The sequence below is a fragment of the Meriones unguiculatus genome, chromosome 10 (assembly GCF_030254825.1).
Source record: "Meriones unguiculatus strain TT.TT164.6M chromosome 10, Bangor_MerUng_6.1, whole genome shotgun sequence".
NCBI classification, from domain to species: domain Eukaryota; kingdom Metazoa; phylum Chordata; class Mammalia; order Rodentia; family Muridae; genus Meriones; species Meriones unguiculatus.
This window is the reverse complement of record NC_083358.1, coordinates 33,296,562-33,431,811: the sequence shown is the minus strand read 5'-3', so window position 1 is coordinate 33,431,811 and position 135,250 is coordinate 33,296,562. Positions and strand designations below refer to the sequence as shown.

The following is a 135,250-nucleotide window of genomic DNA, read 5'->3' as shown; positions in this document are numbered from 1 at the left end:
TCTAGGCCCCCAAGGGCAAGTCTTCACCCACTTTGCATCCTTGCATCTTACGAGCAGAGTATGACACTAACATGTGTTTCCTGGTCTCTGCCCTTGGCTTTAAGGCAGCTGAGACATACAGCCAACATGTCTGATACTTGCCCTTTAACGTATACCTGTCCTTCGGTTTCATCTAGAGTGACACAACTGTTAGTCAACCTCTCACTCCTGTGACAAAACACTTGAGATCAGCACCGAAAAGGAGGAGATCCTCTGGCTTGTGGTTTCCTCTTAAGGTGTTCTGGCTCCATTGTTACTGGGCATCCAGGAAGGCAGAACATCATACCCCATGATGGCGAGGGAACAGAGAGGTGGTGGAAAGGAAGCCCTTTCATCAAGGACAGAGAGAGAGGACTCCCTCAAGGGCATGGTCCCAGTGACCTTCCTCTGGCCAGCTCCCACCTCCTGAAGTGTCCAGCACTTCTTAGTAGTGAAATGATTTACAGACCAGTACTTCAACAGGAAGCCTTTGGGGACACTCCAGATCTAAATCATAACTATGTTCTAATTTTAAAACCTTTTTTTTTTCATCCCTTCAAGAAACCTTGTGTCAAATAGCAATTACGCCCTTTCTCCCTCCCAGGCCCAGGTGACTAGAATTCTCTTTTCTACCTCTGTGGGGAATGTATCTTTTGGACATTTTCTCAAATGGAATCATACAGTATGTGGCCTTTTATGACAGGCTTCCTTTGAAACCATTCCTGTAGTGTGTCAGTAGTCTCCCCGGGTTAATAATATTCCACTGTGTGGAGTGTGCACTGAACTTTCGTGACACAGAGCGGATCCTTCTCACTTCTTGGCAGGTTGCTACAAATATTCTTACTCATCTTTTTGTGTGGATATACAGTTTCATTTCTCTTGGGAATGGAATTGCTATGACCCCTGAACTTTACTACTCTGTTGTCCCCACCAGGGCCTAGTGACATTTTCCCCCTGGACATTCCAATCACCTTATTCTTTTGGGCTCTCAGAAATGTGGTCAAGGGCCATGGCTGAGCTGGGTTCTCTGTGCTAATTACCTTTAATCCTGAACTTTTCCATCCATCTACTTGTCTACCCGACCTGCCTGTTGCTTGAGAAGACTATCCAATCCCACTTTCTACCCCAGTGCCTAAAGGCCAGTGAGATCCTGGGGGCTAACCAGGATAATCAAGGAAGGCTTCCTGGAGGCAGTATAGCAGGAGTCGGCTCTAAGAGGCGCCACAGGTTGCTTTATCCCAGAGCAGAAGCAGAGGGCATCCAGGACTTTCGGTGCAAGAGGACTGAGGAGAATCTGGAGAAAGACAGAATGCTCTGGGGACAGGCAGGCAGAGAACAAAGCTCTGTGCCCTGGGGCTGCTTGGTGGGGGCCCTTCTAAGGCTGCAAAGTGCCAGTGACTCAGACGTGGTGGAGCGAGTTCATAGCTGCAGTGTGAGTCTCCCGCATTAACCCTTATCTGTCTGGAATAGAAAACCCTGCAACCTAAGCGGCCAGGCTTTCAGCCGCACAGTCCAGCAGTCCGTGCACATAAGGGCCGAGGGCTTTGGCCACGCCTCTGAGATCTCTGGACAGCTTACGGCCCCCCTCACGGAAGCTGGTTAAAAGAACTCGGGCCCTGATGGCCAGTGGTTAACTTGCTCAGAGGGTACAAAATACCACAGAGTGGCCACCAGCTGCCCAGCGACAGAATAGTCCCTTAAGAACTGCTGCCTCTTCTGGGTCAAAAGCGGGCTGCGCAGAGGGGAGGCCTCAGCTCCGCGGAACTGCTCTCCCGTTGAGCCCAAATCCCATTCCAAATGTCTTTATCTCGTCGTCTTTGTCACGGGAATATGTGTCATCTTCCCAGTCTCCGGCGGCAAGAAAACGCTATTGAAAGAAATATAAAAAAAATAATAAAATAAAAGAGAGAAAAACACTGCCGTTCTAGTGCGGCTCCAACAGCTCCAAAGCGAGTCCTGGGCGTCTCCCCGAGGGCTCCGCGCAGAGCCCTGCTTGCTTTGGGGGTGAAAGTCGCGGGCGGCGCCCGGGGTCTAGCGAGCCGAGAGACCGCACTCGCGGGTCCCCGCACCTCCAGCGCGAGCGCACCGCGCGGAGGTCCGCGGTGCCGGGTGCCCAGACCGGCGGGCACCAGGTGCCGGGTGCGAACCAGCGGCGTAGGGCCGAGGGGCAGCCTTCTGCGCCCAGGTCCTCGCGGGCCACCAGCCGGGAGCGGGACAGGCTCCCGCGCAGCCCGGAGAGCCGCCCCTCCAGGAAGCGCCCGCCTCGCGCCCGCTTCCCGCCCACATCCTCCCTCGACTGGAGGGAGGAGCCCGCGCCGCAGCCGCGGCCCGAGGAGGGCCAGCCCGGGCGAGCGTTCGAGTGGGCACGGCCTCGCGGGCAGCGCCTTGAGCCTGTCCCGCGCCGCCGCCCGGCCGACAGCACAGCGCGCGGGGATGTCCCGGCGGCCGGGAGCACGCTGAGGCTGCGGGACGCGCGGTGAGTGGGGGCCCCCGCGGCGGGCACGGCGAGAGAGGGCCGGGCGCTGCGGGCTCCCAAGTTCGGCCTGGGGCTCCGAGGGGAGCGGGTTCTGTTGGAGGGACTCCGACGTCCGTGGCTGCCGCCCCTCCTGCCTCAGGCCCGGGTGACTCAGCTTCCACCCTGCCACGCGGGGGCGCCCGTCTGCGGGGGGTTTGGTGGATGGGCGGCTTCGGAGATACTGGCTAGCTGTTTGGGGCGGTGCGGGGGGGGGGGCTCGTTCTCCGTTAGGTGCCTGGAGGGCGGGAGGGCGGGATGGCGTCCCGCGGCTATCAGCACAGCCGCTGGTGGCAGGCGCACCCCTTGACCCCACCCTGACCCTGACCAGCCCTGTTTGGGATCAGCCCTCCGGCGGACTCTCTGCGGGGGGGCCGGTGGGGGGAGGAGATGGGGAATAGTGCTGGGCAGCTTTCCAGAAGTCGGAGTGTTTGGTGTTTGCAAACTAGTTTTTTGCGCAAAAGCTGTCTGGCACCTGTGTGTTTCGAGGGGCGGAGGAGGAAGCGAGAAGCCCTTCTTCCTTCCCATCCCCGCAGCGATGCTCCTGGGAAAAATGAAGGAGACTAATGCTCCTCTTTCCTTCTTTTCCCCTCCTCTCCAGAATCCTGCCTTTGGTACAGCAGGCTAGTCTTTGAATAAGGGGCGACCAAAAGAGGGGGCTGAGAGCCCAAGGTCGTAGATGCAGTAGCAATCCAGAGCCCGGTGGCCTTTCAAAGGGTCAGACTTACACTCTGATTCTTCCTACCGCATAAATATTCTGGAGGAAGGGGCAAGAGTAAAGGCCTTTGGCGATTAGCCCAGAGGCGCTTCGTTTTGTCTGACCATAGATCTCTATCGCGTGTAGGAGCATGGAGCTGTCTGGAAGAGGTGGGAAGGGGTATTATTCTGCCCCTCAAGGTGTCAACAGCTTCTGTGGTTGGTGGCTTTGTCGCTGGGCAGGCTTCCTGATGAGAAGTCCCTAGTCCACCGGGGTCAGGGTCCTGACTTCCTGCCTGGAACCCTCTGCCTTCTTCCAGGCAGCTGAGGCAGTAGCTCTTCCAGAATACAGCTCTCTCAACTTAGAAGAGCATGGCCTCTGAAGGGACCTGGTGTGCGCTCTTCAAACCGGGGGTCATCCTGCCATCTTGGCGGGGCAGCCAGAGAGGGAAACAATCCAGTCATGCTGCCCGAGGAGAGACAATATAAGTTCCCCAGTGTTTGAGGACTGAGCCCATGCCAGAGGTGCCTCCTGGCTCCTAGTCCTGTGTTCTCTGACCTCTGGTCACCTGGCTTTGAAAACTCCCCTTGTGAGGTCAAGAACTCTGCTGTTTGAATTGAAGGAGAGCCTTTCTTCCCTGGAGGCGTTTTGGTTGGGTTGTCATTTCTGGTAGCCTGTGGACAGCTGCAATATGGGAGCTGTGAGAGACCCGGCCTTGAACACCTTTTTGTGACCAGAAGTGGGATGGTGGCTTCAACTCTGTATTTCCAGTTCTGTCAAGAGGGCTCGCCTCCAGGGCTGCTTGGAAACTGACCAGGCACAAACATGAAGGGGTGTGACTTTATTGCCGTCCTGGTGAGCTCTGGGCCTGTCCTGAGATGGTGACCCAGCCTCTGGAGTGGAAGAGTTCAGCACATTCATTCTTGCACAGAAACACCAGGGACAAAGGCTATGGCTGCTTGAGTTCTCCTGGCCCCTGTTGCTTCCTGCCTTCGTGCCTTGACACACACGCACACACACAGCCTGTGGGGCTGGGTGTTTTTCCATTTGTGAAACGAGGCAAACTGCAATACCAGCCCATCTGCACAGCTGTAGCGAGGCTAGGGCCAGGAAATGGGGCAGGTATTCTTACTACAAGTGAGGGTCCTTTCGTGAGGGTCTCTGTGTTTCAAGCCTTCCTCCAATGCCATGAGACTTCATGAAGAAGAGGGCTACAATGGGCCCCAGTTTAACCTGTATAATAGTGAGGTGTGCACTCTCTGCACCCTTCTCTAGCTGGGTAATTGTGTTTCCTTAAAGATAGTTGTGAGGATCAATGTAGATGACAAAGGGTGTGTGTGCCAGCGCTCTGACTGGTGCGGGAGGCACTTGGGAACAGCTGTCATCCCCATTGTTCCTGGGAATATTAGTACACTTGATTCTCATGACTGCGTTTAGGATCCCTTCTGGGATTTTTTTTTTTTTTTCGGGTCCTTAGCGATGAGTCCTGGAACCCAGACATTGGTTCTTCTGGACGGTTCTGGGGCAGAGGCTTGGGTAGGAATCTGCATTCTACTCAACCAAGGTGTGAAAGAACACCTTTTGAGGTGGTGGATGCCATGCAGGTGCCCTTCCCCCCACCTGGAGCTGACCTCACTGGGCTCTGAGGCTTGAACAGAAGACGAGAAAGCACTCTAGTAATTGCACTCCTGTCAGGAGAGAGAGAGAGAGGGAGCATCTTTGCCTGCTGAGACCTCCTAGCATTTTCTGCCTCTTCGCCCTCTCCTAGCCCTGCCAGACAGGCTGGGGCTGCAGAGGCAAGAGCAGAACACCTCTAGAACCCAGCCATCTCCCTTCGAAGCACACACATGGCTTCAGAAAGGTCAGCGTGGTCTCTGCAGAAGCAGGAGGCTCGGTCATGCTGCCATCTAGGCAGGGCAGGTGGAGGTGGCGACCATCTGATCGTGTTCCAGCCCTTGCCGTCCAGGAGAGACAATTCAAGGTTCCCATTGCTTGAAGACTGAGCCGGGGCCAGCGGGGCCTTCTGCGTCCTCTGCTCTCGTTTGCCTCCTGAATCTGGCTCCCACGGAGGTCAAGGAGAGTCCTGTTTAGTATGTTGGAATACTCTCTACTTGTCACCTACAGCCAAACCGTTGTCTGCTGGAATCTGAGAGGAAGAGTGTTTGTCAGTCTGAAGTGATCTCATTTATTTGTCTGTGTGTCAGCTCCTTACCTCTCCCTTCCTCTAGTGGGCATTGGCTCCCCCAAAAAGGCCATGCCTTCATACCCAGAACAAAGAAGGTGCCCAGTAAATGCTGAGCGTGGAATGGGAGTCTACCCTTCCTCCCAAACGAGGTCCTGAGTGTTAGGTGACAACCTAGAAGGACTGTGAGCTCGCCACCCTGAAGCCTTGGAGGGACACTGGTTTCTCTATGCTGGGTGCCAGGGATCGGATATGGAGCAGGGGTGTGTAAAGATACGTGTCAGAACAGGGCAGGATTTCATGGCACAGAAAGCTGGGGGTTGTAGGTAGCCCACAACCTACTGCCGTTGCCTGCCCACCAGTGGACTGAGGAATGCTGGCAAGTGTCACCCATTCCCCACTTAACCTGGACTATTTCTTGTTTGTTTGCAAGAGAGGGTTTCTCTGTGTAGTCTTGGCTGTCCTGGACTCGCTTTGCACACCAGGCTAGCCTTGAACTCACAGCCTGCCTCTGCCTCCCCAAGTGCTGTGATTGGAGGTGTGTGCCTCCGTGCCCGGCTGCTAGACTGTTTCCTAACCTCTCTGACCTCAATTTATCAACTCATTTGGCTCCTTTCTTCTTTTCTTCCTTACTTCCTATAATTGATTGGTTAATTGGCCATTTGTGTGCTGGGGTAGAACTCAGCCTCAAGCATGCTCAGTTAACTGCCCTGCTGCTGAATGCTAACTCCCAGCCTCTGACCTCAGTTTCTTCATCTAAGAAATGGGCGACCTAAGAGCAGAAGCACTCTCTCTCCTGCACACAGATGTGTCCCAAGCAGGCCATCTGGGTTAGGTTGGAGATCTTAGGAAGGACAGAAGAGCACCTGTAGCCACACCCCCAAGTCTCAACGGAGGCTTGGCCATGCCTTATTTCACTCACAGTCAGAGAAACAGGTACAGAGGGGAAAGATTCACACATAATTAGGCAGGGCCTAGTTGCCTCATGGCACTCCCCTGGCGGGTGTGAACGCCACAGTGGGGGAGCAAACGGTGAGCCCAATCTCTGAGTGAAACCACATGGTCACCAAACCCTCAGCTCTCCATTAGTTAAGGTCTTCTCTCTGGCAAGACTCACCCTTGAGGTCCCCTAAGTGCTCAGAGCACTCAGCGGCACAGACAACTCTGTGCCCATCCCTTCCAGGGAAGCAGGAGGGAGGCATGATACCCAAGCCTACAGATGAAGTGCAGAGAACTAGAAAGAAGGAGTGGTAAGAGAAAGGAAAGGCTACAAGGCTACGTCCGTCCTTGACCATTTGGCTACCCCTGTAGTAACACTGGGAAGACCCTAGGTGGCTGAGTTGCACAGGAGCCGGAGCATAGGTGGGTGTTAACCAGCCTCCTTCCCAGGACGGCCTGGTGGAAAGTGAGGGTCCCAGGAGAGCATCAGCGCCAGCCCCTGCTGCAGTCTCCTCGCCTGGCTGTCTACATCTATATTTATCTCTATAATGGCCTGGTTGCCTGGCAGTGTGGTGTCTTTTAAGCACAGTACCGGGTGCCATAGCTGAAGCAGAAAATGGTTTGTGTGCAGAGCTCCCCGACCCTGTTGCCTTGTTAAGAGTGAGTGCCAACTTGCTCCTGAGGCTGCATGCCACTTGGCAGAAGCTACAAGCCACAGCGCACAGGGAGGGCCCTGAGAATATGAGTCTTGGCTCTGGATCTCTCCTTCCCCAACAAGCAAAGATGCTGGAGTAGTAGGAGTGAGGTTAGGGTTCTTATGACTGGAAGGAGAGACAGGGTGAAACTTTTCAGCCCAGAGTGTCTAAGAACTCGTTATTTCAAAATCCCAGACTCCAGCTAGGTGTGGAAGTGCCTACCTTTGATCCCAGCTCTCAAGAGGTAGAGGCAAGGTGGATCTCTGGAGTTCCAGGCCAGCCCAGTCTATATATCAAGGTTAGACCAGCCAGAGTTGCATTAAAAGGAAAAAAAAAAAAAAAAAGAGCAGGTCTAGAGAGATGGCTCAGCAGATAAGAGCTCTTGTTGCTTTTGCAGAGAACCTGAGTTCAGTTCCCAACAACTCTCAACCATCCATAATTCTTGTTTTAGGGCATCTGGTAACCGTAGCTAACCTCTGTGGGCACCACGCACACACATGGTGCACATATATAACTGCAGGCAAAGCACACATAGACATCAATTAATTTTTAAAAATCCATGAATTCCCAGGCCCACGAACTTTGTGAATCTGTGATCCTGGGCTTCTATAATTCCTTTTTCCTCTTTCAATCACGTTCATTCATATTTGCTCAGCTCCCATTCTATACGTGTCAGTGTTGGGAAATAAGAGGTGGGGTATAGTGATATATGCCTGTATTCCCAGCACTCAAGAGGCTGGGGCAAGAAGATTGCCACAAGTTTACAGTCAGCCTTTTCTACATAGCAAGACCCACTGCAAGGCTCCGTAACAGAGAAGAAAATGGTAGCTCAAGCCAACGTTTTCGGATTGGTATTTTTGAACTGGTTCTCCTTAGTGACGAGGAAAGCAGCTAAGGGCTTTGAGGAGGGGTCTGTGGGTTTTTGTGACCCCCTCCCACCCACACTCCCCTTAAACATTGTATTGTGAGTTTGTAGTCAGCCTGGTTTACATAGCAAGACCCTGTCTCAAAATCAAAAGAGCTGAGTGAGTGTGTGGCGTGGTGTCAGAGTACCCAAGCCCCTCCATGCAACCCCCAGCAATTTGAAAAAGAAAGAGGAACACTCTCAGCATAGGATACCATGACAAAGCCGTGCAGCTGGGATAATAGCCGCTGGGCCCAGAAATGGGAACAACCAGACCTCCTCCTGTTGTCCCTTCTCATCAGTTTCTTGTTACTTGCTTCCTGTCATACCGATGTCATCACTTTCAACAGCGATGTTGTTTCTTTTGTCCACACTTCACCTTATGCACGGAGTCCAATAGGGTGGTCAGATTCTCTTTCATGCTCTTTCATCCAGCGCGATGAGTGGCCCATTCCCATTGCTGACGCACTGGTCCCTGACCCTGGATCAGGGTGGCATCTCATACGGTGCTGCTGTGGATATCCCCCTATGTGTCTTTTGGTGACCACTTGTGCCAGGAGTTAGCTTTCAGGCCCTGCCAAATGTTTCTTCTGAATGGTTTGCTCCAAACCCCACTGCATCTGGCAAACTGTAAGAGTTCTGGTCACTCTGCATTCCTGCCAACATGCAGTGTGTCAGCTTTCTACTTTTGACCGTCCTAAGGGATCGTGATGGACCTGGTGCATAGTGATACCACATTTGGTTTTATTGAGCTGAATGTGAATAAAAGAAGTCAGGTGGAGAAAGAGGAAGTGCATTCAAGGCAGCTGGAACAGCAGGTGCAAAATTAGGGACACACAGAAAAGTATTATTGGAAGTATTATTTAGTGAAGAACATAGCCAGAGCCATGGGGGGGGGGGTGAGGGAGGACCACAGGAGCCCTACCAGGGGGACTAGGTATTGTCCTGAGAGGGGAAGGGAGCCTTCAAGAGACTTTCATCATGTGATCTAGAGCTTTCAGAGCATCCTGGCATCGCCATGGGTAAGAGAGCAGATACAGGGCTGGGAAGATGGTTCCATCAATACAGTGCTAGCATGGCCAGCACTGGGACCAGAGTTCAGTTCTTAGAACGTTAGCTGGGAAGACAGATAGGTCTGTCTTCCATCTCTGGGCCTAGTGGTCAAGTTCCAGGCCAATAAGAAACCCTGAGGAATGACAGCTGAGGTTTTTTTCTTGCCTGTATATATGTGTGCACTTAAACACACACACACACACACACACACACACACACACACACACACACGAGGGAGGGGAAAGAAGGGGACTGAGAGGGAGAGAAAGAAAGAACAGATTCAAAAGTTGACCAGATGGCTGGTCCAGGAACCCATCAGTCTGGAAGGTGATCCTTTCTGAGACCTAGAGAGTGATATCCAGAGCAGTTATCAGCCTTGGAGCCAGACGGCAAGAACCACATAGGCAGTCATCCCGTCTCCAATGACAGTGGGTGTGGTCGCATGGCCACAAGACCTCGAGCTGGAGGTTTCTGGAAGGGGAAGCTCACGGTGCATTCAGAATGGGATTGGGTCTTATAGTGACTCTGCTTTATTCCAGTTTTGTCTTTGTTGGGGCGGCCATGCCCACCTCCCCCTTCCATTCCAGCTGACAGGCAAGGGTGTCCTGGAGCCCCTACACTTGAGAAGTCAGAGCCCCAGCTCAGTTTTTCACCTGCTACCTCTCAAAGCTCAAGGTTGTTTGGATGGCTTACTGTCTCTGTGAACTTGGCTGGGCTATGGTGACCAGTTGTTTGGCCAAATACTAGTCTAGATGTTTCTGTGTAGGTATGTTTAAGATGCGATTAACATTTAAATCAGGCTTTGGGCAAAGCCGATTATCCTCTGTGCACTGATAGACGGCCTTCAGCCAGAGACCGAGCTTCCTCCAAGATGAAGTCTTGGACTTCGAGAGCACAACATAAGAAAACCCTTCCTGTTTCCAGGCCATGATGCGCTCCTAACTTCAGGCTTACCCCCTCGTGCTCCTATGAACAGACCCTTTAAAATCAGCCTCTTGGCTGGGCAGTGGGACACATGCCTTTAATCCCAGCACTTGGGAGGCACAGGCAGGCTGATCTCTAGGAGTCGAAGCCAGCCTGGTCTACAGAGGGAGTTCCAGGACAGCCAAGGCTATACAGAGAAACCCTGTCTTGAAAAACAAAAATAAAAAACTAAAACTAAAACAAAAATCAACCTCTTACTGTGCAGATGCAGACATAGAAAGTAGCTTCTCTGGAGAGTCCTGACAATGTGCTTGCCCTCTGTATTTCTGGATCTTGTGATCTGGTCAGTGGCAGCAATGCCCTCAACACCTATCTCAAACCTCTGGAGAGCCTTGAGGACTTAGCGGAGACCCTCGGGGTCAGCAGGCGAGGAATGACTGGCTGACCTGTTGAGGGTTCTAGTGAGCAGAAAATTCCTCTCTCAAGCAGGCATGGCAGAGCTTGTATGGAAACCAAGTGTCAAATCTGCTTAACTAGGCTACATCCAGGTCAAACCAGGGCCATCCCCAAGGCGTTGTCCCAGCCTCAGGGGCCTGCCTCCTTGCTCCCATCACGGCTGCAGGTGGGCAGCTTCATGCTCTCTCCGGGGAACGGGTTTGAAGCCACACCTGCCTGCCAAACCCGTGGTTTGTGTGTACCCGGCCTCCCCCACCTTGCCTGCGGGGCTTGTTCATACAAGGGTTGTTAGGGGCCTCCCTAGGGCTTCTGATGGAGCAGGTCTGGGTGGGGCCAGATGCTACACTTCTGGTGCTTTCTGAGAACCATGCTTGGAGCAGGAAAGCCCCACGCCGAGAGCTACAGTCCTCCCAAGGTGGTGCCCACCAGGTCCTGTGGCTCCTGTGACCCCTAGGGTGTCAAGGCCAGAGAGTTAGCTGGAGGCCTCAAGGACTGTCCCAGTCTGTTAACACCTCCATGGGTCCATCCTCCACCCTTGGCCTAACTGACATGGTGCATTGTGCCCACAGCAGGAAAGGGTGACGGAGAACCATGTGTCTCATCGAGTTTTAGTCCCTTGCCCTCTGTTTGGCCACATCCCCCTGTTTTGTTTTTGTTTTTTGGCCTGCTGTCTCCACCCCAGAGATTAAGAACCACTGGTAATAGCAAATGTGCTTTATCTTAATCCTCACAGCAACCCAGGAATACACTTTATTGCCTTCTTTTTTACAGAGGGCAAGACTGAGAGGTTAAGTAAGTAATATGCCCGGGGTCACACGGATGGGAAATGGCAGAACCAGAGACTCACAGTACAGGCTACTACATCCAGAATCAGTACAGTTAACTGCCACTTGGTGCTAGCCAGAGGACCAGGTGTCTGTGTGGCTGGCACTGGCAACGCTTTGTAACACCTCACTCTTTGGAGTTGTTTTTGTTTTGTTTTGTTTCTTCCCATCTTCAAAGTACAAAAATTGTGCGTACCAGGCTGGACGCACCATTGTGTGGAGGTCAGGACAACCTCAGGTGTCGACTGTCCCCTTCTACCTTGCTGGATTCGGGGTCTCTCTGTTGTTTGCTGCTGTGTACACCAGGCTGGCTGGGCTGTGAGCTTCTGGAGAGTCTGCCCACCTTCTCACCACAGTCTTACAGTGGGCTTACAGTCACACACTGCCCACACCTGACTTTACCTGAGTTCTAGAGATTCGAACTCAGGTCCTCATGCTTGTGTGGTAAGTCCTTTACCCACCAAGCCACCTCCACAGCCTTGCGCATGCTGTTTTGACAGTATTGCCTCCTACGAGGAGTGCCTATTGACAGTCTCACAGGGCCTCCTGTCCCTTGAGTGGCCATGGCTGAGAACCTCAGGGCTGAGCAGCTGCTTCTGGGCCACCTTAGATCTGCCCTTGCCTGCCTTCACCTCTTCTTCCTGGCTGGGTCCCGGGGCCTCCTGCAACCCATTGTCTCCTGAGCCTGCTTCACTTGGCATCTCCTGTAACTACCACCTCAAAGATGGTCCTCCCATTTACAGCTACAGACCCCCTCAACTGCATCCAGCCCGTGTTCAGAGTCAGCAGGCTTCAGCCCCATCTACTCCTTCACCATTCTTGGACCTCAGTTTCCTCCCTGTTAAATTCGATTCTTGCTTCTCTTTCTGCTCTTTCGAAGGGTTATGAGATCCAAGGTTGGAAAAGAGGCTTTCTCTCTTAAGTGATGCAGATAAGGCAGCCTGGGGCTGAGTTTCTGGCTCTTGGTGCATTTACTGTGTTTGCTGGGTGTTCACAGTTATACAGACCCGCATTCATGCTGGGTATCAGTGCTGGGACCTCCCTCGGGAACTCACATTATGGGAGTTTATGGAGGAATGTGTAAAACAGTTGTAGATACAGTGATCACTTAAAGAAATGGTGTAGACACAGATCACATTGGCTCCTAAGTGATTGTGGAAGTCCCCTGAGAATGCCGACAACTGGGACCCTTCCAGAGAAGGAAAGCAGTTTTGGCAGATGGAGCCGCAAGCGCCAAGGGCTCAGGGCAAGCGGAAGGTGGGATATTTGAAACCAGAGGGAAGGCAGCGAAGCTTGGCAGGGAACTGGGGGAGAGTGGCATGGAACAGCTCAGCCTGGCTCCCTCAGCCTGGGGTGATGCAAGGAGTTGTGGATCTGGAAGGGGAGGACATTAGAAGATTCCGTGATAGTGTTTGACTTACGTGATGAGTCCTTGCGGCCGGGCAGAGGAGGGCTTTCGTGGGCTCGGCATTGCTGCACAAGAGATTTTGCAGCTGGCCAGGCCATGGCAGAGGAAGTGGAGGCATGAGGCTGATGCTGGCCGCAGCTAGGAGTGGGAAAAGGCTGCCCCATGGGACATAGGAGAGGAAGGGCAGGGAGTCACTGGCCATGAACTACTAGAGTTCTGGCCAAAGCCACAATACTCTAGATGTGTAGTTTAGTTCTAATGTCATCTGAGTCTGTCTGCTTCTATCAAGAGCAGGATGGTAACTGCCACAATGGCGGGTGGGGGTGGTGGCTAAACTTTCTGTATTGTTTTTTATGTTTTAGACAGGGTCTCACCACGTAGCTCAGTCCGCACTTGAACTTCTGGTCCCTTGCTTCTGCTTCCTGAGTGCTGAGCTACCACTACCTGCTCTTCAGCCTTGTTTCTGCCGCCCTAGGATATACAAGGAATGTTTGTTGAATGAATGTGTGACTGCTGGACAGGTCATTTCCAAGCCCTGCCTCCTGCTTGCCTCAGTTAGCTCATCTCTGACTGGGACTACTGGTTTTGCATCCCCGACGACAACCTCTTTCCCAGAGGCCTGTGCCCACGCCTGTGCCATGACTTGTATCATCCTTGGAAAAGGCTCTTGCTGTCTGCACCCCCTCCTCCAGCCCCAAACCCCAAATTACCTGCAGATGGTGCTGTCCTGGAGCTTTTCCATCTTTCCCAATGCTCACATAGACCCAACCCCCCCTTAATGACACCTTGCTGCCTTCTGCTGAGGGAGGGGAGGGGGCTGGCCCAACCAGGCTGTGGTTTCTTTTTCCATTGCGTCAGGCCTCAGGGTCCGGATCCCTGCCCCGCTGCCGGGCTGGCACCAAGAGCCACTCTGATCCCCTGCCTGTCCCAACCTCAGACACCATGTGCTCCCCATTTCGGGGATCCAGAAGCTTCCTGCCAGAGGGTGAGTTGGAGATGGGAGCCCTGCCCCTGTCTGGGGAGGAGTCCACTTCCCCGCCCACCCACCATTCATGGAGCTGTTTTCCTTCAGCTGGGGCTGGAGCTGACCCAGGTGGAGTTCCTGGACCAGGCCTTCAAGCCTGTGCCCTCAGCTAGTCAGAGGCGGGGTGTTAGCGTAGTAACGAAGGCAAGACTCTGGGTATGTGGACAGGGCGGTGACTGCCATGAGGTTGTGTACTCAGACTAGTCATGTGAGCTTGGGTCTTTGTTCCTTAGGGCAGTGCGCACATGGGTGCTCGTGTGTATCAGTGTGCTTGTGTGTGAACTATGTATGTATGTGTGTGTCTGTATCTGTGTGTGTGTGTATAGTGTGTATGTGTGTCAAGGTCTACATGTGTGATGCACCAGAAAGTGTGCCTGGCCCATTCTGTATGGGAACAGCACCCTGGGCTATAGGACTCCATGCCTAGGGTACATGAAATTTGGTGTAGAGGTGCCAGTGTTACAAATAGTAGGTAGGGGGGTGGGTAGTGGTGGCACAGGCCTTTAATCCCAGCACTCGGGAGGCAGAGTCAGGACACCCAGGGCTACACAGAGAAGCCCTGCCTCAAAAACAAAACAAAACAAAACAAACATAAATAAATAAATAAGACTAGGAGGGGGGTGTCACCTATTTGTCAGTGATGTGGGGAATATGAGGGCACAGATAGGGTGATGCTGGAGGAACTGAGGACCTGGGTTCTGGGTCCACAATAAAATGAATGGGGCCAGCCTACGGGCACAGGCTTGCTATACCACCTACTTGGGAGACTGAGGCAGGGGATGTCAAGTTCAAGGCCTGCTGGGCTGCAGAATGAGATCAAAGCCTGGATAACTTAGTGAGATACTGACTCAAAACTTTAAAAATATGAAAGAAAGAAAGAGAGAGAGAGAGAGAGAGAGAGAGAGAGAGAGAGAAGGAAGGAAGGAAGGAAGGAAGGAAGGAAGGAAGGAAAGAAAGAAAGAAAGAAAGAAAGAAAGAAAGAAAGAAAGAAAGAAAGAAAGGGCATATAGTTGAGTAGCACACTTAGTTTGGATGTAGGAGGCCCTAATTTCATACCCCTATCACTATGAAATACATACGTACATACATGCATACATGCATGCATACATACATACATATATAAAACTGGCTGGTCCTTGGCTCTCATGCTCTACAGCCCTGGCTGTAAGCCTGCCTCTTGGTCCCCAGCTCCCTGGTTTGGTAGGTTCCTGGGCTGTGCCTGGTTGCCCAGTATTCTTCCCTAGGTGAGAAGGCCCATTTTGGCTTGGGTATCAAGAGATGGCCTCACAAGCAACCTCTGCTGCTTCCTGATGGCGGCCCTAGGCAGTGTTTGTTTATTTTCTGTCTCTGCTTTTCCTGTCTGTAAAGTAGGGTGATGATCCTGCCCGTGCCCACCACAGGCAGAACAGGAGACCCTGTGGACACTTTTGATGCCCACTGGCCAGCTGAGGCTTTGCTCTCCATCCCCAGCTGCCTACACCACAATCGTCACTCCTCACCCCTTCTTGCAGAAAATGATTTTTACCAACAAGAATAAATCCTGTCGGCAAATTGCAGTGCTGTCCTGATACTTTGAGAACTGCGATTGTAATGAGGTTCTAGGGACAGCCAGTAGGAGCAGAAAGCTGAAAACTGGCTTCTTCGCTCTCCCTGCCAAAAGGTCCCTGGGCAGGCATTGTGTCCTATCTACAGTGTCCCTTAGGAAGCTGACACTGGGGAGGGGCTTCGGTCTGGGGAGTAGAGCCCTATGATATGGTCTTCTGTGGGACAGCAGCCGCTGCCCCTTAGCATGACAGCTGTTTCAGGCCAAGTGAGCAGTTGAGAAGACAAGAAGCCAAACATGGTTACATGTAATCCCAGCATGCAAAAGGCAGAAACAAGGACTATAGATTCAAGGACAGCCTGAGCTACATAGTGAGACCCTACCTCAAAAAAAGGGAGGTGAGGGTGGTGGCTCAGTGGGTAAAGTTACCATTAGGCCTCACAACCTTTGCTCATCCCTGGGGTTCTTTCCTTTCAGGAAGGAAGGGAGGAACTGATTTACAGCTTGTCCTCTGATATTCATGCCCCCCATGCCCCTCCCACAATAAACAAACAAATAGATATATGCGTGTACACACACACACACACACACACACACACACACACACTAAAAGGGCTAGGAGACAGCCCAGGCACAAGCATGAGGAGCAGAGCTCCGATTCCCCAACAACCCTGTAAAAGGGCTGGTAATGTGCACATGTAATCCCGGTGCTGGGGGTGATAGTGCAGAGCGTGCAGATCCTTGGGACCAACTGGCCAGCCAGTGTAGCCGAATAGGTGAGTGCCAGCTTCAACAAGAGACCCTGTCTCAGAAAATCAGGTGGAGGTGCTTGGGAGGTGGCTCAGCAGCTAAGGGTGCTTGCTCTCCAAGCATGAAGATCTGGGGACTTGAGTTTGAAGCTGCAGATTCTATGTTAATGTTCAGGCATGACTGTTGGTGCCTATAACCCCAACATCGAGGGACAGAGACAGGAGGAGTCCCAGAACTCAGTGGCCACCCAGCCTAGCCAAAAAGATGAGGTCAGTGAGAGACCTTATCCCAAGGGAGTGAGGCATAAGACAGAGCAATGGAGGAGGAAACCTGGCATCTTGTCCCAGCCTCTGCCAGTGTGGGCACTAGTATATGCACCCCGACACTCATGCCTGCAGCACACACAGCAGAGCAGAGAGCAATTGAGGAAGATGCCCAGTGTTGACCTCTGGCCTCCACAAATGTACACACAAGTGAATGCACACACACAAAGGGCAACCGTGCTTCTAGCTTGCCATCACTTCTCACTGTAGAGCGCGACTGGCCGTAGGGACCTAGGCTTATAGAGTCTCTAGACCAGGCTACAGGAGGAGGACTCCGTTGGATCTCTAGCCTCAGAGGTGAGACCAGGACTGGAGTGTGCTCTGTACGCAACTGGCAGGTCTTGGGATTGTGCTAGGTACCCAACATACCTGGAGGAAATGTGTGAGCCTCAGTTTCCTTCCCTGGAAAGGGGTGGTACTCCTAGGTACCCCACAAGACTGAGGTAGAAAACAACGGGATCCTACCATGCTCTAAAGCGCAGGGCTCCAAGCTGCCTCCTGGGGAAGATACAGGTCAGTAACTTACTGAGCGGTGAGGGGACCAAATATTAATGACGCCTTTATGAGGTGTTTGGAAACTAGGCTCATCACCCATGTTAACGTGTGTGTGTTTGTGAGATAGCCTCCGCCCCTGGGGATCTCAAAGAACCAAGATAGGACATTGTGTTGGCAGCTAGGAAACAGATACAGAGAACGTTGGGCTTGTTTCTAGGGCTTGTCTACAGCTCCCTACCCCTGTGTAGATAGTCTCTCCATTTCCGCACATGGACCCTTGTCCTCTGAGGAAAACAGAGCCACTAACCATTAGCAGTGTCAGTGCCCAGCCTCAGTAGGAGAGGTGCGTTGGTCCTGAGCAGGGATTGAAGAAGTCAAGGATGGTGGGAGGATCAGTTCTGTGCTGAAGACCAGGATCAAGTTGGGCAGGGCATATTTGTTCATTTATTAGTGCACACACACTTCACAGACGCTCTGAAGCCCCATGGGCTTGGCATAGAGATGTAGGAGGACCATATGAGGCAGTGAGCAAGGTCCAGTTTTGAATAAGTTACCAGAAGTTTACTTCCTTCATGGTCAAAGCAACAAGGAAACCTGAAACCATCAAACTCACCACAGATGCTAACCTAGACATTGCTCAGGAGAAGCCCTGGTTTTCTGGCACAATGCATGTAGGATACCCATGTCCTGTGCTGCCCTGTGATCTTATATGGGCAACACAAGGGCCTATGTATAGCTCATGGGTAAAGACAGAAGCCTGAGAAAAGGCAAGGCAAACCATATACCTCTCTGAGACTCCTCATTCCCTCCAAGTTTCTTATCTTCTCCCTCCGACAAGCCTTTGCCTGTGTCTCTCTCACACACGCTGTCTGCCATTTCACGACCTTCTTCTTTGTTTTATTTTGAAATGGAATCTTGCCTAATCCAGGTTAGTCACAACCTCAAGAGCCTTCTGCCTCAGCCTCCTTCATACTGGGATTACAGGCTTGTACCAGTGTACCCTGACTATACCCAGGTATTGAAAGTCAAGTGGTGAAGCCTCCCTGTGATGAGTTAGCCTGTGAAAAGTATCTGTCCCTTCCTGACACTCATTCCTGTTCTTCAGACTGCCAGGAACTATTGCTGCTGCCGCCACCAACTCCCATGGCCTACATTCCGGATGGGGGTGCCCCCACCGCAGGGGCCATCCCCTTGGGCTCTCAGTGCTGTGTGTGCAAAGTGGAGTTGTCAGTGAGTGGCCAGAACCTGCTGGATCGGGACGTCACCTCCAAGTCTGACCCCTTCTGTGTCCTCTTTATAGAGGACAACGGCAGGTGGATGGAGGTGAGGCCAGCCACAAGTGTCTGATGGGCAAGGACTGGCTGGGTTGCAGAGGGTCTCCTCCTGGATCCAGGGAATGCTGGGGTCGCCTCGTTGGGATGAGGGCTGGTGTTGGAAGATGGCCTAGGAAACTGTCACCTTTTACCAATCTAAGTGTATTATTACTTACGCCAGGTGTGGTGGTGTACTCCTGTAATTTCAACATTGAGGCAGGAGGATCACAAGTTCCTGATCAGTCAGGGTTACATAATAAGTCCATGTCCCCCCCACTACCACCAAAAAAAGAAAAATTTAAATAATACAGACGGAAATAAAATACTTACTTTAAAATATATTTCCAGTTGGGTGTGGGGGCACACCTTTAAAACCAGTACAAGCAGAGACAGATGGATCTCTGTGAATTCCAGGCCAGTCAAGACTACATAATGAGAACCTGTCTTAAAAAAAAAAGTATATATAGATATATAGCTTGATTTCTCTCTAAATTATTACTCACAAATATATAATTACCATATTTATTATATCCTAATAGTTTATATGACTTGTAGTTAGGCAAAGCTTCTATAGTTTTGCACAGACTTGCTTTCTGTAAGTAACCTCCTGCCTTGTTCCTAACGATCCCCCTGTTGGCCAGACGCAAAGAGAAGTAAGTTGCTAGGTCTTGGGTCCCAGAAATGGACTCATGCCCAGAAATGCCACCCCTTGCTATGTGACCTCAGGTGAACTACTGTCCCCTTCTGGGCCCGTCTCCTTAGTAAACTAGGGCTTTTATTTTTCCCTCACAGACACAGAATAACTTTAGGACTTCTGAGCTGGAAGATTGGCCTGAGGTTGGGAAGGGCTGCAGTTTAGGAAGGTTTCCAAGAAACTCAAACTGCTCCTGTCAGCAGCCTTCAAAACTCGTTTTGATTCTATCAAAAGGAAGCTATGTTTGTTGTTATCAAATTCAGACTAACTTGAGGAAGACAACCTATGGGCTGTAGACCTGCCTACCGAGGAAAATCCCTGTTCACAGCTCAGTGTCTCAGATCATTCTCCACGCACGTGTATTAGCGGTCTTGTTTTATGTATGGGAAGATAACCTAGAATTCCTGGTCCTCCCTCTTCCAGCTCAACGCTGGCATGGCAGATGTGCGACTACACTGAGTTCCTGTTTTTCAATAAGTATTGAGCCAGACAGTGGTAGGCGCTCACTGAACACGCTCCAGTTTGCAGGAGTTTTCACAGATGTTCCGTTCTTGTGATTAAAAAAAAAAAAAAAAAAAGGCTTTCAAAGGAGCTGGGATTGTTGACCAATTTACAGAGGGGAAAGTGGAGCCTGGAGTAGGTAAGGTTTCTGTATCACCCGGTGTGTTGGTGACATAGCCAAGAGAGGGAAATGTGTTGCTAGGTCAGCTCAGGGGTCCAGGGACAGTCCAGGCCTGCAGTTATTGATCCCCTCTGTGCTGTCTCTGGGACCATGCTCCTTAGGGAATGGTGTCTCCTCAAAACTTATGACACCTCTCCCCCGAATCTCTGCTACCCCCAGATTGTGCACACAGGCTAAAAATAGCCCAGGCCAAGGCCTCGTCCAATCCTGCTGCTCCTGCCTTTGGAACCCCGGGTGGAAGGAAAAACCAACACAGCCCAGGTCTCAAAATAGATGGTCATTCAGGCTCTCCTGTGTGTGTTCTGAGGCCGAGTGGTGATTCCTGCCTATACTACCATGCACCCACATTGCCCAGCCCTGTCCCCACCCAGGCTTTGGTGTCCAAAGCAAGTGGGCATGCTGGACTAGACAAATCCAGAATTCCATACAAGACACAATCACCACCACTCAAACCCCACCCCACTCCTCGACCTACCTCCTCTCTATTTCCTCTCTTAGCAGTGAATACAGTATGGTTTTGAGAAAAGGATTTTCCCAAAGCAAAAACAAACAAACAAACAAACAAACAAAAAAACCCCACATAGTCCATGGCCTTCATCTGACAGAGGTAGAAGCAGGCCCAGATGGGGAGAGGGGTTTGTCTTCTGTCACTTACCCAGTCCGGGCTGTGGCCTGAGCTCTTACCCTGTTCCCTGGGAATGGAGAGGGCTTATAGAGTGAAGAGTGAGGTTTCTGGAGTCAGGACTGGGCTCCAATCTTGCACCTGCCTCCCTTTGACTTGATGTCTGAACTGCAGTGTCCTCCTACGAGCTGGGGCCCATGAGTCGTTGAGTACTGGCGGGAAGCGCCCTGAGATAGTGAAGTGGTAGAAAGACTGCCAGCAGCTAGGTAGAGAGGGAACCCGGCCACTGTGACTCTGCCTCCCATTACTGTGTCCCCCCACCAGTACGACAGGACAGAAACAGCCGTCAACAACCTCAACCCAGCCTTCTCCAAGAAGTTCGTGCTGGACTACCACTTCGAGGAGGTGCAGAAGCTCAAGTTCGCCCTGTTTGATCAGGACAAGTCCAGTGCGCAGTTGGACGAGCATGACTTCCTGGGTCAGTTCTTCTGCAGCCTTGGCACGGTGAGCCTGGGGCTTCCGAGTTGAGTGGGGTACATGAGGGCTTCAGAGTCAACCTCTGCTCTTGGGGTCAGATGGACAGGATTTCCCACCCCTACTTTCCCTAGCTAATTCTCCCAGATTCCCCATCTGCCACACAGACACCCCAGGAGCCAGCAGGCCCCAGTGGGTTTGGGACCAGGCAGAAAGCTCCCCCTTAAGGAGCAACCAAACCCGGTGCCAGCCAGCCACTTGTTAACGCAGAGAAGTGGGGACAGCGTGATACATGGTGCTGTCACTACAGTCCTGTTGTTGACCTGCCCCCGAGAGCCCCTGCTGCCTCCCTGAGCTCTCCCGTCTGTCTCTCCCACTCCAGATTGTCTCCAGCAAGAAGATCACTAGGCCTCTGCTGCTGATGAATGACAAGCCTGCAGGGAAGGGCTTAATCACGGTACCAGCCCCCTCCCTGCCCTCCGCATCCCTTCTCTGTCTCCACCACCCTCCCCCATCAATGGACTGTTTCTCCAGCAGATAATCACCAGCTTTGTTGGGAGTAAAAAGGCCCAACTTACAACTTAGCAACAGGTCTCTTAGCAACGGGCTCCTGGCTCTGCAGATGATGCGCTGAGGGCTGCCTGGCTGGGGGACTGTCAGAAGGCCTTACATGGTGCGATGCGGCTCAGGGCCAGGGACCTCCTTATTATTGTGGGGAGGGGTGTCCAGAACCCTCACAGCATCCCCCACCAATACTAGTCCCTTCAGCTTCCCCCCTCACACCCCTGGAGAGCATTTCATAAATGCCTGATGGATGCATGCATTCTGTCTCAGCAGAATGATTCCAGTGACTGCAATAGTTCCCCCTGCACCTTGCAGTGATTCCAGCAAAGTGCAGGTTCTTCCTGTGGTTGGGCTCCTTGGTCCTTAGGGGCCTCGAAGGCAGGGCAAACCCCATCTCATGAGAGAAATGAGGCTGGAGAGGAGCAAGAGCATTCCTCTAGCAAGACTCCGCATACAGACTGTGATGCACTGCTGAAGGCAGCTCATGCTTCTGTGTGCTCTTGGAGGGGCCTCCCCCTCACACCCGTGGCTCCCTACTTCCTGTGCAGTCTTCCCTTCAAGCTCTGAGGACCATCAGTCCCTGCTTTGCTTCCCTGCCCTTTCACGTTGTGCCCCAAGTTTAGAGCAAGCCAAATCTATAGCATGCCTCAAACACCCCAAGATGCTTTCCACCCAGGCTGTTGCTGCAGCTGGGAAGGCTCCTCCCAGCAGCCTCCCTCTGAGTTCACAGGTAGATCTCAGGGCAGCCTCCTTGAGGTCAGATGCCAGCAGAAGACTCCACTCTTGTCTGGGATGCCAGTAGCTCCACTCTAGGCCCTGGTTTCTTCCTCTTGGAGATGGGACAGTAGATATCATCCTATAGTGTAAGTGAAGAGCAGGCAGGGAGAAAGGGCCCCGGGGCCTTGGGCTGTGGTACAGGGGCTAGAGGGATGGCCAGTTTCAAGCAAGACCATCCTCAGGTAAGCCCATCTTAGAGGCAGGGCCATGAGTCTGTCTGTGGGGAGAGGCCACAGTGGGCTCTTGGCAGTTGTGTTGAGGTCTGAGGGCCATGGCTATGGGGAAGGCTGGAGTAGATGACTAGCTTGGGTCCTCCATCCTTCCCTGAGCCTCAGTTTACTCGGCTGTGTGTCTCTGGCTTCTTGGCAGTTAAGAGCTCTCAGGTTGGGGAGAGAGCTTGAGGAAGCATGTGCTCCCTGGTACAGAACTTCTCTCCCTGTGGCTCATAACCAGCACCCCCATAGTCCTCGTATAATCTCTCCATGTCCTACATACCTTCTCCTGAGCCACAGGACTCACTTTCTGAGTCCTCACGACCAGTCTGATAATTATCCCATTTCCCAGAAAATGGAAACCAAGGTTTAGAAGTCAAGGGTCACCTTGACTTCTAAAAGACTCTGTCTTTTCCCTGCACCTAACCCTGGAGAGTTGGATCCAGGCAGGGTGGGGGAGGGAAGGAGCAGGTCTCCCTCCCCTCATAGCTTCAACCTTTCAGATTGCTGCCCAGGAGCTCTCAGACAACCGTGTCATCACACTGAGCCTGGCTGGCAGGAAGCTGGACAAGAAGGTAAGCCAGTCAGAGAGGGTTTCCATCAACAACAGCAAAGTCTTCTCCAGCCCTGGGCTCTGGAGCCAGCCTTCTTTGACTACCGCATTTTCATTTCCCTCGAGGGACAGGCTAAACATGGAACCACTCAAGTCAGGCCTTCTCCCACCGTGGGAGAGAGCCCTGCCACTTCAAGGGAGGCCGATTGTGACTGGAATTCCTCTTGTGGCCCCACTTTTCACACTCCCTCCACAGGGCTCTGTCATGATCCTCCAGGGTCCTGACTCCTGCCCTTCCCCCTCCTCCGCTTTGACCACCCAGTTAGACCAGACCCTCTTCCCTCTCCTCAGCTTTATTAATTTTCAAGGCCCAGGCTCTGCCATGGAGCCACAGCAACCAGGCATCCTGTCTCAGGCCCATTGCATTCTCTTCCTGGGACCCTGTTCTGTGAACACTGTCATGGTGCCCTTCCCACGTTCTAACTGTCCTTCTACAACTCCTCCTTGAGTGCTCCTAGAAGGAGACACAAGTGACAGTGGTCTTTCAGTTGCCTGTCATCACCCACACTGTTGTCCTGTACATTCTTACTTGAATCGCTCTGTCCCCTTCACTTCTGTGCAACTTCTTTAGGGTGCCTTTTTTTTTTATTTTATTTTTTTAACTTAAGTGAATTTCCAGAGGCTATCGTGCCGTTTGGTGACAAGCATCATAGATTTATTACGTTTGGAGGGATCCACAACAACTGTGGGACACAGAGTCAGAGAACAGCTTATGCAGTCAGCTCTCTTTCTTCTACCATGTGGTTTCTGGAGGGCAGGCAGATTCAAGTCATCGGGCTTGATGGAGAATACTGTCACCTGCAGAGCCATGCCACTGGCCTGCACTGTAGTTTTAGGTTTCATGTCCTGGCTTCATGAAAGTCATGGCATTCATAGAGCCTGCTGCTGCGGCTGTGGCTGTGCCTTCTGCATCCAAGGCTCCAGAGACCTTGCCTCCCTGTGGGGGGTTCTCATTTCTCAGGGGTAGCTCCAGGCCTGTGGCTGAACCTTGTGGGGGAAGAGAAGGGACAGCCTGGTTGCACCATAGCTGCCACCCACTATGAATCAGGGAGGTGGCTGGGGTGCATTCTAGCCCCCTGTGAATCTGGTAAGGCCATGCCCTCTCACACATGTCCTGCCTCCCCCTCCCCACCTCCGCCAGGACCTCTTCGGGAAGTCAGACCCATTTCTCGAGTTTTACAAGCCAGGGGATGATGGTAAATGGATGCTGGTCCATAGGACTGAGGTAGGTAAGAGGGGCCTTGGGTCAACTAAGCTGACAGTAGGGGGTGGTGTGTGTGGCCCCAGCCATGTCCAAAGCTGGAAGCATGGCTATGGGTTTGCCCATCTCTTCATACCTTTCTCTCATGGGTGTGAAAATACTCTGTCCTTCCTGTCCCCCAGGTGATTAAGTACACTCTGGACCCTGTGTGGAAACCGTTCACTGTGCCATTGGTGTCCTTGTGTGATGGGGACCTGGAGAAGCCCATCCAGGTTAGTGACTCTGGGCCCATGTTGCCACCCTGCCAGCCCCACCTCCTAGTCCACCCCAAGCAGGCTCCTGGTATACTCATTTGAAACTCCTCTTATTAATGGGAAGAGCCCCATCTGGTAAGAAGAAGGCAGGAGGCCTAGATCTGCCTGGCCCTCAGGACATGGGCAGGATCCCCACCCCCAAGAGTTCTGCTGCAGTACCACCCCCTCCCTCCAAGAACTGCAGAGTTTCTAGGTAGGATTACAGAGGATCCCAGCCTGGCCAGAGGAGAAACAGATAGATGTCTGGTGGGTAGTAACCAGCACAGCCTCCTTCCTTGGGTGGCTTCAGTCTGCTTTCCCAATAATCATGGAAGGCTTCCTACAGAAGGCATCTCAGGAGCCCCAAGGCTAAGCAGGTCATACTATGGGAAGCAATGCCCACACAATAGCCATACTGTGCGCTCAGGGGCTAACAGGCTGAGAGTACCCCTGGGGACCACTCTGGGTTGACCATGCTGACCTGTCCCAGGTCATGTGCTACGACTATGACAGCAATGGAGGCCATGACTTCATTGGCGAATTCCAGACCTCTGTGTTACAGATGAGTGAGGCTCGGGATGGCGTCCCGGTAAGAAGGGCACGTGGGCTGGCATCCCTGGGTTTCAGCAGTGACTACAAAGAATCCCAGGACTTTGAACCAAGCAGACACTCAGCCACACCTCTCCTCCCTACATGACCTTGAGCAAGACAGTCTCTATGAGCCTCGGTTTCTCCCTGTTTGTGGGGTAGAGGTTGGGGGTATGGATAAGTGAGAGCCTGGACAACTAGAATGTGGTTTGGGAGGTGGGTATCCAGGGAACCTCTCTGGAGGAGTCATCTAGCCCTGGGTCTAGGTTGTGGAGGGAATTCTGGAGCCTGGGAGGTCTTGAGACACCCCAGATGAACATGGCTCCCTTCCCATGGTGCCAGCTGGAGATGGAGTGCATCAACCCCAAGAAGCAGAGAAAGAAGAAGGGCTACAAGAACTCAGGCATCATCATCCTGAGATCATGCAAGGTGAGCTGAAGGTGTTCCCGTGTGCTGCACAGAGGCCTCTTCTCCTTGTCTGTAGAGTGGGTGTGTCAAAACGATAGAGTGTGCGACAGCTTTTCCTCCTATCCTGTTTCTGTACAGAGCCACAAGGGTGTGAGATGATTTCCGGGGTGATTTTCTGGGTAGGGGACTATAGGGAACCACTTTTGTCTACCCCAGAGCATTACTCTGTACACTCAGCACGTGGGGTAGAGCCTGGGGGTCCAAGCGTCCTACCATCAGTGAGGACCCAGGTAGCTATGGTTTCTCTGGTAGAAATGAGGCCACCAAGACTCAGAGCACTGTGGCCAGACCACATTGGCAGGTGGGAAAGTAAAGAAGGCGGCCTGAGTGGTCAAGTGCACCCAGCTCAGCCTGAGGAACAGGAAGTTATGGCTTGGTTGCCTGCTGAGGCCTCCAGCACCATAACAGGGTCACACAGACCTTCAGTGGCAGTGCCACAGACAGAGCTCTGCAAATGCCAAGCATGATTTTGGATCCATTTCTGAGACACCTGCTACTCACAACTTTTGGTATCTGCCTGGCTGTTTTTTCCAGTCTAGCCTGATTTTATTTTTATTTTTTTCCCAAGACAATTTCTCTGTGTATCCCTGGCTGTCCTGGAACTCACTTTGTAAACCAGGTTGGCCTTGAACTCACAGAGATATGCCTGCCTCTGCCTCCTAAATGCTGGGATTAAAGGTGTCCGCCAACACTGCCCTGCTCAGTCCAGCCCGATTTTAAGATGGTCTGCCTGTGCAGTCCAGGCTGGCCACGAATTTGTCACCTTCTCAAGCACAGACATGACAGGCATAGGAGAGGGATGCCTCTTTAAAAATTTGCTTAATTACATTTATCTGGGAGAGATCCCTGATGCCACTGACATGGGAAGGCCAACGTGCTTTTGCTGAGAGGAGGCAGAGGCCTTCACAGCAGTCATGGTATCCTTCAGCTTTGCTCTGGAGACCGGGGATGGGCATCTGCACCCTGTGTGTGTTAGCAAGGGAGCCAGCGAGGGTGAATGGAGACCTTCTCTGTCAGATGACTGATAGGCAGGTGTGACTGGTCTGGGAAACCAGTCCCTGCCTCGAGTGGTCCTTGTGTTCTGAGGTCCTTATCCACTCGTGGTCTTTACTAGAGAGCTTTGGAGTCTGTTGTGGTAAGATCAGACCCAGCCTTTAGCCTCCCCTGAGACACAAGCACCAACTCCTACAGGGACATTCAGAGTCAAAATCAGGACCCACTGACTCACCAATTCTTCCAGATACACCGAAACTACTCGTTCCTGGACTACATCCTGGGAGGCTGCCAGCTCATGTTCACCGTAAGGCCCCTCCCCATCACCAACCCATCTGTGGTCTTTCCCTAGGACTCAGGCCTCTGCCTCAGCAGATAAACTCTAGCAAGGACATGCTTGGGGCAAGGGATGCAACTGGCCTCAGAGAGCATAAGGAGTTTATCCTGGTGGGGAGCTGAGTCAGGCTTGGCTAGGGGTAGAGCAGGGCTACATAGGGCCTCCCGCTGTGCTTACCAAACCCCTCTAGTTCCTCCCAGTTCCACTATCCAGTTGTTCTCCCTCCCTTCTCTTCCGTTTACTTCGGTCATGCCTCTGTCCCTGGCATTTCTCTGCCCACCTCTGTCCCTGTCCCTGCCATCAGTGTTCTACCTCGCACTGTTCCCTCTGCCATCTTCTCGGAGACCCTCCCCTGGTCCTTTCTGTTTGCTGACACATCTGGCTTTCATTGTCTTGTCTGGAAGCATCTTAGGAACTTTCCACTCATCTGCCTTTTATCCCCCCCTAGACTGAGGTGCCATGAACTTAGACACGCTGTATTTTGTTCCAGCCATTATCTCGACTACCGGCTCTGGGAAAGGAGTAGATGTCCTGGGCCCACTAGGCCCTTCCATCCCCCGAGGCTGTGCTGGGGTTGGCGGCCACACTGCCCCTTTTCTCCTTCTGCAGGTTGGAATAGACTTCACAGCCTCCAACGGGAATCCCCTCGACCCTTCTTCTCTACACTATATCAATCCCATGGGCACCAACGAATACTTGTCAGCCATCTGGGCAGTGGGACAGATCATTCAGGACTATGACAGGTATACTCGGGGATGACTCTGAAGGTCAGCTGGTGTCCCTTCAGAACTGGGAAGCTCAGCTTGTCGGAGCCAGAAGGGACCCTTAGGATCTGCAAACCCAGGAATGGAGAGCAAGTGGCATACACACAGTCATTGCCCCCTCCATTCCCCATGGCAGACACTGCCAACCTATTACCGCACTCTTACCGACTAAGCTAGGGTTCAAACTAGGATCTTTCTACATGCGGTGTTCCAATCATCCAGTAAGAAAGTACATTAGGATGGAAGATGAACTTAGCGGTTAGAATGCAGTCTCTGCTTTCACAGCAGGGAACACAGGCCGGGGTGGGACTTAATAATGTGTCTGACCAGCACTCAGTGCTCTGGAGGTAGAGAGAGGCAGATCAATGTGAGTTTTAGGTAGCCAGAGCTACATAGTGAGACTCTGTTTTTGTTTTAAGAATGTATCTAAATGTACACAGATGAGGACTAGGGCCCGAATGGCCCTGTTTCAGGGAACCAGGGCCTAAAGGATGGCCACGCTTTCAGGGCTTAGTAAAATACATACAACATGCAGAGCACTCAGACTCAGCAAAACCCCAGTGAGCTCAGGATACCAAGCTGGAGCCACTGCCTCCTGCCCATCTCCCTGCTCTATCTTGGACCCTGGTAGTTCACCTTCCACAGTAGCCAGAGTGTCTTTGATAGAAATGCTGCATGAGTTAAATAAGACGGTGCGCTTGCCTTTAGGAAGCTCTCATCAGCACAAATCTTTGGGATTCGGCAGAGACCTCTATCTACGTGTGAGGCAGAAGTCAAGGGAGCGCTAAAGAGAGGCATTGTGGGGTCTCAGGCACTCATCAGTGGCCCATAGAGAGAAGTACCCATTTTGGTTGGGCCTTGAAGGATGAGTGGAAGTTTGTTAGGGAAAACGGATTTGGGGAGGCCTGTTTCAAATGGAGTGTAATAGCTGAAGCTGAGATAAGGGGTCCCGTACATTTGAGGAATTGTGAGAGGCCAAGGCTGGGGGTAGATATGAGGAACAGGAAAAAGAAGATGAAACTAGGCTCTGGGGTGGATGAAGAAGGGAGGTCATGGTTATCATTTAGGAGTGTTTCTCCCCAGCTGTAAACAGGAAGTCAGGAGCTTGAACCTAGTCCATTCGCTTCTGCTGTGATCTGGCCCTAATGGGGTCTTGGTTTGAGAAGGATATAAGGCAGCAGTGCCCAACCTTAACGCTGCAGCCCTTTAATACAGCTCCCCACGTCGAGGTGACTCTCAACCAGAAAATTATTTTTGTTGCTACTTCATAATTGTAATGTTGCCACTGTTATGAATCATAATGTTAATATTTTTGGAGACAGAGGTTTGTCAAAGGGGCCACCACCTTTGACAAACCACTGATCTTTAGAGTGCTCCCAGGCCCATTGGTCAAAATCAAACAAGTGTCTGCCCTGGATAAAAATGTGTCAAGCCAGAGCTCACACGGTGGCACACGCCTGTAATCCCAGCACTCAGGGAGGCAGAGGCGTGCGGATCTCTGTCAGTTCCAGGCCATCCTGGTCTACAAAGTGAATCCAGGACAGCCAGGGCTACACAGAGAAACCCTGTCTTTAAAAACAAAACAAAACAACAAACAACAACAAAACCAAATGTGTCAAGCCCTGGTCAATGCCACCCAGAAGTAGGCTTAGACTTGGGCCTAGTGGAGAATAACTCTCTGCTCTCTGTCCCCGGGGTTACACACCAGCAGACCAGGAAGGAGGGAAGAGTGTGGTGCAGCGGGTGTGTATATGGGGCTGTGTACTCAAATATTTCGTGTTCTCTCTGTCTGGCCAGTGATAAGATGTTTCCTGCTCTGGGGTTTGGGGCCCAGTTACCACCAGACTGGAAGGTGAGTGTAACAGACCCTGTCTCCTTTGGTTGAGGTGGAATTGGGCCTGACACAGAATCAGGGGTGGGGGAGCTCTGGGTTTCTGTCTGCTGTGCACTCATCCCAGACTGCACTTGTGTGTCCTATACCTCTGTGAGCGAGTCCAGGAGACAAGCATAGGATGGTCTGGATCTCAGGGCCACTATCCAACTCTGGGTGAGATGGAGAGGCAAGGCACACAGAGCTGGCCAGGGATGCAAGGCTGAGCCAGGGGGCAGGAGAATGGATCAGAGAGAAGCCACAGCATGGAAATCGGGAAAGGCAAAAGGGCAAGAGGCAGTGCTTGCTCGCTTCTGGAGTGCTTTGCATGCAACCCTGATGGGACATGGGGTTAGAGACAGAATACTGGGAAGGGAGGAGGGCCAGAGCAGGCAGGTTTCAGAAGCGGGGAAGGAGACAGGGCACCCTAAGATGCCCATGGGGTGGCCATGGTGGAGGGCAGGTAAGGACCTCACCTATGGCAGGAGGAAGCTCTAGGTGCCCCACTTGAGACATCACCAAGAACACGGGCCACAGAGCTGGAGAGCTCCTGCAACCAGATCCGTAGAACTCTATTCCATTTTACAGCCTGAACAGCCAAGGCTCAGAGCTTTAATGTGGCTTACCCAAGGTCACCCTCACCCCAGGCGCCTGGGCTCCGGGAGGGCAGATGGACTCTAGGATCATGTCCAAACCTGTTGCTTCCTAGAGGAGGAGCCAGTGGGGATGGCATGCCCAGCTCAGCCAGTTCCCCCTCTCATGCACCAGGCTGTGTAGCACGCTTCTGGAATGAGTATGGCCTCTCCTCTCTCTGCCCTTCTGGAGCATCAGAATGGCTCTGGGTCTGACACAGGCACAGTGGACATCTTCGCCCTGCACAGTGTGAGGCCCAGGCTGAGCCTCCGGGCAAGCATAGACGCCAGGGGGGAGGCAGGTAGGGTGAGCCAGTGGCCAGGCCCCAGCAAGAGCTTGTTGCTAGGACACCAGCCAGCTTCCAAAGAACTCGACTGAATGAGATGTTTTCTTGAGCAAAAGCCTTGGAAATGTCACAGGGTAACTCTGGGGGTGCCTGCCAGGGCTTGGCCAGGCTAAGCACCCAGGGGTGCTGAAGCAGCACACTATAATGAGGCTAGGAGAGCACAGATGTTCTGTCCCCGCTCCTGCACTGCCAGAAGATGCCGGGCTGGCCCTCCTGGCCCTTCATTCTGTCATTCTGCCACCTCACCCCTGTCCTATGAGCCTGCCTTCCTCTCTTCCTTTCCACCTCAGGGCCTTTGCATGTGTCCATCACATGGCTCCTCCCCCTGGTTTGTTGGCTCTCTGCCCTGTCACTGTTCTTACAGCCCCCAGTGCCTTGGTTGTGTTCTCTGTGTGGTGTGGAGGCGCTTGGTTCTCTCCTGCTGTGCTAGTGTCTGGCATATAGTTGGTGTGAAGTCCTTGTTTGTGACAGAGTGGATCTGGGACCCAACCTCGTGGCTCAGCAACTGTTTGGTTTTTTCTTTAAGGCTTGCTTTATCTTTAAGGGTGTGTGTGTGCACATGTGTGGGTGCACACACTTGTGTGTCAGAGGGGAGTTTGTACATGTGACTAAGCCCTCGAAGAGGCCAGCGTCGTTAGTTCATCTGCAGCTGGAGTTACAAGTGGTTGTGAGCCGTCAGACGTAGACGCTGGGAACTGAACTGAGGTCCTCTGTAAGAGCAGCGTGTGCTCCTTACCCCTGAGCCCACTCTCCAGCCCCAGACTGAGAAGACACAGATGCAGAAACAGACCTTGGGGATCTGCACAGCGTGCATGTGACCCTCTCAGCCCCACTGTATGGTGTGGTCCTTAGTTCACTGTGAGTGGTGGTCAGCCAATCCGGATAGCTGCGTGGCGTGAGGTTGACTTCTGTTCAGCACCCCCGCCTGGTGCTGAGATGGGAAAAAGTCTTCAAGGCCCACACAAGTGGCTCCCCAAATGGAGAGAGGGAACAGGGGCATTCCTAGTGGTCCAGGGCCCCCACTGCCTTTGAGGCCATCTCTGTCCCATTCAGGAGGTCTCTTAGCAAGGGAGGAACACAGAAGCCTGGACCTTCCCCCCACCTCTACCCCCATCCACCCAGAGGCATATAAGGTCTCAGTCTCCCTATTATGAAGTGAGGGAGGAAGATTTGGGATTAATAACCTGTATGTGGCAGGGTGGGAGAGTGAATCCTCAGAGGTGGGTGGTCTAGGTATGGGGCAGGAGGCTGCCTCTCAGTGTGTCTTCTGCTTTTTAGGTGTCCCATGAGTTTGCCATCAACTTCAACCCCACCAACCCTTTCTGCTCAGGTGAGTGTGGACCCTGCATACAGAAGAAGCAAGCAGTGGGAGGGGACAGGGCTTCTGTCCTTCCTGTCCCCTCCCTGTCATACTTACTCAGAGTGATGGGTGAGAATAGTGGAGTGTGGAGTCATACAGTCCTGGGTTCAAGGATAACTGCTGCCTGTTCCTGGCTGTGAAGCCTTGTAGAGTTACTGCACCTCTTTGGGACATTACCAGCCCTTACCTTCCCCAAGGACAGGCAGGGTGACCCCAAGGACAGCAGAAAATGACCTGTTTAACTCATTTCCCTGGGTGAATGGGGATATAGATGAGAATTAGGGGGACCATTTGGCAGAGCACCATGCAGTCCAGAAAGGCAGCATTGCATGCCTGCTCTCATCTCCCTCTTGCCCCTCTCTGCTGGAAGAGTCTCCTTGATGGCCAAAGATGGACAGTGGCTTGGCAGGTAGGGGGATGTGAGTGAAAGATCTGCCCCTTCTGCACATGTACCTCAAGACATGTGCAGAAACTGAGACGAGGAGAAAGATAATACTGGAAAGAATGAAAAAGATGTCCACTCCCTTTTGGGGGATCCCGAGGCTGGGCCAGGATGTAGTCATGATTTGGAAAGAGGGTGTCACTTGGCTGTAAGTGAGGTCCTGTGCTTCCTGGGCTCTGGTGTAGTACAGGTTCTTAAAGACATGTCTAAATTCAGGTTGGTCCATGTCAGCCCTTGGCCAGAGGTCTTCTGGCCAAGAATAGAGAGTTGTGGAGTATTGGCTGGTCGTGATAGCAGCTATTTGCAGAGCACCTGTTGTGTAAGGAGCAATGAAACCCCATCCCCACTAGAGCAGCCAGGAGTGTTCAGAAATGGACCTCCAGATAACTCCCTGTGTCACCCCTTTGTCAGCCCCCTTCTTTGTCATTCACCTCTTGGGAGAGGCTCAGAAAGCTTAAACAGCTCACTCCAACCCACAGTCAGAAGCAGCAAGGAAGGGCCTAAACTCAGGCCTATCTGATTCAGTCAGGCTCTCGGCTACTCCCTTAGACCTGCCCTTGAGAGCTTTCTGTTTCAAGGCTACGCTGGCAATGGTGGTGACGTTCTGGGGAGCACGCAGTAGATGTCAGTAGCAGGATAAGGTGGTGGTGGTGGTGGTGGCAGGGACACAGAGGTGCTGGGCTGATCCAGGTCTTCTTTTGCAGGTGTGGATGGCATTGCCCAGGCGTACTCAGCCTGCCTGCCCCACATCCGCTTCTACGGTCCCACAAACTTCTCCCCTATCGTCAACCATGTGGCCAGGTTCGCAGCCCAGGCCACACAGCAGCAGACAGCAACGGTAAGTAGGCAGCGGGGGTGTGTGCATCCAGGGATGAGGCTGCCCAAGGAGGGGAATCAGATCGGGTAGTGTGCTCTCATCTTCCTACTGATGTGAGGCTAGAGAGGGAGATATCTCACCTCCCCTGCTTCCCTGTCCCGGTGAGATGCAGGGTTTCTCCAGGCTGTTGTCCATCTGGCTCTGAGGAGGCTGGAGAAGTCCAGTTTGATGAGCCTTGCTTCCTGGAGCCCTACTCAGGAAAGCAGTGTCATTGGTGCATTGTAGGAAGTGAGACTTGGGACCCAGAAGTCTCCTGGGGAGGGGCTGGCCTCTACCTGATGCCTGTGGATTAGGAGCTGGCCTTTGGAACACTGGTCCAAAGCCCTAACAGGGAAGGCTACAGACATGTATATCCTGCTCAGTGTGTATGTATGTATGTCTTGCTCAGTAGCAAGGCTGCGTGCAGTGTGGAATGTGTGCCTATGATATGTAAGGCGACCAACCTTGGTATCTACAGTGCTGGTCATTCCATCCTTCCATCAGGGTTAGGTGCCAGGTATTCCAACTGAGCTTTTCCCCACTGCATGGTGACTCACTGGCCCTGCAAGGCCATCTCTGTGTGGTCCTACATCGTCCATGCCCTTCTTGCCTCTGTTGCAACTTAGCAGCCTCATGGCTATAGGTTCCGCACCTGTTGGCTGTGGATTCAGCCACATGGGACAGGGCACCCTGTACCTACCTCACTATAGACCCTCAGCCTGGTGGGTGCCTGGTGGGTGCCTGGTGGGTGACAGTGTTCCATAGGATTAGGTGAGACCATGTACTAACCTATCCTAAAGGGAAGGCTCTACATCATGAATAGGAGACCACTGCAGGACTGTTCAGGAGGAGGTCACTGGGGAAGCAGAGGTTGACTTCCCTGAAGCAGCAGCAAAGAGAAAAGGAGGGGCACAGACTGAGAAAAGAAGAGGACATAGGGCTGGGGCTGGGCCCAACCCAGTCACATGCTCTACCCCTATTTATGTGCACTTAGAGCAGATCAGTGTCCAGTTTGTGTCATGGGAGAACGTGTCAGACTGCCTGGGAGGTTAGCATTTGATAATCCTGAAGCACCCCCACTCTAAAAGGCCTTGAAGGACAGAAGTGGGGTACAGGGACCTTGTCTCAGGAAAGCAGGAATAGTACACATAAAATACCGAGGTAGGGACAGCCAAGAAGGGGCTAGGGACCTGTGCCCTGCACTGAATGAGTTTCAGCTTTAGCCCCCTGACTGTGGTAGCTGAGAACGCAGGTCCCTGCTTTTCTTTAAGGCCCAATTCTCTCTGATGCATTGGGAGTGCTGACCCCCAGTGGTGATGTAAAATGGGATTACCTAAATTGGCAGCAAGGCCGGGCAGTTTTGTGGTTCTTCAGTTCCTGGGGTTGCTGAGATACAATATCTTGGATAGGGCAGAGTAAGAGCCAGCCTTCAACTTCACTACATTCCTGTGAGGGGTGCCAAGCTCGGTGCCAACAAGGTTGTTGGCTGCATGAGCTTTCTAAAGGCATGAAAACAGGCCTGATTTCCTCTTCAGGAGAGACCATCTGGGCAGGGAACATTCCAGCAGTGTGCCAGTCCCCTGCCTCCTGCTGTACCCACTGCCAGCCAGGGGTCAACTGGGCAGGAGGTGGGGTTTAGAGACAAGCGGCTTCGTGACTGAGGGGTTCTGGGATTGCAGGGAAGTCTTGCCCTCTGCCCCCCCACCCCCTTCACCAGCGAGGAGAAGGCTTCATTCTGAGCGAAAGAACTTGAGACCCATGCAGATACCTTATTCTGACCCCTCTGGAACCAACCAGACTGAGACTGAGATTGATTCAGTCTCACTTGTTACTTTCAAGCCACACCTGGCTTCCCTGGGGTAAGCCGTTACCTGTAAGGCCTTGTCACTTCAGATGATGCCTAAGCGTCTCTAGCCGTGAGAGCAGGGCCTGGGCTCTCCACTGCCCCTCCCGTTCTGAGGCCCAGGAGTAAATACAGATTTCTTGACCACTTCCCTCCACCCTCTCCACCAGAGGAGGTGAGTAGGGCTGTGGGGTGGCTCAACCTTAAGCTGAAAGGACCTAGTTCAAGCTCCATCTCCCCCTCTTTCTGGTTGTGTCCCTATGGCAGGCAGTTTAAGCACTCTGTGCTTTGGTTTTCTCACCCATACAACAAACAGCGCTTTCCTTCTGTAAGAATTGTAGGGCTTCCACCAAATGGGCATGTGCGTTGTTCAGCCTAGAGCCTGGCACACAGCTGTGTCAGTCGTGGAACTGTCTGAGGACACTGCCCGGGTGCTAGCATTCAGTAATGTGCACAGTGAAGCTCACAGCAAATGGAAGTAACTGGTGGGTTAACTGATGTTTCTCTCTAGCCATGTTTTGGTGTTGGGGAATCTAACGTGGCTTTACCCTACCTGTCTCCTCACATGTGCTCACATGGCACACCCACATAAAGGAAATGGAGAGCAGGTGGTGGTGTCTCTAGCAGGCCTCACTCTCCCCATTCATGTTTCATGTGCCTTTTCTGAGCATTCCTGTGCAACCCCATGGCTACCTGGACAAGCCAGGTCCAGCTTATAGGCTGGTGAGGAGTTTGCTGGGAGGCCATTGCAATGGTGCGGGCAGCTAAGCCTGTAATGGTTCTACTATAGGACCACACAGGTGGTACCTACGTGATGGCGGACCCAGCAGAGGTTGTGCTTAGAAGGGGATGCTCAAGCTTAGACTTGAGATATTCTTAAGAGTTGGCTTCATATGGGTACATGCGTTTGTGCAGGAGTGAGTGTGTATGTGTGTGTGTGTGTGTGTGGCCCAGCAGAGAAAACAGCATGTGAAAGGGCTGAGGCTCTCGGTGGGTAGGTATAGCTAATAGAGGCATGTGTAAGTAGACTTTGACAGGGTAGGTGAGGTTGAGAAGGCTGGCTATTTCTCACAGGACCTTGGGAGCCATCAAGCACTATGGGTTTCCTCCTGAGGGTAATAGGGAGCCACTAGAGCGTAATAAGCAGGTTTGAGTGACCTGAAAATGGCCTTTGCTTTGGTCAATAAGGCTTGTGTGTGTGTGTGTGTGTGTGTGTGTGTGTGTGTGTCCCATTCCTGGTTGGTGGCCTAGGCATCCAGTGTCAAGGGTAGAATACAGGTAGCGGCCAGGCCCCTGGGAATGTCTCCTACTCCCATCCCAGGGCCCTTGGCAGCCGGTTTTTCAGAAACTACCTGGGTATGGATGAAGCTTCTCCAGACCCTGCCTGGAACTGTGTAGTCACGTCCATTCTTCTAAATCCAGTCATTAATGCAGTAGGAGAAGTAGCAGTGCAGTCCTAGCACTCCGAGGCATGCCTGGAATTTGCAAGAGATGCTCTATTCTTCATGCTGGGAGTTGGTTTGAGCTACTTAATGATGTGGCTGTTTCTGAGGCCTGGATGGGGCTCAGCGCCCCTGGCATGCAGTGTGTGCTGGGTTGTCAGGGGCACCTAGGGTGTGAGGAAGGAGTGTGTAGGGACCTCCTGTGGAGTCATCGCTGGAAGTCAGTGAAAGCAGAGTGCACATTTGCCTGGGGCAGAGGATTCAACACTGCGCTGTCTTAGAGTTGTGGCTAGGAAGGGTGTCAGGAGGGACCAGCACAGAAAAAAACACCAGCATTTCACAGTCCCTCTCGACCCTTCCTGCTCCATTCTCTCCCCCAACAGCCCTTTTGATTTGCTCTGGTGGCCTCTGAGGGTAGTGGTGAATCTTTGAAGCTTCCCTTCATGATGGCCCCCGCTTTGCTCAGGCTGGCTGTGGCACCGAGGAGTTAGGAGTTTGTAGCCAGGGCTCCAGACTCTGCCCTAGGCTACTGTCCCAGTCATTCAGACTCTCCAACCCCAGGTTAATGGTAGACAAGAGAGCTTTTCCCCGCTAGGCTCCCAGGGACCAGCTGCTGATGCAGTGGTTGGTGGAGAAGGAAAGCATGAAAAGAGCCCCAACTCTGTAATGGGCACATGGGCACGGGAGCAAATGGAAGTAACTGGTGGGTTAACTGATGTTTCTCTCTAGCCATGTTTTGGTGTTGGGGAATCTAACGTGGCTTTACCCTACCTGTCTCCTCACATGTGCTCACATGGCACACCCACATAAAGGAAATGGAGAGCAGGTGGTGGTGTCTCTAGCAGGGAGACATGGGCACGGACCCAGAACCTGCTAGTTACCTGTTACGGGACCTTAGCAAGTCATGTAAGCCCTCCGAACCATTGGGGGCTCATAGTTAGATCATCTGCTAAAGGTCCTGTATTTTCAGGAGCACTTTGTCCTTCCTGCTATACCTGAAGTCAGGCCCTGCCCTTCTGCACTCAGGTCCCTGGGAAGGAAGGCAGCCTTCTACAACACAGGGAGTTGGGGACCCATGTCTGAGCTAGAAGGGGGCTTAAAGACAAGTGCTTTGACTGAGCAGCCAATTAGACCTTTCTTTCCTCAGTGTCAGGCCTCTTCCAGCTCTCTATTCTGCCAGCCTAAGTCCCAGGAATATTGCCCTGATCTGCCCTGAGAATGGGTGGGGTTACTGTGAATAAAAGGCAGACTAGAGAAGGGACCCTGAAACAATAATTGGCAATGGCAGAGAAAGGGTCTAGATGAACTGATAAAACCAGGGATAGGGGCTGGCAGCAGCAGCTCTCTACTGCTGGGCTCTGGCTATCTCCATAGCAACAAGTATCCCCAGCCAGGGGACTGGTCTCTTAAAGGCACAGTGTTGGAATGGGGGTGCAAGGGTGGGGCCAGTGTCTGTAGCAGCCCACCAACCCTGATCTGTAGTTTGTACCTTGGGACAGGAGAGGCAGCCGGGTGTTCTGGAGGCTGGTTTTGTATTGTCTGCAAGCTGCACGGTTTTACTAGGTGAAGAGGTGGCTCTATGTCCACCTGGGTCACCTCCACCTTCTCTTAGCTTCATGGCTTTCCTTTTTGGCAATTAGAGGACAGAAGTCCCCAACAAGGATCATCTGTTTATCTCATGGATAGGAGAGAACACCAGAATCTTCTGAACAGGACCACAAGATGGCCAGGGTAGCACTGAGGTGAAAGTGAGGTGCCAGCCCACCTCAGGTTCAAGGCCCTCTTGTTGGACTGTCCTGTGAACTTCCTGAATGTCATCTACCTTCTCCATAGCAGGCCATCCTGTGTGCATTTTATCCTCAGATCACCCATGCTCATTATTCAATGGATTCTGGCTGAAATAATTCATAAACACGTCTTGCTATATGAAAGTTTGGTATCACTTGCCATGGTAACAGGACACGGAGCAGACTATACAGTGGTAGAGTCTGTCTGGAGCCCATGCTGCCCAGAGCCCTGAGCTTCCTACCTTCTGATGACTAAGAAAGCCAGAGCCCTAAGATACCAGTCTGTACCAAGGCTGCCTCCTGGGTACCTGTGTAGAACAGGGTGACCACTGAACACCTACCTATTCCTCCTGCCCCAATTCTGACAACACTACAACCTAGACATGACCCTGATTCACACCCCAGAAGTGATGGCCCAAATGACCTGTGCAGGTGTCTCCTTCTGTGCTAAGTATGGAGCTAACAGGCACAAAGACGGAGGAGGTAGGCCAGCTGCGCAGGCTGTAGGCTAGAATGTGTTCCTGGGCAAGCCTGGGCCTGTCAGGCGGCTGAGATGCCAGGTCTGAGCAGTAACTCTCGGCTTAGAGATGATGAAACTGAAGCTCAGCAGATTAAGTCTTAGTGGTCTTATGCTATGTACTGCATAGCAACTGGCAGAGCCAGCCTTGAGCCCAGGGGTCAGACCCAGAACAGGGAAGTCAAAGGTGTCCCATGGTGCAGGCAGTTTGCCTCCTCCAGGCCTTGGGGATTTGGAGGGGAAGGGTGTCAGGGTCTAATCTTCACTCATCTCCTGGCTGACTCTTCCTTACAGCAGTACTTCATCCTCCTCATCATCACTGACGGGGTCATCAGTGACATGGAGGAGACACGGCACGCTGTGGTGCAGGCCTCCAAGCTGCCCATGTCCATTATCATTGTGGGTGTGGGCAATGCTGACTTTGCAGCCATGGAGTTTCTAGACGGGGACAACCGTAGACTGCGCTCACACACAGGCGAGGAGGCAGCCCGTGACATTGTGCAGTTTGTGCCCTTCCGAGAGTTCCGCAATGTGAGTATGGGCCTAGGTTGGGAGGGGCGGCAGCAGGGTCTGCAACAGAGCTCATAGTCTATGGTGGGTGTCTGGTCATTCTCAGCTCCCTTCCCCTATACTCTCTGTTGGCCCATGATGAACCAGGTGCTGTGTCACACTTGCCTGATACAAGGCCATTGTGGCCAATTATTTCCACAAGCCAAAGGAATCCAGGTGGGACCTAATCCAGACTATGGCTCTAGGTAGTGTCCTGGGTAAGAATCATTCTGCTGGGCAGAACCCTGAGGCAGGCTGAGGTGGGAGCCAAGGCCCAGAGCTGGGGCTTCCTGCCCTTATCTGGGAATATGGAAGCTGAGAAGGGCTTCCTCCCCTTTCCTCAACCAGGCCCTTATCTGGGAATATGGAAGCCAAGAAGCTCCTCCTGTTAGTTTGGCTTTCTTCCCCCAAATATGGGAGAGGTTTGGTGATAGTGGTAGTGGCCAGCTTCTTCCTAGAAGTGGCTCTGGCCTTACAGAGAGGAGTAAGTGGCACGTGAGGAGGCCAGGGTTGGCAAAGGGTCACAAGATATTCTGTGTTTTGGAGGGATCCAGGACTTCTGGGTGGCATCTATGTAATGCCAGCCTAGGCTCTAAATCTTAGGATCAGTAATGAGCATTGCATGGTCTTAGGTAAGCTGTGACCTTAGTGAGTCTCAGTTCCCTACAGCCTATGGGGATGCCAGGGCTTAAATCCTGGGAATCAGCCTCTAGCAAGTGGCCCAATGGTCGCCATGTATCTGCCTAGAATGATTTTATTTCTTCCCCTGGCTTCCTAGGGCAAAGGTGGGGTATTGGTCATCTGTTGCTGTCTGAATCCGTGACTTGACACTTTCTTATGGCTGGCTGCTCAGTCATGACTGTTCACTGATGCTTCTCATAGCCAAAGTCTTGGTCAGGAAACACTCCTGGCTGAGAAGGCTCAACAGTCGTTTCTCCCCCCACCCCAAATTCATCCCCCAGGGTCTTTTCCCAAATACCTCCATCCTGTAAGGGCAGAGCACTTCACCAGCAAGGAAGTCACTGCTAGTAGTGGGATTAGGCTGGGCTGAGGGCCACTCATTTCAGATGGCCCTGGCCCTCAGCCCTATTGTACTCTATGGGCCCCTGCTATCACAGTTCTGGGAGAGTGAATCTCTCGCTTTCTGCTCATTAATCCTCCTCCTCTTTCCTTTTTCTCCTGACCTGGACCCCACAGGCAGCAAAAGAAACTTTGGCCAAAGCAGTGTTGGCGGAGCTGCCTCAGCAAGTAGTACAGTATTTCAAGCATAAAAACCTGCCCCCCACCAACTCAGAGCCTGCCTGAGCCCATGCCCAGCAGCAGCATGCCAGCTGAGCCCCTAGCCTCTCCAGGAACATGCACGTTCACCCTGCTTCCTCGTGGGTGGCTTTTTTTTTTTTTTTAAACCAATCCACAATTTTTTTTTACAACCAGACCTCCACCCCCAACTTCCCCTAGCCCAGCTGGGCTTCCTTTGTCAGAATCAACGGATGATGCTTCCAGGACAAACTGGCTTCCTCTCCCTGCCCTTCTGCCACTCTAAGTATTGAATGTACTTTGTATAATTTTAGTGGAATTATTGTTATTAAAGAGAATAAAATTTTTACAATCATAACTGGCTTTTTCTAAGTAAGTAGCTGCAGGAAGGAATATATCCCTAGTGCATCCTTTGTATTGTGGTCTGCTGTTTTTATACTGTGACTGTGTTCTATTTGTTATACTCAGGGTAATAAAGGAATTTCAGATGTTGGCTGTCAAACTCCTTCCTTAGTGAGGGTCAATGGGCACTCACTGGTCTGGAAAAGAAAATTAATAGAACGACCCTTAACCCCCACCCCAATTCTTAAAGAGTCAATGTGATTACTTCTACATGGGGACATGCATTCTGTCGCAAGTAGTGATTACTGTGAGACTGACACGGGACATGGCACCCACAACACACTGTCCTATTCACTCTTCACCACAGCTAGACAGCAGTTGCAGCCACCCACTTCCTCCTCTGGATGTCCTAGGCAATGTCTTTGGCTTTAGGACCCTAAACAAGGTTAGGTTTGTCCTTGCTGTTTCTATTGCATGTCCCTCTTAGCACACAGCCCTCCTCTGATTCTTCTCTTCCACGGTTTAACACTCATATCTCACTCTTGAGGAGTGAGGCCTTTTGAAAGGCAAACATGTGACTGTGGCAGTGAATGTTTTACTGAGCATGTTTCTAGCTCCTGTACCAGCGCTGTTCATGAACCTTCCATAGCTCGACCACGACCCTGTAGAAACGGAAACACCAGGATTACTACAGAGGCTGAATATGGATGGAGTGTGGCTGGCCGTTGTGCATGCATATCCTAGCATACCCAGCATCTTCCTTAGTGCTGGAAGGGGCGTCCCACTCAAGCTGCTAATGACCTAGGTGTATCTGTGCCTCCTCCTCCTGGCTAGTCCTTCCTAGCTGCTGGAATAGGACAGCAGCAGGCAGGTCCCAATCTCAGGAGCCATGGCGTATATGGTGGGAGTGAGAAACTTCTGTGGCCGTTATGTACTCGTGTTTTGTTTCTGAGACAGGGTCTCACTATGTAGCTTTGGCTGTCCTTGAACTCACCATGTAGACCAGGATGGCCTTGAACTCAAAACAATCCTGTTTCTGTCTCCTGGGACCTAGGACTAAAAATGTGTGCCACCACACCCGGCTACTAACTGACCATTTACCCCTGGCTCGGCCAACTAGGGAGTCTATATAGCTCCCAAGTAAGTGATTGTGTACTGACAAATGTATGTATTTGTCATATAGCAGGGTGATCCGGGCAAGTTATTGGGCCTTTAGGAGTTTGGGGTTCCTCTATGGAATGTATAGCAGAGCTGGCGTCAGGAGTGCTTTTCAGAATAAAAAAACATGTGCACTAAAACAATGCTAGCATAGCAGGCCTCGGTGGTGTCCAGGAACCAGAGAGTAGCCTGACTCCTGCAGGGCCTTTCTCCGCTGCACCTGAGGTCAGGACTGCCTGTTAATGCCGCTCCAACTCCCTCTGAAATCATTTCTCTAGCAGGTAAGGGAACAGCGCCAGCCCATGGCAAAGTCATTAAGGTGTGGTTGCGCAACTTTTGACTATGAAGGTGTTGTCCAGATTCCAGCTTAGCACTGAACACCAAGAAGTACCTGCATTCCATTCTAGCATGTATAGCTAGGCTGGGCAAGCCAGGACGCCAAGAAGCTGCCCACGTCCACATGGCAGTGCACTGTGTCTGAGCTCTCCTTGTTTGCCTGGAGGGGCCTAAGGTGACAGCTCAATCACACACCAACAGCAAGGACACTCAAGCCAAGGAACCCTGTGTGCCTATGCAATTAACATTTTGCTAACTGGAGCTAAGGCAGAAGTTGGTGGAGCTAAGATCTGACCCTCCGAACATGTCACTGCTGTAGTGGGCAGTGCCAGTACATACAAACCTGTGTGCAGCGTGATCATATGCTCTGGATACCCTACCCAGACACAGGAGACAGCTAACCTAGATAATCTATCTGGCCACCGAAGTTGGTGTTATTCCTCTTTCCGAGGGGGTGGGACAGGGGAAGGACCTTGTCTGCCTGTATACTGATCACTATGGCCTATCTATGGAGGGTGGAAAAGAGGCCATTCTCAATGGGCTGGAAAAGCAGGTCTGGTCTACGTAAACCAAGCATTTCCCTTAAGTCAGTTGCTGGGAAGCAAAAGGAAAAAAAAAAAGTAGTAAGGACTAAAGTGACCTCTGAGTAAAGGCACAGGAGCAGTGGGTGCTCCTGTGTGTGTGCATATCTTACCTCAGGCTGAGGAACTTTCTTTCAGTTGGGTCCCGGGACTCAGCGGTCTAGTTCCAGTCACTTCAACCTGCTGGCTTCTTACAGAAGGAAAATAGGTGACTTGAATTTCAAGTCTCCTCCCCACCCAAGTGGCCAATAGCTTTAGGTAGACAAATGACAGGAAGTGACTGGAAGGGCATGGGCGGTACTGATACAAGTTGGACAGTTGTCTCCCACGTAGAGCTGGCAACAGATCATTGCTGGCTTTCTCCAAGCTCAGAATTGTAGGAATTATGCACCTGAGATAACGTACAAGTCTCAAACCAGCTCCAACCATCTTTTGTACTTTCTTACCCACTGTGAAATCCCAGTTACTCAGGCTTCTGAAGTACATTTGGTGGGATTGGTCCATAGACCCTCCTCAGAGGTCAACATCTGCAGATGCTCAACTGTTCTCTATAAAAAGATGTTTGCATAAAACCCACGCATGCATCCTGTATACTTTTGGTCATTCCTAGCTTCCTTGCTTTATGTCAATGTAAACACCTGAAATATGACATGCTATAAGCTGCTCCACTCGCTTGTCTAGGGAATAAGAAAAGCCTGTACATGGTCAGTACAGAGGGAATCTTCCTGGTTGATCTGATCCCCAGGTGAGACCTGCCAAGGTACACGGCTGACTGAGTTCTGAGGATCAGAGTGGGGTTTCCTTCTGTTTCTGCTCATTTTGTTCTTCCGTGGGAGGGAGGGAACCGTAGGTCAGCCCTGGTAGAGCAGGCTGCTTCCTGTTGGTTGGCCTGCTTTGCCATAGAGATGGCGTTTCAGTTACAGGCTGCTACACTGTTAGGCACAATGAACTGGTGGTAAAAAGGCCACCAGTCCAAAGACACCAAAAGCAGAGATCAGTCTCAAGTTGGGTATAGCATTCACCAGTAATCCTTGCACTCAGGAAGCTAAAGCAAAAGGATGGTCCATTTGTAAAGCAGCTTGGGCTGCACAGCACTCTGTCAAAAAGAAAAGAAACCTGGGTCTGAAGACTGCTCAACGCTTCGAGTGATGGGAGAGCTGGAAGCACATGTGCCACAGAGCAAGAGCTTGCTCTGACAGGCTTAAAATGTGAAGGTAATGGACAGTTTTAAATCCTGCAACCCTGCAGCCTTTTTCAATATCAACAGAGACCATGAAGTACACTTTGATGTCTTGGTCTGCCTCCTGAAATGGCTCAGGGCTGCTTTGGACACAGGGACATGCTGCAGGAATGACAGCACAGCCTCAGGAACAATGACACAAAAGGCAGAAGGTGTTTGTGGTTTTACCTAAACGTCTTGTTTGTTAGGAGGGAGCTGACAGGCCTGCACTGTCAGGAGAGATCAGCACTGGGAGGCTCTGCAGTGGATGGCAGCACTCACGGGCTTCTGCGATGGGTGAAGGAAAACCACCATCTGCTGGTGGGCAGCAGTGTCAATACACTGGGAGGGGAAAGGAAGGGCTGGAAGAGATCCAGGGCCCTCTCTGCCCACGTTAAAACTGAGGAGCTTCCTCTGCCTACCAGTCTGTCAGTGCCAACACGTTCGGTGTGTCTCACTCGTCTCACACCCATAGGAAGGAAAAAAACAATGGATCCTGGGACTGGGGAGAAGAGAACTGCTCAGGCTCATTCTGAGCAGGGCACACAGACTGTCATATTTATGTCCCAACCTGAGTCCTGCACACCTGCTCCTTCCCCCTCCCCCCATGAGACAGAAACAGGCAAGACCCTGATGCTGCTTTTGGCTGCTCATGGCTCAGGAGATGTGGGTGGGGATGGGGCACAGTGGATAAAGGAAAAGTACTGAGGCAACACCTTGGGCTGGAAATAGCTTTACAGTCAAAAGCTACAACTCTGTATGTGCAAACAGCAGTGCCTGTGGAGTAGAGTAGAGCCACATCACGCAGGCATGTCTCACTAGTTTGCAGTCTGAGGAGTCCAGAAACTGCTAGGCATTAGTCATCTCTTTAACATAGCTATCGGCAGTTATGGTTTCTGGCTATGATTCAGTAAGTTTGCTTCTCTAACGTTCAGAATCTTAAACTAAATCTTTTATTTCAAAAACAAAATCAAAACATTTTTTCAGGGAGAGAAGGTGGGCAGAAGAGGGACATTTCCTTATTATCCGCTCCTTCCTACCTCCTCAGGCTGGAGAGGGGAGAACAACAACATGGAAGAGTGTCACCTCTGTTGGCTCACAGCCTTGTGGGTGTGGTTCGTAATCTGTACTTAGCCACACAACTTCCAGGAAGGATAGTTTTTGGGGAGAGCTCCATGTCATCAGCTCATCATCCCCTTTCTCTATGTCCACACGCAACATGGTAGAACCAAGCAGGCCACTCATCTACAATAGAATATCAAGATGTCTGCCCTTGCTTCCTGTGCTGCTAGGAGAGGAGAAAAAGGAAGAAAGCAATAAGGTACAGGGAACCTTTGTAAGCCATTTGGTGCCTGTCCTTGCACTGTCAGTGGCATTTCAGAGACTTGCCTGAACCCCAACCTCACATCAACGGGACAGGTTTGGTCATCTGTACTGGAGTATATAAATCAAGCAAGGTTTGATCCACAAGTAGACTGTGGCTCATTTCTGGGTTACGTTAAAATGTCACATGTGCACAGGAAACAGGTGAAGAAGTTTTTTGAGGGAGGTGATGCCGAGGCAGAACTGACATCTAACCCTCTAAGGGAGATGCTCCCTATGGTAATGTCAGGAGCTATGGTGCTTCGAGGAAGGTATTGGTTCGGAAGATGGAGGAGACAATCTTCCCAGTAGCATTGATGGTGCCTTCACTGTCTGAGCTGGACTCGGAGTCACTGCTCCCAGAGTAGGCACCCAGGCCAGGGAGGATGCCGATGCAGACAGCAGCAGGTGGGCAGTGGATGGAGGGTCCGCTCAGAGGAGGGCTTCCAAGAGACATGCAGGATGGGGCCTCTGCAAAAGGGAGGACTGGAGGTTAGTCACCACTCTTTCCAATGCTAAAGATGTCATCCCCAGGCCCTTGACACCATGCTGGGGCTTTCTGAAAGAGGAAAAAAAAAGCCCCAGCACTGCAGAACTCTATGCAGTCATGGGAAAACTTTGGGCATCTTTGTGTTACAGTTGAAGGAACTGACAGAGAAGAGAAAAGACAGTTAGGACAGGGAGCCTGCCCACACTCTCTTGCCACCCACCAGTTCTGAGATGAGGAACAAACCATTTAGAATCACCTATCATAGTTTGATTCCCTGTCTTCACAAGTCATGGTATTACCGCAAGTGGGACTCAGGGCTGATGCCTTCTTAGCTCTCTTGTGGTCCTCAATAGGAGGCTGGACTAAGAGACCACCTGTGAGCAGCACTAAGAATTCTATGATGCCATCCTCAGGGACCAGAATACCAACCAGCGGTGATTAGTCATGACGTTATAAATATTAAGGGCCATTTTCCCATGATGGGGAGACGAGCACCTCAGAAAATGACTTATCATCACTTTTGCTTTTAGTTCTTTTATGCTGAGAACCACTGAAGGAAACACTATAAAACCATGTTCAATGTCACCACATATAGTGGCATATATGGCTCTTTTCTTCCAAGGATATGCACAGTGATTCAGCTACTTCAATGACAAAGGTCTCAATCTACAATATGCAGAACTTGACAATTAAAGGAAAAGTTAGGAGTCTGGAGAGATGGTTTGGAGATTAAAAGCACACATCCTATGCTCTTGAAGAGAACCTGAATTCAGTTCCCAACATTCGTATCAGCCAGTTCATACATTGCAACTACCTGTAACTTCCACCTGGAAGACCTGGAAGCCCTCTGACAGTCTCCATGTTGCTGAATTCATGAGCACACATCCAAGCATGTACATACAGCCACAATTAAAAACCAAAATTTTCAAAAATCAAACAAACCTAAACTGAGAATGGTACTCCATTCTTTCTTCCAGCCTCATTTAATCACTGTGACAACTTGTATGTAGGTGTTCTCTCTGCTTGGTAGAGTCAAATAAATTGCTAAGTAGACAGGTTAGAGTTTAACACAATAAAACTACAGTAGAAGATTCTGCACGAAAGTGATGCCAAAGCTCACTGGAACGCAAAGCTCAGCATTCCTAAGTCACTGCTTGGGACTGACAAACTTTTTCGGGGTTTGCCTTCTGCAAATTTACATCTCACTTGTGCAGATACCTCAAGAGAATGCAAAAGGGACATTGAATCCAAGGCTACACTGAGAGGGTAAGAGTTACCAGTTGTCTACGACACAGAATTCAGCTAAGGGTGTCTGTTCCTCTCTAGTAGGGAAGGGAGAAACTGCTAAAGATAAACTATACTCAAATATCTCAAAAGGCAGAATGAGAGCAGTTCTTGGCAGACAGCGATAATGGTTTCAAGGAGGCAGTGGCAAATGTTTGCAACAAATATAAAAAAGCTAACTACTTTTAAGATGTAAAGAGCTCTTCTAATCTGTTAAAAGAATACGTAAAACAAGCTGTGGGGCTGGGGAAATGATTCAGTGGTAGGTGCTTGCTTAGCATGTACTTGGGCTCTGGGCTTGATCCCCAGCACTAAAAAATAAAATTAAAAAAAAAAAAAAAAGAAGCAATCAACCAACAACCAAAAAAAAAAACACAAAGAACAGGGCATGGCAGTGCACATTTACAATCCCAACACTTGGGAAGCTAAGACAGGAAGACTGCTTCAAGTTCAATACCAGCCAGGGCCAACAGAGAGTCTGTAATAACAGTAATAATCATAATCCCTCTGCTCTTCTGCAGCAGCAGCAGCGGCAGCACCCTGGGACAGCTCAGTTATACCAGAGGCCTTGTCTAGCATGGTGTAAAGTCCTAGGTTTGATCCCCCACTGCAAAAAATTTGACATGGCAATTGTACTGGGTAGTTTCATGTCAACTTGGTACAGTTATTTGAAAGGAGGGAATCTCAACTGAGAAAGTGCCATGATAGTATCTGGCTGTAGGGTATTTTCTTCATTAGTGATTAATTTGAGAGTGTCCAGCCCATAGTGGGTGGTGCCATCATCCCTGGGCTGGTGGTCCTGGATTCTATAAGCAAGCAGGCTGACCCTGCTTTGTGGCACACACCTATAATCCCAGCACTTGGGGAGGCAGAGGCCAGTCTAGTGTACAAAAAGAGTCCAGGGCAGCCAAGGCTACACAGAGAAACCCTGTCTCAAAAAAAGAAAAGAAAAGAAAAGAAAACAAAAAAACAAAACAAAACAACAACAACAACAAAAACCAAGAAAGAAAAAATTAAAAAAGAAAAAGAAAGCAGGCTGAGAAAGCAATGGGCAGCAAGCCAAGAAGCAGCACCCCTCCATGGCCTCTGTATCGGCTCCTGCTTCTGATGAACTGTTATATGGAAGTGTAACCCAAATAAACCCTTTCTTTCCCATTCGCTTTTGGTCATGGTGTTTCACCACAGCAACAGCAACCCTAAGACAGTAATGCATGCCTATAATCCCAGTACTTGGGAAACAGAGGCAGGAAGATTAGAAGCTGACTACAGAGTAAGTCTGGCTACAAAGTAAGTCTGAGGCCAGCTTGACCTACATGAGACCTTGTTTTTGTTTCTTGTTTTTTAAAAGAAGACACAGATGACAGGAGCACAGGAGCAGTTCACAGAACAATAAAACCTGAGTTCTAAACACAGGAACAGAAATGATGTATTAAGAAGGAACCGTGTGAAACAGCTCAAGGAAATTTGGCAATGACCTCCAAACTTAACCAACTGTTGCAGAACATGGTCCTTGGAATAAAATAACCACTATCTTTATCAGATCAGCTGTGGCTGCTTGCAAGAGACCATTCTGATCAGGCCTGTTGACTACTGATGTTCCCTCAGAGGAGGAGAGGGTAGGAAGGGTCACTGGATCTCCCTTTCTAAAGGTGAAGGGTCTTTTCCAGGCTCCGGGCACAGTGCCAAGGCTTTCCCTGGAAAAGCTCCTAAGTAACAAAACAACCCAAATAATCACAGAAAGACTGTGATCATCTTTGTGCCATAAAAGGAGACTTTAGGCACTCCTCCCGGCCATATATGATTCTGCCCTAACTGAAGCTGGGATAGAGTGTGGGGATATTTAGAAGGTGCTGGGGAAGGCTGAGGGAAGCTCTATCTATGCAGCTAAGGGAGGCAAACCATCATCCATGCTAGGTGAAGCCTCTACCAACCCCCAGTGTGGCTGCTCTGGAATCTCTCACTAACCTCTCTGCAGTAACCTCTCACTCATTTTCTGTAAGCAAGCCCAATTAACACTGGTTCTTCAGAATGAATTCTGGTAGAATCTTACTTTGGTTTGTTTTTGGGGCCTTCTAAAATGGGCACAGATGTTGTTTATATTTCTAGGGGAAAGGACTTCTCACAACATTAATAATGTTCTGAGAACTGTTTATAGCAGCAAAAGGGAGGTGTCTACAGAAGCTGCGCTGGTAACTGTTTGTCAATTTGGCAAAAATTGAATCACCTGAGAAGACAAAACCTCAACTGAGGAATTGCCCTCATAGATTGACTTGTGGGTATGTCTGTGGGGCATTTTCTTAATTAATGATAGCTGTGGGAGGGCCCAGCCCACTGCAGGCAGTGCCACCCCAAGCAGATGGCATAAGAAGCCATAGACAGAAAGCCAGGAAGCAGTATCTTCATGGCTCCTGCTTTGCTCCCGCTGAATTCTTGCCCTGACTTCTTATAGGGATGGATTGAAAACTGGAAGTGTAAGATCAACCTTTTCCTCCCCAGATTAGTTTGGCTGAAGTTTATCACAGCGAAGAGAAGCAAACTAGGACAGTAGGCAGTGTCAAAAATAAAGAATCTTGGGCTGGGGCTGTGGCTCGGCATACTTGGTGGAAAGGCTCTGGTGTCCATCAACAGGACTGTGGTGGAAGAGGGAAGGAAAGAATGACAAGCTTGTGTCTTCACTGGAAATGAATGGTCTGTAGGATGTGCTAAATAAAAAGGGTGACAAGTAGGACAAAATATGCAATGTGGGGAGAATCAGGAACATGCCCATGCACATGTCATGACAAAGCCTGAAAACAAAACATGAGAAGCTGCAGCAGTGTATGGCCTGGGAAGAAACTGGTGGCTTACGAGCAGGGGAGACTTACTTTTTACTATGCTCCTTTTACCCCCATTTATAAATTATTATATACATATATTACTGATGCAGACATTGTTTTTAAAAGGCAAATATAAAAATTCAAAGAGCATCCTGGCCATTTCAGTCATAGCAGAATGGGGTAGGGTAAGATGACGGTAAAAATCTGATAGTTTTAATATTTGAGACATGACAATGAGTTGTATAATTCATTCCTTGAGTGTTTGTTATATTATTATGCACCACACAGAATGCTTTCAGAAGCAGAGAATAAAACAAAGAATCAAGTTCAGAGTGCTGAGGAGGGCTGTAGCTGGCTTATGGAAGGATGGAGTGAAGTACAGAGCTGCGGCAGGAATCTGAACCACTGTGACACTGGAATCGCTTAAGTGAAAGGACCAGAACCTCCAATTATCTAGGAAGTTTCAAGAGAGAAAAGAGACTGCAACTCTGACAAATTTCATTCCAAAAGCAGTTAACTGCTCAAAGAGAACAAAACGGTGCCCTCTGATCTCACCATTTGCGGATGTTTCCTGCCAGCTCCTGCCTTTGCTGGACCACATTGTCATATCAACTTAGCACAGGAAATTATGAATAGAGAATGTTCTTGGAATGCAGGCAGATGGAGAGAGTACATAGGCCATCTTGCATGTTTGTTGGCTCTGCTCAAGCTAATTTTCAGCGGGGAAGTTGAATTTCTGTCAGAGTAGAGGCTACCTTCTGAGGACCAAGGCAAAGCCTTCCCCTGCAAAGGGCAAGACTGAAGCAAGCTTTAAGGACTGCTGGTTTCTTCTAGGGTTTTTCCTCCCAGCAGAGAAAGGTATTTCTTGCCTAGCTTGTACAAGAATGTAGGGACAGGAAGGCAGCATTTAGAATGACAAATGTAAAACTGCTTCTGCATATGGAGAACAGGTCTGGATGCAGACATAAGAAATGTACAATGGTGTTTCTCTGTGGAAATGAAAGACGAAGAGGGTGTGGGAAGAGGCTGTTCGTTCATGATCCTTTTTAAAGGTACAGCTACCATTCCTGGTAGTGTAGAGAAACAATTTAAAAAGCATATAGTATTTGTTTGAAAAAGAAGTAAATGTAAGCCCTGTCTTACAGATGACCAAGTGAGTTGAATTTAGATCCTCAATCCCACAAGTGGAACTAAAAAACTCTTGAGTTCCTCATTCAGGCCCAAGAATACTCCCCTTTACTTAAAATTTCATGCTACCTAATAAAGAGGCAGATTTCATCACATAAAAAGTCATAAAAAGACTCTGAGGCTCAGCCCAACCCAACCATATCAGCAGGAGCTTGGCATGGTATCTCCCACAGTGAAATTAGAAACTTGACATTTGGCAAGACAGAGAAGAACCCTTTGTGAGCAGAGGTCATCTGACTAGGGATTATAAGCACTCCTGGGACAACTCAATTGTTATTTATCAGTGCTACTGGTTTGTAACAGACTACTTTTGTAGGGCAGCTGACATATTTGAGGTATAAGTTCCTAGTTAAGAGTTTGGCAGGCTTGTTTAAAGAAAAATAATGCATCCCTTTACATAAGATGCAGTGAGTCCTGTCTATCAAGAGTAGAATGAAGGGACCACACCCACCTTGAGCCTTGTCATCTGGGCCAGGGTCTGTTTTCAGTCTCTTCACACTATTGCTACTTTCTGAGCTGTAACAAAAAGCACAGTGAATTGAGCTACATTGAATCTTAGGAATCAACACCTAGAAAATCAGGGCACCACAAATATTTAAGAGAGTCTGAGGCAGTCTCAAGGAGCTGGGGTGATTGGAGTGAAAAGCCCTCATCTCACTTCCTAACCTCTTCCCAAATATAACATCTGTTAGAAACCGAAGGACAGAGTATGCAAACTTAGCCTTTCTGTCATCTTTATCATTCAACTTGGGTAGAACCACTGACAGATTTCAAGAGTATTCACAATGACAGAAATTTAAGGAAATATTTCTGATAACATGCAAAGTCACCCAAAAGATTTTCACTAACACATTATATAAAGAATACGTTAAAAAAAAAAAAAAAGAATACATTTCAATGGAAAGAGACATTATTCCAGTGGAAAAGATGGTGATGTAAGTCTAAACAGGTTATCTCATATATATATGAGCCAGAGTCTAATTTGTGGCATAAAACACAATAAGGTCTGGAGCAATAGTAGTATATAGAAGAGAGTGAATGTAGCACAGGATCAGAAGTCTCTTTGGAAGGAGGAGATTATACCCACAGCTTCTCAACAGCAGGCAAGTGCTTTAGCATAGAACTACAGCCCTGGCCCAAGGTCTTCTGTTTGCATACTTTTGTAAGGTAGGAAGACAGCTATTTAGTTTTGCTGAGTATGCCAGCCTGGTAAGTTTCAAGGCCTATCACTAAAAGAAAAAAACAAAGTACACATAATGAAAAAAAAATTAAGGTCTTACTCATTTCCCCCCCCCCCCCCAAAGCAAGAATATAAGAAAAAAATACTTTCAAAACAAAAGAGAAAGGCTTGGGGATGTAGTTCAGTTGGTAGACTATGGCCAATACCCTGGGAAAGCTCTGTGGGTTCAACCCCCAAATTAGCATAAACCAGGCATGGTAGCATACTCCTGTAATCCCAGTTCTTAGGTAGAGTAGGAGGATCAGAAGTCCAAGGTCATCTTTGGCTGTACAGTGACTTTGAGGACAAACTGAAATCCATACACCCTGCTCTATAAATAAATAATAAATAAAATAAAGAACAAAAGTAAAAAGACAATAGTAAGATGGTAGAAATTATATTTTGAAATCTGAATATACACTACACAAACTAGTAAAAAACAGATTAAGTAAATATATTTTAAAGGCATTTAAAGGTGTTTATCTACAAACTGAATAAAATGAAAACAAACCCCTAAAAACTTAATACCCAGAAGATTATAACTAGAAGTATAGATAAAAAGAGGATCAAGGCAAATATTAGCATGGAAAAGGCTGGGGTATGGTGATGCCCATTCTTCCTTGTCAACCTGACTACATCTGAACTAAGTAAAATCCTGGTATTCTAGTTGTCCTGTTGCTGTACAGCGGCACCATGACCAGATCAACTCTTACAAGAAAGCATTTAGTTGAGTTTTGGAGATTTAGCTCATTATCATCGTGGTGGGAAGCATGGTTCTAGAGCAGTCGCTGAGATCTACATCCTGATCCACAGGTAGAGACAGAGACAGAGACAGGGATAGAAAGACACAAACAGAGTCTCCTCAAACTCGCTTAGAACATTAGCTTCAGGAACAAGGACACAGTCTAAGAGCACACCTGTAATACTAGCAGTTGGGAGGCAGAGGCAGGTATCAAGAGTAGCCTGGTCTATAGCAAGTTCCAGGCCAGCCAAGGTTACACAGTGAGACTCTGCCTTAAAATAAAAATCATGATCTACAAACCACAATTACACAAGTTATAAATTAGTAAGGAAAAAATACTGTATTAGATAGTAATATGTCTGGAGGAACATTTTAGAACCAAGTGAAGTATGAACAAGTTAACTCAATATTAAAAATTTTAAATATATTTCAACATTATTCCTGAGGCAAAGAAGAAATCACACTAGCAATTTTAAATACACAGAAGGAAAGATAAAGCTGTATTCAATGAGAGCTGGAAGAAGTAAATAGCCTTTAGTGCTTCTAATTGAAAAGACTGAAAATGAATGAGCGTGGGCATCCCACAGGAATTTATAACAATAAATGTTAAGTGTAAACTTGAAAAAAGCAAAGATGATTTCTTTAAAGATATGAAGCAGGTTGTTTTGTTTTGATGCTACATACACACTCTGGGTGATTCCAGATTTTCACAGGGAATCTGAATCGTCCACACAACTTTAATGGCTTGGACTCCCACACTTTAAATTCACTGAACCAGAATTGGTGTGAAGGCTAGGATAAATTCTCATGTTATTTTAATAAATTAGGGCAGGGAAGATCAGAAATTCCTGCCCTAAGAGTCTAACGTGCCACCTTGCTGTGAAAGCAACATTAAATGATGTACTTTGAAAACCCAAGAGAGCCTCCATACAGATGAGCAAGTAAGCTAGCACAGCCCTCCCTAGTTATGACAGAAAGTTAATCAACTGAGACAGTTGGAAAACCCACTTGGCAACAGCAGGAGTACCCAAAGGCTAACTGCCCACCAGGAGAGCTCATCAAACTGGCCCATGTATGATTCCTTGGAGCTGGTGGACTTTGAAACGCTTATGTGGAGATAAAAGATCCCTGGTTTGTTAAGGGCCCTCCTCAGACCACGGATCCTCCCCTGCCGCTGCTGTACCACGATGACATTTTACATGTGCTCAGTGTTCTTAGGAACATCTGCAGCAGATAGATGTTGTGCCAAACCACAAGACTGCATCAATATACTCTATTCAAAACATGTGGCTCGTTGCCAGTACACCATATTGATTTTCCTAATAGACTGCACTTAACATCATTTCGCCCACGGTCTGGTTGGTCAAGCTGATTCAATCACTCTGGTGCCATTTCAGGATTTGAAAAGGGAAGAGGAAACATGACAAAGACTTATCAGAATCTACGGCAGCGCTACCCCCCGCATCAGTTAAAGTGAGCGGCAGCCAGGCCTATGACGCCGTCACAGCTGCCATGTTCACTCTGCCTTTGTAACAGCTGCTCTCTGGGTTGTTTTCTCCCTTGCTTGCAATCAGAGCCCTGGTGCTCTATCCCATCAACAACTTTCTAAGCCTTTCTCTAACTTCCGGGCAGAGCTGTGCTTCTCCAACCTGTCACCCCTCACAAATAGCCCTGAGGCGCTTCATGCCTCATTTGCCTAGAGACACAAAAGCTTAAACACTGAACTCTTGCTTTGTTACTGTACAACCTAGGACAAAAGCTCTTCACATCTCCAGTTGTCTTTCCATCTGTAAAACGTGTCATAATAAATGACATTCTGTGGAACTGGTGAGAGAAACCTGTGAGACCGTTAGAGGAAGTCTAACACCCGGCAGGTGCTCAATGAAAAGGAGCTGTATGCCAGCTAAATGAGTGATTCAGTCAGTCTAGGGTCAAAGGCTGTAGAGACACTAACTCCGGCAGGGGAGAGAAAGGCAAGCACACTACAGCACTGTCACAGCATCATGATGAATAACCATTCGCTCTGGGTACCATTACAAGTGGCATTTCAGAGTAAGTGGCCAGAGGGAGATTTACACTGTGCACTCGCTGACCTCTTATGCTTCACAGCTCCTGCCAACAGCTTTGCCTGGGAGAACTTGTTCTTGGTTTCTATGGGTTTCACAGACAGCTTCTTCTCTACTTCCTTATTTTCTGCAGAAATTCCAACCTTGTTGAGATTACTGTGAGTTACAGGTTAAGGGTCAGATTAACCAAAAGGAAGAAATGCTATAAAGCAAAGATAAATCTGGAGGACAACAAATATAATCCACAGGCTGCTTGGCAGAACTTAAACCAGAGACCTGCCTGTCTTATCCTCCCAAGTGGTTGGGATACACACCTAACCCACCAGATCCCATGTGTTTGTGAACATGTGTATGTGAATAAAGGCATGTGTATTTCACTATGTGCATGTGTGGAGGTCAGGACAATCCCAAGACTTGTTTTTATGACTTGTTTTGCCAAGTAACCTCCTGTATCAGACTCCTGAATGTGCCCAGCCTGCTCATGCTTTTGAAAACGGCCTTCAGGCTCCTGTGTTATGTTTGCGGAGGTCCTCATTTGAAACCTTCTTCCTGGAAGTACGTTGACATGCTGCACCAGGACAAGTCCTCGTGGTTCACAACTCAGTGTCACTGACAGTCATGAGGACCCTCTGCAAAACTCAATTTCACCCTTGAGAGGTAAGGTGTATTTCTAAGGAAGTAATATAATTTTTCAATTTCCTTTATATTCCTTAAGATCTTTGTTTTGTGGCTGGTAAGATGGCTCAAGGAGTAAAGGCACGTGCCACAATGCTTGAGTTCAACTCCCAGAACACCCATGGTAGAAGGAGGAAGGAGGAACAGACTCCTACAAGCTGTCTTCTAACTTTCCACATGTATATCTCACACACACACACACACACACACACACACACACACACACACACACACAGAGAGAGAGAGGCAAGCGCGACCTGATGGTGCAGGCCTATATTCCAGCTACTTGAGAGGGTAAGCTCTACCCTGGGTTAGAGAGTGATCAAGCCTGGGAAAGTTAGAAAGATCCTGTCTCACAATAAAAAGGCTGGTAACATATGTCAGTGTAGAGAGAATGCCTAGCACATGTAAAGTCCTAGTATACCCTCCAGGACCACAAAAAGGAGAAAAGGCCCTAAGCAAAGTATTTGTCACGTCACGCTCATGGCTAGCTCACTCCTGCTGTTCTCTCCACTAGCACCTTCCATTTTAGGCTTCCTCGAAACTTACTAAGCAGGTAGATATCTGACATGGTGCAAGCTATTAAGATGTAATAGTGCCTTACTGGACAACAGTGACATCTAGTGTCCAAGAAATCCAAGACACAACCTTTGAAGAAAAAAACAAAACAAAACAAAAAAACTGGGTACTGGACATAGGAATCAAACTCAGGTCATCAGGCTAGGTGGCAAATATCTTCACTGACTAAGCCATTTTGCCAGCCCTCAATCTTTATTTTCTTAAAATTACATTTAAACACACAATGGGAGATGGAGTGCATGTATTCCAACAAGTGTATAGAAGTTCAAGACAACTGCTGGGAGTCAGCTTTCTCTTTCAACTAGATGCATCCCAGGGATCAGGACATCAGGGTTTAACAGCTGAGCAATCTTCTCAGCCCTAAGTGCTCATTTTTATAAGAGGGAAAAATGAAAGAAACAAGAGATTTAATTTTCCTAGTAAAAAATGTCAAAATCATTAGCACATTGCAGTTTCTACTTATAACTCTGTCACTAAGGCACAGAGCTAAAAAAAAAAAAAAAACAACACACACCAAAATGATGTATTTTAAATAACAAGATATAGATTTTTAAAAAAAGAAAATATTTAACTTTTCATGTTTTTAAAATAGAGAAAAAGGCCCTCAGATGTCCCAGCTGGTGACAGCGCTAGTGGCAAGCCTGACAATCCAGGCGGTGGAGTGAATTGACTCCCACCAGCTGTCCTTTGCCCTACCTTCATGTGCGTGCTCCTGCTCCTCAACTAATAAATGTTTTCAGAAGTTAAAGGAAAGTTCCAACCTTTGGAAGGGAATAAGTAGTGCTATTTTTTCATTCATATCTAAACCCTCTCCCTCTAAAACAAACACATCTCAAAGATTTTAGACTATTAGATGAGCCACTTCTGGCTCTTTCCTTCCTTTTAGTTGAAAACTGAAGGGCATTTACACTCACAGCACCACCGTCTAGAATGTTCCTCTGGTAGTCATTTTTCTGCTATTCTGCCAACTTAAAATAAAACAATTTATGTGAAAAGTGTAAAAAAGGCTGGTCTGAAACATGATATAGAAAGAGCTGCCTATCTCACACATGTCAGCTCATATTATTATTCTAGCCTCAGACTGCACCCAAATGCCACTGACAGAAGCAAGGCTGGCAGTACTCATACTCCCAGTGCTGACTGACATTAAGTCCAAAGCCTCTGCCTACATCACTGTTTAATGGACCTACTACACATGCTCTGCTGGAAAACACTAGCTAGCACAAATATAGAATCCTACCATCAAACCAGGCATAGTTGGCAGACAACTTTAATTCTAAGCTCTGAGGAGGCAGGTGGATCCCTTGAGTCCAGCCTTGTCTACACAGTGAATTCTAAGCCAGCCAGGGACTCACACTGACTGTCCTCCTATCAATTATCAATTCACAGATGAAGCATGTTCAAACAGAACAGTGAGTTTACTCAACTTACAAACTTGAAACACCCAAATAAGCTGCCTCACAGGAGGATAAAAATTAGGATGGCCTACCAGTAGCTCTTGTAGGTTATTTCTCATCTATTTATAAATTTATTGAAAAAGTATTATATTCTAGGCATTGGGAAAAATCAGTCATTCTGTTGTTACAGCACTTATTTTACATTCCAGTAGTAAAGAGGTAAAATGAGCCAAAGCAAACAAATGAAAATATCCTCTATTTAAAACAAAATTATGGGGCTTGGGGTGTAGCTCAATAGTAGAACATGTGCTTAGAATGTTTAAGTCCCTGGATAATACTCTAAATACCACCAAATGGTATTACAGACAATAGTCAGGGGTTGCAACTACATAATAGGGTGCTTAAAAAAAGGAAGGCAGAGCTGAGACCTAAGCCATGAAATGCGAGCCTTGGGAAATCTGAGGGAAGAACATTGCACATTGAGAAAACCATGAATTTGAGGCCTTGAAATCTAATCCATTTGATGAGAGGGAAACCTAAAGGCCAGAGGCTAGAGTCCAGTGAACATGAGGAAAAGTGGCTACAAAACACCAGGGGCAGATGATTTACCCTAAGTCATGCAGAGCTGGGTCGCATCTGATCAGGGAATGCTGACTTGAGCTAGGCATGGCAATGTACATCTTTAGTCCCAGAACTCAGGAGGCAGAGGCAGGTGGATCTCTGTGAGTTCAAGACCAGCCTGGAATACAAAGTGAATTCCAGTCTAGTGAGAATTGGAGATCCTGTTGAGGGAGGGGGAGGCGTCTACTTTAGACTAAATGTCACAAAGATCACTAGAATATTTCAAATAGTAAAGCCACATGACAACATGTAACTTTTAGAATTTCCCATTTCTGCCCAAAGACTAGAATGTTGGGAATAAGAGTACAAGTGGAAATGAATTAGTAGTTATCCTAGACATACAGAAGAAAATGCAGTGACAAGAAGGACAGCAAGATTTAGACAAATTTGGAGTACCTTTGTAAGGAATTTTGGCTAAGGCAGAGTAGAGAAGACTAGAAGATCAGAAAAAGACTCTAATGAAGGGAAATGTGATTAAGAGTCAATGCGGTGTGAACCGAGAATTTTTCATGAGCTAAGTTAGACTTGGAGGTGCCCATAAGACATTCAAAGGCATGTAGAAGGTGTCTGTAACGCAACACTCAAGAGGCAAGACAGTCACAACTTTGAGGCCAACCTGATCTATGTAGTGAGATCTCAGAAAAAGGGGGGGAAGATATACAAGTGGATGCTTCTAACAAGGCAATATTAAGGCAAAGTAAAATGATCCTTCATGGTCATCACTACAGAAATAGTCTCGGTGTACAGGAGGATTGTCTAATCTTGCTGAAAATAGAAGAGTGAGAGGAATGTTTCTTAACATGGCTTTTTAGATCTGGGGAGATGGCTCATGAGTAAAAGCACTATCTGGGCAAGTTCAAATCCTGAGCACCTGTGTAAACCCAGGCAATGGTGGAGACAGGCAGATCCTAGGAGTGTACTGGCAGCTTAGCTCTTACAGCAGTACTCAGGTTCATGAGAGGTCCTATGTCAAAAAAATAAAGCAGGAAGTTAAAGAGTGGGGCAGAGGATATGATCATCTTTGACTTCAGCAGACAGGTACTGTGCAGACACATGCTTATAAAAGATCATAAACATGCCCTTTTAAACCTCAGGAGCCAATTTCTCCCCAGCGAGACTGGCTACATTGCCCATCTGTTTAAGTCTAATCCTACAAGGCAAGAATACCCTGCTATTGACCATGAGACCTTACGGCCACCTAATCCTGAAAAATGAGGAATGCTGATTACAATAGATGTGCATGAGCAACACACACCACCAATCACAGCCAACCATCCAGAGTCATGGGGACATCAGTGCTAACAAACTGTTGGGACTAGGTAGGACACTTTCTCTTTGTGAGAAAAAGGAGTCATTTCTCCCCAAGCACAAAGGATATTCTGTACTCCTTCAGTTCCTCCAGCTCTTCTTCTCGTCGCTGCTTTGCTATCAGTTCCTGCTGCCGAGAAACCTCATCAAGGAAGTTGGTCTCATCTTCGTCTAAACCTCTTACCATGTTTTCTGGGGAAATAATTGAACAAAGAGCACTAAGAAGACTACAGGAAACATAATCTTCTTTGATTTTTCCTTTCCTACATTTTAAAAAAGAACCATTCATTCATTCATTCATTCATTTATTGTGTGGATGCTGTATCTATGTGTACACATGTGCCATGGCACACATGTAAAGGCCAGAGGACAACCCTTGGGATTCAATTCTCTTCTTCTAGCTGTGGGATCTGGGGATCAACTCAGTCTGTCAGTTCACTCAAGAACTCGTTCCCACCCGGCCACACTGCTGGCCCTTTTCTGTTTTAAATCAGCAGCAGATTCTTCAGGCAAATTAAGAGAACTGTTAAACACCATGGCTTTTTTATAAACAGCATGGCACAGAGTCAAAACATTTCTCCATTACTAGATAGTAGCATGGAATTTAAATGGTACCTTAAGCTCTAAGTACAAATGTTCACTGTGGCTTATAAGGCAGAAGATGGTCTTTTCTTCCACTGAATGAGCTCCAGGAAGCTGGATAATCAATATTAATTCTACTGCTAGTAACACTGAGGCCAAAGTATGTCAAAAGGCCCAGTGAGTCCCTGGAATGTGGTTTTCTGGAGCTTACTGAATTTGAACTGCTCCTCATACTCCTGCTGCTTCCTGTCTTTCTGCTCCTGCAGCCGCTCGTACAGAGACCGGGGGTCATAAGCCTCCTCTGGACATTCTGAAAGGAAGATGGGATAAAGGAAACACAGAATTTTGGTTGCTTCATATTATTTTGGAATCACAAAGAGTTGAAAAAATGGGTAAGTCTCTAAACGGTCTGAGGTGAAAATAACACAAAGCCTATAGCGTCCCTTTGCACCTCAGACAGAACGGGCAGGCATTTTCAAAGGCAGCCATCGGTGCCACCCTGCTAACTGCATGAGCAGCCCGTCCAAACTTAGCAGCAGCATCCTTGATTCAAACTGTGCTTCCACCTGTAACAAGGAAGAGACCAGCAGAATCTCCTGGAAGGTGGTGGAGAGAAGAGGGCAAATATGGAGTACTGGCTCTGCTGTAGAGACTTTACACAGGTTCCTTCATCCTGTGAGCTTGGTTCCTAAACTCTAGTGAGGACAATTAGCACCTTCTTGGCAGCGCTTTGAGAGGATTAACGAGTTAAATGAGGAGCTGCAGTGGTGGTTCAGCAATTAAGAGCACCGGCTGCTCTTCCAGAGGACCTGGATTCAATTCCCAGCACCTACATAGCAGCTCACAACTGTCTATAAATCCCGTTTCAGGGCATCTGACATCCTCATACAGACATAAATGTAGACAAAACACCAATGCACATAAAAATAAACAAATAATTTTTTAAAAATGGCTTAATAAGTGATGTCCAACTTGAGGTCAGTATACCTTCTGGGTCTTCTGGTTTTCGGACTTTATCCCATTCTTCTTGCCTCCTTTTGCGCCGCTCATCTAGTTCTGCCTCAGACACAAACCTCTTTTTGATGACAAGGTTACCATCATCCCCTCCATCCATAATGGAATAGTCTACAGGGCAAAAAAAAAAAAAAAATCAAAGGAGAACTACAATTAAAATTCTTAAGAAAAATAGGGATGTAGCTCAGTTGGTATGCTGCTTGCCTAGCGTGCACGAGGCCCTGGTTCAGTCCCCAGCACCACATATACTGGCTGTGGTAATGCACATCTGTACTACAGCACTTGAGACCTGGAGCCTTTTACATGGGGGCTATCCTGGCTTACCAGGCAGTAAACATCCATGCTATCCACAGTCAGCAAGAGGTTCTGGGATCATTCTTAGAACTCAGTGTTCTACAGTATGTCACACTGGAGGTATTTCTGTAGCACCACACTTGTTCTAAGCCTGTATCCAGCGTTATAGCTGTAAAACTTGTCACTGCACCTTCATTCAGTTGCTGTCTCAAGAACATGACACTACCTTGATTTACCTGTTCTTGCTTCCACGGCAGATTCTAATGGAGACTCTCAGGTACTCAAGAAGCCTTAGAAGTAAAGTCAGGTCTGCGCAGCAGGGAGGTGACAGGTCTAGGCACACAAAACATGAATGTAAAGAGTGAGAGCAGAAGAGCCAGGCTCTCCTAACCTTCAGCGCCACGCTCTAGGGCATTAAGTGGGTGCTGCTGCCGGCCCTGACCATCCTCCCTGTGATTCAGCGGCCACATCCATGCCACTGAGGACTCTGACTTCAGGCTTTCTTACTCCTACACCTCCAATCCCTTTATGTATATCCTGATATACAAAGACACCAAACTTCCTTTCTACTCTTTCCTCAACTCTTCAGAGAAACAGGGAGAAGGAAATAAAAGGCAGGAAAGTTTTACTCCTCTTAAAAGTCAACATTTTGGAGCTGGGGATGTGGCACAGTGCTATAGCACTTTCCTAGCATGTGCCAGCCTTGTGTTGCTGTTTTAATTTTTTTCTCAAGAATTAGGGTTAATCATGTACTCAGGCATGTTTTGTGTTCTCTACATCATCACTACCCACCAAGGGGCACAAATACAACCCAATGTCCATTCCAAAATGACCTCTGACTACCCAAATAACAGTTCACTAGAAACGAAATCTAGCTTAGTTAGTCTCCATTCACATTTTTATCCACTTCATCATACTCTTCCTCAGAAACCACATTTCCAAACTAAATCTGGAGCTAAAAAAATGGCTCAGTGACTAAGACCTCTGACTGCTCTTCCAGAGGATCAGAGCTCAATTCCCAGTCCCTACATTTTGGCTTACAATTGTCTGCAATTCTATTCACAGGGGATCCAACATCTTTTTCTAGCAGACATACATGAAGGTAAAATACACCAACACATAAAATAAATAATAATAAAAAGCCTCAAAAAGCAACCAACAATTTGAAGCTCTTCCCATGTGGTACAGACTTTTTGCGTGTTATCAGATTTCCATGCATAAAGAGCCTATGAGAAAGTCTTGTCACACTTGAAGCTGAACCCCAGGTTCAGTCATCTGTTCAAAGTGCACAGGCAGCAAGTGGTGGAGTTGAGAATCAAATCCAAGCCTGACATCTCATTTTCATATTCTTGGCTAGGTATGGTGGCCACCTGACTGTAATCCCAACACTCAAGAGGACTGACGCAGGAGGGTCATGAGTTCAAGATAAGCCTAGAATGCACAGCAAGTTCGAGGCCAGTCCAGCATGTACTATATAATGACACCTTGTCACATACACACATATAAAAAAATTCACATTTTTATCCACTTCATCATACTCTTCCTCAGAAACCACATATTCTTAATTAAAACAAAAACATGGCTAAATATGGTAACTAATACTTGTAATCTCAGCACTCAGAAAGTTAGGGCAGAAAAATGGGCTAGAGGTCAATTTATGCTACACAATGAGATCTTATTTCAAAAAAATTAAGGGATGGTGTCTTACTATTCTATTGCTGTTAAAGAACATCATCATCAAAAACAAAAAAGAATGATCAAGGCAACTGATAGAAGAAAAAAAAATTTAATTTGGGCCTCAGGATTTCAGAGGGTTAGAGCCTGTTGACCATCAAGGCAGGGAGCTTGGCAACAGGCAGGCAGGCGTGGCACTGAGGCAGCAGCTGAGGGAACTGACATCTTGATCTGTAAACACAAGGGAGAGAGCTAACTGGGAATGTAGAGGGGCTTTTAAACCTCACCGCTCATCTCCAGTAACATACCTCCAACAAGGCCACACTCCTAATCCTTCCCAAACAGTTCTGCCAACTGGAGACCAAGATTTCAAATATATGAGCCTATGGGGGCCATTCTCATTCAAACCACCACAGTTGGGTAGGGAGCTCTGAGTACTAGGCTCTGAGCTCATTCCTCCACATGGGAAGAAGAATGAGAAAACAAGGGCATGTCAATTTCAGCTATTTTTTTTTCTCTATCAAATTCCAGTGCTGAGAGTATAATGGTTTTGTTATTAAAGAAAAAAAAATGGAATCAGGGCATTAAACCCAAACATTCAAAATAGAAGAATTCATCTTAGCCTGAATCCATCCTACTGCTGAAGTTTAGTTGAGAAACTTGAGAATTGTGAAAATTACTAGAAAGAAAACTTAAGTAAACTGAGAGAAGCCTTTACCCTCACCTGGGCTTCTCCAGATGTAGCAGCTCCACCCAAGGCCTCCAGCCGGATGCTTGGGCCAAAAGCAGGATTACCCTGTCTCTGTGACTTTGCAAAATTCCTCAAGCTCTTTGGAGCAATCTCTTAGGAAACAAGAGCCAATGACTTATGAAATGAACCCAGCAGAGAATGTAAACTATGTAGGTGAAATAAGCTGAACCCTTGCTTCCCCTTTCTACTGTTCGCTGTAACTCTCCCTTCTTACCCTGTATTGGCTGTCTCTTTTCCTTCCGATACTTCTATTTCCTAGCAAATAACTCGCAACAGGACAGGTCCTTACAGACTCCACCTGACATCACAATCCATCACATACATCAAGGAAAGAATCAGCCAATTCCTCTTTTAGACCTTCAAGATAGGCCACTGTACTCCCTTTCTAGGCAGCCAACTCCCTCTCAACCTTACAATTCTTGCTCTGAAATCTCTGTTCCTATGAATTCCACACATAAATTTAATCTTCAAAATGACAAAAGCTGAGTCTTTTCCAACATGATAATGCTTCAATTACAGGAAGCTAACTCCTACTCCTAACTTGCTGCTTTTCCAAAGAAAACAGCCAGTATTTTAATCCTACAAGACTTGAGAGAGATATGTTTCACAGCAGTGGAACTTGCCTAGCCTGGTGGCACATGTATGCCTGTAATCCCAGCACCTGAGAGGCAGATTACAGAAGGACCAAGAGTTTAAGGCCAGCCTTGAATACCTGAGACATACCTCAAAAACCAGCAAAAAGACTCACAGAGTAAACATGTGTGATGCCAAGCCTGATGACCTGAGTTTAATTCCCGGAATCCACACAGAAAAAAAGAAAAATGGACTCCAGCAAGCTGTCCTCTGACTTCCACATATGAGTGCATGCACAAAGACACGCATTTAAAAAGTGTGGTGATGAGTGAGTAGCCAACTTCTGAGTATACTGTATAAAATTCAGAGTACTCCTTCTCCAAAAAAAGTCAGGCCTTTCAAGAAAGAACCGTCTTTCATAGCCATGTAGGTTGGGTATGGCAGCTCACACCTGTAATCCCAGCACTAAGGAGGCCGATGCAGGAATATTCTAAGTTCCAGGTCAGCTTGTGCTATATGACTTTGTTTCAAAATAAACAAAATACTGCAAGGCAAGCTAGCTTAACTCTAGACACCCTTCAATATAACCTGCTCGATTCAAACCAATCTATACCAGTGCCTTCAGTTGTGCTCTTCATATTAAGGTGGGCACAGGCAAGGAAAAAAGACCATGGGCTCTGACAGGAAGACACTTAAGTTCAAAATTTGGTTCTGCCAGGGTAAGAGCTTGGTACGACACTGGGCCAGTCACTTAATTCTTCTGAGCCTCGATGTCCTGATCCCCGGATCACAGCCACCAAAGGTGACCAAGACAGCACTGTACAACATAAAGTCTTTGTGTAGAAAAACAAAACAATTCATGCAAAGCACTTGGCACAGTATTTGGCACATTTCAGAATGCTTTGAAAGGCTTCCCATTACCATAAGGAACTCTGGACTGGGTACAATCGTGAAAGAAACTGTGTGTACTCAAGGAATGAAAAGAAATCAGTCATAAACAAAAACAATCTTCTAAGTGGGAAAGGGACCACATCAAACTGAGAAGTTAGAAAACACAAATAACTTTAATGTACACATATATAATCCTTTTCAAGTAAATTGGTAACTCTACTATTTGCCCAACACTGGGTTAGACTTTATGAAGTACACGAAGGAAGTAAGACCAATACTCTTGGACTTAACCCGGATAATATGGTATATAATAAACCACCAAAGTGAACAGTATAGGCAGAACCACGTACTGCAGGACAGGTTTCCCAGGCCTTGGACATGCACCTAGATTCATTTTCTTTCTTTATACCTTTATATCCCACCTACTGCCTAGTTCTGTTGTTTCTATCTCATAATGACCTCTCATTAATCTACCCTTTTTGTGGGAAGTGGGACCCTTCCTTTATAACTCTTTTTCAGGTCATCTTGCATGGACTAGCTAAAAAGTATTCCACAGGTAGTTTCTATTCTAGCTTCTTTTCAATTCATTCTTCCCATTATTAATCCAATGGTCTTTCTAAAAGGTAAACCTGTCTGCTACTGTCCTACTTAAAATGGTCATATTATCACCACTACCTCCATACACACAAGTACAAAAATCAAAATGTTAAGTGACATCACCACAAATACCTCTCATGGGTGAAATTCCCTGTGGTTGACAGTCACTCACATCAGAGTAAAGTCCATTTTCATTTATGTGATCCCCTCAACTGTTTCACCTCCCCTACCTTCCTAACTTAACTTATAACAATCCCTTCACATATGGCACTGGAAAGCCACACCGCACATCTCAAAACCTGTCTCCTCTCTCTGCAGGCTTTGTCCAGGCTATTGCTTCTACCTTGCTTCATCTTCAAACCTCACGTGAACATCTCTGCTCAGACTCAGAATGAAGATCCCTACCTCTAAGCTTCCCATGTCCCGCTAGAGTAGTGGATGCCTATTTCTTTCCTGTGCTTCTGTCACAGACATTTAAAACTCTAGAGAGCATCCATTAACTATGTTTTACCACTGTGGAATGTTCCAACAGCTCTTTAACCACCAGTGTGGAGCATGTCAGGTGTACAATAAATATTTACTGCATAAACCAACCACTAGGAGGAGCTAAAGAATCTGAGCAGGGAAAAATGCATTTGATGAATATTCCCAAACACTGTCCAATGTTAAGTTTGGCAACAGAGGCCATTACAAGGACTTATTACATTTTCAGTGTCTCAAGGAATTCTTGTTCAAACATCAGCCAACGTTGGGCAACAGGAAACACAGAACCAAAACCAGAACAACTTTCTTTGTTATACAACTGAAACCATCTTTCAAAAAATAATTCTTGTGACCTTTAACTCAGTAATTCTCAACCTGTGGGTCATGACCCCTTTGACCTTCTATCTCTAAAAATATTTACATTACAATTTATAACAGTATCAAAATTACAGTTATGGAGTGATTTTCTGGTTAGGAGTCACCACATGAGGAGCTCTATCACAGGGTCGAAGCATTAGGAAGGTCGAGAACCACTACAACTTGCATTGGGCCCTCAGTGAGATGGCTCAGTGGATAAAAGAGTTTGCTGCATAAACCTGATGACCTGAGTTTGACTCCTGGAATTCTGATGGAAAGAAAACCAACTCCTGGAGTCGTCCTCTGACTGCCAAGTGTATGCAGTGGCACCTACACCCTTGCACTCACACCCCTCTCTCCCCCTCTCCTCCTGTCTGTCTCGCTCACACACACACAATTAATTGAAAATATTTAAAGTTTATTTTTAAATTGCATTGAAAAATGAACCTTTTTCTTCAGAGTCCACACTAGCCATTTAGTCTGCAATAGTGAAGTGACCCATACCCACAATGTACTGACCCTCTTCTGAGCTAAAGAATTTAGGGATTTAGATTGCACTGACTTCTAATTCCTATTGCTTAGCCAATTTTTCATGTACTTTTCTAAAATAAATACTTTTTCTAAAATAAATGAAGATAAGCAGACAAAGAACCAAGGATTATGGGAGTCTAACTATCAAGATCAACATAAGACTGGAGAGCATTTACAATGGAAGGCTTAGTGTGTCCTTCCTGTGTTCAAATCTAGGAAGACTCAGAAAACCAGATATGGTGGCTCACACCTTCAGTACCACCCTGCACTCAGGAGGCAGAGGATTCCTGTGACTTGTCTGTATGATGAATTCTAGGCCAGTCAAGGCCACACACTGAGACCCTGTCTCAAAAAAGAAAAGAAAAGAAAAGAAAGAGACAGACAGACTGACTGAGTAAATAAGGTCAACTTTCTTTTGGTCAGCCAGCTCTTGTTTTTCAAGGTAACTGAAGTTCAACTATGAAACCAAATACTCTTTCTCCAGTGCTGATCAAACTGAGAGCGCTTACAAGCCAGGCAAGTGCACTACCACCGCACTACATACCCAGCCCAATATTATTTTTAATACGGATTTTGCAGAGAGCAGAAAAACTTTGTTTAAACTTTAAAAAGTTTAGAGGATGGACAAGTTTGAGGTCAACCTGGTTTGTTATATAGTGAGACTTCTGTCTCCAAAAAGAGCCACGGTTTACAAATTTGTTTAACAGCCAAAAAACAAAGATCTTGTGCTTCAAGGCTGGGTAACTGTTACACACTGAAGTACTGTGTTTCTGCTGCAGCTGGTATTTCATTTCCAGGCTGGGAAGACAAAACAGGTGGTGTTTTATAGCATATTCTGCAAGTTCTAAAGTGCACCACTTACAAAGTAATCTCTATCCTAGAGCCGAAGTGGACTATCCTACTCCACTTAACCAGTGCCGTGACGCAAATCCATGAGATCTGTTTTCCCAAGGAACTGGATTTTGTGGTAGCAGACTAAGTTTACTTCAGGCTGTCTACAATATCCTTCTAAAATTAGACCCTACATGTAGAAATCCACTCAGGAATCAAATTTCTGTGTTATAAGTCTGTAGGTAGGGCAGCAAAAATAAGCTAACCCATTTTCTTTTGCCAGTAACTGTTTTCCAATGTTTTTACCCTAACATGTAAGTCGTCCTGTACTTCAACTGTAAGGAAGATAGAGATGACTCAGTGGTTGAGAGCATTTGCTGTGCAGTTTTGAGGGCCACAGTTTGGATCCCAGCCTTCAAGTAACATGCCACAAATCAGGCACACTTCTGTAACCCAAGCTCTGACAGGGTAGAGACAGGAGACTAGCTGTGACTTGCTGGCTTGCAACCAATCTGCAAAAACCTAACTTCCCAGTTCAAAGACAGACTGCCTCAAAGGAACAGATGAGATTAACAGATGATACCAGCACCCTCTTGTGCCCTTCACGTTCATGGACAGACAAGTGTGAGGGGGAAGGCACAGCACCTCGATTTGCTAGACAGCCCAATTAAATTTCCAAAAAGACTACTTTCTGACCAGAAGACACTGCTACCAAGCAATGGTAATTTAGATCAAGCCAACTTTTCCTACATTATAAACTTCTCTAGAGAATGACCACTAATTAACAAAGAACTGTTAATACTTATTACTGGATAAAGAAATCACTGGTAAAAGTAATCCATCTAACACTGAAGTTTATTAATATACTACAGTAGCAAAAGGGATCTGATGAATCAAAAATGAGATTACAGCATAAGCACTTTAATCTATATTTAAGATGTATATTATACAGAGCAGTTTGAAATAAATTTTGAGGAATCAAAGAATCATGCAGTAATTATATGTTAAGTAGTTAATGTATACACACAATCTCTTAGATGCATCTAATTCATCTTACACTAAAGGAAAACAGAAAACTAAACATTCGCTCCTTTAGCTTGTACTCAGCTCTCTACTTCACACTTTAACTTAGAACATAAACAATCCCCTCACTATGTGTGATTCTAATTTTACTTGTATTTTGCTACATATTGTGACAAGTGAGTGTAAAGCAATTACATGTCTGGAACTCAGGGAAATAAAACAGCCCATATCTTTTGTTCCTGTCACCCCCCAACTCCCTTTGCTCCCCGAAACTGGAAAGAAGACACAACCACATTAACTTTTCAGCACTAGTATTCAACACGGTGCCTCTAGGAGAAATATTCAAGGGGAGCTTTGATTCTCAACTGTTTTGCCATCTGGGTTGCCTTTAGACCTAACCCACACACCAAATCCTATCCCCTCTTCTACACACCCACCCTTATAAAACTCAACAGTACAACCAAACTGAAAAAAAAAAAAATTTTTTTTGCCTGTGTGATTGACGTTGGTGGCAAAAGACTACCAGCTTTTTGAAGTGTTTTAATGTTGTTTTTTTTTTTTTTTTTTTTTGAGAGAGAGAGTCTTACTATGTAACCTTGGCAGGACTGAAACTTGATATATGGACCAGGCTAGTTTCAAACTCAGAGATCCCCCTACTTCTGAATAGAGGCCCACCACTCTCTGCCTAAGCCAGTTTTTTAAAAAGGTAAATCTCCTCAAGGCACAGTGCTGGTACTAAACAAGAGCAATAATACAATGGTGTGGCACACCAGCAGTTTAAGGACAAGTAGGACACAGTTAATACTACAGGAGAAGTCAAAGCTGAGCTCTAAGGCGAGGACCCCTCTCCCTTTTTCTTTTTTTAGTTTTTCTTGGCTCTTTGAGTCAGGAGTTCTCTGGCTGTCCTTGATCTGTAACCAGGTTGGCCTTGAACGCAGAGACCCACCTGCCTCTGCCTCCAGAGTGCTGGAATTAAAGCTGTATGCCACCAAGTCTGGCTTAAGCACTAAGCCATCAGGGAAGCCTAAATCTTAAGGCTGCTATGACACTGAATAATGGAAATTTTAGAAATTTTATGCAGAAGTATCATCTTTCACTTAAGTGTAAAGGAAATCACAAACTTCACATTCCAACATCAGAATCAAGGTGCAAGAGGCTTTCGCTTCTGGAGAAAATAGACTAAATACTGAAACCCGTCCTCTACTTCCAGGCTTAAAATGCTGGAAATGTAATAATAACAACAACAATGGCTGAAAGATGGCTCAAAGGATAAAATGTCTGGCAAGTAAGCACGAAAATCTCTGTGTGAAGCTCCAAAACAGACATAAATGCAGGACACTGTAGGCCACACCTGCAATCCCAGTGTTCCTTCCCAGAGATGGCAGGCAGAGACAGGAAAAGCCCTAGAAACTTGTGGGCCAGCTAGCCAGATACATGCAGCAGTAAACAACTAGAGACCCTGTCTCAAACAAGGTAGAAGTCAAGGTCTGGAGAGATGGCTCAGCAGTTAAGAGCTTGCTGTTTTTCTAGAAGATGAGTTCAGTTCCAGGCACAACACAAGCTCACAACTGCCTGTAAATATAACACTAGGGTATCTGGTACCCTCTTATGGCTTCCTCATGCACCTGCACACACATGACATACACACAAACTCAAACATACATAAAATTCTAAAATAAATCTTAAAAGAATAAAAAAAGGGTAGGCAGACAAAGTTGTCCTCTGATACAACATGTGTGTAAATCTGTATGCACACACATACATATCAAACACATCATATACAAAAGTAATTAAATAATATTTTTTTAAAGCCAAAAGCCAAAAAGATGGTAAAGACTTTGGGCAAAATCTAGACGGTGAAAACTAGAAATTAAGCCTACAGTTCAAGGAGTTATTTTTCATCTTGAGGATTTCTCTGACCTAAACAATTTACTATAACAGTACTATGATGAGGCAACAGAAAAGCCAAAGCCACCACAGGCTGTGTTGATAACCATTTCCCTCCCCATCTTAAACTGGGACCCAAGAACTACAACTTGGAAGGAAAGGGAAATTGGAAAGAAGACAGCAGGAATAATAGACAAGAAAAACAGATCTATGGGAATGAAATACATGGATCACACAACAAATATACTTATGTTTCAAATAAAAATCAAGCCTTGAGCAGGGCAGTGGTGGCACATGCCTTCGATCCCAGCACTTGGAAGGCAGAAGCAGGTGAATTCTGTGAGTTCAAGGACAGTCCGTCTACAGTGTTAGTTCCTGGACAGCCAACGGTACACAAAAGAAACTCTGTCTTGAAAACAAAAAACAAAAAACAAAAAAAAAAAAAAAAGGAAAGAAAAGAAAAGAAAAAGAAAAATTAAGCCTTGAAATTAGTAACAAAAAATACGAAAACGACAAAAGAAAACAACTTTCCATAACTAAAACCTGAAATATAAATTTAAGATGTCAGTGTTTTTGGAGGGCAATAGGGGAGGCAGAGAAAAGCAGATTTCTCTGAGTTCCAGGACAGTCTGATTTATATAGCCAATTCTAGAAGGGCCAGGGAGACCCCATCTCAAAAAAACAAACAAAAACAAACCCTAAAAGATGACAGTGTTTAATAACAGAGTAGGAATAGAAGAAAATTAATGAGGAAATTGCAGTGTGGAAGGGGGCTGAGGCAGAAAATTTTGAGTTCTAGGCCAGCTTGGGCCACACAGCAAGACCCTAACTCAGGAAAAAAAAAAAAAAAAAAAAAAAAAAAAGCAAGCAAGCAAGCAAGCAAATAAAAATAGCTAATGGGAGACGGAGAGAGAGTGAAAACATGGGAGGCAGAGTGAAAATACAGGCAGCTTTCTGTGGAAGAGAGCACAACCAAACAGTGGGGAAGAATCAACATAGCAATATATTAAGTGACTAGAACTTTACAGAGTAAGTCACTATTTTAAAGTCAAAAGGCTAATTAATTAATATTAACAAATGTAGTAGCACACACTTGTAATTTCAAAACTTGTAAGGAAAAAAAAAAAGCTCATGGACATTTTTCTGTATACATCAAATTTAAGGCTGTCCTGGCTATGGGAGACTGTTTGAAAACAAAAACAATCAAAAAAATCAAATATCAAGACAGTTGAAGGAAAACAACTCACGGTCTGAAGCATCATAACTGAAAATGCAAAACGAAATACTTAAAAGTATTCCTAGAGTGAAACTGATCACATTTAAGAATGAAGACAAGTATGTCAAAAAGAAGAACACACTAAAATTCCCTAATCTAAAGGCATATTACACTATAACCAAGCTTATAGCTGAACCACGCTGTTAAATTACTTCACTGCCAAAATACAGGTGGCTTTCAATTTCCGAAGTAGAAGACTTGCCTTGAAGCAAACGTTCGGATCCTTGGATGGTGACAAAGAGTGACAACCAGGTAAATGGTCTTCATATAATTCTTCTTTAAAAAAACAAAAAAACAAAAAAAAAAAAAACAAAAAAACAGAAAGAATTTTCTCTTAAAGGCATTAAGACTTCAACTTTCAAAAGATAATTGGGCCACCCTACTTTCAGACCCTTACACATTATTCATAGTTCATCTTAGGCTGTAACTGAAACACACGAGCTGCCTTTATTTCAATTCAATTCCGCTGTCAGGTTCCTTTCAAACAGTTCAGAAGGTACCCACTGAACCATTTCGTTTATTCCTCTCTTCTGCTTTGTTTTCTAGCAGTCTTGCTATGTGGGCCAGGCTGGTCTCCAACTGAGACCCCACTATATATACACACACACACACCACCACCTCTGTGGTGAGCTCCTCCAAACCATTATATGGTCTCTGGGGACAATTAACTTAACCAACGAAACTTGTCTCACAGGTTGACTAGCAAGAACTCGCCGTAAACCCTAAAGAGATTCAGATTAGACTTTCTGAGTCCCACTCTAGACTTAAACAAACCAGACTATCTGAGAAGTGAGGTACAAGATCTGCATTTTAAAACCAAGGCTCACAGAAATTGTTTTCCCCCAAGAAGCACTTCTACGAACAATTCCTCTGGCGTGGCCCCAACTCTCAAGATACCTCAACCATCGGTCCTAGTTCTAATATAATAGGGACACCGCCTTGTTTCCTACTAGAAGAGAATGAGCAAGACACTGCAACCGGGACACGCTACCTAACAAACGTGTTTCCCAGCCTGCAACCACACTCTGGGAATCCAACGATGCTCAATCAGGCATCCCACGTTTTCTCAGGAGCGTGGGGAGGTTCCGAGTGGAACCGAGGCGGCAGCTCCCTTTAGGCCTGGACCGCTACCGGCTAGCAGAAAAGTGCAGAGCGCAGACAGGAGGCCCGATGGTTCTGGGGCGCCAGAAAGAGTCGGAGCCTCCCACCGCGACCCACACGCCATCCCGCAGGCTCCCGCGGCTCCGTTCAGGGTGGACACCACGAACTCCGGACCCGGGCGACGCCGCCGACTGAAGACGAGCCCGGGCCCCGACCCTAACTCCGACTGTAGCTCACCCCTCTCCTCGGCCGAGAAGCCTGGCCTCGCCTCCCGGCGCGGACCCAGGCCGCACTCACCTACCCGAGCGCGGGAGGCGAGCCTTCCTCCCCTCCGCGGCTCGTAAGGCGAACCGCCGTCGCCGAGGCCACTCGCTCTTGGAAGAAAAAAAAAAAAGAAAAACAGGGAAGAAAGGAAGAACAACGGCTTAAGGGGAGCAAGCAGACTTTGCTTTTGTATTCCTTTTGACCCTTCGGGGCTTCCTGTTCCTCGCCGCCACAACAAATCCCCACCCCGCTTCCGGCGGCACAGCCCAATCAGCAGCTGCCTCCCTCCGCGAGCGCCTCGTGGAGATCCGGTGTTCCAGCACCCGGATGGAGGGCTTTGATTGGGCCATTCAGCCTTCGGCAAGGGGATTAGCCGGTTCATTCCAGGGTGGCGGGCCCAACCGCGGGACCACGTGACGCCGCGCTTGCGAGCTGATTGGCTGCCTGCGAGAAAGGGCTTGCCACCGAGGAAGGGGCGTTTCCTAGGGGACTGAGGGAGGGCCCGGGTGGTAAGAAGCGGGGGTGGGCCCTGCGCGTAATGGCAGTGCCGTGTCCTCGCGTCCATCTTTACCGCTCTCTCGGACTTGTCACAAAGGAGTCGCGCCGCTGTCGCCGTCCCCTCCCTCTGGTGGGCCCAGGAGCTAGTGAAAGTCAGTGCCACAGCCCGACCGCGCTGCTCTGGGAAGCCCCTTGGGGACGTGGCCCGGGAGGGAACCTGAGGGCTAGGGACGCCTGTGAGGGAAGAGAGCAGCCGCCGGAGCCTGGACCGGAGGCGCCGGACTGGGGCCGCGGCCGTCCCCGGGCAGGGGTCTGGGAGAGGGTGGCGTTGGGGCGAGTCTGGGAAGCAGCCGGAACGTTCTCCTCCGAGGCCCGCGCTGGAGGCGCCTGAAGCGGTTCCTGGAAGAGGGTGATCCCCCTCTGGGGGATCCTGCCTGGAGGAGGTCCTGGGGTCACCCTCCCGAGGAGACTGCGGCTGACCGGGCCCAGGTGAGAGGTAGGGAACCCCCGGGAAGGCTGTCGTTGGCGGAGGGACGCTCGTCCCGGCAGCTCGGGGCAGAAGCGGGTCGAGGGGCGCACGCCGCGGGCAGGGCTTCCCTTTGGGGGGAGTTGGCGTTTCAGTGGGAAGCCGACTTCCCCCGGGGACGTCTGGTGGAGCCCTGGGGTGGAGAGGTCTACGCGGTGGCGAGGGGCTGTGGAGAGTTTGTGCGGTAGAGAGGCTGGAGACGGGAGCCAGACCTAGCGGATTTTCCTCCTCTTCAGGGCCCGAGCTAACTACTAGGTAAAACCCTCGGGGAGGGAGGGTTTCTGGGCAGCCCTTTCCGTCGGGAAGCCCGAGTTTGGGATAGTAAGCGGAAACGGGGATAGTCAGGGTTCTTCCCTCTGGAGACTGACCAGGTGTCCCAGACGGAGGCTTCTGCCGCCTCCGGGCTCAGCGCCAGAGTGGGACGCGGGAGTCCTCCCTCCAGCTGCACCCCCTGCAAGCCTTCACATTTAGCATTACTTCCTGCCTGCTGTCTGCCTCACTTTCCCTCTTCTTACGGAAGGAAACCTAGTTAGAGCTGCTGGGCTGAAACTCTCGAGATTCTGCCTCGCGTAGATGTCTGAGTGCGGTTCCGTTCCCTGGAGTGTTGTACTTTGAACTTTTTAAAGTTGGCAGTGTCTGTGAATTGCCTGAGTAAGTCGTGCAGTCTCCCAGGCCCCTGTTTGTCCTTTAGTTGAAGTGACTTAACATCCTAGAGTTTCTTCTGTAAAATAATTAACGCTGTGTGGGAAAGTAAGATAGTGTAATGGATTGCAGTTGAGAAGAAAAAAAAGTATTTTCTAACCTGTAAAATTGTTGATGTAGGAGGTTAACGTAAATACAGGTGTTGAATACGTACAGTGCTCTGGGAGCCATGTATTACTGAGCGCTTCAAGAGCCACAGCTCCTTAAGCAATGTTGCAGTCTACATCCTGATTTCAAACCTTGCTTCTTGACATGAAGAGGTTTCCAGTTTTTGTTTGCAGAGTTTTAATTTACTTTCAGCTTCTAATCGTGCTGGTAGGAGGTAGCACTTCCTTCAGGAAGTTTTTCTCCAAGTAATTTGTTCTCAATATTGTAGGCCCACTTTTTTTTTTTTTTTTTTTTTTTTTATGTATTCCTGGCCTTTTGGATGGTTACAGGTAGTGAATGGTAGGCAGCCTCCTTCAACTGTAATTTGTAAATGAGCCTGCATTTTTCCTTCCATGAATTCTGCCTTGTGATACCTCCAGAGTATAGATTTTAAGGCACTTTTCATTTTCATCTTATGTAGAGTTTGCATTTCTTGAGATGATAACTTGCTGTGTAGATCCGCGTTATTATAAGCTACAATAATAATAATCTCTGTCAGAAAGCGACAGTGTCACTTGTTAGAGCTGGTGTCCCAAAATTTTAGGGATTTACTTGTGGTTTTTGAGGTAGGGTTTTTGTTGTTGTTGTTTTAAAGTAGGCTTTTTTTTTAAAGTTGACCTGAATTTTCTGTCTTGTAATCTTACATTTCATGATTGTTGGTCTTTTGTTTTATTTGCTGTGGAGGTTTTGTGAGCTTCTTGTTTTCCCAGAATACATAGTGCGCAGGGCTTGTGCTTAGTATCTTTGTTAAGTTCTGCTTTTTGCTCTTTTTACAAGCCCCTTCATTATTTTTTTCTAGATTCAGTATTTTTAAACTACTTGTTATAGGAAGTATCCCAGCATCGTCTATGTAGAGGTTTGTTTTTTTTTTTAATGCTTTGCAGATAAATAACTTCTTTTAGTAAGCATCAAGGGGAAGGTGAGACTTAGAAAAGCTTAGTATTGTATATAATAGTGTGTTCTTTTTCTGTACTAGGGGGAGAAACAGCTCTCCTCTCTGAAGTATGGTTAAGCAAGTTTAGTAACAGAAACTGTTTCTGAAGTGTATTTGCAACAGTCTGTTTAAACTCAGGAGATTCAGTTAGTCCTTAAGGATTATATAATATTTTCCTAATAATGAAGTAATCAATCTCTTTCTCTGTCCTTTGAGACAGGGTCTTACTATGTTCTCTTAAACTCCGCTGGAACCTGTGGTCCTCTCGCATCAGCCTCCCGAGTGCTAGGGACTGCAGGTGTGTACTATACCTACGTCTCCTTATGTAACCCAGCCTGGCCTGGCCCTCACAGCGATCACCTGCCTCTCTCTCCTGAGTGCGGGATTACAGGTGTGCACCACCATATTCAGTGAAGCAGTTTTTATGACGGAGAATCATTTTGAAGGTTTTAGACTACAACTTTCTTTGATACTCCAAAAGCCGTGTAGCTTAAAAAAATTATTAGGAATCCTTTAAAATTTTTTGCTAAACAAATTTTGAAGGGATTTTAAAAAATTATTTTAATTATATGTATGTGGGAAGGGGAATGTGGCACATGTGTGCAGGTGCCTTCTGAAGCCAGAAGTAGCAGGGATCCTCTGGAGCTGGAGTTTTAGGCGGTTGTGAGCCTGTTGGTGGTCGGAACAGAACTTGGGTACTCTTAACTACTGAGCCATCTCTCCAGCCCTATTAGGAATTCTTGAAGATGGTGATCTCAATTACAAAACATTAAGTAGGAGTTTTTCTGTATTTTTGGGTCAGATTCTTGTAAAGTAAAATGTAATATTCATCACTCATAAGGGTAAGGGGGTTGTCAGCAGGCACCGCAAATGACCAATTGAATCAGGAACAATTTCAACTTTTTTTTTTTTTTTCTTCAAGCTTTTGGCATTTTCAAGGCATTTGCTATTGAGTTGGATAGATTTTTTTTTTCTGGCATTCAAATTGAAAATTTGAAAAACAGAATAGTCAGGAAGTAGTGAATGCCAAAACCTGGGCCACAGCCCTTAGGAAACTTTTACAGCTGTCAGTGGGGCAAAAGAGTGACTATTTTCCTCCTGGAGCTGGAGTTACAAGCACTGGTGAGCCGCCCAACATGGCTGCTGGGTCTTCTGCAAGAGCAGTGTGCGTGCTTCCACTGAACCACCTTGCCAGACTCTGCTTTACCTGTTTTTCTTTGTTTGTTTGTTGGACAGAACTTTTGAGAAATAGCAAGAAATTGATGTACCCCTAGAATTTAGTAAGGAATAACCTCTGCATGTAGCCGTCTTACTGCTTGAAATTATAGTATCCAGGCATAATTTCATGGTTCCTGTACACTTCAATTAGAAGGTTTGAAATTTCTTACTCAGGCAGTATATTATTATTAGTCCATAGTTTCTGTTTCAGAGTTGGTTTTTTCTTACTTCTACCTCCTAAAGAATTAAGTTTCCTCTTCTTTGTTCACTGAATGCAGTATTCTTAAATATGACTCCTACTCCACCCTTCCTCATGGGAAATACAGCTCCTTTATTCAGTTCTTATTGCTTCATCAGTGTTCATAGTTACAGATGCCTTTGAACTACATATTAATAACTTTCCAAGTCAGTTTTTAAGACTTACTAAAATACTGTATTTGTTACCCCAGACTAGAGAAAGCAATTAGTATTTACTACAGTTAGATTGGGGAGATGATTCCATGAGCAAAAGCATTTGTCCATAGAAGCTTGTGGATCTGAGTTCAAATCCCCATAACTCATGTAAAGCCACATGCAGGTGAATCTGTAACCCAGGGCTCTTACAGGGAGATGGGCGGCAGAATCAGTAGGATCTCCAGGAGTTGGCTAATGAAGTACATGGCAGAATGAAGAAACTGCCTCAAACAAGATAGGAGGCAAGGACCCATGCCTGAGGCTGTCCTGATCTCCACATATATTCTGTGGCACATGTGCTTGTAATCACACGTGAGCACAGACACATACAGATTTATTTTATTTTATTTTATTTTATTTTATTTTATTTTATTTTATTTTATTTTATTAAAGAATTTACTATAGTGTCTAGTATCTTTTTTCTTCAGGTGGTCTGTCCTGGGACAGACTTGGCACCAGTGCAGAACTTCTCATCTCTCAGGTACAGAATGTAGATCCCTGCAGTATTCAGAAGGGTTTAACTTAGGGTACAGTATCCATATTGTCTCAAAATAACGTTTTTCCATTGTGATTTCTGGTCCTTGTGGTTGTTTTCATTAAACTCACTGTAAGTGTGTGTGTGTGTGTGTGTGTTTTATTGAGACAGATTTCTGTGTGTAGCCTTGCCTGTCCTGGAACTCACAAAGATCCACCTGCTTCTGCTGGGACTAAAGATGTGTGCTACCACCTCCTGGCATGAGTTTTAATTTCTGAATTTTTAAAATTTTATTTTTGTTCTCTTGTGTGTGTGTGATGTTGCGTGTATGTGTGGAGGTCAGAGAACAACCTTGTTTTCTCCTCCCCTTACCTGGATCCCAGGGATTGAACTCAGGTGACCAGGCTAGGCTTGTGTGGAAGAGCACCTTTAACCACTGGCCCTACACTACCATAATTTGAGAAGGTATTGAAATGCTGTTGCTAGTGCTAATTTATAGCCTTCTGAGAACTTGTCCATACAGAGATACTTCAGTGTGATCAAGGCCCTTTTGTACTAGAAACTGGTGGGGCAACAGCCTCCTTCCATATTCTGTCCATAGGCTTCCTTAGAGAGTTTGTTGTCTGTTGCTATCCTTCATCCTTCATCCCTAACCCCAGCTCCCTCAGGAAGAGCATAGGGACTTTTTAAAATCTTTGTTCAGAAGCTGGTATATATTTATTAAATGGTGACATCACAATTTTTGTATTTTCTGTTTAACTTTCTAATTTTATAGATTGTAGAAAAAAATTCACCCAGGTATTTGTGACCTTCCCTAGTAGATCTGATGGGTATATAACTGTATGTACAATCAGGTGTTTTAGACACTAATTTTTTCTTAAAGATTTATTTATTATGTATACAGTGTTCTGCCTGCACGTCAGAAGAGGGCACCAGATCTCATTATAGATGGTTGTGAGTCATCATGTGGTCGTTAGGAACTGGACTCAGGACCTTTGGAAGAGCAGCCAGTGCTCTTAACCTCTCAGCCATCTCTCCTTCCCTCTAGGCACCATTTTAAACAAATATTATTAAGGAAATATTTACCATTTTTGCCACTTACATATTTGTTTCCTTTTCTTAATAGCGTGGAGTTTTTTCTGAAGAAAAAATTATTTTCCTTAAAACTTATGTGAATTTGGATAATATAGCAACATGCTTCCTGTTATTGGGCCTTCTGGGAGTTAAACCTTCAAGTAATCAAGAATTTTTCTCTCCTCTTCTGCAGCCATCATTAGCACTTATCTCAGTTCTTACTTGGAATTTTCTTTTCTGGTGTAAGGCAGATTTTTTTTTTCATCTTTAAGACTTAATCAGAGGATATTTAGTCTTTGTTTTTCCTTTCTGTTATTTACTTCTGAAAATTTCTTACTCTAATCAAGGCCTAAATTTTACTTTTATTATTTTATATATATATATATTGCCTGTGTATATATGTGTCGTATGCATACATGTGAGTATTATGTGTTCCCATGTAGCTGATCATGTGTGTTTGTACATGCATGTGGAAACCAGAAGTTGTAATTTTCTTCTTAAGGAAGTGTCTTGCGATGAACCCAGAGCGCATCTATTCAGCTAGTCTAGCTGAATAGCTGGCTAGCTTGCTGTGGGGATCCTATCTGCCTCCAAAGTCCTGGGATTGATTATCTGCCATGAATGCCCAGCATTTGTGTATTAAGGATCCAAACTCCAGTTTTCATACTTGTGTAAGCACTTATCCATTGAGCCACATTCCCATCCACAGTTTGGTTGTTGTTGTTGGGGTTTTTTGTTTGTTTGGTTTGTTTTTTGAAGACAGAGTTTCTCTGTGTAGCCCTGGCTGTCCTGGAACTCCTCTGTAGACCAGTTGGACCTCGAACTCACAGAGATCTATCTGCCATCCTCTGCCTCCTGAGTGCTAGGATTAAAGGTGTGCACAACTACTCCCAGCCAGTTTTATTTTTAACTCATATTTCAAATGGTAAAAGGTTTTGTCCTTTCTCCTTTGTAATGGGTCAGGTTGGATGTGTTCTATTCTTTCTGCCATAGTCTTGCCTACTTCTTGGTGTAAGTTTTTGACACTGAACGTTACTGCTATTGGGTTAGAAACTTTCAACATTTTAGGCGAAAAATTTTCCAGGTGCTCTTTCACTTCAGCCAGAGAGATGACCTAGTTTTCTCCAAAGATGTCCTTTCTTAAACCAGCCTCAGCAGATAAGAGGAGAATCATCCTGTGCTTGTCCCAGGCACTTGGAGGTTACAGCCTAGGGCATAAGAGTCCCCAGTGTAACCTAAGCCTCAAATGCTCACCACTACTGCTGACACAGTTTTAGACACTTGAGTGACATGTAAAAGTACCTTATCAAGGCTGCCTTTCCTTTTGGGTATAAAGTGAAATTCCAACCAAATACAATCAGCTCTTGATAGTGAGGAAGATTGGCTCCCCAGGTCTCCTACAGATACCAAAATTTACAGATACTCAACTCCCTTATATAAGATGCATAAAACTTGCATATAGCCTACAAGAGACCTCCTCTGTTCTTTAAGCCATCTCTATATTACTTGCAGTAACTGGTGAAACATATATGCTACATAAATAGTTGTCAATACAGTATTATTTAGGGAATAATGACCCAGAGTAACCTGTACATATTTCCCACATTTGACCATTAGTTTTAATTGTGTCAGTTTGACACAATCTAGAACCACTCCACCGGCAATGAAGGATTGCCTGTGTCAAGTGGGCCAGTGGACATGGCTGTAGAGTAGGAACTTTATTACAATAATTTTTGTGAGAAGATACAGCCTAAAAGTGGGTGGCACCATTCCTAGGGCTTGGGAGAAAGTGGGCTGATAATGCATGTTTGCATCCATTGTTGTGTGTTCCCAATTATAGGTGTGATTCCCTCAAGGCCTGTCTCTATGACTTTCTTGCTACGATGGACTCTAGCCTGATCTGTGAGCTGAAATAAATCTTTTCTCCCCAAGTTTTCTTTTGCTGGTGTTTTATCACAGCAACAAATTTAATCTTTTTTTTTTAATTTTTTCAAATATCTTTTATTTATGTTAGTGGAACCTATGGATGCAGGACCCATGGAGATGTAGGACTATTTCAGGCTTTCCCTTTTCTCCTCCACCAATATAGTGAGTGCAGTTTTTAAAATATTTAGGAGGTTTGGAGAGATGGCTCAGTGGTCTCTTTCAAAAGACCAGCCCTCAATTCCCAGCATCCACATAGTAGCTCACAGCCATCTGGAACTCCAGTTCTAAGGGATCTAATTCCTTCTGGCTTCTGTCACAGACAGGTGCAGGCAAAACACCTGTACACATAAAATAAAACAATAAAAAACAAAAACTTTAGGTACCTTCTGCTTCAACTGGCATGTATGCTCTCAAAATATGTCTGCATTTCTTATTACAGTACTAAATAATCAGTCTTGTTACTGTATTTTTCTCTATCTAACCATAATAATTAATAAAGAACTTATGCTCTTTGAATATCCTACAGAATATTTTCAAGGAAGACTTATTTCTGGGTTATGTTTCCCATAATTTTCTTTCCTCTGTGGTTACTGCAGGTGCCCTTTTAGAATGTACCCTATCTTGATAAGGTTTGAAGACATATATATGTATTAGACAAAACTCAGCATTTAGATACTTAAGGTTGTATGATATATATATAAATTTAGCTTCTAAAACCGTTGAGGCCTAACTAGTGATAGGTGTGCTGGCTTGGGGTGGGCTTAGGTGTACAGTTTACTTCAAGACACGTTTTTTTAAGAATGTAGATGGCTTGATAATGGATATAATAATGGACAAATTTGTGATAAAGCAAATATAAAATGTTACTTGCAGGCTAAGTAGTAAGTATATACTCACTGCTTACAGTGAATTAGTTCACCTTTGCTGTATGCTTGAAAGTTTTCATCATGAAATGTTGATTAAGGACAATAAAAGGTGATACTGAAGCTATTGCTTGAGATACACAGTATTAAGAGAAAACATTTTCTAATGAGAGAAAAATACTGAAGCAGTACATAATATGGCCTTTCATGCTTTTTGGTTTAGCCTTGAGGGGTGAAGGGCTAGAGAACATCTTGTATCATGTCACGCTGTTTTGGGATGATGAGGTAAGGATCACATTAGTTGGCATTTTTTACCTGATGACTTGTTTTTTGTCCTTATGATCATCTATTTAACCAGCTTCTCCATTCTTGACAGCATAATCCTGAAGCCTTTTCAGAAAAAAAGGAAGTTCTTTCCATCAGTGATATGCTTAATAACTAAATGCATTCGAATATTTGAAGAGATGAATCACTGATTCCTGGACTATTTTTCAGAGAAGGTTAGACCAGATGGCCAAAACCTCTATAGTGAGCTGCCTTTGAGGGTAGAGGCTTGTGTTTTTACTGACAGTGAGACTGGGTATCAGACCCTCACTGATTTTACATGAAATTTACTAAGCTCCTACTAAGTTTGGTGGTTTTTTTATTTTTCTTTTTCTCATAGGAATTTTGAAAACTTTAAATGTACAAATTAATAAAAATGTCTCACTGAAGAGATGTGTATTTGCAAATGCGGTATTGTTTATAGTTATCATCTTGCAGCAAAATGGTACTTAAGAGTGATGGTTTAAATTGTTGCCATTGACACAGTGAGAAAAATCTACTAAGCACTAATATTCAGTGATAAGAGTTCTCTTTGACTCATTTGAGTCTTGCCCCAGTCACAGATATAATAGTTGTATATACTTAAATGTTTGGTCTTAAAATTGGCTTTGTGAGCTAATGGTGAGATGATGTGTATAAGCATTAAAAGTGTATTGCCTTTACATAATCTCTAGTCTTCAACTCTGGATAATAGTACCCATAGGCAGGCTACAGTGCTTCACAGAGTAAATCTGATGCAATATGGAACTATTTTTTTTTATTTTGTTTTTCCCTAATTTAAAGTGTTGCATTATGAAATTTTCACATATGCAGATTGGTGAAGATTGGCGCCCTCCCCCCCACCTCTAATTTTGTAAATATGTTTTTCTAGTGGCTGTCTTGACTGTCATCTCCAAACATTCAAAAATAATCCATTTATTATACTGGAAAGGCATATTGATGTATTTGTCCTCACAAGAATCACCATTTACTATTTCAGTTTGTCCCATAATTCATTCAGTAGATGCCATGTTCTGCAGTAAGCACCAATACTGGTTTCCAGACTTGGTGCCGTCAGAATCACCTAGAGTGTTTTTAAGTAGTCATAGGCTTGGGCCACATCCTAGAAAGAATCTGGCTCTTTGGAGTTACTGTCAGGTGAGAATTGTTCCTGTCTTCCCTTTTGTAAAGTGTATCCATGGTCAGTCATTAGAGAGCATGCCAACGAGTATAGCAGCGTGGGGACTTAAATCCGGGTCTGTCTGATTGTGATGTCCATGGACTGCGCTTGTGCTGTGGGTGGCCTCTGGTACCCTGGGCAAAAGCTATAGCTCTAGATACTTATCTTGAACCAGTGGTCTTTGGGAAGTGGAACACATAATGCCTCTTTTCTTTAAGAACAGAATTGTTTGAAGTATAATTGTTTAGCTTTATCACCCAAACAATCAGTAGTGACAGCTTCTTTCCTGTGGAAACACGTGAGTGGCTCCCATTTCTAAGTAAGGAGCTCTGCATTTGTAGTGCTGAATGAATCTGAAGGAGTTTATATTTGGCATGTGTACGTGCTGTGGCTGTAAGCCTAAAGAAAATGGCCATTTCACAAATTCCTTACAGATAACTATTTTTGCTCTTGTTTTTTCTTTGTGTGTGTCAGGAGTGATCCTCTGTGTACCACTTCATGGCTCCTACAGCACACCTGATCATTACAGCTTTTTGTTAAAGCCTCTAGCCAGGTGTAGTGGTGCACACCTTTAATTCTAGCACTTGGGGGGTAGAGTCAGGAAGATTTCTGTGAGTTTGAATCCAGCCTGAGTTCTAGAACAGACAGAGCTGTTAGTGAGACCCTGTCTTGAAAGAAAGAAAGAAAGAAAGAAAGAAAGAAAGAAAGAAAGAAAGAAGAAAGAAAAAGCCTACTGTTAAAATAACTGAAAACTTAAAAATCCATTTCCCTAGCCCATAATCAGAGCTACTTGGGAGACTGAGGCGGGAGGATCGCTTAAGCTAGAAGTTCAATGCCAAACTGGGTCTGAACAGCTTAGTGAGATGATTTTTTATAAAACAAGCTACCCTATCCCAAAAGAACCCCTCCATATCCTTCCTATCAAATTTATAGTGGACATCACTTTCTGGATTATTTAAGGAAATAACTTTTTTGAAAGACATTAACACAAAATACACTTGACCTCAATTCAGAAGTAGAAAAACAAAACCAACCGAACTGTAATTTTCCCTTCTTACTTTAAACTTAGATTTAAAAATACCTGCATGTATGGGGTATCTTTTAATCTCTTTGAAAGATACTAAATAATACTAAATACATTAAGGAAATAATTATTCTACATTTATGCGAACTTTAGGGAAATAATTTTAGGTAGAATGAAGTCTTAAGATTTGAGACCTAACAAGCTGCCTTCACAAGGCACTTTTAACATTGCTTATTTCTCTCTATTACTTGCGTTATATGTGTTTACTTGCATGAGTTTATGTGCACCACGTTGCTTGTAGGAACCCTTGGAAAACAGATTCAGTGGAACTGGAGTGGCATGTGGTTGTGAATGGCCATGTGGGTACTGGGAACCAAACGTGGCCCCTCTGCAAAAGCAATAGGGGCTCTTAACCTCTGACCTGTATTTCTTGCTCCTCAATATTGTTTCTTTTAAATTATGCTAAATAACTTTATATCTGATGCAATTAAGCTATCCTTTTTATAGGACCTGTTTTGCCTTCTTCAGGTCTTTGTTTTCTGGGACTTAAGCTTACCTTGGCATTCTGAGATCATACAAGTTATTTTAGCAGATTGTCTCCCTTGCTCAGGTGTGACTCCCTTTATTTAATGTTTTTGGTTAGACTGAAGCTCTTGTTTGTGTTTTGTATCCCATTCTGCTTTCCATTCTGATGATGTGTAAAGACTCTTAAGCATTTGAAGCTCATAAAATCTTTTCTGCTCTGGCAAAATGGAGCTCATTCATGGGCTCTGACCATTGTGAGGAAGCAGTTTGGAGTTAGCACTTCTATGGGGAGGCTGCCTTTCCTTAAAGAACCCCTGTGTTGGATCTTGACCACTCCCTTCCAGCATTCCCAAAATGCTAGTAGATCTAGCCACAGATATTTATATCAAGAAACTAGGATAAAAAAGCTAGAGAGATGGCTCAGGGGTTAAGAGCACTGGCTGCTCTTCCAGAGGTCCTGAGTTCAATTCCCAGCAACCACATGGTAGCTTAACTATCTATACTGGGATCTGATGTTAGAAGATGCCCTCTTCTAACACACAGGTATACAGAAGATTTATTAAATAAATCTTTTTTAAAAAGAGAAAGAAACTAGGATAAACTGAAGTTTCTTTTCTTTTTTCTTTTTACTTTTTTCAAGCTAGAATTTCTCTGTATAGCCCTTCCTAGAACTCACTGTAGACCAGGCTGGCCTTGAACTCAGAGATCTGCCTGCCTCTGCCTCCCAAGTGCTGGGATTAAAGATGCGTGACACCATTGCCCAGCTAGCTGAAGTGTATTTCTATAAATTGGTAAAGTAGCTCTGTATGCACTGCACAGGAAGATGCGGAGTTTGGTAAATTAACGCTAATAACCCCAGTATTCCTGAGTCACATAAAAGAGTATCGCTGTGAGTCCAGGCCAGCCTGAGCTGCATGCTTAGTTCAAACTAGCTTGACATACAGAGATGCTGTTCAAAAACTAAAAAGTGAAGGAATAGTATTTGTAGCCTCAGATAAAGAGGAAAAACAACAGTAGCCTACCACAGAGGGCCTCTGAAAGACTCTACCCTGCAGAGTATTGATGCAGATGCTGAGACTCATAGCCATAGCCAAACTTTGGGCAGAGTGCAGTGAATCTTAAGAAAGAAAGGGGAGCTAGAAAGACCTGGAGGAGACAGGAGCCCCACAAGGAGACCAACAGATCCAGAAAATCTGGGCACAGGGGTGTTTTCTGAGACATATTCCATCCAAGGATCATGCATGGAGATAACTTAGAACCCCTGCTCAGATGTAATCCATGGCCCTCAGTGTCCAAGTGGGTTCCATAGTAGTGGGAACAGGGACTGTCTCTGACATAAACTGATTGGCCTGCTCTTTGATCACCTCCCCCTGACAGGGGAGCAGCCTTACCAGGCCACAGAGGAAGACAATGCAGACAGTCCTGATGAGACCTCATAGGCTAGGGTCAGAGGGAAGGGGAGGAGGACCTCCCCTATCAGTGGACTGGGGGAGGGGCATGGAGAAGAGAGAGGGAGGGGTTGGGAGGGGAAAAGGGAGGGAGCTACAGGTGGGATACAAAGGGAATAAACTAATTAATAAAAATAAAATATTATAATAAAAAAGAAAAATGAATTTGCATGTGCCTACTAATTGGTATAGAAGGAGGCAGATGTGTAACAAGGGTTATTGGTCGAGAAGAGCCAAAATATGTGTGTACTCAAACTCACACATGAGAGTCTTCTTGCTATATAACTCAAAATCCTCCTGCCTCAGCCTCTTAGTGCATGTGCTTCTAGGCCTGGCTTAAAGCATGTATTCTTAAATGTCACTTGGTCTTCTCAGAAATCAGCATAATTTATAAAACGCCTTTAACTGTATAAAGTTATTTCTGGTTTCTTCTCTCTTTTAAGCACTGAAAATTCTTGATTATCTATTCTCTAGAGGGAATTGTGCCCTGGCCTCCACAGTCATAGGCTTTTCATTCAACTTTTTGTGAATTTAGTATGTTTTTTAATGTTAAAAACCTATTTCTAGCTGAATCATTGCTTCATGTTCTTAACTATATTCAGTTATATCTTTTTAAAGTACAAGCTTCAAATTTTAAAGACAGCTCACTGGTTTGGGGAAAACAGTCTGGGATCAGATAATATCTGTCTGTCCCCATACCTACATTGTCCGTCTAGGTACTAGGTGCTAGATAAAATTAGGTATATGTGTATATATACATATATGTATGTATACATGTATGTATGTAAAGATTCTATTTTGGTATTCTCTACAAGCTACCATGAGGTTCTATTGGGTCTGCCCACCTTTCTAAAAGGTAAAACTCTTCTTCTTTTCTGTCTCTTTCTTCTGGATTTTGGCCAGAGCCTAAGTCTGCTTTTTTTTCTGGTACTTTAGGTTTTCTCACTCTTTCTTTAAAGTCCCCCTTCCCACATGTGACTGGCAGCCATTATGTGGCTTGTCTCCATGCCAACTTAACTCAAATGGCATGGGTTGTTTTGTTTTGTTTCCTTATCCTTTCTCCTTTCTTTTCCCCGAAGTAGATGCTGAGATTCACAGATGGCCGGCCCAGGTTTTTTCCTTTTTAAACTCTAATAAAATTGTCCTCGGGGGCTGGAGAAATGGCTCAGAGGTTAAGAACACATGCTGTTCTTCCAGAGGTCCTGAGTTCAATTCCCAGCAACCACATGGTGGCTCATAACCATCTATAGTAAGATCTGGTGTGCAGGCAGCATGTTGCATAAATAATAAATCTTTTAAAAAAAATTTTAAATGTCCTCAAACCTTAAAGAAAAAAAATTCTCATCTCTCTCTCTCTCTCTCTCTCTTTTTTTTTTTTTTTTTTTCCTGAAACAGGCTTCTCTGTCTAGACCTGGCTGTCCTGGAACTCACTCTGTAAATTAGGCCAGCTTCAGAATCAGAGCTCTGCCTTCCTCTGCCTCCTGAGTCCTGAGATTAAAAGGATGCACCACCATACCTGGCCTATTGTTGGAGGTGTTTATTTGTTTTGTTTTTACTTTTAGCTATCACCTTTTTTAAAAAATTTATTCAGTTCATGTCTCTGTCATAGGCCCTCCCTTTTCTTCCCAGCCCCACCCTCCCTCTCATATCCCCTCTCCCCTATTCCTCAGACTAGGGGAGCTCCCTTACCCAGACAATCTAGCTCATCTACTCACTTGAAGACTGAATTCATCTTCCTCTTCTGTGTCCTAGTAGGGAAGTCCCATCAGGAGGAAGCGATCAAAAAGCAGGCAACATAGTCTGTGTCAGAGATACCTTCTACTCCCATACTGTTGGGACCATCGGGCTTATGTTCTTGGGGTCTGTGTATTATAGTATGTCTATCCTGTACTACATGCCTAAAATCTGCTTATAAGGGAGTATGTACCATGTGTACCTTTCTGAGTCTGTGTTACTTCACTCAGGGTGATCTTTTCTAGTTCTACCTATTTGCCTGCAAATCTCAAGATTTCATTGTTTTTAATGGCTGAGTAGTATTCCATTATGTAAATGGAATACCACAGTTTCTTTATCCATTCTTCAGTTGAGGGACATCTAGGTTGTTTCCAGATTCTGGCTATTACAAATAAAGCTGCTATGAACATGGTTGAGCAAATGTCCTTGTTATATGGGTGAGCATCATTTGGCTGTATACCCAGGAGTGATATAGCTGGTTCTTGAGATATGGCTATTCCCAGTTTTCTGAAAAAAGTGCCAGATTGATTTCCAAAGTGGTTGTACAAGTTTGCCCTACTACCAGCAATGGAGAAGTGTTTCCCTTTCTCCACATTCTCAGCCAGCACGTGTTGTCACTTGAGTTTTATGATCTTAACCGTTCTGACAGGTGTAAAATGGAATCTCAGAGTCATTTTGATTTGCATTTCTCTGATGTCTAAGGAGCATTTCTTTAAGTGCTTTTCCACCATTCGAGATTTCCTCAGTTAAGAATTCCCTGTTTAGCTCTGTATCCGATTTTTTAATTGGGATTATTTGGTTTGTTGGTGTTTAATTCCTTGAGTTCTTTATATATTCTGAATATTAGTCCTTTGTCAGATGTAGGATTGGTAAAGATCTTTTCCCAATCTGTAGACTGCTGTTTTGTTCTATTGATAATGTCCTTTGCTTCACAGAAGCCTTTCAGTTTCTAGAGGTCCCATTTATTTATTGTAGAACTTAGAGCCTGAGCTGTTGGTGTTTTGCTCAGAAAGTTGTCTCCTATGCCAGTGAGCTCAAGGCTTTTACCCACTTTCTCCTTTAGCAGATTTATGTATTAGTTTTATATTGAGGTCTTTGATCCACTTAGATTTGAGTTTTGTACAGGGTGTTAAATATGGATCTACTTGCATTTTTTCTATAGGTAGATAACCAGTTAGACCAGCACCATTTGTTGAAGATGCTGTCTTTTTCCATTGTATGGTTTTGGCTCCTTTTTAAAAAATCAGGTGTGCATAGGTGTGTGGGTTTATTTCTGGGTCTTCAATTCGATTCCATTGATCAGGCTAGCTTCAGAATCATAGAACTGCCTGCCTCTGCCTCCTGAGTCCTAGGATTAAAGGGGTGTATTACCACACCTGGCCTATTGTTAGGGGTGTTTATTTTGTTTTGTTTTTACTTTTAGCCACCATCTTTTTTTTCTACCTCCTACTTCTGAGTTGTCTTTCCAGAACATAATCACGTGTTCTCAGATCAGTGAAGGGCTGTTTCTAGTATTTATGATGGCAGGCACATTGTGTGGGATGAGACTAGCCATCCATGGATTCATGGAATGCAAGGACTGTGTCTTCCCTGTTTTTATCCTTTTAGTCCCAGCCCCTGCTGAGCAAAAGGTGTTTAGAGTGTTTTCAGGCAGAAATAGTATGTTTTACTCTTAAACTTGTATAACTTTTTGTAGCAAAAGAAAGTAACTTTTCATCATGAATTCCCATTTTTCTAAACAATCCTGCTTATGTAACAGAAAAACTTGGTCTACAACTACTTGCATGATTATAAATATTCTCTCTCTCTCTCTCTCTCTCTCTCTCTCTCTCTCTCTCTCTGTGTGTGTGTGTATGTGTGTGGTATACATGTGTATATGCCCCCTGTGGGTATGTAGAGGCCAGAGCAGAATATAGAATGTCTTTCTCCATTGCTCTCTGCCTTATTGTCTTGAGATAGAATCTTTTTACTGAACCAGACACTGGCTGTTTTAGCTAGCCTGGCTACTTGGGATCTTTCAGGATCTGGCTCCCAATGCTGGGTTTACAGCGTGCCCAACCTTTTATATGAGTGCTGGGGATTTCAACTTGGGTCTTCATGCTTGTAGAGCAAATACACTTTCCCACTGAGCCATTCCCCTAGCCCTGATTTCTGTAAATTCTTGAGTGACCCTCCTTTGGAAATTCAGTGTAGTTTCTATCATATAAAAGACATCTTTTATTATTAGACAGGATCTAAGATATTAGTATAATAAGTTTTTCAGCAACAGACATCTGTAATTAGGTATTTTATTTGAAACATATTAAACTGCCCCATATGTTTAAATAAAGAAAGGATATGATTCATTTTTTTAATCACAGAAGGAACCTTTGAAAATGTTGCACAAATTTGTCAAATGTATTTCTGTAGAGATAAGAACTTACAGCTATGTTTTTAAACATTGATTAGACGCCTGTGGCTTACAAGGATATGGTTTAACAACCAAGTTTAAAATATGTAATACCTGATAAAAAGGAATTGTTGGTGCTAGTAAGATGGCTTAGTGGGTGAAGCACTTTCTGTGCAAGCCTGATGACCTGGATTCAGTCCCAGGACCCATATGATAGGAGAGAACTATCTGAACATTGACCAGTGGCCTCCTTCTGATGCCATGGCATACACTTGTTCACACACACATACACACACACACATAAAAAAACCAATCATAATGTTTTTAATTTAAAAGGAATTATTGACTGTTAGTTCTGTTATCCAGAGATATCTTTATGTTGGAAACCTATAAAAATAAGGATGATTCTTCATTGTGCTCTGAACACCATTAAAACCATATTAGCAAATTTGAGTAATTGAGTGGCCAAGATCTTGTGTTAATTTCCTTTCTCTTTTCCTCTCTTGTAGAACTGCCAGTGCATGGCCAGCATTCCTGGTGGTTGATAATGTTGGAAATCAGCCATTTGACCTTCTCCAGCTTTGAGTTGTTAAAAATGAATAGAATGCAAGTTCAACTCCACATTATGAAAACAGTACTCGGAAAATTTAAAACTATCTAAATGATTGTCTTTGGTTGGGCTGTGTTCTTAGCAAGCAGAAGCCTTGGCCAGGGTCTGCTGTTGACTCTCGAGGAGCACATAGCCCACCTACTGGGGACAACAGGTGCCACTACTACTATGGGTAATTCCTGTATCTGCCGAGATGACAGTGGAGCAGAAGACAATGCTGACACCCACCAGCAACAGGCTGAGAACAGTGCAGTCCCTACTGCTGATACTAGGAGCCAACCTCGGGACCCTGTTCGGCCTCCAAGGAGAGGCCGAGGACCACATGAGCCAAGGAGAAAGAAACAAAATGTGGATGGGTTAGTGCTGGACACACTGGCAGTAATACGGACTCTTGTAGATAAGTAAGTATCTGACTTACTGTTGCCTCCAGTGTCGTGGAAAGTGTTCTGCCAGGAACCACCACTTGGACTCCTTCCATTCCTTTAAGATACATTTGCCAAGCCTTGTGCTCATAGGCCAAGAGAGAATACTTATTTCTCCTCTGATGGCAGAGTAAATAAGGTTGGATGTTTTCACTTGCTATAATTTACTCCTGTCTGGAAAAGTTTGAACATTTCTGTACAGAAAACTCTAAAAATATCTTCATGAGGGAGTAGAGTAACTATGGAGTGAGTCTGAATTACTTGCTTAAGTAGGAAATGAAAAAATGTTTTCTTGAAGATTCATTACTGTGTTTGCTGATCTCTTCCACTGACTATATATTCACGATGAATAGTCTTACCAACAGTATAGCTGCATGCAACTTTTGTGGGCACTTAAGGACAAAGGGCAGCGAGAGTTTTACTTTTCTCTCCTATTTTACTATTTATTGTTTAGCCTGTTAGATCCATTTGAAGAAATTGTAAGTTGAAACTACAGGGCACACCTGGGCCTGTGTTTTCTTTCTCCTGCTTTGTCTAAAAACAAAATCTCAGTCTAAATGACAGTGAAATTAAAGGGCATTGTTCAAACTGAAAAAAGTCCAGTTTAAGATGTTTAGTAAGTGCACAAATTTTAGACCGTGATAGACCTAGATTCCGAATCTAGCCCATTACTAACTTTATGTCATTGAACAAGGTACTACTCTAATCCTTTCCTTTTTTAGTAAGAATTTTTATTCTTGTGTTATTTGTATAAATGGTCTGGCATGGTGCTTTATATCAAAAAAAAAAAAGAAAGAAATGAAATGCTCATTAGATAGGAGTTATTTTTTAAGTTACTTTAAGTTCTCTCTACATTATGCCTTGCTAGAAAAATAATAGGTATTTAATTATATTAAACACAGTTTTGTTTAGTTCTTTAAAAATTATAAGGAAAAAAACGCCACTGTGTACCTGTAATATACAAACAAATCCTTAGAGCTATATTAGACTCTTCACACAATACTGAAGTATTTGTTGATCTCCAAGAATAAATAATTTTGGGAGTTAAGGATATTTTCAAGTGGCTAGAGCACTTGCCTAATATCCATTAAGCTCTTAATGAGGTCCAACCTCCAGTAACACACACACAGAAAAGAAGAATCTTTCTTTAAAAAGTTATCCTTCATACTATAGAATTATAATGGAAGATTATCCTTTCCAAATAAGTAAACCACAACAATGTTAATTATGCACATTGAAAAGACAGGTGCAGAGTAGACTTTGCTGTATTTAAAAGGAGGTGTCTAAGGAGCAAGGTAGAAGCCTTAGCTCCAAGTTGCAAGTAAACAGGTTTTTTTTTAATTTTTATTTTATTTTTATTAATTACAGTTTATTCACTTTGTATCCCAGATGTGGCCCCTCCCCCATCCTCTCTCACTCTCACCCTCCCTCCCTCCCTCTTCTCCTATGCCCTTCCCCCAGTCCAATGAGGGGAGGTTCTCCTCTCCTTCCATCTGACCCAGTCTTATCTGGTCTCATCAGGACTGGCTTCATGAGCAAACAGTTTTTAAGTGTCCTTGTTAATTAAGCTCATAATTCACATAAGAGGCAAGTGCACCAGGTGGTGTTGGTGCATGTCTTTAATCCCAGCACTGTGGAGGCAAAGGCAGGCAGATCTCTATGAGTTCGAGTCCAGCCTGGTCTACAGAATGAGGTCCAGGACAGCTGAGGCTACACAGAAAATGGGGGAGAGGGGTAGTGTTTGTTGGGGATTGGCAAGTACTATATGCTTGAGTAACAAGGTAGCTTTTACTTAAACCTGTCTGCATGAAATGATAATATAACTTCTGAGATTGGAAAAATAAATATATGTGTGTATTGGTAAAGATAGCAAAACAGAATTCAGACAGTTCATGAATATGGATATGTAACTTTTTTTTTTTTTTTCTCACTTCAGAGGCTTAAATATAGGGCCTGTGGACACTAGGCAAGTGCCCTGCCAGTGAGCTAATCACCATCGCTTTTTGTATTTGTTAATGTTAAGTTACTACTATTGACCTTGAACTTGGTATGCAGCCCAAGCATGTCTTGAACTTGCAATCCTCTTGTCTTAGCCTCCAGAGTAGCTGGGATTACAGGGGTGACCCAGGTTTATAGTTTAATTTTATTATATTTTTATTGTTCTTTTTTATTATTGTGTGTATGATGCATGAATGTGTTGTGTGCATGCAGTCATGTATGTGAGTGCAGGCACAATCTTGCTATAGACATAGGTGTGGTGGTCAGTAGATAACCCTAACTGTACTCATCTTCTCCCATGCTTGAGACCTGTCACTTTTGTTGCTCTCACTGCTATCACCAGTTTAACTGCCAGTTTAACTGTTCAAACAATGACTGGCCCGGCTTGAGGCCCATGCCATGAGAGAGAGCACATACCTAACACTATTAATGATATTCTGCTATGCTTGCAGACAGGAGCCCAGCATAACTGTCATCTGAGAGACTTCACCTAACAACAGATAGAAACAGATGCAGAGACCCACAGCTAAACATCAGGTGGAACTTGGAGAATCCTGTGTTAGATGGGGAAGAAAGATTGAAGGAGTAAAGTATAGGAAGAGAGTTTTTATGCTATTGGTTTCTAGTTCTCTACAATTTGATTTTGAAATAAATTGCTTAACTACAACATGCTTTCTTGTTGTGGTGGTTATCTAATCTTAATCCTTTGTATTTTGTTCTTTGGTTCTAGAAGTTTCTCAGATATTATTTCTTTGAATATTTTAGGTATTAAAAGTGAATCCTCCAGTATTTTTCCCTGTATGTATATGCTCCCTGCCCCCTTTTTGAGACAGGGTCTTGCTGTGCAGGTTAGGCTGAACTCAAACTCATGATTTTCTTCCTGCCTCAGCCTCTTGAATGCCAGAGGACAGGCACATAAAACCACACGTGTCTGCTGGTGTTCTCTTCTAATTCATTTGGTTTCTCTTTATGACATATTTGGATTCTTTTTTTTTTTTTTTTTCCGTTTTCATGTCTGATTCTTCATTTTTGTTAGGCTTTTTTGTTTTCATGTCTTTTTGTTTTGTTTGTTGAGTCAGGATTTCTCTGTATAGCCCTGGCTGTGTTGAAACTCTGTAGACCAGGCTGGCCTTGAACTCAAGAGATCCACCTGCCTCTGGCTCCCAAGCCCTGGGATTAAAAGTATTCAGTGCCACCCACCCCTCCAGTTGATGTCCTTCTTATAGTTATCCCTGCAAATAGTTATTTTTAAATAATTTTAAAATTTCTCTCATTTGCATATTTGGAGTATTGACACAACGATCACATTGTTAATGATCTTAATATGAGTTATTTTTATGTGTTTGTAAATTGAATTTGTACTCTCCCTTTTTCTCCCTCTCTTTCCTGAGACAAAGTCTCACTACTATGTAGGCAGGCAGGCCACAGTCTGAGATCTTCCTCCTTCAGCCGCTTAAATTGCTTGATTATAAGCATGTGCCATCATACCCAGCTACAGATTCCTTCTGGGTTTTTCCTCAGTTGTGTGTATATCTTTATGTCATGCATTCTCAAAGGGGCTGATGTGCTTCCCCAACCTCCAAAAAAACTTTACTGATACTTTGTACATAGCTAAGGCCTGCAGCATACATTTTGTTTTGCCTTTTTTTTTTTTTATTGGTCACTGGAAACTTACACTTTATATCAGTTCTAGCTCAAATTATCATCTTTCTTTTTTAAAGATTTATTTATTTTATTCTATGGACATGGATATCTTGCCTGCATGTACAGATATATACATCATATCCATGCCTAGTGGGATGGAACCTCTGAAACTGGAGTTGCAGATAGTTTTGAACTGCCATGTGGGTGCTGGGAATTGAACCCTGGTGTTCTAGAGGAGCAGCCAGGGCTCTTAACCACTGAGCCATCTCTCTAGCCCCTATCATCTAACTTTCTTAACTCCTTTCATTGAGAGGGATCTGTGCCCCAGATTTACTTTGTTCGATGTTTCCACTCTTCCATAGATGAAGCTTTTGTCCTATCACCTAGCAAGCTGAGTGTCTCTAGCCTGCCATCCAGTTCCTAATCTACAGCCTAGCAGCCCTCTGGCTTACCTTTCAGCTGTCGTCAGAAATGTCTGCTCTGTTTCTGCTTCATGGGGCCTCTATCTTTGAACGCAGAGAAGTGTTTGTATCCTTTACCTCTACATACAATTGCAATACTCCTTTTCCTTGTTGGTTGCTAGCTCTGCATTTTATTATTTTTCTCTTCCTTAATTTTATTTTCTGCATCACCCACCTCTACATATCATTGTAGTTCTATGTAATCAGTAGTAGATAATCATTCTAGTGATCCAGTTTCAAGCTTATGTTTGCTTGTATCTGGATGGAAAGAATATCTATAGAGAGGGGTTTATATAATTAAATAAATATTTTTAAGAATGTTGATCTCACTATTATGTTTGAGGCCATATGTAAATCTACAGCTGCTTCTGGCTGTTAAAAAGTATTCCTTTGAAAAGTATTCCTTGAAAAAAAAAAAAAGAAAAGTATTCCTTGAAAGTCTTGAAAGTACCATATTTTGTTGTATTTTCATATGGTAATAGTTACTTAAATAAGCTTTTAATTATTGAAAATATCCGTGAAAAATAGCAAGAATGTGCATTAATATATAGATGTATGTAAAAGTTTCTCTAAATATGTTAGCTATATGCATATTTGACTTTATTATTGACATATTGTTCTTTGGGAATGCAAGCAATAGTTATATTGTTTTTATTTTATTTTTTTCTTTTGAGACAGGAGCTCCTGTCTCTTTGTAACCCAGGCTGGCCTTTGAACTCAGATCTTCCTGTCTCAGCCTCCTGAGTGCTGAGAGTGCAGGCATGTGCTACCATGCCCACCGAAAGCATTTGTGTGGGTCAGCGTTGGTGGGGGTGCACCTGGAACGTGGAAGTCAGAGGATAACTTTGGGAGGCTCCTTCTACTGTAAGATTTGAGGGTGGAACTCGGGACATCAGGTTTGCTCAGCAGACACCTTAGCCCTCTGAGCCATCTCACGGGCCCCAAACATCTTTTAAGCAATAATCAACCCATTTTGTGAACAGACATGGGAGTATGCCAACAATAAGCACCTAATGAGCATCTAAGATGAACAGCGTAATTTCCATATCTCAGAGTTACTTCAAGGATTAAATGACTTAAGACAGTAGTTTTTATGTTTGTTTGCTTGTTTTTCCAGTAGTAGGAAACAGAGATCCAGGGCTGAAAAGATGGCTCAGTGGGTGTAAACTGCTCGCTGCATAGCATGAGAGAAGACCATTACCTGGCAAACTAAGTAACCTGGTTCTGAATCCCCAGTACCCATGAAAGCTAGGTGCATCTGTAACCTGGCACTGCCAGAGTGGAGACAGGTGGATGCCAGGGTGCTCCCTGGCCACCCAGTACAACTGCAGCAGAGAACTCCAGGTGCAGTGAGAGACACTGTCTCAAGAAGTAAGGTGGAAAGAGATAGAGGAAGACATCAACCTTTGCCTCCACATACATACACAGTCACATGCACACACATATGCATATGCAAACACACAAACATGCACACAAGCACGCATGCATGTGTGTACACACACACACACCTGCACACAAGCAGAAATCCAAAACTTAGAAACAAAAGGTGAGTCCTTAAGCAATTGGAAACATCATTGATTGATGGAAAATGTCTCAAAACTGAAGCTCCACTGAAACACTTCTTTAGGATTCCTGTAGTGACAGTGTGAAAACCCCTTAAGACATTTCATTCCATTTTAGAGAAGTATTAGATAATTTCCTTTGCTTTATTTTTGGATTTTTCTAATACCATCTTCAGAAGTTTAAAAAGATAGTGATTTTTTTTTTTCAGAATAAATCTTCTAAATGCAATGTATCTGTAGGCCCTTAATTTCTTAGGCCCTCAATGGAATTGCCATCTCCCATCCTAACACCTCTTTAAGGTAAGTGTGAGACAGATGCTGTTGGCCTTCCTGTCACATTTCAGCTGGCACTGGGCCTTGAGAAATAAAGTTGAGAACTTTAGTCCCTGGCTTTAGGACTGTGCTTCTACCCCGGGGCACAGAGTCTATTGTTTGTGTCCCTATCTGCTCATCTTGCTTGGGAACCATCACAGACCATTACTGGGAAAGAGCATATATGGCAGACATTTGTTCTTACAGTTGTAGTTTTGGTTGTCTCTTCTGTCTCTTTCTTGGTGATTTCTTCTGTCTATTTTAGCTCCATACTTCCAGTTTGAATTTTATTTGGAATTATCATTTACCTAAGTTTAATGTCTTGAATGTTTGTTTTTCAGTGATCAGGAACCTCCTTATTCAATGATTACATTACATGAAATGGCAGAAACAGGTATTTTAAATTTTTTATTTTTAATACTGCATGATGAATTAATAATAATAATAATAATAAATGTATGGCCACTTTTTTAAAGATAAAAGCTCTCAAAATGCTCATATGTAACAGAAAACATCCGGAGTGTATGGAAATCACCTGTAAAGGTGTAATAGGCACCATATATTGCATCCTCAATATTGAAATGCCCATCTGAGTGATGGTTGTATTTCATTTGAAATTAAGAGATAAGAAAATTTATTTTTTTTATTTTATTATTTTATTTTATTTGATTGTATTTGTCCTAGAATAGGGAGGAAAAGTATTTGTCCTTCACCATCCTAGGTATCACACTAAAACAGAGCCAAGTGCTGACTTGACTTAGGTAAGTCCTATGCGACAAATGAGATGCTTAAAACTACTTCAGTCATAATCTGAGAATCAAGGCCATAGCTTAAATTTTTTCCAAATAAAGATGCCTGTATTAGCGATCTTTACCAGACACCTGTAACAGGGTTTTGGCCCCATTGTATCAGTAGACCCGTGTCAACTTCTAGTTTCTTAAAGCTACCACATAAAGGCCTAAAGTGTTTGTGTGTTAATGTGAAGTCCTTTTGTATGTTTTCATAGTAGTGGCTCCATTACATAATCTTCTTGGTTTGCCCTTAGATGAAGGATGGTTGGATGTTGTCCAGTCTTTAATTAGAGTTATTCCATTGGAAGATCCACTGGGACCAGCTGTTATAACCTTGTTACTAGACGAATGTCCATTGCCCACTAAAGTAAGTTAAACTGATCTTTATGGACCTGTCATCTGTGCACAGGACGAATAACCACAGAAGCATTTGTTGTACTTTATATACTTGAGATCTGCTTTAATGAGAATCATGAAAATTTTTATTCCTAATGAAGTGTCATATCTATCAATAGGTTTTACTTTAGCATTTTTTAAATGTTTAAAGTAGAAACATTTGTACTTGCAAGGACAGTTTTCACTTGAAAACTAGAAGAAAATGAGCCAATTTTTTTTCTGTCTATAAGCAGCTTCCTTATAACAAAGATTTTCTATTAAGAGGAAAGGTTTTGTTCTGTAAGCCTTTTTGAGTCCCACTCAGGCACTTAGAGCTTTGAATAGCCTAGTTTATGCTCTAAGTAGGACACAAATATTAAAATTTCATTGCTTTGCCCTGTACCTTCATCAGGCTGCCTCCATGCACACATTTTGCTTTGCTTTGCTTTGTTTGAGACGGTATCACTATGTAACCTTTATGGGAACTCACTTTGTAGACCAGGATAACCTTGAACTCATAGAAATTTGCCTGAGTGCAGGGATTAAAGGAGTATACCACCATGCCCATACATACTTTTAAAAATGTGGGTTCTGATACCTTTTTTTTTTGCATGCTGAAGCCTTAGATACTTGAGCTCTGTAATAGAAAAGCATGAACAGAGAGAAATGTCTTTAGCCTAGTCATTGTCAGCTTGGTCATTACCTATGCTTAAAGCAGTTTCTATTTTTAATTTGCCTCAAAAATTGGCGGGATTTATTCTTTCTTGATAGAGCTTTTTGTAAACCAAACATAGTAATACATGCCAGTAATCCCAGCACTCATCAGGTTTAAAGCAGGAATACCAGGAGTCCAAGGCAAGCCTTGGTGGTTTGGTTACATAGCAAGTGTAATGGCAGCCTGGACTACGTGACACCCTGTCTCAAAAAAAAAAAAAAATTGGATATAGTGGCTTATACCCATAATCTTAGCATGTGGAAAGCTGACTTAGAGGACTGTATGAGCTCAAGGCCAGCCAGGACTATATAAGGAATAACAGGGCAGCCTTGTCTTGGGGGAAAAATAACTTTTTATTTCAACATCACTAGGTCATAATTGTATTTTGTTTTATGTTTTAGGGTTTGTTGTTTTAAGCCAGGGTCTCACTGTGTGTGTTTGGTTTCTTTTTGAGACAAGGTGTTGCTGTGTGACGTAGCCTTGTATAGCCCAATTTAGCCTTGATTGTACAATGCTCATGCCTCAGCCTCCCGAGTCCAGAGATTTTAGGTATGTTCTAACATAACCAAGTTTATTAAGCATTGATATTTGAATGGGTTTAGGCTGGTTAATGAATCAAGAGTATAAACTGGACTTGATTGTACATACCTGTAATCTCAGCATTCAGGAGGCTAATGCAGGAGGATTGCCACAAGTTCAAGGCCAACCTGGCTACATACTAAATCCCATGATCTATAGGGCTTTTTGTGTGACTGTTATACCAAGACTCAAAAAACAAAAGTATAAAGTACGTATTGGCTATAACTGGTACATTTTGGATGAAATGGAACCTGACACTGAGAAAACTTAATCAAGAATTTTCGATCAGTAATAATACCACTAAAGCAATTTTATAATTTTATTTGATCATTCTAAGTTTATTGAATACCTTTTTATAGCTTTGTTTCTAGGAAATTCTCTTAGGAAAATAACTTGCAGAGTTATATTCATCAAATCTATTTGTAACTTTTTTATAGGATGCACTCCAGAAATTGACTGAAATTCTCAATTTAAATGGAGAAGTAGCATGCCAGGACTCAAGCCACCCTGCCAAACATAGGAACACATCTGCAGTCCTGGGCTGCTTGGCTGAGAAACTAGCAGGTAACTCTAGTACACACCACAGAAGAGCCTTGTGTGTTTGACATTGAGACATCTGCACTACAGACTGTTGTCCAAACCTATTATAGCAGAAAGAAGGAAAGAAGCTGCCTTTTGTGATGTACACCAATAGCTACAGAACTTTAAGACAAGAGGATTAAGAGTTCAAGGCCAGCCTCCCCTGCATAGTGAGTTAGAGACCAGCTAAAACTATGGGATACCCTTTTTTAAAACAAAAAAGAATGAACAGAAATGGACCAAAGAACCAGGCATGGTGGCTCATGCCTTTAGTCCCAGTATTCATGGAGGTAGAGGCTGGTGGATCATTGTGAGTTCAAGACTAGCCTGCTCTATAAAGTCCAGAACAGCCAAGGCTACACAGAGATACCCGGTCTCAAAAAAAAAAAAAAAAGAAAAGAAAAGAAAGAAAGAAGAAATTAACTAAGAGTAAGAAAATTACTCAAAAGACCCAGTCAAATGCAATCTAATTTAGCTTTGTTGATTTTTCAGAGAGATTGAAGATAAATTTGTCATATTTATTTGCTTAAATGACAGGAAAATGACTAAATTTAGTATATCAAATAATTATTATATTCATTTATAGTAATGTATATTGCCCACTTTAGAACTATTAACAGCAAATGTCATGAGACTATCTCAGCCAGTTACTTTATAGATAGTGAGAGAAATAATGGATTCAAAATCAGAACACATGTTCTGGTCCAGACTGTCGTGTCTTCCAAGGAGCCCTTTCTGGTGGACTCCCTTTCTGTTGGACTCAGTTGCTGAGCTGTGAAATGGGAATGGTAGTAGAAGCAGCCTGAGAGAGGAGGCCTGAGTAATGTGCATCAGAGTACAGAATACAAGTAAAAACAATCTGATTGTCATTAGTTAACAATTTAAAATAGCATGACACTTTTCATTATATTCAGTGTTTTATGTGTTTGTCTAGGTCCTGCAAGCATAGGTTTACTTAGCCCAGGAATACTGGAATATTTGCTACAGTGTCTGGTAAGTAAGACATCAAAGGTGATTATTCTCAGAGAAAATTGTATGTTTTTTTCCAAATTACTAGCGTAGTACCTGGTGCCAGAGGCTAGAGTGAGTTGTGAATTTTATGTGTAGGTGTTTCCTGGTTGTTTATTTATCACGTCCTATGTTTAGAGACAGATAGAAAGAAGAGAGAGACAGGGGGGAGAGATGGGTAGGAATTTATTACATGCAAATAACAGTTGTGTTGTTCTAGTTTTAAATTTAGTCATAGATAGCTACTAGGACTTTTTGTGTGTCCTTACAGTCTACCAAATAATAATGGAGAACACACCCTACCATACACTCTCTCTTATACACACACACACACACACACACACACACACACACACACACCGTGGAAACAAAATTACACGTATTCCAACAGCAGGCCAGGTTCCCAGTGTATATAAATCTCTGCTCCTGCCCACCCTTCCCTTTACTGCTACCACATTTAAAACTGTTGGTGGTGAATTGTTTGATACATCACCAATGAAGTCTGTGGTTTGCTGAAGCTGTGTCTTTCTGTTGCTCACAGCACTTGATTGCAGTCTTGACTAGCCTGTGTTTCTATGTTATTTTTGCAAGCCTACTGAGCATTGGCCTTTTTAAAAACTCTAGTCTAAGCTGGGCAGTGGTGGCTCATGCCTTTAGTCATAGTACTTAGGAGGAAAGGCTAGTGGATCTCCAAGTTCAAGGCCAGCTTTATCTACAGAGTGAGTTCCAGCACAGCCAGAGCTACACAGAGAAATTCTGTCTCGGAAAAAAAAAACAAAAAACAAAAAAAAACACAAAACAACAACAACGAAAACTCTCTAGTCTAAAAGAATTCATTTTTTGGTGCCTATATAATATGTGCTTAAAGTAACCTTTACACAGTTCTGAGTGAATACTAGTAGATACCAAAATAGAAGGACAATTATTTACCTTCACAAAGTTTACTGTAAGTTAAAGGATTAGAACCATTCAGACAGCAGTTAACTTCCACTTTATGATGGGGTGTGATTAAGGGCAAAATTACTTCCTCCAGTCTGAGTGCTGTAAGAGCTCTGAGAAGGTGAAGTGGGGTGGGTGTAGGTAACAGTGGGCCTGTGGGAATCATGAAAGAGACTTCCTGATGAAGATGGGGCTTAGCCAGCTCATGACACAAGATTAAGATTAGGAACTCATAGTGAGTTTCTTGGCTAAAGCAACATAGATAGAAGCCTAGTGACAGTTATCGGATCAGAGGAGGCAGTCTTCAGAGATAGGAGACATGAACTGGAACACCCAGGCAGGAGGGTTAAGATGTGCAAGACTAAAGATGCAGGGGCAACAGTGCTGTGATCTTTGCAGAACTTAAACAGGCACCATAGAAATACATAGGGATACACTCGTGTTCCACAACAATCTGCAGGTTCCCAACATAACTAGGAGAAGGCAAGAATGTGAGAAGATAAGATGTTAAACATTTAGGCCTCTCTTTAAGTGGGAACTCATGTGATGTAAGCTCAAATGTAACTCAAGATCATACTTCTTGTCTGTCTCCTGTCATCATCAGCTTCTGTAGAATTTCCTGCAGAAACTAGGTTAAAACTAAGATATCGCTGGTCCTGGTGGCACCCACCTTTAATACCAGAACTCAGGAGGCAGAGACAAGTGGAGCTCTGTGAGTTTGAAGCCAGCCTAGTCTACATAGCAAGTTCCAGAACAGCCAGAGCTACATAATAGACACTGTCGTAAAAAGCACACAAACTGGGGAGATGGCTCAGAGGTAGGAACACTGGCTGTTCTTCCAGAGGTCCTGAGTTCAATTACCAGCAACCACATGGTGGCTCACAACCATCTACAATGAGATCTGGTGCCCACTTCTGACATGCAGGTGTACATGCAGACATAATAAATAAATAAATAAATCTTTTAAAAAGCACACAAACAAGCAAGCAAACAAAACCTAAGATGCTAACTGATAGTCTTTATTTATAATTGTGGAACTGGTATTATTTCTTTTGGGGGTTCTAAAAAGGTCATTTTAAACTATAATTTTAGTTTTCTTTTTGTCTTGTTTTAATGAGTGTAAGCATAAATAGTATTTTAGTTAACAAAGCCCTAAAACAAATGTTACTAAGTCTAATAGCATAACACATGTTGTGAGATACTGCTGAAATATCCTTATCTATAAATTAACACAATGACTTTTTGAAACTAGATTAAGAGACTCTTATCTTGATTCTTCATTAGCCAAATACATAATCTGCCATATATTAAGCAAGAATATGAAATTGATACCTTACTGCCTCTGCAGGGGGTGACTTTTGTTTTTATCTTTTGTTGTCTTTCAGAAGTTACAGTCCCACCCCACTGTCATGCTTTTTGCACTGATTGCACTGGAAAAGTTTGCCCAGACAAGTAGGTATAGTGACTTCTTGCACTAATGATCTTTGTTGGTTGTAAAAAAGTGAGCCTGCACTTTGAACTACATCAAATGTACATACATTTTGGTTTTAAGACTAGCAAAGTATATCAAGAACAAAAACAAAGATTGTTCTCAGCTAAGATTCATGCATGGTGACTATAATTACTTCCATAGCTAAAACTTCAGCAATAAGGGGGTGGGGAGAAGGCTCAGCAGTTAAGAACACTTGCTATGCAGTCATGAAGACATGACTTTGGATGCCAGCACTCAAGAGCCAGGCATCCCATAAATACCTGTAACCTCAGCTCTGAGGCAGACAAAGACAAGAAGATTACTATGGCGTCCATCCCAGTCAAGAAAATGCAAGCTCCCAATTCAAGGAGTGATCCTGCCTCAAAAGGGATGGTAGAGAGTGATAGAAGAGGACATCCAGTGTCCTCTTCTGGCTTTCATGCATGTCTCACACATGTATGCATATATTCACACAGACATAAACACACACATAAACCACACAAAAAAATTTAAAAAATAATTGGAGTGACATGAAGTTGGAGAGATGGTTCAGCAATTAAGAGTACTTGATGCTCTTCCAGAGGACTGGAGTTTGGTTCCCAGCAACAACATTGTTGAGCAGCTCACAGTTTTTGAAACAGGATTTCTTTGTGTAGAATTGGTTGTCCTGGACTTGCTTTGTAGACCAGCCTGTCCTCATACTCACAAAGATCAGCCTGCCCCTGCCTCCTGAGTGCTGGGATTACAGGCATGTACCACCGCACCAGGCAATAAATAAATCTTAAGCTGGGCATTATGGTGTACACCTTTAATCCCAGCACTCAGGATGAAGAGGCAGGTGGCTTTCTTAAATTCAAGGCAATAGTCTGGTCTGCGTAGTGAGTTCCAAGACACCCAGAGCTACATAGAGATGGTCTGTCTTAAAAAAAAAAAAAAAAAGTAGAATAATAATAATAATAAATAAAATTAAATAAATCTTTAAAAAAAATACTAATGAGCTTGCCAGAAAGTAGCCACAGCTCTTTGGTTGTGTCATTCCTAGAAAGAAGCATTAATAGAAACCTAATCTAGTCTCCAATTTTTCTATTGTCTCTCCTTATTCCTTATCAGCACTAACCTGCCCACCATACCCTCCTCTTTCATTGTTACCTAAGGAATTCATCTTTCCAAACAGGTGAAAATAAATTGACTATCTCTGAATCTAGTATTAGTGACCGACTGGTCACGTTGGAGTTGTGGGCTGATGATCCTGATTATCTGAAACGTCAAGTTGGCTTCTGTGCCCAGTGGAGCTTAGACAATCTCTGTAAGTAGGGGTTGTCCTTTATTCAAATGGTTTCTCCTTGTATATATAATATTTTTATCTTATTTCTGTTGAACTGGGGGTAGGTATGCATATGTATAGAGGCTAGAGGACAAATTTCAGGTGTTGGTTCTCCTTTTCTACTATGTGGGCTCCAGGTTATTAGACAAGTAGCCTTACCTGCTGAGCCATCTCACCAGCCAAATTCTTTACATTTATAAATCCGTGTCTTCAGTAGGGTAAACAGCCTTGCTTTTGCTGTAATGAGTGAGAGTTCTTCTTAGTAAGCTTCTCTATACTCTAATAAAAAAGTATTCTAGGCACCTTCCAAATGAGCGTTAACGGGAATGCTTCCAACTTCAGCATTCCCAGTTCACAGGCCTTTACCGACACCTGCCGAGTCAAATTCCTTAACTATATAGCTCTGTCCAAGAACGCACACTTTTCCTTACTGTCTACAACTAGGTCCTGCTAGCTCCACTTCTGGCCATGTTCATACTTGTACTTTCATTTTATGTGTACATGTGTGGAATTTTTGTTATCATGTGACAAAATGTCTGACATGAATAACTTCATGGGAAGAATTACTTATTTTGGTTCATACTTTTATAGATCTTAGTTTTCTGTAGCAGGAAGGTGGGTAAAAGAGCCAAATCAGGGAGGCCAGGAAACAAAAAAGCCAGAATAACTTTGTTTAAAATTTAATTTAATATAATTTTTAGGGATAGATCCTAGAACGTTGCTCCTGCTGGGAAAGCATCTACCAGTGAGCTATGTCCCCAGTCTGTTTACCTTCTTTGTACTCTTGTCCTTACTTCAGATGGTCTCTTCAAACCCTAATTAATTCTTAGACTGTGGCAGTTGTTTTTAACATTTTTTTTTCATTTTTTCCTTCCAAAGGCTCTTGTAATACAAACCAGGTTGCTTTGTTATTACCTATCTCTGTTGCTAGCACTGTGCTAATGCACAGGTGAACACATAACATTCAGGTCTTGCTCTAACATGGAACACAGCAATATAGTGTTAGCTAAAGAGTAATTCTGAGTAAATCAATTTGGAAGCTGGGCATGATGACACATAGCTATAATCTTAGCATTTGAGAAGCAAATGTAAGAGGAACAGAAGCTCAAGGTCATCTTCAGCTACATAGTGAGTTTAAATCTAACCTGAGCTACAGTAGATGGTGCTTCAAAAAAAACAAAACCATCTAATCCAGGTGTTATAGTACACGCTTTTAATCCTGTGCTTGGGAGATGGAAACAGGTAGACCTCTGTTAGTTCAAGAATGACCTGGTCTACCTGGCAAGTTCTAGACCAGTCAGGGCTACATAGTGAGACCTGAACTTTGGAATTTTCTTGTCACTATAATAGATACAGAGACTGGAAACACCATGCTCACCGTGCTGCCTTTTTTTTTTTTTTTACATTTGCTTAGCCTATGGAATAGTAGAGCTAAGATGCTAAGCCCTATGAGTTTTTCATTCCTTGACAAGTGTGACAGCTAGAGATGATAGTAGTAGTTTTCCCTTTTTTCCAAACCATTATAGCCTGCTTTAGGAAATATGATCACTTTTTCTTTTTCAGTTTTAAAAGAAGGTCGACAACTAACCTACGAGAAAGTGGACTTGAATAACATTAGGGCGATGCTGAACAGCAATGATGTCAGCGAGTACTTGAAGATCTCACCTCATGGCTTGGAGGTAAAGCTTTCACAGACCTTTTCAGGGCTAAGATTACTTTGTCCCCATTTTTCGTGCCCTGCTTAAGAATAAGAGCAATGTCTAACAGAATAGGTAGAATATTTTCTTGTAGCTGAAGAGTGATTAGAGGTAAAAGCAGTAAGGATAGAGAATGCTTCTAGATGTTAGCTATTCTGTTACATCTCACATGTTACAGCTTCTATTGTAGCACTGCAGTGCTTATGACTGGTTTAAATATGTCTGCATTGTTTGTTTTTAATGCTCACAATTGCTGAATGAGTGCTCTATTACTGAGTTACAGCCCTAGACAAATATATGTTTTAAACCTTTAAAAAAAATCGTTATATATTTGAATGTTTTGCCTGAATGTATGTCTATGTACTGTTTGCTTGCCTGGTGCCTGTAAAGACCAGAAGAAGACATCGGATCCCCTGGATCTGGAGTTACATTTGTGAGCCATGTGGATGCTGGGAATCAAACCCACATGCTTTGGACAAGTAACCAGTGCTCTTAACTGCTGAGCTATCTCTCTAGCTCTGTATCTGTTTTTAATCTTCACCATTTTCCTTAATTAAAAGTACAATGTCAAGTGTTTCCCAAAGAAGTTGCTCCTGTATAAATGCCCACATAACAATTCCACTGGACCTGGTGCTTTTCTCATATGTTGAATATTGCCAATAATGCAGGTTGGAGGAACACTGCTTATATAGGAGAATAACACAGTCCTTAGCATTTCAGGATTGAAGTACAGTTTAAACAATAGTTGCCATATCCCTTCTGTCATTTTTTTTTTGCTTTGGATTATATGTAGGTAACATGTAATCCCTTCCCCATCTTTATCTAATGAAGGCAATGTTTGTGCATTTATAAAGATTCTGATTTCAAAGCAAGCTCTCTACATACTGAAAAACAGAGCCAGGAATTTTGACTAGTTGAAGTTGCAGCCATCTTTGAAAACCTGAAAGTCAAACTAAAATAATAAAAGGGCTGCCTCCCTGAGTTTTATGCTTTTGTACATCACTGAAGATGGACCATGGTAGCCCCACCAAGAGCTTAATAAGTAAAAGGCTGTCCAGCCTTCTCTATGCCAGTTACGTGGTCTTCAGGCACTGATGGATTGATTTGTACTCCTTGGTTCTGCCAGGCTCGCTGTGATGCCTCCTCCTTCGAGAGTGTACGCTGCACTTTTTGTGTGGACACTGGGGTGTGGTACTACGAAGTAACAGTGGTCACTTCTGGTGTCATGCAGATTGGCTGGGCTACCCGAGACAGCAAGTTTCTCAATCACGTGAGTACCTGGGGTCAGCAAAGGAAGCAGCAGCAGCTTGCTTCTGGTGGATGGGTAGAGATACTCAGATGTGCTTATTTTTCAAATAGGTTTGCTCAGTGACTGGGTGGTGCCCTATTCCTCACAGTCATTTGGTGTACTGTTTCTAAATAAGAAACAAATGGAAATACTTCTTAGCCTCTGAGTTTTTTCTTGAGTTATAAGTTCACCTTAATTTCCTATCTAGAATTTGTCTTTATGGCTTTTCTGTAGTCCCAGCCATATCTGGGATCAGTTATCGCATTATGACAAGGGATGATTTTTTTTCTTGTTTTTGTTTTGTTTGTTTGTTGAGAAAAGCTTTCTGTGTGTAGCCCTTTTATCCTGGAACTCACTCTATAGATCAGGCTAGCCTCAAACTCAAAGAGCCACTTGCCTCTACCTCCCAAGTGGTGGGATTAAAGGGGGACACAACCACCGACAAACTGCCAACGGATGATTTTTACCTTGAGATTAAGCTTTGGAACCTTCTGGGGACTGGAGAAATGACTCAGTGGTTAAAAGTGCTTCCTTCTCATCCCAGAGGACCTGATTTTGGTTCCTATAACCTCATAAAGCTGCTAACAACCACTTGTAATTTCAGCTCCAGGAGATCTAACAGTAAAACTCTGCCCCCCTATGGGCATCCACCCACATGTGACACATACACACTAACATATACATAAATAAAAATGCATCTTTAAAAAGAAACCTTGAATAAATTCGCTTTCCATAGCATTAAATACTGCCTGACTTTTCTCATTTGACTTTTACCTTATAATTAATAGGCACATTTAATTTCAGTATTTTTTTGTCTTTGTTTATAGAAAGTTCTAAAGTAAAGGAAAGTCTAAATCTGCTATACTAAGCAGGCCTAGGATACCACTGAGTGTGGGAGTGTTACAGGTCCTTCCGTCAGGTGGATGCTTTTCTCTTTAGAGATAAAACCTAGATCATCATATGGCCCAAACCTCAAACTCATGGTGCTCCTTCTACTTCAGCCTCCCAAGTACAGGGATTATAGGCCCTCACCACCCCACCTGTTCAGACATACCCTTTTAAAACCTAACCCTATTGGTTTTCTTCTGTTGGTCAAATTGGAAGACATTTGAGCTTCTTTGAGAAAACATCAAATGGCAGTGAAGCTGGTGCAACAGGAAGGGCCCTCAGTCCTTGGGGCCTTCTGGGCAGTTCTAGCCAGCTTCCTCGATTCAACAACTAAGGTTGAATCATGGTTGAGGCTGCAGGGCTTGTGAAGATAAAGCCAAAGACAAGTGAATCCCAATCACCAGGGACTGCCTGGTCAAGAACATGAATATATGGTCCCTAGAAGCTGTGCCCAGTTCTACATAGGGTTTTTATACAAGAAAAAAAAAGCGAATTAAGTCTGGGGGGAAAATAAGCTATTTGAAATCAGTTCAACTTTGTCTAGGACTATTTTATAAAACTCCTTAACTAGTAAGAGACTACCTCTAAGAAGAGGGCGAATGGGCAAAGCTAATGGGCAGGTCTGGACTCCAGTCTGCTGTTGATTTTGTTAGGGAACCTGCAGTGTTTGGAAGCTTAGCATTATTTTGAGCTGCTGTGTAGTCAGAAGTGACTAGATCTGGAAAACAATTTCATTGTCTAGTTTCTAACACTGATTTATCAGTTATATGGGTACTAGCTACCTGTTCCAAATAGAATCCTAAAGTGATTTCTGTTTTTAACATTAAAAAATAATCTTGAGCCAGGTGCAGTGGCACATACCTTTAATCCTGGGGGAGTAGAGGCAGAGGCAAGTGGATCACTGTGAGTTCAAGGCCAGCCTGGTCTACAAAAATCAGTCCAGGACACCAAGGCTAAAATAGAGAAACCCTGTCTCAAAAAAACAAAAAACAAACAAAAACAAACAAACAAACAAAAAAGTTAAAAGAAAAAAATCTTGAGCCAGATGTGGTGGAGCAAGCCTTTAATCCCAGCACTGGAAGAGGCAGGCAGATCTCTGTGTCTACAGAATGAGTTCCAGAAGAGTCAGTGCTACACAGAGAAATCCTGTCTCAGAAAAAAATAATAATAATATTAAGCTGGACATGATAATGCAAGTCTCTCAGGCTAAGCTACATTGTAAGACCCTGTCTCAAAACAAACAAAAGAGCCCTCTTTCCAGTCTATCATCTTATTTCCACAACCTTTTTTTTTTCAAGTGTTTTTCCCTGACAATTTACATTTCAAAGGCAAGAAAAATTGGGACTGAGAAAAGGAAATAAAGAGTAAGACTGAATTCAATACCATTGTTATTTTACAACAGATTTTTACTTTCTCCCCTAAAACTGAGGAGAATCTGAAAGGATTATTTAATCTCCTCATTTGAAAATGATAAAATAGTCCAGAACTAAAGAAAATAGGGATTGTAGCATTGAAGTACCTTCTCTCTATATTTTTCTATTAAAAGTTTCTAGCAGTCCCACTAATAACAATGACTGTTAGCTTTTATAATGGTCCCTGAAACTTGTGGCTAAAACTGTTTCTGCCATAGAGTTGTAGATATTTGGCACATCAAAATAAGACTAAAAGAATTTTTCTTTCCCCTAAATTGTGATAGACTTTTGACTTTTTAGATTCTCTCTCTTCCCTCACCTCTCTCTCTCTCTCTCTCTCTCTCTCTCTCTCTCTCTCTCTCTCTCTCTGTGTGTGTGTGTGTGTGTGTGTGTGTGTGTGTGTGTTAGTTTGTGCACATTAATGCTGGTACATTTGGAGGCCAGAGGAAGACATCAGATCCACTGCAGCTGGTTAAAGTCAGTAGTGAGTCCCCAGCATGGTTACTGAAAACCAAGTTCAGGTCCTTTGAGAGAGAAAGAAGCTCTCTTCACTTCTAGCCCCAATTTTGACCTTTTTTGTTTTTAAAGAGAGTTGTTTTCCCTAATTAGGAACTGTTTGAGTTCCTGTTAGAAGAAAGCTGTTTAAGTCAGATAGGATGTCTTTTTTCAAATGTAAGCTTTTTTTGTTTCCATGATATTATTTTTATAATTATTAATCTTTCACCTGTATAGACAGACTACAGTTTTATGGTATATGTCATTCTATGAATACACTTTTTTCAAGATGAGCATCCAACATGACAGGTCTCTCACATCCTTTTCCATTTAAAAAAAAAAGGGAAAGCATGATGGTTCAGGCCTTTATTCCCAGCACTGGGGAGGTAGAGGCAAGTGGATCTCTGAGTGTGAGGCAGTCTGATGTAGATACTGAGTTTCAGACCAGCCAGGAATACATAATGTAAGGGAGGAGGTTACCAAACAGAGTAATACCTGTCTGTAATCTCAGAACCTGAGAGGTGGAAGGAGGAGAATCAGAAATTAAAGGACAGCCTTGATACATGAGAGCCTAAAGAAGAGGCAGAAGCAATGGATCTCTGAGTTCTAGGCCATCCCAGTCTACATAGCTATTTCCAGGACAGCCAGAGCTACATAAAATAGAGAGATCTTGTCTCAAATACCAAAAAAGGAGGAGAAAGAGGAAGGAGGAGGAAGAGAAGGAGTAAGATGATGTACATTTTAAATTCTGGAAGTAAAGACAATTGTATGTGGACATTTTTTTCATCATAAAGAAAGAAATGAGTTTTGGAGAGATGGCATAGTTGTTGAGAGCTCTTGCTGCTCTTTCAAAATACCTAAGCTCAGTTCCCAACTAAGGTAGCTCACAACCTGTAACTCCATTCCAGGAAATCTGATGCCCTCTTCTGGCTCTATAGCTACCCCACACACATGAACATGCATACACACACATAAATAAATTTAATAAAATAAATCTTCAAAAGGGGAGGGGGTTAGAGATTGCTTAACTGTTAGGGACACTTGCTACTCTTCTAGAAGACCCCAGTATGATTCCCAGCATCCACACAGCAGCCCACAACCATTTATAACTCCAGTTACAGAGATCCTGTGTCCTCTTCTGGCCTCCAACAGCACCACGTATGCATATTATCACATATATAACATATACCTGTAATCCCAACACTTGGGAAGCAGAGGCAGGAGGATTACCATCAGTCCAAACCAAAGTTGGTCCAGATAGTGACTTCTGTGCCAGCCAGGGTTGGGTAGCAAGATAGTTTCAAATAATAAATTATAAGCCAGGCACAGTGGCGCACACCTGTAATCCCATTACTCAGGGAGGCAGAGGCAGGCGGATCTCTGAGTTCAAAACCAGCCTGATCTACAAAGTGAGCCCAAGACAGCCATGACTACAAAGATAAACCCTGTCTCAAAGAACAAAAAATTAAATTAAATTAAAAAAATAAAAATAGGGGCTAGAGAGATGGTTCAGACGTCTGTTAAGAACACTCGCTGAACAGAATTAACGAAATGTAACTAATGAGAAAAAAAAAAAAAGAACACTGGCTGTTCTTCCAAAGGTCCTGAGTTCAATTCCCAGCAACCACGTGGTGCCTCATCACCACCTATACTGAGAGCTGGTATACAGGCAGAAATCTGTGTAAATAATAAATAAATAAATCTTAAAAGAAAAATAAAACCCAAATAAGTATAAAAAAAGTTACAAATGTTTAAGGATATGTCTGGGTCATTGGAAAGTAAAGATAAATGGGGCCAGTAAGCTGGCTCACTGAGTGTGAGTCTGTGACCTCTCACTTTCTAAGTGTGTATCCTAATATTGGTGGATTTTTACTGATTGATTAACTGATTTGTTCAGCCTCAGGAAAGATTAGTAAGGTGGTGTTTATTAGCAGGTTGCTGCATTTCTGCTCTGCAAAACAGGTCAAGTTCAGTTAACTTTTTTTTTTTCCTGAGTACTAGGATTAAAGGAACGCACTACCACGCCTGGCTAGTTAACTTTTTGTATATATTTATTTATTTTTTATATTAGTTATAGTTTATTTACTTTGTATCCCAGCTGTAGCCCCCTCCCTCATTCCCTTCCTCCCTCATCTCCTCCCTGCCCCTCTCCAAGTCCACTGATAGGGGAGGTCCTTCTTCCCTTCCATCTAACCCTAGTTTATCAGGTCTCATCAGGACTGGCTGCAGTGTCCCCTTGGCCTAGCAAGGCTGCTCCTCCCGGGAGGGGGGTGTGTGTCAAAGATCCTGCCACTGAGTTCATGTCAGAGACAGTCCCTATTCCCCTTACTAGGGAAACCCACTTGGATGCTGAGCTGCCATGGGCCACATCTGAGCAGGGGTTCTGTAAACTTGTACAACCACTTTGGAAATCAATCTGGTGTTTTCTCAAACAATTAGGAATAGTGCTTCCTCAAGATGCAGCTATACCACTCCTAGGCATATATCCAAAATATGCTCAAGTACACAAGGACATTTGTTCAACCATGTTTGTAGCAGCTTTATTTGTAATAGCCAGAACCTGGAAACAACCCAGCTGTCCCTCAACAGATGAATGGATACAGAAACTGTGGTACATTTACACAATGAAATACTATGCAGCAATTAAAAACAAGGAAATCATGAAATTTGCAGGCAAATGGTGGGATCTAGAAAAGATCATCCTGAGGGAGGTATCCCAGAAACAGAAAGACACACACGGTATATACTCACTTATAAGTGGATACTAGACCTATAAGATAAGACAAACATACTAAAATCTGTACACCTAAAGAAGCTAAACAAGAAGAGGTTCCAGAGTAAGATGATCAGTCCTAACTTAGAAAAACAAATGGGATGGACATTGGAAGTAGGAGAAAACAAGAAACAGGACAGGAGCCTACCATAGAGGGCCTCTGAAAGACTCTACCTAGCAGTGTATCAAAGCAGATGCCGAGACTCATAACCAAACCTTGGGCAGAGTGCAGGGAATCATATGAAAGAAGCGGGAGACAGTGGGACCTGGAGAGGATAGGAGCTCCACAAGGACCAAATATATCTGGGCACAGGGTCTTTTCTGAGACTGATTCTCCAACCAAGGACCATGCATGGAGATAACCTAGAACCCCTGCTACTTTTTTTTTTTTTTTTTAAGATTTATTTATTGTTTACACAGTGTTCTGCTATACACACCAGAAGAGGACACCAGATCTCACTATAGATGGTTGTAATCCACCATGTGGTTGCTGGGAATTAAACTCAGGACCTTTGGAAAAACAACCAGTGTTCTTAACCTCTGAGCCATCTCTCCAGCCCGCTACTTAACTTTTTAAATGGTATGCATAGTGCACACCAAGGGCTAATTCTAATTCAGAGTTGTCACCTTGGAATTTAATATTTTATAGTTAAGGAATTTGTCAAAACTCTTTCCACTCTATATCCTGGCTACGCTGTTTATCACATAAAACAAACAAGCCATCAGGAACTAAGATTAATTTTCACTCCCTTTAAGATAGCAGGTGTTTGACTTGCTTCTGTCTCCTCCTACTTTTCTTCCATACTTTTAATTTTTTACTTTCCTTAAAAACTATTCTCATGTGCGCTAGAGAGATGGCTCAGTTGATAAGAATAGTTGCTGCTCTTCTAAAGGACCAGAGTTTGTTTCTTAGTATGCATGTTGGACAGCTTATAACCAACTGTAGCTCCAGATTCAGGGGATCTGAGGCCCTTTTCTGGCCTCTACAAGTACACATACATACATATACAAAAATAAAATTAATTAAGCAAATATCTTATTAATAAATAAGTGAATGAAAAACAGGTAAAGGCAAACAATTTTTCATTGCTTTTACTTGCTTTTTTAAACACATATTGGAGGGGAGATGCATACCATGGCACTTACGGAGGTCAGAGGACAACTTTCAGGAGCTGGTTCCCACTCTCCATCAAGGGGATTTCAGGGTTGAAATCAGGTGTTCAGGCTTGGCAGCAAGTACCTTTTAAAAATACATATTTTTGTTATAATTTATTTTGTTGGGTGGGAGCAGTATGCATGTCCCACGATATCCATGGGAAGGTTGGAGGACAGCTTTTGGGAGTCAGCTATCTCCTCTCACCATTTGGGTCCCAAAGATCAAACTCAAGTTGTCAAGCTTGGCAGCTAGTGTTCTTACTTTCTGAGCCATCTCCCTATCCGTGACAAACATTGAAAATAAGTTAAAATCTCACTCACCCTTTTTACTTGTTGAGACAATGTCTTGTGTAGCCTTGAACCCTCCTACTCCTGCTTCTGCCTCTTAAGTTCTGGGATTATAGATGTGCTCAGCTCCCATTCACCCTTGTGTATTAATAATTGTGGGCAATAGTTGAAAGATAGCAAGTGAGCTGAACATGGCGGTGCACGCCTTTAATCCCAGCTCTGGAAGGCAGAGACACAGGTGGATCTCTGAATTTGAGGCCAGGCTGGTCTACAAAGCAAGTCCAGGGCAGCCAGTTCTACACAGAGAAACTCTGTCTCAAAAAACAACAAAACAAAACAAAAGGTAGCAAGTTATAAAAGAAGAAATTGTTGAGAACCTGTATAATATTCAAATTGAACTGTTCTCAAATGGTTTTAAGCTGAGTGTCCATTCATAAAATCTGAGGATGTAGGGTTTTTGTTGTTGTTGTTTTTGGTTTTGTAGTTTTGTTTTTACTTTCAGAGACAGAGTTTTTTGTGTAGCCCTGGCTATTCTGGACTCCCTTTGTAAACCAGGCTGGTCTTGAACTCACAGTGATCCACCTGCTTCTGCCTCCCAGAGTGCTGGGATTGCGGGCATGTGCCACTGCAGCCAGCTAAGGATGTGGGCATTTTGAATCCACCACATTCAGGAAAGGTATTTGCTTAGCCACAGAGAAGTGTTGAGGCTAAAGATCTTGGAAGTTTAAGTCCCAACTGAAATTTGCTTTTCTTAGAACCAGTCCACAAGAAAGCTGACTAGCCTTCAAGAGTTTGTTTCCTTTTCCAGGAAACAGATGACACCAGCTTTGTGGTACTAGTAAGAACTAAATGAACTTTGACAAGTGTAAAAGTACCTGCAACAAAGGAAGCACTTGACAAATTTTTATTGGCAAAGCTAGTATCTGTTTACTTGGAACTAGGCTTCTGTGCCAGTTTTTTAATACATTCCAAGTACCGTTGGCTTTCCCTTCATCCAGAAAAGCTTAGAAAGCCACCTACTAGGTCTTTCTGGGTTAGAGTAGGTAGAGTCTTGTTAATCTTCTGGTTCTTATCTCTCTCCAGGAAGGATACGGCATTGGGGACGATGAGTATTCCTGTGCCTATGATGGCTGCCGGCAATTGATTTGGTACAATGCAAGAAGTAAGCCTCATGTGCACCCATGCTGGAAGGAAGGTATTCATTCTTCTCTATCTTGAACTTGTCACCTGGGTTAGCTATTTAGAAGGCATTTACTATGGTAGGCTTAAAATACCTTAATAGGAAACTTGGCATCACTGCCATGATTATGAATGCTGTTTTTTAACTTAACTATTTTGGCAACTCTTCTGAAGCAAAGCATTTCAGAATATTAAGTCTGTAGGGGCTGGAGAGATGACTTGGTGGTTAGGAACACATGTTGCTTTTCCAGAGAACCTGAGGTCAGTTTTTAGCATCCATGTTGGGTGGCTCACAATTGCCTGTAACTCGAGCTCCAAGAGAGTCTAATACCTTATAGCATCTGTGGGTACCTGCACTCATGTGCACATAAAACTCATGTGCTTCTGTCTCAGTAAGTGTTCTTTTGCTATGAACAGAGACACTATAACCATGGCAAATCTTATAAAGGAAAACATTTCATTAGGGCTGGCTTAAAGTTTCAGAGATTTAGTACATTATCATCATAGTGAGAAGCATGGTGGCACACAGGCAGACATGGTACTAAAGAAGGAGCTGAGAGTTCTACCTCTGGATCAGCATGCATCAGGAAGAGAGTGATACTGGGCCTGGCTTGAGCTTCTGAAACTTCAAAGTCCACCCCCAGTGACATATTTCCTCCAACAAGGCTATACCAGTAAGGCTGCTTACTCCCTATGAGTCTGCGGCAGCCATTGCCATTGAATTATGCCAGAGTATAATTTAAATCAATAAAACTAAATCTTTTCATAATCTTGGCACTCAAGAGGCAGAGGCAAAGCCAGCCTTGTCTATTTAGCTAGTTCCAAGCAAGCCAGAGCTACATAGTGAGATGCTGTAGATAGATAGATAGATATAGATAGATAGATAGATAGATAGATAGATAGATAGATAGATAGATGGATGAATGAATGAACAAAATGGAAGAATAAGTAGTGGTTCAGTTGCTGTTCCAGAGAAGCTGAGTTCAGTTCCCAGCACCCAGATCAGAAGCGTCACAACTGCCAGTAACTCCAGTTCTGAGGTATCTGACTTCCTCTTCTAGCTTCTAATGGCACTTGTACTCGTGTGGTAGACATTCACACAAATGCATATACATACACATAAGAAATTATAAAAATATTTCTAAGAATAATAAAAATTAGAAAAAAATATATATATAAGTATTACTGCAAAACAAAAACAACAACAAAAATCCTCCTATAGTTAGTACTTTTTCACATAGAATTTCACTCTGTCGTGCAGGCAGCCCTAGAAGTCACTCTGTACCGTGGTAGAGTGCAGGTGTGAATCACTATTCCCACCCACTCTTACAGTTAAGATAGGGCTTTTTGTAACTCAATGTAGAGCAATTGCCTACTAATCATGAGAACCCTGTGTTAGATGTCAAGTAACATGCACACACACACACACACACAGACATATACTTTGTGAAGTCTAGTTTATTCTCTGTGTCTGTGTTTTGAATGAAGGGACTATGGATATGTTAAAAACACTAGAATTGTTGTGACACTAAAATGAGGATATTTTCAGTAGGGTCATATGGAACAGAAGTAGGTAAAGAATGAAACCTCTTTATTGTCAGGATTGGAGCTAGATAAAGAACAGTCCAGCCCTTTGTCCATGTTCCTCCTTCATTTCCTATACTAATCAACATTATAAACTGAAGTATCAGGCATGCCAAGAAAGCAGGGGCTTGATCACTCACAGAGGACTAACTTGATAGTGTGAAAAAGGGAATGAATCTGAGAAACCAACAAGGCACCCAGGTTTTTTGTTTTGTTTTATTTAGGTTTGGTTGTTGGTTTTTGAGACAGTCTCTCTCCATAGTCCTGGCTATCCTAGAACTCCCAGTGTAGACCATGATGTCCTGTAACTCACAGAGATCTACCCGCCTCTGCCTCCTGAGAGCTGAGATTTAAGGTGTGTGCCACCAAGCCCAAGCCTGGGCACCTAAATTTTTGAAGGAATATATAGCTTATATATGTCATAGAGGCATTTGTCTTCAAAACGTTTTTTTCAGGTTATAGTATTACTATTTAGTCCTGCCTGGTCTAGTGCTCACTCTACAGATTAGGCTGGCCTTGAACCTGGAGTAGCCCTCCTGCTTCTGCTTCCCAAATGTTGGGATTAAAGGTGTGTGCTACTATTCCTGCCTTCTTAGAAGCTGCCTTTTTTTTTTAATCAGAATTTAAGAAAATATTTCTGAATACATTTATTTTAAAATTTGAAAAACAGAAAAGTACAAAGCAGTTTTCATTTTATCCCCTCCCCCAACACACACACACACACACACACACACACACACACACAGATTTCAATCAGGGTTACTATTGCTGTGATAGAACACCATGACTTAGGGGTGAAAGAGTTATCAAAGAAAATCAACTTAGGGGGAAAAGAGTTATTTCATCTTCTATTTCTAGTTAACAGTCCATTACTGAGGAACCTGGAGGCAAGAACTAAAGCAGAAACCATGGAGGAATGCTGCTTAGTGGCTTGCTCAATTTACTTTCGTTTATACTCACAATGGACTTAAGCCCTCCTGCATTTAAAAAAAAAAAAAAAAAGCCCTACAAACTTGCCCACAGGCCAGTCTGATGGTGGCTGTTTTCTCTCTTGAGGTTCCTCTTCCCAAATAATTTCTAGTTTTTATCAAGTCAACAGAAAATAAACCAACTAGGACATGCATACACACATATGTGTATATCATGTGTGTGTAAATAAATACATAGAGAATATATAAATGTGTGTGGGTGTTGTTCATACATGTATGTGCACCACATGTATACCCAGTGTCCACATATGCCAGAAGGGAACTGGAGTTGCAGATGGTTGTGAACTACCATGTGAGTGCTGGGATTCCAACTCTAGTCCTCTGGAAAGGTAGCCAGTGCTTTAGCTTCTTAACTGCTGAGCCATCTCTCCAGCCCTAGAGATTCTTTTTAAGCACGTAGATTGGTATGTGCATATTTCCCTGTGTTGTGCTTCATCTCCTGAACAGGTTTCTAAGTTATAAAAAAATAACACCTAGTGTTGGAGTTGTGACTCAGGTGTAGAGTGCTTGTGTGCCCCATATGAGGTGCTAGGCTCAGTCGATAGCACTGAATAATCTGGGTATAGTGGTATGTCTGCTAACCCCAGGACTCATGAAGTAGAGACAGAAAGATTAAAAATGCAAGGTTATCCTCAGCTACATAAGTTTAAGGCCATTCTGAGCTAGAGACATTGTCTCAAAAAAAAAAAAAAATCTAGACCAACAACAAAACATGATAGGCTTGTATGGTGGGATGCACGTATAATCTCAACATTCAGGAGGCTGCAGCCACAGAATTTCATGTTTGAGGCCATACGTGGCTATATTGCCAACTGGAGGCCAGCTAGGACTACATACAAAGACCTGTGTCAGAAAATCCAAAAACAAAGTAACTTTTAATGCTTTTTAGTATTTCATTATAAACTAGAACAGAAAAATAAAAAATGAGAATGTGTGCTTTTAAAAGTGAGAATGTGTGCTTTAAAACAAAAAAATTTGGGTAGTTATTTTCTAGGGAGTTTAAATCTTGCAGAGAAGTAAACCAGCACATAATTTTATCTTACCCAGCATGTACATTTTTTTTCACATTTTAGCATCTTGAAATTGGTATGCATCTTATACAATTGATGGCTTGTCATAGTTTAAATGAAAGCTTTTATTCCTTTAATGATACATGAAAATACTGCTATGGAAATACCAGATAAGCTGCACAAGAAACAAAGAAAAGTGTGTTGAGTATGTAGCTCAAGACACAAACTTAGTACAGGGCATTGAGGCCCTTCCAGGTTCTGAGTAGCACAAGCCTAACAGTGTTTGGTTTATCTTCCAGGAGACACAGTAGGGTTTCTGTTAGACCTGAATGAAAAGCAAATGATCTTCTTTTTGAATGGCAACCAGCTGCCTCCTGAGAAGCAAGTCTTTTCATCCGCCGTGTGAGTAGCCCCTCACAGCCAAAGGCTGAGGAGATTAATAGAATGTATTTTTCTCAAGGATAAAAACCTGTTTGTTTATCTAAGCAGTTAGAGAAATTGGTTTATTTCAATTAATCAGAGCTCCCCATTTGATCTGACCTCAATGTCCAAGAGACATTGATACACAGAGAGATAAATGTGTGGTCTTCCTTGGCTCACAGACCTGTCTAGGTTAATAAAGAGAACCTGTCTCCCTTCCTTTCTACCACAGTGACTAGCTCACTTTGACTTTCCCAAAATGACTGCATGTGAACTTGGTTTTTATAAATTCTGTTGACCTCTGTGCTCATTTTCGTTTGTAGATCAGGATTTTTTGCTGCAGCTAGTTTCATGTCATATCAACAATGTGAGTTCAATTTTGGAGCAAAACCATTCAAATACCCACCATCTATGAAATTCAGCACTTTTAATGATTACGCCTTCCTAACAGCTGAAGAAAAGATTATCTTGCCAAGGTAAGAGTCTGCTGGGACTCTCTCCAGGTTGTCATGTGCATCTCATAGAAAATTACAAAAACTTATGGGAGATTTTTTTCCAGCATTGCACAAATAATTTTGAACAAGTAATCTCACTGAAAAGGTTGACTTCTGGGAAATACAAATTAGTAAAACAGATCCCAGAAAGATACATACAAACCAATGATAGTGTAAAATTATTTGAAAACAAAAATTAAAAGCATTGTCTAGCAAAAGCAGGTAGTTTCATAAGATCTCTCTATCAAATTATGAGTGATATAGCGTCATTATTATTTAAAGCAGTGGTTCTCAATCTGAGGGTCAAACAACCCTTTCACAGGGATCACCTAAGACCATTGGAAAACACAGATATCACATTTTAATTAATAACAGTAGCAAAATTACAGTTATGAAGTATCAACAAAAGTAATTTTGTGGTTGGGGGGTCACCGCAACATGAAGAACTGTGTTAAAGGGTCCCGTATTAAGCTTGAGAACTACTGCTTTAAAGTGTTATAGGACCCAGAGAAGAAGGAATATGCCCACATTCTTTTTATGAGTTAGATAATATTGAAAAGGGCTGCTGTGGTGGTGCCAACTTTAAATTCCAGTACTAGGAAGGCAGTGGTAGGAGGATCTCTACCTGAGGCCAGCTTGGTCTAAGAACTTGTCTCAAAAAACCCAAAAAAATAAAATAAAGTAAAAATCAGAAAAACTATAATACATTCACACACACACACACACACACACACACACACAAACAAACAAACAAAAATGCAAACCAACTTCATTGGAATATCTGTATAAAAATCCTTAGTGATGAGTAAATCATTAGCAGCCCTGATTTATTAACACCAACTTCTTTTGTGTTTAAAATGCATAGCAAACTTGCTACCACTGTTCTACAGCCATTAACACAAGGAAGCATCTCGGGTAAAATTTTATCACCCTTATTTGACAGAAACTGACTGAGTGATTACCTGCTTGTCTTCCTCATAAGCTGAACATAGTCTGTTCCTTCAGCTAGGGAAAGACTCCAGGTGCTCGCTGGTGATTACTGCATGTTGAAGCCTGGTACACATCATGAGCCAAAGTTCATCACTTTTTTAACAGGGCAGCCTTCCTGGGCCACTGTGAGGCAGGGGATTTTTATTCCTAGTGTTATACCAATAAAGTAGTCCCTCAGCAGTTGAGAACAACATACTGGCCAGGGCACAGCTTGTGTTGAATCATATGTAATACTCATAAATGTAAGTATAATGCAGTGAAATCCTGGCTTACGATTTGAAGCGAAACGCAGGTCTATAAGCAGCCCTCTTACTTTACCTTACACGCTGTCTCAGTGAGTCGGCAGTTTCAGATGAACTAGAACATGTTACAGGAAGAGCAGCAGAGCCTTGGCAATGATCTAAGAGGCCATTTACATGTGTTCAGGCATCTGAGGTGTGTTCCTCAGAGCTTCTATGCAGCTTGTCCTGGTGCTTGAGTTGCTCTTGGTATTAAGTCTGAGGTGACACCTCCCTTTTATCTGCCACACCTCAGTCCTTTGTTTATCCAGCATGCTTTTCCTGGCATGAGGCTCATCAATCACCTGAAGGGCACAAATGATCCATCTATGAGTTCCCTTGCTTCTTCAGGGTTAAGCTTCCTGGAATGGGGGTGAGAAGTCATCTTTTATGACCAGCTTATATATATCAGTGTGGTAACTTAATATTCATTTAACACTCAGTGTGTGTCCTGTCTTCAAGAACAACAGATTACAACCTATGTCAGTTTCAATCGGAATCTAGACCTGTTTTCTCTCTGACAAATACACAAAGAGTTTTTGACACAGGCTTTTTGTTGCAGCCTATATAATCTGAGCTACTACAGAAGCTGAAGCAGAAGGATTGCAACTACTACTTGGAATTTTGTTGTTTATATTATGTTTATTCTCTAGTTATTCTCTTCACTGTTTTGTCTTAAACTCTTTATTATGCTAAATTCAAATATACAGCAAAAATGTAAAAGAATCGTACAGTGAAGCATATACATCCTTAGCTACAGTAGTCAGCCACATGGTCTGCTTCTTCTGTGGTCTTCCCTCATCTATCTGTTAATAACCCATTTCCATCCCAGTTTCTCTATTGCTGCTGCCTAGAATGATCTCTCCTGACAGCAACGCTCACTTCTCCATGCCTTCACATGTCTACTAAAGTTTGCTTAGTAAGGTCCTCCTTGACTGCTGTCAATCTAACCCTTGCACCTCACATATGGGAGCACTCCTTTCCCTCTTTCCCAGGTTAGGGTCCATCATGGCAGTCCTCAGCATTTAACGTTATCATTTTTAGTTCTGTCTCCTACATCAACACACTAGACCATAACCTCTACAAAACCAGATACTACTCTTTTTCTGTTTTTTGTTTTGTTTTTTTTTTTTTTTTTTGGTTTTTTGGTTTTTTTCTGTTTGTAGATTGCCTTTTATTTTTTACCCACTCTGTTACCTCTAGAGCCCAGGCTGGCCCAAGACTCGTGGAGATCTCCCTATCCTAGCCTCCTAGCTTCTAAATGCTGATTCTACCTGTATGCCACCATGCCTAGCTAAGGACACCTATTTGGTCTCCTGTTCACTGCTGAATTACCAGGGCTTGGGGCAGTGCCAGACACATAACAAGCCTATAAGTGAACTTCAGAACAGTTATGCATGTCTGCTTCTCTGTCCATTTGGAATGGAAGGGTTCAAACCTAAGGTGTCTAAACTTGTAGAGAGTCTATATGTCATAAACCCCTTGACCTTGTGTAAAAACTGTGTGTATTTTCCCTGAGAAAGGCTTGTACATTTCACCAAATTCTCAATATATGTGACTTAAATGGTTGAAATTTGCTGGTAGAACAACACTGGACTGAAAACCAAAGGATTTGAATTTGAACCTTTTGTTGTTTATGAAATGACAGCCAAGCCTTCTTCACTCTGCTGAGGCTGAAATATATGAAAACCTTACTAAACAAAGATTGCAACAAAGTGTATTTTAGCCGTGTAGGGCTTTTTGAGAGCATTTTATGTGCCCCTCTGCTGACTCCTTGTTGACGAAATGAATTTCACATTGTTTTGTCTGCTCAGGCACAGGCGCCTTGCTCTGCTGAAGCAAGTCAGTATTCGAGAGAACTGCTGTTCACTCTGTTGTGATGAGGTAGCAGACACACAGCTGAAGCCATGTGGACACAGGTGAGAGAGAGGCTCTGCTTGTTGGATCATCTTCCACACGTCACATTCAGCAACATTTCATTCTGTTCTTAAATTACTTCTGGGGTATTAGCAGGTCTGTAGCTGTTCATCAGGGCTGTTAGATGATTAGGTAGGACTATAGTGGCCGAATGAGGAAGGAAGTTGACAAGAAGTATCTGCCGCCTTCCAGAGAGTACCTGGAATAGAACAAACTATTTGATATGGAAAGCCTAGTTTTTGAGTTTCGCTTTTTGTTTACTCAGATAAACACATACACACAAATAGATTTGGGGGTGGTATAGTTGGAGATAGGGTTTCTTTTGTAGCCCTGGTTGTCCTGGAACTTGATCTGTACATGAGACTGGCCTCAAACTCACAGAGAGCCACCTGCCTCTTCCTCCTGAGTGCTGGGATTAAAGGTGTGTGTCACCACACCTGGTTTCTACTTTTTATATAATTTTAGCTTTACAAAATATGAAAGGCAGCTGGGCATGGTCATTCATGCCTGTAATCCTAGCACTCAGGGAGGCAAAGGCAGGCGAATCTCTGTGATTTCAAGGCCAGCCTAATCCACAAAGTGAGTTGAGGACAGCTACACAGAGAAACTCTGTCTCAAAAAACAAAAATAAAAGCAAAACAAAACAAAAAAAGTGAAAGGCTTGTGCTGTTTGTGAGCTTCTTGAAATTCTCAGCAAATTTTAGTTCTGTGAAAAGAGCGTAGCGGACATCTGGATCCTGTAGGTCAGTGAATAAGCATCACCAGAGCCGCAGATAACCTGCTCTTTTCTGAGAAAGCCATCCCGACTCATATTAGAAAGGAGAGTGAGCAGTGTGGCAGCCATGGCCTTTCCCACATGCTGAGCTGTGAGCAACCCATACTGACAATACAGGCTGCTTGTATCTATAACTTCCCAACACTTTGTGTTTCTGTGGTTTTTGACAAAACCTTAATCACATTATTGTCCAGGAATCTTAGACCCTAGAATGAGGGACCACAGTTTGTCATCACAGGAGTGATTCAGCCTGGATCCTTGTCCCAGGGTCTTCTGAATAGGCTGTTAGAAATACATGCAGTAGGTTTCCTTTCACACTTACGGCAGTTTCTCTTCTATAGCCCAGAACTTCTCAGATTAACTTCTCACCTTTGCAGGATTTAGTTATCAGGGGCTTACAAACTGATACAGAATTTAAAGGTCTTCATTGACATTTTCCATCATTGTTTTCTAATAGTAGAATCTGATCTTCATCTTTGAGTCTTTTGGTCCTTCCTATGGCTTTAAACAGAATTACTAAGGACTAATTGATGAGGGCTTAGTGTGTAAAGACTTGGAGCAAAGTATCCTGACTATGTGGTCAAAGTTTCTATAACATCCAAAACAGAGTTGGAAAGGGAATCCAAAGAATTACAAGAGTATCTCAATTCAATTAGATGGTATAAAACCTGCACCTTTTCAGTGGTTAGGAGTGTAAAGTAGATAAACTAAATATTCTTATAGCCTAGAGTTTTTAAGGGTGGCAGTGAAGAAAGGAAATCAGAATAAAATGAGTGACAAGACCTGACCCCTAGAAGAGCCTGAAATGGAATCACTCCTCTTACCATAACAAATGTAGTAGTTATGATCTGCCTTTGCCTTCCTTCTGGAAGGCACTAAACCCCAGATAGTTTCACTGGTGAATTTTTTAACATTTTCTAGGGGAAAATAGTTCAAATCTATCTAAACTTCTCTAGATCACAGGCAAAATAAACCCACAGCACTATTTTTACAAAATCTGCATGGTAAACACTAAAAGCAGAAAAGGAAACACCAAAATGCTAAGACTACTTTTTGTTTCACTTGGGATTTTTGTTGACATGGGAAGGGAGGGGTGTCTCACCCTGTAGGCCCGGCTGGGAGCTTGCCAGGTCAGGAACTTGCTCTGTAGACCAGGCTGGTCTTGTACTCACAGAGATCCACCAGCTTCTGGCTCACAGATCCTGGGATTAAAGACAGAAGCCACTACATCTGGCTATAAAACCACTTTTTACATTTATGATTATAAATCTAAATAAAACATTAGTAACTGGGGGCTGGAGATAGCCTAGTGGTTAAGAGCACTTTCTGCTCTTGCAGAGGACTTGGGTTTGGTTCTCAGCACCGACCTGGTGGCTTACACCCATCTGTAACTGTAGTTCCAGGAAATCCCATGCTTTCTGACCACTGAGGACACAAGGCATGCAGGTGGTGTACAGAAATACAGACATACAGGCAAAACACTCACACATATAAAATAAAATAATAAATAATATATAAAATAAAAATATTGATAAATAAAATAAGAAGCTAGGTGGTGGTGGCACATGCCTTTAAACCCAGCACTTGGGAGGCAGACTTTGCAGGTGGATCTCTTGAGTTCAAGGGCAGCCTGATCTATACACAGAAATCTTGTCTTAAAATAAATAAATAAATAAATAAATAAATAAATAAATAAAAATAGACAAAATTTTTCTTAATGATATTTTGAAATATATGTATATCTTTTTATGTTATCTTTGGGAAGTATAAGAATAGAACCCAGACCCTCACACATGCTAGGCAAGTACTATACCACTGAGATGTATCTGATTTTCATTTGTTCTTTTTGGTTTTTTTTCGATTGGTTGGTTGGTTGGTTGGTTGATTTGGTTTGGTTTTTGAGAGGAGGTCTTGCTATAGGGCACAGGCTGCTGTGTCTCATCCTCTCAAGTGCTGGGATTGTAGGTGTGACTCAGTAACTAACAATTTTTTAATGGTGACATGCTGGAAACATGGATACAAGACAAAGATGCTTGTTGCCACTGCTTTGATTTACAATATAAACAAAAGTCAGCATCTCTTCTTGCTATGTGCATAAATACCAACCAATAGAAGAGTGCATGCCAAGGAGTATGTCATCCTAGGTTTCTCTAAACCTAGGAGGTCTGGAGAGGAGACTAAGCAGTTAAGAGCACTGGCTGCTCTTCCAGAGGATCCAGGTTCAATTTCCAGCACCCACATGAGGCTCACAACCATATATAATTAGTTCCTGGAGATCTAGTGCCCTCTTCTGGCCTCTTCAGGCACTGCACATGGTATATATGCATAGGCAAAATACTTATAACATTTTATAATACTGGAAATCTATTATAAAGGCATTGTGTCACATCTATGGTATAAGATTTTATTGAAAAATGAACTTTTTCTTTAGCTCACGGAGTAAGAAGATTGAAGATAAAAAATAAAAATAGGAGGGAGTTTTAATTTTTTTTGTTTGTTTGTTTGTTATTTTTCAAAGGGTAATATTACACTTTCCCCAATAGACTTGTTAACATTTTGGATTTAGCTGGCAGGTAGAGTTTGACCTTTAAATCATTTAACTGGCATTTATATCTTTTTCCTCAGCGACCTGTGCATGGATTGTGCCTTGCAACTGGAGACCTGCCCATTGTGTCGTAAAGAAATAGTGTCTAGAATCAGACAGATTTCCCATATTTCATGACACATGTGAGGAAATATCATGGACCTATTTCTACTCAGTTCCAACCAATGTTGAAAAGAAAAGGAAAAAAAAAAAAAAAACTCATGCAAACATCTCTAACCAGTTGTACGCACATTGAAACTTATAGCCATGGCCAGATTTTATGCTAAAATTGGTAGTTTGTCAAAAACAGATTCTCTTAGCCTAACTCAACTTGCCAGCCCTGAACTCCTTTTGAGGCCGAGGAAGGCTGAATGTCATCAGGTGGGCCTATGGTACTTCCATGAAAGACAACAGGTGACAAAGGGTCTCCTGAACTCTGAAACCACTCCACAATTCTTCATGTTGGGTTCATTTGATTGTTTAACACAAGCTGTTTTGTGTCTTAGTCTACAGTTTTTATTTTGAGGTGAAATCATTTTGGAGAAGTAATTGACAGCGCGCCTGGGTTAAGTATCGCTGGTCAGAGAGCCCCGGTGTGTTAAGCATGGATACCGCACTGCAAGACTTGACTGTAAACGTAGCGTCACACAGATCACACAGGCCATTACTACAAGCAACATGAAGATCCTGAAAGGTGCACAGGCTGTAGGAAAAACAACAACAAAAAAAAAAACAAAAAAAACAATAACAGCAAAAAAACAAAACAAAAAAAACCCAATTTTTTTTTTATATTTCAGTGATTCCAAAGAACATTCTAGTTTTTTTAACTACAGAAAATTGGTGGTATTTTCACATTCATGGTGTTTCTATCCAGTTTCAGTACCCACATTTTGTGAGGAAAAATGTTTTACCAATACAGGAGGAACTTTAAACCAATTGCAATGTTAGACTGGAGAAAACTGGTAGTGTATCTTTGAGGTACCATCAAATCAGGTTTTTTTGTTTTTTATTTTTTAAAAATTTTTAATCAGTATTGTTTTTGGAAGTAATATACTTTGAAACTCTTGAATTAATAGTCTCTAGAAGACAGTCTGAGAACATATATCCTGTTATTTTAAATAAATACATGTTTTTGAATAGCAAGTTCAATCATGAATTGTTGACTCTGTCTTCATCAAAAGTGTTTTATATCCCTCTCAGGGTCTCTGGTGAAGGCCTTCAAGAGTTCACTTTTTCTCCCAGAAAATTGGAAGGTAGAATTGTAAATTTTTAAGACTTATTTCATAATGGTGTACCTCAGCAACTGCCTTTCAATTTTATGCCAAGTCCTTACTGAGTTTATACTTGAACAGTAGATGTCTTCTGAGTTTTAGAGTGTCTTAAACTCACTGCACATTCTTTTTCCTTCTCCTCTGTCTTGTTTGTGGTTCATTAACCCTGTCCTACTTATAGAGGTGATTTCCTTCCTGGCTGTACTTGTTGGGTGCTGGAGTTTCTCCATGTCTCTCTAGTCTTCCATAAATCCAAATATATATATAAGTATATATACAGATATAGTTATGTGTTCCTCTTCTTCAGCTTGTGGTGAATGCAGTAATTTGCATTGAAGAATAAAAGATCTGTTGCATTTTTTTACTCTAAGATTTCACAGCTCTCATTGGTGTCTTCCTCTAAAGCTCCTACTCCTCATGGTAGGAATCAAGTATTAGAACTAAGGAAGCCAGGTGTGGTGGCCTATGCCTATAATCCCAGTGCTTGGAGAGGCAGAAGCAGGCAGATCTCTGTGAGTTTGAGGCCAGCCTGGTCTACAATGTGAGTCCAGGACAGCCAAGGCTACACAGAGAAACTCTGTCTCGAAAAATAAATAAATAAATAAATAAATAAATAAACAACAAAAAAACTAAGGAAAAAAAAGTCGGACCTGTAATACCAGGACCCAGAAGGCTGAGACTGGAAGATTTACATGAATTTGTAACTACATAGTGAGTTCCAGAACAGTAGGGTTGTAGAGCACTGGATCTTTAGCTCGGTGGTAGAGTAATGCCTGGTATGCTTAAGGCCCTGTGTTTCATCCCTGGCACCTGAAAGGAAAAGAAAATGAATTAAGTTTCACCATGCATAGTGCATGCCTTTAGTCTGAGCACCGGAGAAGCAGAGGCAAGCCGTTCTCAGAGCTCTAAGCCAGCCAGGACTACATAGTGAGATCTCGTTTAATTACATATCCATCAAGCAGATCTCCACTGGACAGCACTTGCCTGTGTAGCATGTCAAATATCTGTCTGCTTATAGAGTAGCAGCAGGAAGAGACTGTAATTTCTGTGTACTATGGTAATGTGTTAAGTGCCATGAAGAAAAAGAAATTGCTGTCAAGGACAAAAGCATATAGTTACGGGGAGAATGAGGCAGAACTACTTCAGATACTGGCTAACATAGGTAGGGGACGTTGTCAGAAGAAAACTAAGGGACACATAAGTATGTAGCCAGGCAGAGGGACTGAAGACAGGCTCTAGGACTGATAATCTAGGCGGGCATAGAACTGTGGGCAGAGGTCCTCACTAAGGAAAGCTGGTTCAGGGAAGATGGACATGGTGAGAAAGTAATATTCTCTGCTGCTGGAGATCAGGGCATGCTCATGAAGCCCAGCTAAGGAGTTTGTATTTCTTCCTAAATAGAATTTTAAAAAAGAATGCTATGTTTGTTAAGTTTAGTGTTGCCTGGATGGTATCCTCAGGACAGCTCTGTCCTCTATTTGGAGAATGGAATGGAAGAATAGGTCGGGTAGAGCTAGGGAAGCAGAAAATTTAACAGGAGACAAAGACTTCAGAAACCTGCAAGATTTCTAGAAATCTACCCTTGAACTTTGTTCCTAAGGTGGCCTGCTTTTCCAGCTTTTAGCTTTGAGACTATAAGCTGTTTTAACAGCTTCAGTAGTGAATTGATTAAGCCATCCAGTGTGGAAACAAATTTATCTTGAAGCTACTTTAAAAGGCAATGTACTGCACAAAGAAAAAAATGACTGGCAAGTCACATGGAAATGCAGACAGTGGAGCCACTCTTCACTGAATGTTACCGCTTCACAAGAGAAGCTAGACTTTTACTGTCAAGGCAGTGTTACCAGAGGGGGAAGAGACAAAATATATATATATATATATTAAGGTACAGCATTTTCCCAGTGATTCGTTAGGAGAAATCTAGAGTTTCACCAGAAAAAAATAGTGAATTGGCTCTTTTGCTACTGTTTTGGTTTGTGTGTGTGTGTTTGTTTTTCATGACAGGATTTCTCTGTGTAGCTCTGGCTGTCCTGACTCACTCTGTAGACCAGGCTGGCCTTGAGATCCACCTGCTTCTGAATCTCCCAAGTGCTGGGATTAAAGGCGTGCACCACCACCACCCAACTTATTTAAAATAACTTTTTTAAAAATTATTTTTATGTGCATTGGTATTTTGCCTACATGTATATCTGTGTGAGGGTATCAGATCCCCTGGAACTGGAGTTGACGACAGTTGTGAAATGTCATGTGAGTGCTGGGAATTGAACCCAGGCTCTCTGGATGAGCAGCCAGTTCTCTTAACCTGAGAGCCATCTCTCGCTCTACTATCTCTTTTTTTTTTCTTTTCCTTTTTCCTTTTTGAATGCTGTAAAGCAGGAAAAAAAAAAATCATAGTGCCATTTGCAGAGTTCCAGGAAATGACTGAGCCACAAAAACTGAAACAGCTTTGTCAATAGAAAATTATTTGTAGGGCTGGAGAGATGGCTCAAGAGGTTAAGAGCACTGGCTGCTCTTCCAGAGGTCCTGAGTTCAATTCCTGGCAACCATGGGGTGGTTCACAACCATCTACGATAGATCTGGTGCCCTCGTCTGGCGTGCAGATGTACATGCAGTACATGCAGACAGAACATTGTATACATAATAAATACATCTTTTAAAAGGTGATTTTTATTATTTCAACAATCTTGAGTATGTATCCTTGAAAACCAGCTTTTTCCAAGGTTGTCCACTCTTCATCTTGTGCAATTGCTTATTTACATAGTGTGTGTGTGTGTGTGTGTGTGTGCACATGCACTTTTTTTTTTAATGTAGACTGGGCTGGCATGGAATTCACAGAGATCCCACTGCCTCTACCTCCCATGGCTAGAATTAAAGGTATACACCACCACACTGGGCAGGAATGGTTTTGGAGGTTGTCTGTCTGTCTGTCTGTCAGGGCCCACTACATAGCTCTGGCTGTCCTGGAACGCAGGGATCTACCTGCCATTGTTTGCCAAGGGCTGAGACTAAACAGACAAAAACACTAAAGAGCGGGCTGGAGAGATGGCTCAGAGGTTAAGAGCACTGGCTGCTCTTCCAGAGGTCCTGAGTTCAATTCCCAGCAACCACATGGTGGCTCACAACCATCTATAATGAGATCTAGTGCCCTCTTCTAGCATGCAGGTGTACATGCAGATAGAACAATGTATATATAATAAAAAAATAAAAAAAAAAAACACTAAAGAGCAATGACTGCTCTCCCAGAAGACTCAGGTTTGATTCCCAGACCCACATGGTGTCTCACAACCATCTGTAACTCCAGTTTCAGGTGATCCAACCAACACCCTCTTCTGGTCTCCTTAGGCAACAGGCATGCGGGTGATACAGAGACAGGTATGCAAGCAAAATATCCATATGAAGAAAAAAATTTGTTTTTATGAAAAAAGTGCTGTTAAGATGCTCATTCACCAGGCAAAGGCACTTGCCACCAAGCTTGATGACCTGAATTTGATCTCTGGTACGGAAATTGCAGAAAGTGAGAACCAGTTCCTGCATGTTGTTCTGACCTCATGTGCTGTGCACTGCCACATGCATCAATAAAATGTATTCTTTAAAATTACTGAAAGGAAAAAAAGATGTGTTTGCTGGTTTGGGTTTGTTTTTAAACAAAGTTTTACTATGTAACTCTGACAGGCCATGAACTCACAGAGACCCTCCTGTCTGCCTCCCCAGTGCTGAAATTAAAGGCATGTGCTACACAGCTTTTTTTCTTTTTCTTTTTTAAAGAAGAGGATGTTGGATCCCCCAGCTAGAGTTATAGGCAGTATATAGAGGTGTCTGATACAGGTTCTGGGAACTGAACTCTGGAAGAGCATGAAGTACTCAACCTATGAGCCATCTTTCAGCCTGGAAGGCTGATTCCTTTCTAAGATTTTATATAGAGTGTTTTACTTGCAGCTTCTGCTTCCTGTCCCTTGGACTATTTGGGAGGAGGGCTGTTTGTGGTGTGTGTGTGTGTGTGTGTGTGTGTGTGTTACCCCCACAGGTCTCATTACATAGTTCTGGCTGGTCTAGAATGCCTTTTGTAGATCAGACTGCTCTCACGCAGAGATCTGGCCTGCCTCTGCCTCCCAAGGGCTGGGATTAAAAATGCTTCCCTAGCTGGTCAGTGGTTGCACATGCATTTAATCCCATCCTATAGAGTGAGTTCCTTGACAGCCAGGGATACACAGAGAAATCCTGTCTCAGAGAAAAACAAAAGGTGTGCTTCCCATGGCTGGCAGAAATGCTTGCTCTTGAGTCCAGTTGTGTGAGAAAACCCAAACATCTCCAGAAAGCCTGTGAGGAGAGGAACTGAGGCCTTTCCGCAGGCTACTTTACTCCCCAACCCAGTCCTCACTAACCCCCAGCTGTGAGTCACCACTAAATTGCCAACCCACCTGAGCTCCATGAAAAGACTTCTCAAGCTTCTCAAGCAACGTACCAGCTGACACCAAATGGAACAAAGACTAGTTGTTCTTGCCAAGCCCTTTCCAAAATGCAGATTGATGAGTAAAATATTTTAGTCCACTAGGTGTCAGTGTTGGTGTTGGTGAGTTAGGAGTTAGTAGAAGAAAGTCACTGTAGGATATATTCAGGTTTCTCAGCATTAAAGGGGGATCAGCCTCTGAAGGTCTGAACCCTGCTAGAAGCCCTTTTTATTGTTACAACAAAGGCACCTTTAGCAAGTCAATTTCCAAACACCAAAACTTCTTATCTGACCTAGATAGAGGCTATCTTGAAAGACCCATCACCTAAGCATTTCTTAATCTTGGGAGACTTCCTGGTTTGCCAGGACTGTCTTGGGACTAAAGATATGCAAAGACTCTGAAAAACCCTCAACAGAATAGCCTCATAAAATCTCAAATAACAGTCACGGACAAACAGCTACTTCAAAGTTTAGGTGCCATCACTCAGGATTCCTGCCAGATACAAAAGTTCTGCTAAAATTCTGCAACAGCTAAGTTTCTCAAGGTGGGGAAGGAGTTGGCAATAGCAATAGGTAATTAGTAGAGACAAAAATTTCATTCCTTTTCTGCTAGGATCCATGACTTAGAAACAGGCAAGTTCAGAAGTTAACCAGAAGTGAGTGGGCTATAAAGTAAGAGGATCTTAGCAGAGTTTGCTCAGAGCTGTCTGGCCAGTTGGTAGAACAGAATTTTTAGACGCTTGTTCTAGTTTGCTTATCAGAGCTGTGACGAAACACCAAAACAGATTTGAGGGAAGAGAGGGTTAATTGTGCTCCCACTTCCATGTCACAGTCCATCCTTGATAGAAGTTGGGTCAGGAACTGAGGTAGATAAATGCTGCTCACAGGCTTGTTCTCTAGCTTGCTGAGCTTCTTTGTGTAGCCCACAGAGGACTGGGTCCTCCCACATCAATCATTAAATAAAGAAAATAATCCTCATTCAAAGCCAAGTGGTGGTGGCACATGCCTTTGACTGTAGCACTTGGGAGGCAGAGCCTGTTGGGATATGAGTTCAAGGCCAGCCTGGTCTACAAGGTGAGTTCCAGAACAGCCAGCGCTACACAGAAACCCTGTCTTGAAAAAAGCCACACACAACTGAAGCTGCCTTCACAGGTGATTCAGGTCGAGGGTGACAAAAACCAACCAGCACACTTGTCTTCACCTGATGCTAACCAGAGTACTCTGGTCTCCCAGTATCTTTGAAAAATCATCTTGGCTTCAGATGCTGTAAGATCCATAGACCCCCATTTTATGTCCATTCAAAAATGACTACTGATTCAGTCAGATTGGCCTTGTAATGCTCAATTTATAC

At 44.4% G+C, this 135,250-nt stretch overlaps 3 protein-coding genes and 1 long non-coding RNA gene across 16 annotated transcripts; 2 read left to right on the top strand and 2 right to left on the bottom strand.

Annotated features, from left to right (window-relative positions):
• Positions 1 to 2,319: 2,319 nt before the first annotated feature.
• On the top strand, positions 2,320 to 40,602 carry Cpne2 (copine 2). 2 transcript variants are annotated; one of them, XM_021654992.2, is made up of 16 exons: positions 2,320 to 2,494; positions 17,853 to 18,070; positions 20,383 to 20,562; positions 20,915 to 20,989; positions 22,589 to 22,660; positions 23,840 to 23,923; positions 24,082 to 24,171; positions 24,683 to 24,781; positions 25,123 to 25,209; positions 26,489 to 26,548; positions 27,188 to 27,321; positions 29,140 to 29,194; positions 31,470 to 31,521; positions 32,698 to 32,831; positions 38,733 to 38,969; positions 40,185 to 40,602. In XM_021654992.2, the coding sequence occupies exons 2-16, from the start codon at positions 17,891 to 17,893 to the stop codon at positions 40,290 to 40,292; spliced, it is 1,647 nt and encodes a 548-aa protein (XP_021510667.1). In that variant the 5' UTR covers positions 2,320 to 2,494; positions 17,853 to 17,890; the 3' UTR covers positions 40,293 to 40,602. The 2 variants fall into 2 exon arrangements, with proteins under 2 accessions (XP_021510667.1, XP_060248177.1); XM_060392194.1 differs by lacking the exon at positions 2,320 to 2,494 and having other exon boundaries at positions 38,736 to 38,969.
• A 4,208-nt stretch (positions 40,603 to 44,810) lies between these two features.
• Psme3ip1 (proteasome activator subunit 3 interacting protein 1) lies at positions 44,811 to 74,009 on the bottom strand. Of its 9 annotated transcripts, XM_060392195.1 has the most exons (9): positions 73,794 to 73,932; positions 72,594 to 72,667; positions 61,754 to 61,850; positions 61,197 to 61,334; positions 60,421 to 60,519; positions 59,698 to 59,819; positions 55,075 to 55,205; positions 51,472 to 51,536; positions 44,811 to 45,713 (listed from the first exon to the last, which is right to left on the bottom strand). In XM_060392195.1, the coding sequence occupies exons 4-9, from the start codon at positions 61,321 to 61,323 to the stop codon at positions 45,496 to 45,498; spliced, it is 762 nt and encodes a 253-aa protein (XP_060248178.1). In that variant the 5' UTR covers positions 61,324 to 61,334; positions 61,754 to 61,850; positions 72,594 to 72,667; positions 73,794 to 73,932; the 3' UTR covers positions 44,811 to 45,495. The 9 variants fall into 9 exon arrangements, with proteins under 9 accessions (XP_060248178.1, XP_060248181.1, XP_021510657.1 ...); XM_060392198.1 differs by lacking the exon at positions 72,594 to 72,667 and having other exon boundaries at positions 61,744 to 61,850; positions 73,794 to 73,933; XM_021654982.2 differs by lacking the exon at positions 72,594 to 72,667 and having other exon boundaries at positions 73,794 to 73,933.
• A 223-nt stretch (positions 74,010 to 74,232) lies between these two features.
• Positions 74,233 to 129,822, top strand: Rspry1 (ring finger and SPRY domain containing 1). Of its 4 annotated transcripts, XM_060392193.1 has the most exons (16): positions 74,233 to 74,743; positions 76,784 to 76,861; positions 91,685 to 92,186; positions 98,526 to 98,578; positions 99,230 to 99,342; positions 101,082 to 101,208; positions 102,158 to 102,216; positions 104,556 to 104,622; positions 105,816 to 105,947; positions 107,529 to 107,644; positions 108,789 to 108,932; positions 117,045 to 117,156; positions 121,023 to 121,125; positions 121,467 to 121,619; positions 124,720 to 124,824; positions 128,223 to 129,822. In XM_060392193.1, exons 3-16 carry the CDS (start codon positions 91,837 to 91,839, stop codon positions 128,317 to 128,319), a joined length of 1,731 nt encoding a protein of 576 aa, XP_060248176.1. In that variant the 5' UTR covers positions 74,233 to 74,743; positions 76,784 to 76,861; positions 91,685 to 91,836; the 3' UTR covers positions 128,320 to 129,822. The 4 variants fall into 4 exon arrangements, with proteins under 4 accessions (XP_060248176.1, XP_021510652.1, XP_021510651.1 ...); XM_021654977.2 differs by lacking the exon at positions 76,784 to 76,861 and having other exon boundaries at positions 74,233 to 74,406; XM_021654976.2 differs by lacking the exon at positions 76,784 to 76,861.
• Positions 124,007 to 130,325, bottom strand: LOC132656831 (uncharacterized). Its single transcript, XR_009594583.1, has 2 exons — positions 130,103 to 130,325; positions 124,007 to 125,021 (listed from the first exon to the last, which is right to left on the bottom strand). It is a non-coding gene; the product is annotated as an uncharacterized LOC132656831 (long non-coding RNA).
• Between the last annotated feature and the right edge of the window lie 4,925 nt (positions 130,326 to 135,250).

Coding starts and splice junctions, on each gene's coding strand:
- Psme3ip1 (XM_021654979.2), bottom strand. CDS start 61,323: ATGGATGGAGGGGATGATGGTAACCTTGTCATCAAAAAGAGGTTTGTG. Junction 60,520..61,196: donor AAAACCAGAAGACCCAGAAG/GTATACTGACCT, acceptor TCTTCCTTTCAG/AATGTCCAGAGGAGGCTTAT. Junction 45,714..51,471: donor CCCAGATGACAAGGCTCAAG/GTGGGTGTGGTC, acceptor TCCCTTTTGCAG/AGGCCCCATCCTGCATGTCT.
- Cpne2 (XM_021654992.2), top strand. CDS start 17,891: ATGGCCTACATTCCGGATGGGGGTGCCCCCACCGCAGGGGCCATCCCC. Junction 20,990..22,588: donor CAGGGAAGGGCTTAATCACG/GTACCAGCCCCC, acceptor TCAACCTTTCAG/ATTGCTGCCCAGGAGCTCTC. Junction 38,970..40,184: donor CCTTCCGAGAGTTCCGCAAT/GTGAGTATGGGC, acceptor TGGACCCCACAG/GCAGCAAAAGAAACTTTGGC.
- Rspry1 (XM_021654977.2), top strand. CDS start 91,837: ATGATTGTCTTTGGTTGGGCTGTGTTCTTAGCAAGCAGAAGCCTTGGC. Junction 99,343..101,081: donor AATGTCCATTGCCCACTAAA/GTAAGTTAAACT, acceptor ACTTTTTTATAG/GATGCACTCCAGAAATTGAC. Junction 105,948..107,528: donor GTGGAGCTTAGACAATCTCT/GTAAGTAGGGGT, acceptor TTTCTTTTTCAG/TTTTAAAAGAAGGTCGACAA.